This window comes from Thermobia domestica, chromosome 3 (genome assembly GCF_964235325.1).
Source record: "Thermobia domestica chromosome 3, izTheDome1.hap1.1, whole genome shotgun sequence".
Classification (NCBI taxonomy): Eukaryota; Metazoa; Arthropoda; class Insecta; order Zygentoma; family Lepismatidae; genus Thermobia; species Thermobia domestica.
Window position 1 is genome coordinate 32893802 of NC_137456.1, and position 144179 is coordinate 33037980.

Consider the following 144179-nt stretch of genomic DNA (forward strand, 5'->3'; position numbering starts at 1 on the left):
CAATGACCTTCTCGATAATATTTAAGCCCAGGTTCAGCCAAGAAAAGACACATCATCTGTGTCAACTCACATTGACAGATTACACGCTGATGGGTTGTTCTTCCTTTTTTATTCATTTGAATCGTTTCTTTACTTTCAAATATTATATATTGCATAAATCTTATACTCTGTGAGTGAAAAGAGTATTTCAGCTAGTTAAAAATATTATAGTACACTGCAGGCGAAGGCCCTCTTTAATTCTTCTCTTCGTATAAGCATTTTCTCTTTCCAGTTTGTTTCCATGTTAGTCTACAGTTTTCCTTGACTTCATCACAGTATTATAGGGAGCTGGCTTTAATTCGAGGCTGAGGAATTCAAAGTTGATTGACAGCTGCCCCACCCCGTCACCAAGAAACGGTCACTCGACGGTCCTGGTCAGGGTTGCCAGAGCGTTGTCAAAAAATTCACCAAATACTCACTTAATTCAAAGAGTTTATTCAATTATGTAATCCCTATCGAAGATCCCTGTATATGTGGACACGCGCAAATTAGGCTGTGATAACAAATGCTTCAGTTTTTTCTCCCTCGCTTCTTCGTTGCACTGCACTATGACCTTCCTTATTACTTCTCTAGCTTCGCTGTGTATAGTTTGCCCTTCTTACGCTGTGAAGCCATTGCCAAATGAATAATAAGCAATAAAACCGCAACCACAACAGCACCCAACAAATAACCAACTCATACTAACTCTTCAGAATGATAATCATGTGACAATTTTCTAACCGTGACAACGCTGACATATAGAAGGAGGGTAAGAGAGTGTCGCAAGAGTCAGCTAGAAAAAATGTTGACATTTCCCCCCTCTACCTCAACCCCCGCTGGTAAACAAGCTAGCTCCCCATAATACCTCTTCCTACTCTCTGTTCTCTCTCATCTGTAAACGACAATTAAAATAAATCAGTTGTATCTTTTCTTTATTCAAAACATAAACTACTCTCTGTTCCTCCTTACTGCTAAAGGACAATAAACACAAATAGTTGTATCCTTCCGTTATTCAAAAGATAACGACTCTCTCTCTCTCTCTCTCTCTCTCTCTCTCTCTCTCCTTACTTGTAAACGTCAGTAAACAAAACTAGTTGTATTCTTCCGCTATTCAAATGATAAACTACTCTCTGTTCCCTATTATTTATAAACAACAATAAACAAAACTAGATGTGTCTTTTCGCTATGTAAAGTACAAACTATTCTCTGTTCTCTCTTACTTCTATATGACAATAAACAAAACTAATTTATATTATTCCTCTATTCACAAAATAAAATACTCTCTGTTCCCAATTATTTATAAACAACAATAAACAAAACTAGATGTATCTTCCTACTATGCAAAAGATGAACTATTTTCTGCTCCCTCTTACTTATAAATGACAGTAAACAAAACTATTTGTAATCTTTCACAATTCAAACACCTGATTGGATAGTGGCAATTCACCTTCATTCTCAGCAATTTTATACAATCAAAACTATACGTATATATAATAAAATGTATAAGATGGGACTGATAACACTGTTCAACACTGAATTTCTTTCCTGTAAACTAATAGGTGATTCTTAAAGATTTTTTTCTGCTGAATCTGAAAATAATATCCATTTTTGCGTATCAGGTCTCAGTTACTGGAAAAATGGGGAAATGTAGTTAAAATTTTCTATTTTGTGGAACTATTTCGGGGAAATATATATTTTAAAAACTTTATTATAATAATGTTTTATATGTATATATTTCAGACACTATACATTATTCATACATCTTGATGTATAAAATGCAAGCCTTTATTAATATAAAACGCATGACTACCCCTTCTCACACACAAAAGGTAAAGAAATTTGGCGGAAAAAGTGGAAAATTGGACGTCGGAAAGAAATTTCCCCACATAGACCTGGCAACACCGGATGACGGTGAAACAACTGACTATCAATATTTACTTTTTGCTTGTTGGTGTGGTGAGCTTTATTTCCTCTTGAATGCTATAGCAGACAAAGAACATTGAAAGGTGTGTTTTTGTGACCCGTAACGGGTAGATGTTTCATTGTAAAGTAGTTAACATTTGGAAACGTTTGGTATTGTGAAATTAAGTGTTACAATTTTGAAAATGCCTAGGAAATGTAAGAATCATCGTGACAATTTCTGTTATGTGTGTGGGCGAATAACTCCAAAACAGAAACTCACCAAGATAACGCCTATTGTTAAGAAAGCATACGAACTGTATTTCTCATCAAAGGTCGACGTAGGGAAGCCCTGGGCACCGAAATTTTGTTGTAAATCCTGTGCTGTGAATCTAAGGGGGTGGTTACGTGGTTCTCATAAGTGTATGCCATTTGCTACACCAATGTTATGGTTTGAATCACATGATCACTTACATGACTGTTACTTTTGTCTTTCAAATGTAAAGGGAATAACGTCCAAAGGTAAAAAGTCGGTTCAATACCCAAATCTACAATCAGCTAGAAGACCCATCCCACATGGCGAAGGTTTTCCTGTGCCTGTGCCGCCAGCAGTATGGACAGTAGACAGTAGTGATGATGAGAATGAATGTTGTGTGAGTAGTGAGAATGAAGATCCTACATACAGTGAACGTGTCACAGAACCACATTTGATAACTCAAGAGGAACTGAACGACCTTGTTAGAGACTTGAACTTACCCAAACAAAAAGCTGAGCTTCTAGCTTCAAGACTGCAAGGTTGGAACCTTCTTCAAAAAGGAACCAAAGTTACATTCTACCGTGAAAGACAACATGACTTTCTTAAATTTTACAGCAGTAGTGATGACTGCATATATTGTACTGACGTTGTAGGACTGATGCAGGCATTACAAATACCGTATAAAATTGATGAGTGGCGGTTATTCTTGGACTCGTCGAAAGCAAGCATGAAGTGTGTTCTCCTCCACAACGGTAATACTTACCCTTCGATTCCAATTGGATATTCCGTAAACCTGAAGGAAACTTACCAAAATTTGAAACTCCTTTTGCAAAAAGTGAGGTATGATGAGCATAAGTGGAACATATGTGGGGACCTGAAGGTGATTGGTTTGGTGTTAGGGTTACAGTTAGGCTACACAAAGTACTGCTGTTTTCTTTGTGAGTGGGACAGTAGAGCCAGGGAAATGCACTACATACAACGAGAATGGCCTACCCGTGCATCCCTCACTCCTGGAGTTAAGAATGTGAAAGAGAAACCTCTTGTAGACCCCAAGAAGATTTTTTTGCCTCCCCTCCACATTAAATTAGGGCTTATGAAGGTATTTGTTAAAGGGTTGGAAAAGGAAGGACAAGGATTTAAGTATATTCAGACAAAGTTCCCAAACATCTCAGATGCTAAACTAAAAGAAGGTGTGTTCATTGGTCCCCAGATACGCCAATTGATGAAAGATGACGTATTCGATGGAAAACTAACTGAAGTGGAGAGGAAAACCTGGAATTCTCTTAAGAGTGTTTCAGAAAACTTTTTAGGAAACAACAAAAGTGCGAACTATGCGCAACTAGTTGAGGAGTTGTTGTCAAACTTACACACTATGGGGTGCAATATGTCGCTGAAAGTGCATTTTCTACATAGTCACCTGTCTTTCTTTCCCGAAAACCTAGGAGATGTGTCTGATGAGCATGGTGAGAGGTTTCATCAATCAATTCAGATCCTGGAGCAGCGATACAAAGGGAAATCTGGTGTTTCAATGCTCGCAGACTACTGCTGGACATTGGCCCGTGATACTGTCCCCACATCACACAAGAGGAAATCTTCGTAGGTATTTCGTTTCTTACGATGTCTCAATCTATCTCTACGTTTTAATCAAAAGATGACTTTTGTTTGGGTGGCAATGTATAAAGGCATTTCAAATCCAAATGTGGAATTTTAGTGTTTTTTAAACTTTATTTTAGTTTATTGTTAATGAAAAACTCCATGAAATACTAATGTATAAGCATTCTTTTATCTTTGTGATATCCAGATATGCCATGCTTACATTTTTTTTAAAAAATGGTTTCTATTGTACATAAAAGTAATAATATTATTAAAATGCATAAATTCACCAAATATAGAGTTTGATTCTAACTTTCATTTAAACATTTCTCAAAAGGTAGACCTGATACAGCATATCTGACTTCAGATTCGTGATCAGCAGGTCAGAAACCATAAAGAACACCTACTTTCGTTTTGGAAAGAAAAAAAAAGTTAAAATTTGTAGAACAGTGTAATAAGTATTTTACTGTCTCTTTATACACAGCCAAGGATTATTTATTCTAATAGGAAGCCATTCAGTTCCATCAACAACTACCAAGCCATCTACTGTACCTGGACGGGAGTAGGAAATGCTTCCACCATCTGGTCCACGGAAGCCAATTCTTCAAAGACCAATAACATCTTTTCTGGCCCAAAGACATCTTTTCTATGTATTATAGACTTTAACAACAGAGAATTATTATACGTAATTCTGTTTAGATGTACACACATGTCCAAAATGATTGTCGCATATCTATAACTGTCTTCTTGTAAGAATATAATTTGATAATGATTTTGCAGGGTACTTTTAATACTGGTACTATGTGTATAATTGGGGAATGTATATTTGTGGTAAATTTCATAGGGAAAGAATTATAAATACGTAAATTAGAATGAGTAAAACAAAATGATGATAAATGGACAAGAAAGTTTTATTTTCGTTTTATTGTTCTTATTTACTGTTCTTTTGACATGAAATTTGCCACATACATGTCTTTGCCAATTATACACATACTAACATTGTAAGAAATACCGGACGAATTTGTTATCAAATTATATTCCTACAACAACATATTTATAGACATGCGACAATAATTTTGGACATGAGTGTACATATCTTCCACAAACCCAATGTTGTTCAAAGAGACACGAATTATATCTAGGTATAACGTATCCAAGTAGATTATATGATCAAATGACTGATAATCTTTCATTTGACTGAATGTTCTGTGTTTTGCCTCCCAATACAACAGCGAGGTCATGAAGGACAGAATCTACTATTAATATGGACTCTGAAACACCACCAGGTTTTAAATCCGTGCTGGGGGAGGGGCACTGTTGCTCAGTGGTAGAGTGCTTACCTCTGGTGTGTGGGGTCTCTGGTTCGATTCCCAGCAAAGTAAGTGTGTAGTGGATATCATTGTGTCTATGGGTTTTCTCAGGGTACTTCCGTTTACTCCCAGATTCTCATTCCACCAATTATTTCCTCACCATTCACGTGTCTTAATCATCCGTCTCACTTAGTCTAACAGGCATAATCATGGGGCATTAAATTGAAAAGATTTTATTTCATTTTTAAATTCGTGTTCCAGTTAGCAGATGGATAGACCATTATGCATGATTAACTCTCACAGCTTAAGCTGTTTCTCACCACACTATTTTACATCCACGAGAGCTGGATTATAATACCACGTCACCGTCGGCAAAGGTAACTTTTGGTATAACTGATTATCCAAAAACACCAGACGTGTTATATGGTCACATGAAATGAAAACATAATGTATGTATATTAAAAATGTCTTGAACGGAACATATTATTTTCATTCATTTATTTATATATAAATGTGGACATCAAGTGAATACAATTCTCAGAGACATACTGTCAGAGATCATCAAGAAATGCAAAGGAAACAAACTTCCATGGTTTAACGCAGTGTTTACACGCAAATGCTCCCTATACGCTCTTAAGTGCATTCTTCCCTCAGACGTAGCGTGCAAGCTAAGTAGTTGGAAAAGCCTTTCTTAAACCGTCTTAAGTGAGAATATAGACTTAGCTACTTTCGTTCCTTTTATTCAAAATATATTGCATCTAAAATAAAAGGCAAGACATTTTCAGCTTTTTAAGAAACTCAAGAACACACACTAGCAGTATGTAGTATCTTGAACTTGTTTACAATGTTAAGCATAAGGTCACATAATATAGACTTGTATATTTGTATAAAGGCACTGTAGCTTGTGTTATAATTCCCTAAACGAGTAGTAGAGATGCATACACACGCTTCAGGTAATTTCATTAGAAAGGAGCTTTGGAATTGTCAAAGAAAGTAGCCTACCTTGTATGCTGCAGACTTCTACAATAACCCGTGTCACGTATGCGCTTATGGGAATTTAAACCGGGGCAAACTAAGGGAAGTGCTGTTGACATGAGTTATATACGCAAATCTCGTTCTTACGGTTCATTTCCTAAACGTAGTGAAACGCACATAATTAGCTCATTAATTTGCTTCCAACGTTAATTATGAACTATGTAGCTACGGTACGATGCTTTATTACATAAAGGCCCAGATCTGTCATACACAAACATTTTTGGTACTTTTTAATTTGTTTGCAACTTCTTCGGTGAAAAAGTAGAGTGAAATCATTCGTATTTCTTCAGAGAAAGAAACCAAAGCGACACCAAACATTTTTATCTCCTGAGCTATGACATATTCGCTTGGAGTCTGCCCTAGTATACAGGGTTAGTTCAAAAGCAGTCCCTGATTTGAAAGGAGTGTAACGTTCATACCAAAACTACTATTCTGCTCAAACTTTGGCAATAGTTGAGTAAACTCAAAAGGTTTTGGTGGTGCGTTAATTGAATTACAAACACGTGGATGTGTGCGCCATCTCTTACGCGGGAACCATAATCCAGCTGTAGTCAAACCTTGTGAAACTTCACCACAGAAAGTGCCCTAACCATCAATCTCAAAGGCCTCTGCATTGCTTCTGGCAGGAGGTCTAACTTCTTAGAGAAAAGAACTATTGTATAGGGGAATCTACTTATTTGTAGCATATTACTTCTATAGAATTTTTTGCAATGAAAAGTTGAAGGAAATTAACAAACCAATGTACCATCTCTACCAGTACATTACAATATTAATTTACCAATAGTCAAAGTTATTCTGGAAAAGCATAATTTTTTGCCGCAGGAGCAAAATTATTTATTGAGAAATCAATCATTCTTTGAATCTACTCAATTGATTATTTATGGAAATGTACGAATTTAGCGTTAAATGAACATCTGTATTTGTTTTTACTGTGTTACGTCAGTAAATAATGACTGTAAAAGGAAATATTACAGATTTCATATCGTTTCCTCAGTACAATGGGTGTCTTCATTTACCCAAGTAAAGCTTCTGAATATTGAACTTGTTCCTGTGCTAGTTTTCGACTTACATAATAGAAGAAAATCAGTGTTACATTTTGAAAATCTGAACGTGATTAACGCAGCTTATAGTTGTAGATATAGAATTACACGTTTACAGCATTACAGCATTTCTCGATAGTCCAAATATTATATTTTGACATTCTATAACGCATGCATAAATACCGTCATGTGTGTAAAAGTTAAGCATCTTACCTGGAGCTATCAAGGCCGAACTTAGGAAATGCATTTCAAATGAGTGTATCTTATTTACCTAACACAACTTACAACTTATTTAGAATGCACTTTCATACAGTGTCAATTTGAGTATATTTTTGTTGTTACTGTTGCTGTTGGATTGCTCTGGTAAAATCCTTAATACATAGGCCTTGGGGTACGATAAACATTCTTCTCCCTTGTTCCACACGTCATAATATGAAGAGGCGCGCTGACACAAAAATGCTTCAAATCGGCATTGAAACTTGAATATACTAATAAAAAGAACTTTTATCAATCCATAGTCAACACAAGCTTACAGCCAGAAATTCTATTGTATTGTAAGTTCCTTAGTTTTCTTATTAACCTGTTGGCCTGGTCAGAGTGAGTGCAATTGTTTCGTTTTATCCCAAATCGAACGCACTCCAGTAGTGGGATCCCACATGTCTCTTTTCGTGTAGGTTTCGTCTTATATAGGAATTATCTCTTTGCTGCTGTTGTAGGACGTAAATATAAATCAATCAATTGTTTGCTTCGCTTCAACCCACTGTACCTTATCTGTTCTACTTTGGTGGCTTATGTCCAGAAAAGGAGAAAAATACTATCAAACCAACGTACGGAAAACGTAATATTACATATAAGGGTGTATTCCTTCTTTTACATTTTAATAAACAAATACTGAACAAAAGTCATCTCCAGCAACTCTTTACTTTCTTGATCGATGAGTACCAGGGTCGATATAGGTATGTAGAGCACCGGCAAGCTATGTACGTCACGAATACGTTGGTCTCGATGTCGCAAAAGGAGGTGTGTTAGAACAGGAGTCTAAAAACTGAACGACGCGACGGTCCCAACAATCTTGTGCACCACTGGAGAGATTTTCTGTGATGATCTTTGGGTCTATAGTAATTTCCTGGCTCTGCTGCGTAATTCTGTATCGCACCCTACCCATGAAACCACAGAGATCCAGCTGGATTCTGACAAGAAGTAACGGGAACCGGTCCAGGATTTAGATTTCTGGGCTTTCTGTATCAAAGGCCATTTAGCCCATTACATTTGAAGGATGACGTCCCTCGGCTTGCCTGGTGTGATGAGAAAAACCCAGAAAAACCTGAAAAAGCGTTTTACAATATTTCGACCGAGTGCCCCCACCGGGAATCGAACCCGGGACTGCTTGCACCGAAGATGAGAGCCATAGCCACTACGCTACGTGGGGCCACGAAAACCTGCCCAGAAACACGGATTGTTTACTTGTGAGATCGCGTAGCTCCGGTGATCGACTGGTCCCTCGGGCAATGTGGGCATGGGGAGAAAGGGCAGATATGCTAGTTTCCGTATATGTAAACCCCGATGTCGCATTTGAATTTGTTGCGCTGTTAGGGCCCAAAACTGCCAGACACTGCTGATCGTGTTATTGAAATCAAAAACATAATGATTGAAATAGACAACATAATTTTGACATACTCTGTACATATTGGCCGTTTTCAGCTCGTCGGTCAGGCTCTGGCTTTTACTATCTACTCAATGTATTTACAAGTTAGAAGTAGTTTGAATAAATAACGTTACATGGGGAGGGAGTTTCAATGTAACATTCCAAGGAGTGCCAAACTTTCTTTTTACTTCATAATGTTAAATAAGAGGAAAAGGTGAACTGCACCCCATCTGCTGTGTGGAGCTGAAAAACAGCAGACAATGGTGGTTCATTATTAATTTTCATATGGTTTCCAGAAGTATCGAAAGTCTGCAGCCTATCGAACCACTGAAATTCCATAGAGAATGAAGTTGGAATAGGTGCGCATCAAAAATATTGTAAAGATGACATCTCGTAGTCTTCATGAAGAAAATAGCTATCACCACGAGATGGCACCAGCCCATAATTTGGTCGCCAGCAAGAGGAAATCTTGCAGTATTATATAACGCATCTGAGTCTTCTGTATCAGAATCCAAGTCCGTTGGAACAAAAGCTTCCACCCACGAATCAGACGAAACTATATAACCAATAATAACACAAAAGAAAGAATGTTGAATTTTAGAGGCCAACATATTGTATAGCACTACGTACCCATGTATCCAATATACATTTGAAAATAACAATCATCACTGACAGGTAAGTATTTTAATTCTTCTGTGCTTTAGGTTAAGTTGATAGGTTAGATTAGGTTAGGATTTCCAGGTAAGTACCGGTATATTAGTTAACTACGTAGATTAGGTTAAGTAACATTATGAGATAGCTTGAGTCTATGATTTAGCGACCATGTGTGACAATTCAGTTTTGAACGAATCTCTAGTAATAATATATACGCCATTTCATTAATATTCTTTAATTACTTATTTACTTGCCTCTTTGGCTTATATAAACATCTTTAATAACGCAATAACCACAATCCATTCAAATAGTATAATTATATTTATCGTAATCATCAACAAGTTTTTTTTATACGTATTAACATAATTAATAGACATCCTCACCTATCACTTACAGGTCGTAAATGAGCTACTCAGAACGACATTGAAGATGAAATCCAGAAAACCATACATGAATCATTCCTATCAAACTTCATTAAAGAAACTAAAATTTTGAGGGTACATTAATGTGAAGCTATACAATAGACATCAGGAACATCGGGTTGGAAGAAAACATTATGAGGACCCTATGGGTCCAAGAACTTCTAAAATTGCATTCCGATTAATTTCACAGGCATAGTTCCAGGATCTTAATCTCTTGTCTTCATATTTCGTACAATTTTTCTTCTTTTCTTTTTAGATAACATCGTAAATATATGGCACACACTAAAATCCAAGTTGCCTACTACCTATATAAAATTTGTAAGATACATACATTGAAGCAGTATAGAATAACTTATTAAATGAATAAACAACCGAACATCACAAATAAGAAATTTCAGAACACAAGAAACTATAAAACAGGTAATTAAATAATTATAAATACAATCTTGTAATCGATCACGAAGTGGAGCGTTACAAAGGAATGTAATTACCGTTCATTATCGACTTTTATTTGCAGTGATCTGTATAATGGAAGAGCATTGCAGGAATATAAAGTATTAGGTATATGGACACTAGATAGCAGAAATATCAAATACGTAATAGATATTAAATTCCTCTTTTTAATTTTGCCAATGTTTGTTACATATTTCCATTTTAGAAAATTCTGTTTCATTGCTTCCCCCCTTATTTGGTATTTTGTGTATCAATACGTCATAAAAAAGGGTAATCAGATTTGTTTACATGATCTCTTGCAAATTTTGCTTTAGAAAGTTTGTTTATTTTTTCTTGGAAATAAGTGGACGTTAAAGTTGGAATTGTTTGCATTATAGATTCTTGATATAAAATCGTTTGGGTTATTTCTCGTTGAACTCAGTGATGCCACGCGTGGGAAAAATTGTATCATGTGGGATTTTAAATGGGACTTTTTGCCATTATGTTTTTATTTTTTTTTTAACATGGATAAATTGAATTTTCGTCGCAATTAGCAGCATACATGGAATACTGCCCTGTAAAGCATATACCAGTTTTACAGGAACCAGAGAGCGGTTATAGGAAGAGATAAGAGGGAAGAAAGAATAAATAAAGAAGTAAGGCAAAGATGTTGACTTTTACCTTTCCTGTTCAACGTCTATATAGAAGATGCTATGAAAGAATTCTTTGATAAAAAACGAGAAAGGCATAAAAGTAAATGGCCACGTTTCCCAGCACAATAAGGTTTGCTGATGACATAGCACTGATAGCGGAGAGCGAAAAGGACTTGCAGGAAGCATTTTCAAACTTGAACTACCAACTGGAGAAAAGCATGCTAAATAAAAATAAATAAGAAAAAAAAACAAAGTGATAAAGTGCACAAGAGCAGGACAGGAAGGAGCAAACGTATGCTTAGAGGAGATAAAATGAAATACCTTAAGACGTTCCCATATTTCGAAAGTCTAATATCTTCAAACGGAAGAATTGAAAAAGACGTTTCAGAATAGCACAGGCTAATCAAGCAGTCAATAGGAAAAGAGGACTGCTAACATCAAGAAATGTGTCGTTGGACGTTCTAAAACGATTTCTTAAGACTTTTGTATGGAGCGTGGCGCTTTACGGATCAGAGACGTGGACATTGAGAAAAGCAGAAATGTCCAAGCTGGAAGCATTTGAAATATAGTGTTGGCGCAGAGTGCTATGCAATTCATGGACCGAAAGGAAAGGGGATGAAGACATACTAAAGGAAGTTAATGAAGGACGACAGATCATGAAGATGATAGAAAAAAGAAGAAATAGCATGCTTGGCCATCTTATTCGGCATTCCGATTGGTTTACCGTGCTGATAGATGGAAAGGACGTTCTCCCATCTCGCCTAATCTCGTTTCGCCGAACGATTTATCAGCCACTGATGTCTCCAAGATAAGAATGTCCGCCATTTTAGGCGGATAAGGAAATTCCCATCTTACCTAATCCTATCTCGCCTAAAATGCCGGTAAGAAGCGAGGACGGAATTTATGCACAAGAGAGAATTCCCGTACTAGCATTTTAACCATCAACTAAGAAATTGTGAAACGCACATTTCAGAAAAGAAATATTCTATGTATTCATCTTTCGTACATAAGAAAATCAATAATGTAGTTTCAGTATATTTCAATCAATACTGGAAATATCTCTTTTCTACTCTGTTAACTTCCACTGCGTATACTGAAACTCTGCAAGTAAGTCATAGCCATGTTTAGAACAATCTCATAAAGAGTATCTGTTACTTTCATATATCAGTAGCACAATTCATTAAATGTATACAGTGTGTTTCAAAACAACACCGAATATGTCCGGAAGCTGATTCCTGACAGTGCACAAATGCTTCCTTTTGACGCTATGACCAACTAAAAATCTGTCGCAAAAATGCGAAAACAGCCATCATTCGAGAACAAACTATCGGATCGAAGTCTGGTAAAAGGAAACGTTCATTATTTTTAGTCACAGATTCTATTAAGGCACACTTCGATGTGGTGCAGGGGTGGCGCAAAGGTGATTTCCAAAGAAACTGAAGAATTTCTGTTACATTTTATCGAAAGTTGACTGAGGAAAGGAAAATTGGCTAAAATCAAGTGTATTACGTCAACGAACAAATATCGTGCTACATTGCCCAAGTTAGAAGAACGCTGTTTGGATTCATAAAAAGAAGAGATACACAAGTTTGGTTAATCTAATTTGCCTCAGAGCAGAATAAATTTTCCGAGGGGAAACTGCCCTTCTAATAAACATATTCTCCGATATATGACTTATCGTTTTTGGAAAATATTGAAATATATAAGTTGCATGGGAGAACACATTAAGAATGAGTATTTTATAACCAATCCATTATTTTCATCTCTCTCTTACTTTCTTTCTTTTTCTTTCATTTTTTTTTTTAAATTTTAGAATATATCCTTAGTGTGTTTAAACTCCCGAATTAAGCTACTATTGAACTTACTGTCATACAGTGGCCGCGGCGGCTCAGTGGTAGAGCGTTCACCTCTGGTGTTTGGGGCCCCGGGTTCGATCCCAGCCCCCGCCAAGCGAACTTTGTGGTGGACAAACACCGTGTGGGTGGGTTTTCTCGGGGGATCTCTCGTTTCCTCTCACTTTCTTCATTTCACCATTTCATTCATTACTCATCATCATCGTCTTCTTTAGCCTAACGGGCATAATCGTGGGACGTAAAACTCAAAGATTTCATTTCATTTTCTTCATTTTTACTGACATACGAACTTCTAATTTTTTTATATATGTTACCAGACTGTCTTTTCCGTCTTACTCTTATAAGTTCTCCTAATAGCAGTTTTATACACATGTTTTGCTCGCAGTGCCCTTCATCTTTTCATGCCCTAATACGTTTGCGATACCCCGAATTGTGTAAAAGTTAAGAATGAGTGACAACACCAGAGGGGAGAAGAAGGACGAGCGTACGTCCATGGTGACGACGCTTGCCCCCTGCAGACAAATTGTATTATGATATAGATGAAGTAATATAAAATTACCCTTTTCGTTTACAAAAATTTGCTGTCTCCCACTTTTAACGTTATGGACTTCATATAATTTTAGTTTTACCTCGATAGCCAATTCTGTACTGACACAAAGTAGATCAATCAAATACGTATGTGTATATTTCCTTTTTCAAATTCTAATAATGTTCTTCTAACTTGGACCACGTTCTAAGAATTTTGTTAGTTGAAATATCGTATTTAATTGTAGTTAATTTGTTTCAGTCAACCTTTGATAAAAATATACCAGGAATTCGACAATTTCTTTAGGGTGACACTTGCGGCGCCCCATTACCACATCAAGTTGAGCATTAATGAAAGCTACGGTTAAAATTAATAGACATTCCCTTTCCCCCGACTTCGACGTGACATTTTGTTCTCGAATTATGGTTGTGTTTACATTTTCCCGACAGATTTTTGGCTGGTCATAGCGCCGAAAGGAAGCATTTGTGCACCCAGGTTGGTCTATACCTTTTGTCTTATTTCGATGTCAAGAATCAACTCCCGAACGTTCTCGGTGTTGTTTTGAAACACCCTGTAAATTTATATCCTTTTTCTGATAGCTACTGTCTGCCAATCACCTTCCAGTATTTCCAAAACAAACCAAAAGTGAACTAAATTCACTAAATATCCTTTCCCCTATGCTTTCTTTTTATATAGTACTTAATATTTGTGTTGTAGTTGACAGACATTGCCAATACTGATTGAAATATGTGGTTAAAATGCTACTGGAGGAATTTCCTGTTTAGTGCACAAATTTTCTCCTTGCATCTTACCGACACTTTAGGCGAGATGGGATTAGGCAAGATGGAAATTTCCATCTCGCCTAAAATGGCTGAAATTCTTATCTTGGAGACATCAGGAGCTGATAAATCGTTAGGCAAAGTGGCATTAGGCGAGATGGGATGGAATCAGAGAAAGGCAGAAGGAAACCAGGAAGAGGAAGACCAAGGATAGAACATCTAAATGCAGTTACGAAGAAGAGACCTTATCAAGGTTCTCCCAAGGTAAAGAAAAGTTTTAAAGTTTCCATGTTGTCCACCAACCTATGGTTGAGATAAATAAGATGACGATGGGATGTTTCATATATACTTCATCTTCAGTAACTAAATGGGAGCGGAAGTAGACTAATAAGTCATCAATAATCTTGAAATCATGGTGTCAAAGTTTGTTACCGGAAAATGCATGCATCGAATAACAATAACAATTCGGATTATTAGAAAACTCCAAGAAAAGGAAATCGTACTCAGATATTTTTTTTAATAAAATAATTATCTCTAAAAACATAAGATACGAAATGAGAAACAATAATCTTGGAAAGCATTTCACACAAATGACCGGAGAATGAGATTCTTATAGTATCGTCACGTTCATTAAAAATGATGGCTTAAAGGCATGTCGTAAATACTAAATCCTGACAACAAAATGTAGTTCCTTTTCGTTAACATTTCATAAATCACAAGATTGAAATTTACTATATATAGGGTGTTTCAAAATAACACTGACAACGTTTAGCAGGTGATTCCAGACACCAAGACAAGACAAAAAGTATAGACCAACCAGAGTGCACGAAAACTTCCTATCGGAGTTAAAGGTTGAAAAAAATATTTAGAAAATGAACTTTAATGATCCATTGCTTCAAACGTGTGGGACCTACATGTTTTAGAATCCTAATACAACCATTTTTATAGAGCTAGTTTGGCTACGAATATATAATTTGATGTACTCACAAACTACCTCTATAAAGAGTGTTGCAGAAGTACCACAGGATTCTGAAACTTGGATATTTGGATAGGGCACACACTAGTTTCTAAGTGAAGTCTTGACCCGACTGCGATAGGTCCCATAGTATTCGAGCTATGAACCTTTAAAGTTCATTTTTTCATGTTTTCGACAGCCTATAATTCCGAAAGGAAGCATTTGTGCACGCAGGTTGGTCTATACTCTTTGTCTTATCTTGGTGTCGGGAATCACCTCCCCAATGTTGTCGGTGTTGTTTTGAAACACTCTATGTATTCTAATTCTAGTCCGCGTCACCCGAATTGGCGTGTGGCATCAGCCAATAAGGTCGCAGTACCCTGTTAGTAAACTTCAAGGAGGAATCGAATCATTCATAATTCATTTTATTCTTATTTGTGGACAATTATGAATGATTAGATTCCTCCCTGAAGGTTTAGTAACAGCACACTGCGAGCTTATTGATTGATGTCACACGCCAATTCGGTTGACGCGGACTATAGTATTGGAATTAGTATGACGTGGAGAATTCAATACCAAAATGGGAATTTATGTTTCTGGAGGTGGGATTTTATAACGCTTCATTCTAGCATCACTGGTTGAGCCTAAACTATTGTCGTTTGACAGATTAATGAAATTTTGTGAGACACGAAAACACAGTAGACTCTGTTAACTGATCACCACAGGACTGGACCCTGGTCGGATAACAATTAAGTCCGTTGAAACGAAAATCACTTTCATAGCCCCTAAAGCAATTCTATAGCAATTTTATAAGCTAAAAAGGCTTCCAATATTATAGTTGAATACACTTAAGTTACCAACATCAGAAATGTCTACCACAAGCAGCTTCACGTGAAACTCAGTGTACGTAAATATTGTATATGAAATAAAAGACAATATACTATTACACAATGCACATACTTATTTACGGTATATGTGTATTGATGGATAAAAAAATTTAAAAAAACACAATATATCCTGGATTAGGTACAGTACTATATCTTATAAACACATTTACTAAACAAATTCGGGCTTAAAAATATAAAAAATATTTTAAAAAGTGTGTTAATTGTGAATTTGTAATTGCTGTGGAGCACAAACTCAGCTGATAATTAAATTTCTTATTTCTTGCAAGATTGGTGGACAGTTAAGGAGAAGTCGGTTAAGGCAGAGTCCACTGTACTTCTCTTCCCTAATATATCTAAAATGGCTGACAATGAAACGTTGCGGAAATCAGAGGAAAGTGTAATTTTCTCTAAGTTAATTTTTTCATGATTTTCTCGAAGGTCAACTTGTTAATAGAATCTTCACTTAAACGGAAGCAAGTAGTTTGTAATCATATTGAGTGGTTTTATGAGACAATCAGTTTTAATTCGCTTTTGAGTTACTCAGGAACGAAATGTTTTTTTTTTTCCTATATCTAGCTATGAAAGAGTCCGCTATGTTAAAACTTAGTACCTTGTACTGTTAATTATCCTAGTGACTAGTACATATTACCCGCTTCGCTGGGTTGAAATGAAAATTTAAATGAACAACTCCGTATCTCATGTGTTTAGTACCCGTGAAATATCCTGTTTTCGTTTCTAATGGCACCGATTTAAACGGTATCGGAAAGATCATTGATCATCTCGGCGACCCCGGAAACCATGGATTCGACACTAATATTGGTCATTTTCAGTCATATATACATATCCCCCATGTTGCGGGCCATGGCATTGATAGTGTCACCGTTCATCTCAGCTGCCCCCCAAAATGTGGATTCAGCACTAATATCGGACATTTTCGATCATTTTTATATACCTCTTTCTCCTCCTCCCCCAAGTGGCGGGGCTGATTTTGGATTTAAACGTGGTAAGAAATGTAACTGTTCATCTGAATGATCCTGAAAACTATGGATTAGACACTAATATTTATCGTTTTCGATTATTACTATATATAGCTCCCCCTCCCCTCCTCCGTGTTGCGGCACACGGCATTAGAATAGTCACTGTTAATCTCAGCAACCCCTAATACTATGGATTCGACACTAAAATTAGTCATTTTCGATCATTTTAAATGTTTATTCCCCTCCCCTACGTTGTACCCTCTCCCCCCCAACTACCAGGCTGAACGTGGATTGAAACAGCATCAGAGGTGTCACTGTTTCTCTCATCGACCCCGAAAACTATGAATTCAACACTAATATCGGTCATTTTTGATCATTTTTAAATTTCTCTCCTCCTCTCCTTTCCCTACGTTGCATCGTCAAAGTGAATAGCCTAAAGTAATCCCTGCCCCTAAACTCATATATGTTGAAAACTTGATTGAGATCGGTTGGGAGGTTCAAGAGTGATGAAGTCACAAAGGCAGTCATTTTATTTTATTTTTTACACATATATCTCCCCCTCCCCTCCCCTAGGTTGGCTCGTTAAAGTGAAACGATGAAAAACGTTGAAGTTGAAATAATTTGACTGTGAGGTTTCAATGAATCCACCGTATAGCCTAAACTGGCAGTGCTATTAGACTTTCATATGTTGCTGACTTCTGTCTCTGTAGAACTTCCTGAGTGGTGTTTAGTTTCAGAAGAGATGTATGAGAAACCATGTGTCACAATTTTTTTTAACTACAAACTACGGAAGTTCAGTGAAGAGGGGCCGGAGAAATGACAGGTTCGCGAACTAAATAATGAATATATGGTTTTGTAAAGTTATTCTTAATTTTGACCTGTAGTGGCTCAATACCTTTTAGCCAAGCTTGATATAAAGAAAAGAGAATAAGAAAAACAAAACAAAGCAGAATAAGAATGTCAGATTTTGTTTCTTTTTTCCTCTAAGTTTTTCTTTTTCTCTGGGACGTTTTACGTTAGTGTTTACTTTCCTTCTAAAATAATTTCTTTCGTTTTTTAAATAAATAAAATAAATAATAGTCCTGGACACTTTTATAACGTTTTTATTAGTAAGTGTGCCAAAAAAAATATTGTAATATTCAACACATTGTTCTGGTTAGAAATAACAACTCACCAAGGCAGTATATATATATATATATATATATATATATATATATATATATATATATATATATATATATTAGGGATGGGCCGATTCCGATTCCGTTTCTCGATTCTTCGATACATTCGATACTAGCGGTATCGAGGAATCGTCGATTCTCGATTCTTTTTCGCTACCGGGTTCGATACCGATTCCGTTCAATTCCGATGAAAGTGAAAACTCTAAAAACCATGTATTTTTATGATAGTTTGTTACGAAAACACTAAGAAATGTACAGATTATTTTCACAGTTTCAAAAGAATTTTTTATTTATTTGCAATAGGCTAATAAAATGTTTTTCGACTCAAAAGTGTTTTTTATTACTTGTTTTTACCCAGAATCGGTATCCAGCCCGGAATCGAGAATGGTCAGTAAAATTTCAGAATCGGAATCGAGAAATTCTGCCATCGGCCCGTCCTTAATATATATATATATATATATATATATATATATATATATATATATATATAGATAGATAGATAGATAGATAGATAGATAGATAGATAGATAGATAGATAGATAGATAGATAGATAGATAGAAGTATGTGTAAACAAACATTACATATAAACGTGTGCACCGAAATTGCGCAAACTTTCTTATCTGTTGACACAGATAAATCCTTATTGAACAGGCAACAAAATTAGAAATGGCGCAAAAAATGTTGTGCAACGTTGCCGTCATTACCATAAGCATTTCGGCTAATAAAAAAAGTCACCAAAACGCAAGTCGTTTTAGGGAAAAGGAATACACAGTAATAGATGACAATAGCATTTTCAGTTATCGCTATTATATGTGTGCACGGGCATCGATGGAGAGAGGGATAGAGAACATGTCCTATTGAACAATTTTCTGTATCATGTCTAAGTGTAAGTTTTCCTGTAAGAAAATAATTATTGAAAGCAAATAGTTATTTGAAAACTGTAAGGAAACAAATTTACATAAAAGAAACAAAAAATTATAAATATACCTATATGTTCCCTTTAAGTATCGAGGACAGACGTTCGATGAATCAGCCATAAGGATTTGTTTACATTTTCCAGATTTCCAACAAAGGAAAGATATGCATAATCATTGTGAGGATGAATATGGTGTTCAACGGCATTTTCTAAGAGAAAACTGTAAGCGAGAAGCCACTGAACAGTTGAACGAAAAGGCAAATAAAGTTATAAAACAGGAATTTTAGGAATTCAGATAAACCATGAGAAGGCATTTATGACATTTTTAAAAGCTGTAGGATTTAAATTCCAAAGATTCAAGCTGTAAACATGAAATGTTCTGTAAATATATATTTTGCTTTGTAGAATCAGAATGCAATACAAGTATATCTCACAAAGAAATGGCGTTTATACATTTTATTGCGATGCAAAAATTCACACAATTTAATGATTCCTGTTGTTGGCAACGTCGCGGTGGAAATTTGCGCAATTTCAGCACTTTCTGCTCCTCGTTAATAAGCCATAGATTACAGAGATTATCAACGATCTTATCCTTAGAAAAAAATTTGCGCAATGTCGTTGCACCGATGTAAACAACAAACATTTATACGTTTTTCATCTCATTAAGTAAGTAATCACGAAAGTTAATTTATAAATTATAATTTAGAAGATTTAAGGTTAAGATTGAAAATAAAGTTCGATAATAAATGCATTAAAACTTTTAATTTACAGTGATCAATGTAATATCGTCCCTTTCCGGCATTAACGCAGTAAGCGACATTTTTCTCGAAATTGACTTTTTGGCAGTTTTTGGCTCAGAATTTTAAGGCGCATCGAATGGTCTAATCGCCATGTTTCTATCTTTAACCGTTGTCGAGATAGCTATGTCGCTTACACGGGTGTAATTAGACTTGCTGAAGGCAAAAATGTCGTATGTAACACTCAGTCGTTTGTATTTACTGCATAAATGTTTCCGATGAAACGAAGAAACTGACTTGTAGTCTAAATTGTTTCAAACATCAAATTATTTTCGTGCTTGGAGCAAATAAATGTGGTATGAACATGATTATTACAATATTTCATGGCAAAAGTGTAGTAAGCGACAGATTGAAGTTGGTTCTGAGTCGCTTGAAACAATTTTAATGCAATGACATCAATGATTTCCAGTATTTGTTGCAGTTCTATTTACCTGCTAAGAACAAATACTTTTCCTTACAGCAATTTTGCTATCTTAAAAATATACGTAAGAGGCTCTCAACCTCACTTCTGAAGTAAACGGTAATATTGTTATAGCTACTTACTGCTATTTTACTTGCAATAACAGTGTGTAACGTCGTATAATACATTTTAAGGTTCCATATTTCGGTGCAGAAGTTCTCCGATGAAAACTTCCGAAGCTGCACAAGCGTCCAATTTACACGACTTCAGAGCGCCTATTGGGAAAAAAAATAGTGTGTTGCGAGCAAGTAAGGGGAAAGGAGCTAAGAGGTTCTACGCTTGGCGTTTAATACATTTTTCCCAGTATACTGAAAGTGACAATTGTATTGACCATGCAAGAGGAAATCAATGGTAAGGTTTGAAGCAACTTTTAGCAAGTTTTCACAATGATTGTTCCCGTTCCCTTTACTCTATGGTTTCAGATATCAATTGTTTAACATCATTTCACTAAATAGTAGGCTAAATAGTAGGGTAACACTGTTCAGCTTACGGAATGGTGAAAGAGTCGTTAAAATTCAGTAAACATGTTATATAAAATATTCCTATTGTTGACAAGTTATTAGGAATGATTATTTTATACACTAAGACGAAACCATCACTCCATTAGGGACACTTATCTAATAGCGTGTTCATTCTGGGTAATCAAAGCATTCAAACGCTTATGAATAGATTCCTCAAGGTATACTCCTTGTATTCTGCAGGTTCAGTCTAAGCCATCTATGCTGCATCAGCTCCTGCAAGTGGTGCACATTTGAACGATGTTCAGATCATTGCACAGAACACCACAGCATGTTCCATGCATGCTTAATAGGGTTAAGTCTGGCAATTTTGGATACCAGGATAGTATTGAAACTCATTTTCATGTTCCTCCAACCATTATGTAAAAAACACAGCCCGATGACACCTTCCGTTCTCCTGCTAGAATATGGCGCTGCTCTCTTTTACTTGGAGGTGTGAGACATGAAAAGTTTAATCGAGTAAGAAATACTTGTGCGTCGCTCCCCAGACCCAGACAATAAACAGCACCGCCACTGTTCTATTGAATTACCATGCTGCGACCCGGAGACGTATACTCATACTGTTTCCAACAATATAATCGACATGGTTCAGTGAAAAGCGGGACTTACCACTGCAGATAACCTTCTTTCATTGATCCATATACAACGAGATACTTTGTATCGTTTAATAATTACCTGTACCTTGGGCAGAAAGTGCTCATACTCAAACACTATACTTGATATAATGTTAATTTAAAAATAACAAAAGAAGAATGTTTTTAATATATGTAAGAAATATACATTATTGTATAATTAGTTGCTATGTAGTTGTTTATAGTTACCTAACAAACATGTACGATTGGAAGGCAGTCTATGTGCATATTCGTTCATAGAGAATCAACGAATAAAACTGTTTAATACGTATCACAGTTTTGTAATTTCAGTATAAAAGGTGAGAATACAAGTAAATGTACTCACAGAAGATATTTTGAGGTGAATAATTACTACCACAAAAACTTGACTTAAATTATTAGCCGAACCAGGTTAACGATTACCTTGAGTGAATCGTTGTAAAAATTTTTGGTTTACCTCACCCGGGAACTTGTAAATTCAATTCCCGAAGTTAAGTAAGGGTGAATTTACTTCTGCAAAAAAGTTAATGACTACGAACTTGACAAGACTGAGAAGTGGTAGAATAATCTCAAGAAATATGAACGGGGAAACAATGGAAAAAGAAATCAGTGATAGTGATAATGGTGAACAAAGTGCAGCACCAGGAATGACACTAGAAGACCGAATATTACTACTCTTACAACGGCAAGAACAAAGCCGAAAAGAAGATATGGAACGGCAAGAACAAAGCCGAAAAGAAGATATGGAACGGCAAGAACAAAGCCGAAAAGAAGATATGGAAGCCATAAAGCAGACGATGGAGCAGAAGTCAGATGAGACGAAACAATTTATTCTTCAGGCGATGAATGACATCACCTCGCAGTTTGACGAAAAGTTAAAAAGAATATCTGAGGATTGTCAAGATAGTCACAGCCATCTAATCCAAGAAGTCAGTGGTGTAAAAAGGGATTTAGAAGCAATAGAATCTTCTGTACGTCAACAAAAAATCCAGGTCGCGGATAACTCCAATCAGATACGTGCGAACACGCAGTTGATAGCTATCTTACAAGAGGAAATTAGGACACTACAGATCAAGGACAACACGTACCCCAACAACACGATTAATGATCGTGTGGAATTCCCTTGTTCGCCAGAGATGACCTCGCCTTCACCCGTATCTGATGAGGACATTATTTTGGAAGAAAATCATCCGAGGAGTTCAGATGGGCGGAAAAGAGACGGTGTAACTACACATCACACCATAGGTAGGAATTGTCACTCAAGAAGAACACGGAATGATAAAAGGAAGGTAAAGTTAAGCGTAAAGATGAGTGAAATACGTGCCATGAGTAAGTTCAGTGGTAAGTGTAATGAGAATGCTACTTCTTTCCTAGAAAAATTTCAGGACGAGTGCAATATAATGTGTATAGATAGATCACAATATATGAAATTAATCCCTCATTTATTACTCCCACCATGTTCTTTATGGTTTAAAGCAGTACGAGATCACGTTAGTACGTATGAGGAGTTTAAAGCAGCGCTAATCGCAAATTATGAAAATGACTTTTTGCTTGCAAATAGAGATGCCACGATTAGAAACCAACATTTCAATCCTCGTTTGCACAAATCCGTTGTCGAGTTTGTTGTAAATACATACAATGAATTAAAAGTCGTAAATCCATTGCAATCAGAATCTAGAATCATAGCATCAATTCGAAATTTGTTACCGTTCAAGTTACAACAGGTCCTGTTTTCTACACAGTGTATGAGTTTCAACCACTTATTAATGCTTGTTCAATTTTATGAAACTCAATACCATGCTCTGAATCAACAAGCAGGAGTAGGTAAAAGTAAAAATAATTCAGATCATTTTGTACCTGTTCGGAATCTAAATATCCGTAGTGTGAACGATACGGAGCACAACATAAACCGAGTAAATTCAAGCAACCAGAACGAGCAAAATTGGCAAAGCTATGTAGGGAATCCGCCTAACCTAATTAGTCGTGGCAATCCTTATGTAAGACCATATACTCAAAATAGGTTTAAAAATAGACGAAATACATGGCGAAATTCCAGGAATACAGCAAACTACGTGGATAGACGTAATTGGAGGTCAAGAGATGGCACTTCGTATCAAAATCAGAATCACGACGCAATACATGTACAAAATAGTACGGAACCTAATCATGATTGTGCAATACAATGTACTTTATTAGAATCATATGCAAATACGAATTTAAGCTGACTACAATTGATGAAGTAAGGGTTAAACCCATATCAGCTATAGATTTTCATGAACATTTATTTTATTTTTATTCAATTTAATTTTCTTTAATTCTCATTAACCAATGATAATTTTCAAATGATTTTAATTCTCTCTTGTTAATGTGAAGAATTATAATTCGATTTGTAATTGATTAAAGGCAAAGGTTATTTATATTATATGGATTTGTGTTGAGAATTTGTTGTCAAAGATTATGTTAAGAATAAGGTTCATTCTATTAAGCTATTTATCCGACGACTGTCTTTATGCGCCACCTTACATATTACTCGAATAAGATTCTTCTATATTCTGACGCTTTATCGATACAATGTATATTTTAAAACATCATCTAATGTAGTTATTATATAATGCGCCCTGGAAAGATCGAACATTTTTTCCTTTACATCACCGTTTGTAATAATGATTGAAATTGTTAATCATTGAGATTTATGTTTTAAAAAGTAATTTGCCTTTTACCGATTTTGAATTCGTACCCTTCGTTAGTTATATAATTAAGCGACGACGTTTTAATAATAATAATAATATATATATTAATGTAATAAAGGATAAATGATAAAGAAATGAAAGATTTATTATAAATGTATTTATATATATGAAGCTTAATGAAGATATATATACGAGGGGCGATCAAAATGTAAAGAACATAAGTAATGTAATACCATTATTGTAAACGGACCAGTGGTTCTTAAATATAAAAGCCAAGCTCGCTTGTAACTTTTATATTCAGTCCCATCGTCGGGCGACATTTTTATACAACGAGATACTTTGTATCGTTTAATAATTACCTGTGCCTTGGGCAGAAAGTGCTCATACTCAAACACTATACTTGATATAATGTTAATTTAAAAATAACAAAAGAAGAATGTTTTTAATATATGTAAGAAATATACATTATTGTATAATTAGTTGCTATGTAGTTGTTTATAGTTACCTAACAAACATGTACGATTGGAAGGCAGTCTATGTGCATATTCGTTCATAGAAAATCAACGAATAAAACTGTTTAATACGTATCACAGTTTTGTAATTTCAGTATAAAAGGTGAGAATACAAGTAAATGTACTCACAGAAGATATTTTGAGGTGAATAATTACTACCACAAAAACTTGACTTAAATTATTAGCCGAACCAGGTTAACGATTACCTTTGGTAAGAACGTTATACATAGTCCAAAGATCCCTTTGCTTTTGTTCATGTCAGTCGTAAGTTATTTCTGTGTTATTGTAATAATGTTGGTCTACGGCTATGTTACCCTAACCGATGTAAGGTATGTCACACGGTCATGGTTGAAATTTGTTGTAGGATTTATTGGCCCACATTGTACTGGTGCGTCAATTCCTCGATTGACATACGCCTGTGGTGAGATACCATAGTGCTATTCGTTGTTCATTTTCTGCCCACCGCATGTACCTGATCCAAGTGTGATCGCTTGGCGGATGACTGACCGTCATGAGCACTGTTGGTAAAATCTTGACACTGTAGCACTTGAACATCCTACAAGTACAACTGTTTCAAGTGTACTGGCAGCAGTCATTTGTGCCCCAACAGTTTGCGCTAGTCAAAATTCACTCACATAATTTTGATTGCCCATAACGGGCATCAGCTGCGTGCTATTATGTTCAGTAGCCGTGCGCGTCTTCTATGTTACCTGCTCATGACGTGGAAGTTACGTGTTATCGATATTTGATGGTGGTTATTCCTATTGTAACGATAGTTCTGTGCATACAAAATCTAGCTGTTAAGAAAGGTTTCTTTTAGTAACTGATTAGCAATGTGAATTAGTTGTGGCCTTTAGGAAACTAAGGATCATGCTGGAGGAGAATTGAGTGCAAGGATGTAGAAAGCCAGCGGCTCTGGCCTTACAGAAGGTGCCGTCCCGGCATTCGCCTGTTAAGACTGAGGAATATCACGCAAATCCTCAGTTTGGATGATTAAATAGAACAAGGTTCGTGCTCACGTTCGACCTATCCAATGCTGTTTGGCAGGCAGGCAAGTTGCCCCTACCCGTCCGGCCAGGTAACAAATTGTCAATGTTAATTATATAAAAATTAAACCGATTTCAAAGAGTGTAATAAAAATAGCAGAGTAATATTTTCCTAAAGTTTCGACTTACACTATCACGTGCTAATACTTATAGCTGACCTTTTAGGTCAATGGAAATCAAAGCTACCTAATTTATTTAATAGATGTAAGATTTCTGCCAACTTCAAAAGTCAGATTTATTTAGTAGACAGGAGGTACTATTAGTCAAAGCTTTTAAAACTATTACTTTGCACTCCACTTACAAAAAATATTACCTTTATCACATTTTAGGTCGGTTCATTGTTTTGCTATTTTCTGCTTTTAGTTTTCCCCTGGGAGGAAGATTTTAAATCTAACCAAACAGTAAGCTGAGAAACAAGTCACAAAGCCGAGGATACCAAACGGGACATATTCCAATATAGTTAATTGTTTGAAGAGTGAGAGCATGAAAATTGGGGCTGAAGAAAGGAAGAAAAACCCAAACAAGCATCAGAAGAGAGCAGCAGTGGAAGAGACACTAAACCAGGATGAGGAGAAAACTGAAGAAGGGAAGAAAACCCAAACAAGTATCAGGAGACAGTAGCAGTGGAGGAGACTTTAAACCACAATGAGGAAAAGAATGAAGATGGGAAGAAAAACCCAAACAAACATCAGGAGACAGCAGTAGAAGAAGAGACCCTAAACCCGAATAAAGGGGGAGCATTAGAAAAGAATCGAGAAAGAGATTAACATTATTTCGCTGAGAAACGGAACTTGAGAAAACCAACAAATTTGGGACTGAGCTATTTAGACTATTTCTCTGACGATGATATCATATTTAACCAGGATTGTCCTTCCGAAAACTCAATAGATTGGTTGGACAAAACAGCAACATCATCAGATGAATATACCTAGGTATATTATATGTTAAGAGAAAAAGGGTTTCAGAAAATTCAGCTGGATAGTCGAAATCAGGTGATGGTTGCAATGAGGAAACCGGTGCTAGGAAACGGAGGAAGATTGTAAGTAGAAAAATTACTTTTACACCAGAAAAGAACATCGTAGGGGAAAACGGATTGAGAATTAAAAAGAAAATTATTCAAAAAGAGAGGAAAAAAGATTAAAGGAAAGAGGCCCAGCTTACAACAGAAACAGGCAAGAAAGAATGGAGAAGAAACAAATACTGTACAACCAAACAAATGCAAGTCTTGCCCAAATAAATGTTCTGATATTACGGAAGAGAGGCGCCAATCCTTATTTAGACACTTTTGGCCTTTAAAACCGAATGATCAAAGGAATTGGATCTTAAGAGCAACCAAGCAAGTTCCAGTGAAAAGAAGGAGGATTCAGGGAGAGAGCCCACGGGCATAATCTTTTCAGTATTTTGTTAACGAAGGTGAAGGCTATAGAAGAGTTTGTCTTCAATTCTTGCTCTCAACATTAGATATCTCACAAAGGTTTGCGAATTACACTGTTACACAATCCACTGAAGGCTCAGCAAAACCTGATGGTCGAGGACGCCACTCAGTTCGCCCCAATGCGACATCCGAGCGAGATGTGAAGCTCGTTGTTGAATTCATTCAAAGACTTCCTGCAGTGCCTTACCACTACTGTAGAAATAAAACAACACGACTATATCTTCCCGATTATCTCAAAAACGTCACTTATCTCTATACGATTTACTCACGTGGAATGAACGAAGAAGGAAATATTCCTGTGAGTGAAAGAGTTTTTCGTTATATATTTAACTCAAAATTCAACCTTGGGTTTCATAGACAAAAAAAGGACAAGTGCCAGAAATGTATCGACTTTACCAACAAGACAGACGTAACCCAAGGAGAGAAGGCTGATTACACCCGAAATATTGAAGATGAAGAAGCAACTAAGGCTCGTTTAAAAAAAAACAGCAGAGTGACTGGTAGTCAGGAAGGAACACTTGTTGCGAGTTTCGATTTGCAGAAAGTTTTGAGCGTATCTCATGGCGATTCCATGCTTTTGTACTACAGACGAAAGTATTCCGTATACAATCTGTCGATATATGAATCAAAAAGCAGAACAATTATGTATGGGGTGAGAGCGAAGTTAAACGAGGTTAGAATGAAATCGCTTCTATCCTTTTGAGATATATAGATGTTGTGGACGAACGAGGTAATGTTTCAACTGTAATCCTGTATTGCGATAACTGTGCCTGTCAAAACAAAAATAGAAATATTTTGGCCATGTTGAAATGTGAACTTGAAAAATCCAAAAACTTACAACGAATCCATATCAATTAGTTGGTACCGGGTCACACATATATGCCTGTGGACAGTGTGCATAGTCAAATTGAGAAAGCATCTCATAATCAAAAAATTGAAAGTCCATCCGAGTGGATTACCGTAATGAGAATGGCAAGGACAAAGCAACATCCATGAATTATGGAAGCATCGTTTTTTTAGAAATTGGTCAACTTTGGCAGCACAAATCTTCAGTGCTAAGATACATGAGTCAGGGGAACCTTTCTTGCTGTCAAAAATGTGAGTTGTCATTTTTTCAAAAAAAAAAAAAAAAAATAGTGAATTTACCAAAGTTAAGTATTCAATGACTAAGGACGCAGTGTATCTTACACTGAAACTTCGCCCACAAGGACAAAATCAGCCAAGCAGACTTTATGCAGCAAACATCCCTATCAGTAAGACCAAGTACCAGGATCTTGTCAAATTGTGTAATCAGAATATTCTACCAAAGCATCTACACGGGTTCTACCAGCATTTGCCACACACGGGAGAAGCACAAGATACCCTCCCTGAGACAGATGAAGATGAAGAAGAAATTCAAGATTAAAACACTTTGTCATCATTTTTTAAATTTTTTCTTGCAATAGTTAAAAATTGATAAAGCTACAGTTTTGTGAAGTTTCGACAATTTGCATTTATTTAGTAAATGAATGATGCAAATTTAGATTGTATCAGTAAGCCTAACGAACCAGTAATAATTTGCAATATTCTAAGCTATAAATTAAAAAAACGCTAAAAATAAATGAGAAAACTAATTAATGATATCAGTTATTATTAACTTAACTATTCAGAAGATTAGATTAATCTTTACGTATAAAGGAGAGGTAAGCCAAAACATTTTTCTTGCCAAATTTATTTTAAGCAGCATTATTTCAAGAAGCGTTCAGTATTTTATCGATCAGTATACAACTAACATTCTTCAATTAACGAGTTGTTGTTGTGAGTAGGGGGGTTAATAGGGACGTCAGCAACGAGGCTATATGTCCCCGCCGCGATCTTTAATTAACGAATCAGCAATTTATTACCATTTATTTTTTTCCCCTAAATGTCGCTTAACGCAATCTCACTATGACACCGTGTGCCTTAATGCATTAGTACATTTGAATGAATGTCGTTGGAAACAATGATTTGTTAAAAATTTTGTAGGCAAAAATGAATTAAGCTCCAAAATAAGTGAATATTTTTAGGCTATTACATATGTCAATGTCCTATTTGATTGAGCTTGTTTAATTATATTAGCTGTATTTTTCTTACGAAAATAGACCAAAAAACAAAAAAGTTATTCAAGAAAAACCATCAAAATTTCAGTTTTTCGGTTCTCCTGTAAAATTTTCAAAATGTCGCTTACTGCATTAATGCCGGAAAGGGACGATATACACTCACTGGGAATTGCAATTATATAGTTATGATCGTTTATATTAATTTTTTTCTATTATACTTGTACAATAAGTTATTGTTATTGATGAAACTCTGGAATATTCTTCTAAAAATATACATACTGCCCACAGTTCTGTATCAAAGGAAGAAATTGAACCTTTCGAAGAGTAGTAGTGTACCTATTACTAAAGGATTGCTGCTACAGATTGTCAATTTCGATATGTTGTGCAAGGTGTTTTAATAGGTATAAAACATAAATGGAACTATTAATTGATGACAAGTCTTTATTAAATTACAGTTAAAAGACATACAAGATTTCTATGATATTGGTTGGATTAGAGTTCAGCATTCCTTTCATTACCGAGATCATATTGACAAAGGCCTATACCTTATCATGAAATACATTACACATGAGCTCCTACCAGGAACTATAAAATATAAAAAGATCATTCAGAAAATAAAGACCGTTTAGTTATACAAAATGAATTTTAACAAAACACATTATTTATTGAAAAAGAAATTCTGTTACAGTTGTTGCATTCAATTTGCTTATCACCTCTGGTGCTTGGGGTCCCTGGTTCGATCCCAGCCCCCGCCAAGTGAACTTTGTGGTGGACAAACACCGTGTGCGTGGGTTTTCTCGGGGTTCTCCCGTTTCCTCTCACTTTCTTCATTCCACCATTTCATTCATTCCTCATCATCACCGTCTCCTTTAGCCTAACCGGCATAACCGTGGGACGTAAAACTCAAAGATTTCATTTCATTTTTCAATTTGCTGATGGAAAATTTTGATCATTCACCCTATAGTCCGGACCTTGGTCCTAGCGATTTCCACCTTTTCTCTAAGCTGAAACAGTTTCTGGGCGGTAAATGTTTTGTAAATGGTGAAGAGTTGGAGAATGCAATCACCATCTACCTTAATGAACTGGCCGCAGAAGAGTATAACATGGAAATTCTGAAGCTCGTGGACACATACGACAAATGTATAAATGAAGATGGTGATTATGTAGAGAAGTGAAGGAAGCTTCAGGTATAGAACAGAATTGTTTTACCAATAAATATTGTGTTTTTTCATTTGGTATAACTAAACGGTCTTTATTCTCTGAATGAACCTCGTACTTTTTGATTTATGTGTAGCAATTATATTAAATGAAACCGATCCATTTCCAATTGTAATTGTTCTACGCTACTCGAACATCACATATCTTCCCGTTTCTTCCTCCTAAAAGTAGCAAAATCTTACTTTTTTTTCTCTCTGAACAATTTGACAACTCAAAGAAGAACTGACAATCATTACACCTTTCTTAATAACTTCTTGATAATACCCAATGAAAGCGTAGCTATGAGGACCAATACAAGAGGAGAAAGGAAACAAAAGACGATCTAATTTGTAAAATTTTACGCGTGATTAGTATTCCAGAATGAGTGTTTATTACTTCCTTATAGCTGGAATCTTTCTACGTTTATGCATCATGGAGAGAAAAGCTTTTTGGTTTGTTTATTGCACTAACGTTGCCGTCCCCAAATGAATAACGAGCCACTTTGTCGTAAAGTGAACTCGCTCCTCATATTTTTGTGGACATCTTCATTAGTGGTGTAGGGCAATCGATTTTCTATTAAACATGCTTATGAGAAGGTGGAGGTGAAAACAAGGGGGTATGGAAGCACTGTTACATAGCTGAAGAGATGCCCACCACCTGCTTCCATTCAGGTAATAAATCGTCGAGTGTTTCGCTCGTAATTCATTAGAAGCATTAACCTCGTTAGTGGGGTTGCTTGACCTCCATACTTGGTAACGTCACACCAAAATGTATCTACAACAGCTTTGTGATGCAATATCTATTGTTGAGGACTATTCTGTTACAGAGAGGTCAAAAAGAGGGCATCAAGTAACAATTAATGGCTTGATATTGAATTCGTTTTATCTTCAATAAACTAGTCTCTAATTAGCAGAACACAATTATACTTTTTTTTAAATATATAATCAAAATATCGCCAAACTGAAACGGTTGGTTGCATTCTATAGAGTACTTCTACTCTTCGAAATAAGCGCAATTATTTTAATTTTTGCAATTCATATTTTACATTATTCCTACTCATTCTCATATCATGAACAATCTGGTATCAACGTATTTATTACCTTCAATTTATTTACTTTGTAGTAATCTATCATTTAACGAATTCCAGCTAGTGATGCTACTTTGAGTGAAATTTGGCATGGCGCACAGTGCGTCGAGCATATGGGAGTAATGGACAAAAATAAAACAAATGATACTGAAGCTTTTATTACATGTTTATTGTGTCGCAAGGCGTTCTTTGCTCAATTAGACTGAAGCAAAGTTGTTCTTGAAGTTATCGAACTTGACAACTGTACTGATATAGAAAATAATATCCCGTTAAGGGACGTAAAAAACTAAGTTAGACATTTAAGGCCTTATGCAGAGTAGTTCTGACGCGTGATTAGTGTCATACTAAAGAGTTCGACTAACATATGTTTCCTGCAGTAGTCAGGCCTTTAGTATGACGCTAAACATACGTCAAAACGACTCTGATAAGGCCCTTCTTGTTTACGGCACTCGTAAACATGAACCCATACGACTCAAAACTACATAACGCTAAAATATAATGAAAAGTAGTGCATGAAATGACTGAAATAGGTCTAGAGTTTTTTTTTTTTTTTTTTAATAAAGATCAGCCAGTACCATCACTGTCTAAGTTACCAAATTCCATAGCGACAGAATTATGAAGCTGGACAGCATTAGCAGCATCAGTTTTGAAATAACTTTCCAGATCCGTATCAGTCCTCCTTTTCTTTGCGTGAATCTGTATCTTGGAGGAGACAATAGGGTCAGATAGAATAAGCATATGCTTCATTAGGTCTAAATAAGTATTGAAGAGAGTAGTTATAAGATGTAGCCTAGTGTGACGGAAGACTTTGTGGAGGGCTTTTAAAGCTTCTTCCGCACAACCGATAATCCTTTGGACTATTCGTCATTTCTTGGTGTATTTAATTTCACTAAAGCTTCTTTGGCATCAAAGGCAAGCTCCTCTGCCGATTTAGTCGCTACAAGAGGATCTAAGCCCCTTTTCTTTGTTTTTACTGAACACACTGCGAACTGTTTACTGGTTCTACCACGAGTAGAGCAAGCTACATCGGTCTTCACGTTGCTGTGATACCGAGCAGTTATCACTGTTGAGACATAGTTCGGAAGTGTATATGCACGATCAAACCACTCTTTATTTTTAGCTAGGAAAACCGACGAAACTCTGTGCGACATCCTCCATTTTTTTTTCTCAAAGTCATATTAATAACTTATTAAATTTCTCTAAACTGTTGTACACATGTTCCGTGGCGTCTTCAAGTTTATAACGAATACAAATAGTCTGCATAGTTTCCGCTTTCTTCCGACTAGCACTGGTAGTTGTTATCCATCTTTGAAAAATGTCCTTGTTTTTCATGGTGTTTTCTTTTGCAATTTCACTAATTACAGTCAATATTGCGGACACTTGCACACACACTATTGCTGAATCCAAAGAAAATCATTAAAGGAAGATATTCCTGCAGAGATCTCAAGACATGTTTAGGCTTTTTTGAGATATTCCAAATAAACCAGTAAAATATGATTACCAATCGTTCGTCGTAAAGGAAAGAACGTACCTGTGCTATAACTGCCCACTAGTGACAAAAGGTCTCAAGTTTCGCTTTGGTGTGAAACACCAGTGAGATCGCTGTGGAGATAATGAGTCAGGTCGGTCTAGTATAGTAGTTGTGCATGCGAATTGTTATCTGTAAGAGTGTCATCTCGACTCGGGTCGTTCTAATGTGGTAACTTGACGAGCGCCCTCTGTAGGCTGACGGGTTGTCATCAGTTTGTGGCTAGGGATTTCTGTCTTGTGAATCATTTGTGCTTCATTCCGTGCTATTTGCAAGTCCGAAGAAAATTGTTTCTTTTCTTATTTTTGTCCATTGGTCGACGCACTGTGTGGCGTAGGGAAATTCAACAAAGAGTTATTTAGAAGGGGTGGAAGGACGTTTTATTAATATGAAATAAAATGAAGGGAAATTTAGCTTTTCAACAGTATGACAAAAGACGGTGGCATTCTTTCCAGAATCCCACACACAAAGTGACAAACTTTTTTTTCCATAAGCCTCCCGCAGCCTGGCTTGAAGATGTCATTATACAAGATAACATTGAAGTAGTAAAAGAAGATCAAAAGCACAAATGTATGTTGTGGAGATATGAACACAGTATCCATAGATACGCAATAATGCTCCACTTAAATAACGAAAATTAGGGAAACTTTATCTTAAAATGTGGATTTTTGAGTATTCCTGAGGGAAATTTTAACTTTAGGACTTGGCATCATTGATTCGAGCTCATGACGTGACTTACGAATATCTAATGCAATATAATTGGGAGATTTTGGCAATGGGGACCAGTTATCCACAGGGACGTGATGATGGTTATCATTCGATTCGATTTGACAAGTAGATCAGTAATTGGTATGACATTTTCCCGAAAAATCAATTTTTACCCTGGAAGTTATTAAAAATTCGGGATTTGGGCAATAGGAACCAGTTGTCGACAGTAGTGTTCTAAACGGAACGGGTCGGGTCGGCTTGAAGACTGATCGACCCGACCCGTGACCCCACCCCAGTGACTCGACCTGAGTGTCCTGACCCGAGCTATCCCTACTGACCCGACCCGACAACCCGACCCGAGTGACCTGACCCGTTTGAGAGCACTAGTTGACAGGGACGTGATGGACAGGATGGGTATCATTCTATTTGTATTGATCAATTATTGATCTACTTGTCAATAAGAATCGAATAATACCCGTCACATCCCTGCCGATAACTGGTTCTCATTGCCGAAATCGTCTGTATAATTTAATACAATTTCTCAACTTTGGAATAATAGTGTAATAATCGACTTAGCCAAAGTGCTGCGACTCTAATCTAAAAAAAAAAATAAGAAAAGAAAACCTTTTTACTGAATGAATGAAATGAAAAAAAAAAAGAACAAAATAAAAGTCAGTAGTAGACATATCAAGTTCTATATCAGAGGAGGCTCGTATCTATGTACAGAAACTAGTTTTTCGCTCTATCCACATTCACGTCACCATCGAGAAACTTTAGCTTTCATTTGCTTCGCACACCAAGATTTACTACACTGCATAGGTATGGCATGGTTTCATATATATAGGGTGTTAATGAACTATACCGACAAACTTTAAGAGGTCAGTCCTCGCATCAAAATAAGAGAAAAAGTTCGTATGGACTTATGGCAAAAAAGTGCATAGTTTCAGAGCTAGGGCTGTCCAAAATCGCGAAAAAGCTAAATTTCAAGAGGCCCTATTTCGAATTCGAGAGACTGATGGTGGTCCTTATCAGCTTAAAGGACGTCACGCATACGCAATCCGAAAATGTATATTTCATTATTGTTCAATGGGTTTACGGATTATTCCCTGCAGCTTCAAATTCCCAGACATGCCATCAACCGAATTTTAATATGTGCTATGACATTATGATTAGTCCAAATTAGGCAAACGATAAGCCTTGATAGCAATGAACACGAAATCCTTTGGCGCGATGTCGGAAGTGTTAAGAATCGTCAGCAGCGCGGTCTCTCGTACTCGGGAAAATGCATGGTGCGATGGTTTCTTTGATGCTTATAAGTGAAGGAAACGTGAAATATATCGTGACGAAGTATATATCATTACACGTTATTCCGAACACGAGAAAACATGGAGCTGCCTGTTCCTAACACTTCCGTCTTCCCTCCGAAGCGTCGGATGTTCATTGTTGTCAAGGTTTTATCTCCTGCCTACTTTGGACCCTTCCTGAAATCAGATTAAATCTGAAAACTCTATTGAAAACATATCTGAGAATTACAACCTGTAGGGAATACCCTCTACACCTATTGACAATTGATGAAATATACACCTTTAGATTGTGTATGCCTGGCTTCCTTTACACTGATAATAACTACCGTCCACAATTTCGAAATAGAGCCAATTGAAATTTAGCTTTTCCGCGATTATGGAATGCACTAACTTTGAAACTATGCACTTTTCGCCATAGGTCCATATCAGGCACGTAGCCAAGGGGAGAGTCCGGACCCCCCCCCTTCGAGACTAGAAACGAAACAATTAAGGAAAGAACGAGAAACAAAATGAAATGAGAAAAAGAAGGATCAGCGTTAAAAATAAATAATAAACTGCAGGAAGTTTTTGATTACTCTTTCTTATGAGGAAATGTGTATTAGTTGCAATACATGGTGGTGAAGTTAGCGAGATCCTGGAAGAGTCAGGGAATTTGAAATTTCTAGAAAAGTTACAGAATTCTCAGAATTTCTGCTACTAATCAGGGAGATTTCAAGTTCCGAAAGCATAGTGCCCTTGAGGAACAGCGTGGACATTTTTTATCATAATTTTTCGTCATCGCATCCTTCCAGAATCAAACATGTTATTTCACAAACAATTTTCTACCGCTCCTTTAACCTGACATTTGGAACCGACAGTAGTTGACGGAATAATAAAAACAAAAATTTATATGAAAAAGGAGTTCTATTAGCATTTGATCCAACAGAAAAAGGAACGCAGATATTGTGAAATTTTTTACAAAACATTATTGAGTATGTACTTTTTATAATAGTGAATATGTACTTTTCATAATAGTTGAGACCATAATGAAAGAAAAATTGTTATATTTGAATGGACAAAGAAAGGAACGTAAATATTGTAAAATCTTTTTCAATACTATTTTTTTTATTCTTTTATTACTCGAGATTTTTCCATAGTTTGCTATTAGAATACCAAAATATCCTCATTTTGTTGTCCTAACAAACCAATATATGTTGATAGTAAAGTAGTTTACATTGATCAAGCTCCTGAGCCTTCAGAATTTCATAGCACGCCCCTCCCCTTCCCGTTACGAAATCCTGGCTAAACGAATCAATATATGTTCCAGTAAAATAGTTTAGAATGATCGAGATCGTGGTGTGATGATCAGAGTATTTCATGTCACGGACCGCTTCCTTCACGAAATCCTGGCTACGTGCCTGGTCCATATGAACTTTCTCTCTTATTTTGATGTGAGGAATCATCTTTTACAGTTTGTTGGTATAGCTCATTAACACTCTCTATATTTATGAGAATACGAGATACCTTCGATCTCCTACCCCAAACTTTGCAGCACAATCCAATGAACTGTAGCTTCGATTATGAACAACAGTATAATAGACGAAAATTCTCTAAGCTGCAATTGCTTTTCTCTCTTTGTTCCCTGCAATTAATTTTACGGAGTGATGATATTTACAATCAAACTACAAAACAATCGCCTTAAAAACTCAAGACAACGTCTTATAAAAATGCTTTAAAGGAGAACAATATGCAAATAATATCGTTTTGTTTAAGTCAGTAATACAAATTAGCGTCAATATTCTTTGTGCGTTTACGTTGACGTCATTCTATGCAACGTCTCACTCCCTGCGCAATTGTGGTAGACCTCCGGCAATGTGCTTCCAAGCTTTTATTCATTTATATTAACTATGGAGTATTTTATGTTACTTTCTCTGACGCGTCCTTAATTTTTTCACATCCGTTTGCAAGTTTAATATTTAATTAATAATTAAATTTAATTTAAGGTATAGTACAGGACAAAAATAAACAACCAAAATCGTAATTAGTTTTAATGGTGTTTTAGTCGCTTCTTTTTATCTCATACTTTAATTTTATATATTATAAGGTTCCATACCCTCACGTATAAGCAACTAGTATAAACATGCGTGTTATTGTGTCCAAAACATAAGTACCAGCAGACGATGAAAGACGGGAACGAAAGATTCACAAAGACGAATCGGAGGAAATCCTAATATGGCCGACCCTATCCTTACGGGCTTCCCCTTCAGAGGACACCCATATAAAGGATCACAAGTGGACAGAGGCATCAGTTAACAGCTGATCATTAACCTAGCAGCACCTCTCTCTGGGGACCGCAATGGGCTATGAAGAGTCCCTCTAAATCTTAGTCTCTGGAGGCTGCTGTGAAGGAAAGAGATATTCTATAACAAACTTTCTCTCGGGGCTCCAATAGGCCACATAGAAATCCTATAATAGTCTCCCGAGGCTGGAGTAGGCAAAGGAGACTCCTACAAATCACCTAACGAAGGGGTTCCTGTTATAAGACAAATTGAACCTATATTTCCGAAGCCACTACTACGTGGGCTGAGAATTCACTAGACTCTGAAAGCATTTAGTGTATTACAAAGAAACTTTGTAAAATCATTATGGAGAGTTATTTTTGTGGTGTAGAGTGATTATACGGATCCACAGAGTTGTAATATTTAAAGAAGAAATTTATAATAATATTTTAATAGAGTAGTATGTATGATATGTATTTGCGTGAAAATTCATTAAGGAAACTCAAACCTGGCGGAGGGACATTTTCTAAAGTTTACAGAATAAACTAGTATTGTAATAGACCAGTATGTGAATAATCGAAGTACGTTGTGTTGTTACATCCGAAAACAAAAATCTGAATTTAACATGTAGCACACATTCTCCTTTATGTAGCCATTGAGCACAGTGTATAAAGTGTAGGAGGGTGACTCAGAGTATACAAAGGCGAACAGTTAAGAAGCGGAACCATTGAAAAAGGTGATATAGGGTATACGAAGGTGAAGAGTGGAAAAACGGATGATGAAGTTCTTACAGATTCCTGAAGTTGTTACAAATCGTCACCACGAAAGAATGGTAAGATGTGGAAAATAGCGAAAATTTTTAGATTTTTAAGTGAAAATGTAAATGAAGGGCAGGGATAAAAGTGGATCTGTAAATGTAGGGGGAAGCATGACGTCACGGCGTCCCCTGTGCCTATGTTTGCCCATTGTAATTATTTTAGAAAGTAGGGGAACGAGACGACTGAAATTTTGCCTTATATTAGCTTATGATTCAAAGAAACAAATGCACTATATGATTCCATGAAATATCTCTTACGTCGCTGGGTATACGCACGTTTTCTGTGCTTGTTTTGAAAATTGTAACACAGGTCACACTTTCATGATCGAATTAATTTCCAATCAAAAAATGGATAATAATTATGATCCATTTTTGTCAATATTTTTCTGATTTCTTTTGAGCATTTAATTCAAATTTATATAAAAAATTTGATGTAGATTGTCAATAAAATGTAAAAATCCATTTTTTGTTTTTAGAAAAAAGAGAAATTTAATAGTGAATTACATACTGCAGTTAATATCGTTGCTAGTGGACCGATTGCATTTTTTTACAGTAAAGCTTTGCAAACCAATTAACTAAAACAGTAGAACATTATTAGAAATGTAAAAGCCCAATTTATATTAATTATATTTCTTGTGTGACCTCCCGTTACAACGTGACCGCTGTTACAATGCTTGTGACATCCTGTTACTTACCTGTAACCGATGTTACTTCGACAGTGGCATTGATACATATCCATGATTATCGTAACTTTATCAGGTAAGTAGGTCTGTTCACAAGAAGTATTTTATTACCTAATAAAATGTTAAACTGGATATGTTAAATATTTTCTGCTTATATTTTTCTCATTAGTTACAATAGTGAAGTACTACAAAGTAGTTTGTCTTCAAAACATTGCTCTCCAAAGTTAGTGATGCATTAAGAGATTAAAATGAAAGGCTACTTGTTTCTTAAATAAAATAATATAAGTTTAAACAGAATACAAAAAACTTTGTTCTGAGCACTTTGGCAGCTAACATGGCAACTTCATCTTTTTACCGTCCTTTAGTCTAACTTAGAAGAATTACAAAGCAGAACACATTTAGGAAATGCTCAATGAAATATTCGCTTCTTTGGTGTCATGACTTTCACTGGGGGATCTATTATAGCCTTCACATCACTTAAGCGATAAGGAGGTGTATCCTTTTTCTTAGGCCAACTGAACTGTCCGGGTCCTGAATACTGCATTACATTTACATGTATCACATTACAGCTGTCCAATTTAGTAATAGTCCCAGGGTACATGTATCACATTACAGCTGTCCAATTTAGTAATAGTCCCAGGGTACAATATTCCATCGAGCTTCACAATTACCCATTGTCCAATGACTAGCTCTTCTTCTGTCGTACTCTCTTTTCTTTTCAAGTTCATCTTCTGTCATTTTTGCACGTCTTCTACGTTGCCTCTCTCGATCCTTCCTTGTTTTTTTCTTCAAGTGCCGAACCACTAAGCTTCCTTCTTTGCCTAACTTTCTTCTATGGAAAAAGATTTTCATTCCGATCGTGTAAATACCTCCGTAGGGTGGATTCTGATTTTGAAGATGTTGGAGTCTGAACATCCATTGCTATATAGGAAGTAAAAAGAAACAAATACCTGTAAAGCAGTGGTTTCAAATTTTAACTTATAAAACATATTCGTTTAAACATACTGATCACCGTCTGTAAAGATCTACAAACTCTCGTAGCGTAATCAGTGTTTTGCAGAATAATTCCAGCAAACTAGAAGCAGGCGCTTTTTCCTACCATATACTGTAGGACAAAATAAAATAAAATATCAAACTGAACGCAGCGTCTTGATTCTATGTTTACGAAAATTATGGAAAATCTTCATACCATTCTGTAATAGTACAATACTACGAACTCTGGTGCGTTAATAAATTATACTTTCAATTAATATTATATGCACTCACAATAAAATATTAAAAGTGTTATTCTTAGAAGGACCTAAATGAGTTTTTAGTTACCTCCGCTTCTGTCTGTATTTCACTCCACAAAAGGCCGAATGGTTTCCTAAACTTATTTGTATTTAAAAGAAAGTAAAGCAATCAATAAGATTCTAAAACATACTGAGAGATAAACACAAGCCTCTAATTCATCTCGTATCTCAAATATTTCTAAGAGACTTTTCATTACTCTTTGCAATCCTTAATTCTGTAGTTTTATATAGCTTGATCATTAGAAAGAATTTTCTAATTGAAACATGAAGTATCGGCGGTCACGCATGTAACAGCGGTCATTTTTTGTGTCATCGGTCACAATAGCCAATTCGTGACCGCTGTTACAGTGACCGCCGTTTCATTTTCGGGCTATAGTTTCAGCTATCGTTCGCACGTGGGCATAATTGTGCTGGCCTCTTCAGTAATGTTAGCATTGTCAACGTGATTTAAAAAATAGTAGTTTATTTTACATACAGGAATCAACTTATTCTTTGAATCAGGCGACCGTTGTTCGTTTTCGAAAGTCATGCCTGATTTTTTTAAAATATATTTTGCACTTACCTGCGTAATTGATTGCTTATCTGCTCGATTCAGCTGCAGTCACTAATCACACGCGCCATCTTCCTTCTTAAGAAAGTATTGCCAGTTCTGAACAGGTTTCGTGCGGTGAGTAATGACATCGCTTGATGCTATGACCTCCGTTACACAGAAATATCGAGACATGACTTTGGAGGTCTGTGCTATCCACATAAATTGCTTGCAGAGATTAAATGGTACATAAGTTTATATTTCTATATGTTTAGTAAACTGTAACATCAAAAGAATATACTTTCAATTTAATGTTTAATTTTAATAGGTGCAGAATATTCTATTTTGTGTATCGAGACACGTGACCTCCGTTACATTTCTTAGGTTTATAGCTTCATAATATAGAGTTCGGAAATATTATTCGTCAATCACTTGTCTGTAAAGATAAGGACAACAATGGGGATTGTCAATCAACACAAATCTACTTCACTTTACAATTCAGTAATCCTATGGAAGCCTAGGACTGAAAGTGGCGGGTTAACTTAGTACGACCCTTATACTATCATGAAGACAGTGGGATTCCACAATTTTCGTTTACGTGTATACCCAAATTGCTGATGCGCCTGGTCTTCACAGACGCACCCTCTCGCTTCCGCTCAGGCACCCTGCTCTGCTTCTGCCCTAACTGGGTTAGATATCATTAATGCTATTTAGTGGCCATCTAGCACACGTTGGTTGGCGTGTTTACACAAGACCTCTCTGCACTAGGAAATGCAAGTGCACACCTCAAAAATAATTGCTTAAGGTATGAAATGTGATTGCAGAGAGAAAGAAGCATGCATTTCGTGAATTAATGTATGGAACGTATAATCAATCTGCACGATTTTTGTAAATAAATAAGTGGAGGGCTAATCCCAGACTTTTATATGATCGCATCACAATATGATCATAATCCTTTTGAAAATGCAACGAATATTTAATTAGATTTGAGAAAGAAATCTATGAATTCAAAGAGAACAGAGCAACAATACCAATTTGAAACAACGAGCTTCAAAGAAAAAAGATGACACAACTGGCATAGGTAATCAAATGATTGTGGCATTTTGCATCAGACAGGTAATGGACATTTCAGGCAGTCGCGTCTAATAACATTTGGAATCTGACGTTTGTGTTTAGTTCTTTCTTTTTCTTTCAGATTACACTCTACATTCAGAATGTGAATTTCTTCTTGAGCTTATAATAGTATGTGCTTTTAAAATAGCACACAAAGTAATACATTCACAAATCTTAGCTTTTGTCGTAATTAATTTACTCATTAATGTATTATTGTTACTAATATTAATAATTGTAGTGACTACGTTTCTTTCTTTTTTGCATATTTTATGATAATGGTATGCATGCCAAGAGGATATTATTATGTTGGTTCAATTTCAATAATCACCCTTTTTAACGTCTGAAGGAAAATCACCCTTTATAACGCAAGTAATTGGTAATACGCCTCTCTACTTGCAGTTTGCACTTCTGTACAACTTGTCTTCATTTCATTATTGGTATATTTTTAACGGATAAAAACATCTTTCCGATTGGTTGGTTGGTTTAATCGAAGATTCGTTTCAGCACCGAGGTAATATGAGACGTGAACCTAAGCTTAATGTCCGAATAACTTGAGCTGCCACTGGGAATTGAACTTGGGCATCCCGCCGCACTAAGGAGACTTCTGTTGGAACGTCTCTTTTATATCGAGTTGCTACGATAGGAAATATCCGTCTTAAAATTGCACTATACTGGACATTGTAATCGTGGCGTCAGCAACGCTGAAAAGGGGAATCACTTTGCTTAACCATATAAACGCTACTAGTTAATATGCGATATTACCGCTTTGGTAATGCGACATTAGCGCTGTAACCAGACCATATGGCGCGTTGGCATTTAAATTTGCTAACAAAATTAATTTTCCTTTCTCAGTCATTTGTCACGGTACATCTTTTCTTAATTTGATTTTAGTTTAGAGTCCGAAGCTATACGGGAAATTACAGCTTAACAAAGAATCCGAATCACAGAAGCTCCGACCGGGAAAGGTCACGTACAAATACAATGTATGAGGACTCTTGTAACCGCGTGTTTACAAAGTAAAAGTGACCGAAAAATTAGAAAATGGAGAATTCATCCTTTGTTAGCAAATCGGCTTTCAATAGGCCAGATTCATTTAACGCTAGCGCAGAATCGAAAATATGGAGATAAATCCATCCAATACTATCTATGTCAGTTAAACCCTTTGATGGCTTATTGTGGTCGGATATAATCGAGCTCTCCACCATTAACTAGAGTTGCCAACTGACAGGTATTTTACCAGCGAACTAGTAGAGTTGTCAGACTTAACTACATATTTCAAGGTTTAAAATGCAGTTGTTATTCGCCTGTTTTGATGATTGTTAATGGAGAATTTTATATTTCCAGAATTATATCTCTACTTGCAACGCCCCGTTGTAAGCACATTCAGACGAAGCTTTGGGTTCGCTCGACGCTAGATAGGCGCCTTCTCCCTTCGTATAGTTGATCCAATGGTATCGCTTTTACCCCCAATCGACCAGGCATTTACGCTGTGTTTATAGCGTCGGTAGAGTCCAGGCCTTGAATGTGTCATTGTCAAAGACCAAATAAATCAAAACTTGCAAAACCTGGTTGGTCATAATAGTAAAGTATCCGGCTGCAGCTACACACGATTTTAGCATCGCTTAGCCAGAGATGTGTTGTTTGAGAGACCACGAACACACGCACACACACACACACATATATATATATATATATATATATATATATATACGCGTATATTATTATTGTTGTTGTTGTTAAGTATTCTGCCTTTAGCCAGGTCCTGGTACTAATGGGTTTTATTTTCTTCTTAATTTTTTGTTTGGGCCTGGAAATGTTTCTTCCATGTTTCTCTATTTTCATCTTCCTCTTTTTACTCCCAATATTTTCTTCCATTTTTTAAATCCTAGATCACTTGTGTTCTTCTTCTTCCTAATGCTCGCTTCTCTTCCGTCTTTCCTTCTATGGCGGTATGAAGAAGACCATTTCTTCGCAATGTGTGTCCAATCCAATTGGCCTTTCTGTGAATAATGGTGGCTAGAAGCGTCCTCTTCTTTCCTGTCCGTTTTAAATATCTTCATTTGTTACTCTTTCTGTCCCCATCTTCCTCCAACACCACATTTTGAAATTTTCTAAATATTTCTTCTCTAACTTACGTAATGTTCAAATCTCTCAACCTTAAAGTCCAATACTCCATACATACTTGACCATTTGTTTCCTTAGTGGAAGAAGTTAAGATTGATCTTTACTTGTCGATGCTTCTTTAGCTATGGCAATTCTGGACCTGATCTCTTTGGTGTATTATGTATATTTCGTCAAAATACTTCCCAGATATTTTAAATGATCGACCTATTCATTCTAGCCTTAATAATCGTATCACTTGCATACCTGATCTTATGAATGATGTGCCCTCCAATCTTGAAATCTCCAATCCCCATTAATGCTTTCTTCATTAACCATTCACTGTAAATGTTGAATAATTGTGCGATATACTACATCCTTGTCTGACTCCTCTTCCAATCTCCACACTATTGGTTGCTCCTTCATTCAAGCGCAACTTGACTCGTTGTTCTATATACAGGGAATCTTCTATATATATTTTTTGTAATATTTTTCGCGATATTTTTCTGTTTAAATATGAACCGTAGGAAACAATACATCTTCTGTATAAGAGACTATTTTTCCAGGACTATTCCTCAAAGAATGTCGATAACATCACCATACACCGTGATGAATATCATCGTAAAATATCTGATCCACATAGTAGATTAACCATTAAAATGCAGATTCGCTTTTTACTAACCTCAATTTTTGTAAAGGATATATTTATTATCTATATATATATATATATATATATATATATATATATATATATATATATATATATATATATATATATATAATAATTATATCCTTTCATATTCATTTTTTATTTTAATTTAGGTCTAAATTTGGAGTGTTATAATAGCCAGAAAAAACATAAAATAACTCGTTCTGGATCATCACGAGTTTTTTCATGGACAGTTAAAAATACAACGACTAGAGAAATGTAACGAAATATACACTGAAATGAAATAATTGCTCTGGAAATTTGTTATTGAAAAGAAAAAAAAGTATCTTATAATATACCATACAAAAAAGTAACGCTAAACTGTTTGTGGTAACACTGAAGACCGACACAGTATTTGTTATAACAATAACACAGTCCCACCTGGTGTTGTATCAAACTATAGAATAAAACGTTTCAACCGGAAGCAAAGAACTGCTCTGGGCAACGATTTGCATCATGACGTATTATTGTATAGTTTCAGGTTAATTCAGATCAGAATGTAATAGGAAAAAAACACGCCACCGATAATTCCTGTTAATCCAGGAACTTTATCGACGATTAAAATTATATTGAAATACTTTCGGCCACATTCTCGAGTTTAGTTTGGCATGGTCATCGTAGTTCGAAGTTGTTCCGGAAGGTGGCAGAGTGACAAGTTACCTGTCGTGGTACAGATGCGTATTTTCGAAATACACTGGACTCTAGTCATAAGGCATTGTGAACGGGGTTATGCTTGGCAACAATGTAGGAAAAGTGAATGACGTTTATATCGCGATCCTGTTGGTGACATCACGAGTCATGACCTACATATAGCACAAAGTAAACGCCTGATGCTGTCGGCCCTTCTAACCGAGTGAGCTAGCGCAACATGCTAGTAAGGAAAATCGTTGTTGGTGTGGGTCCAAACCCTGCCTATGGAAAGTTTTTTTATTATTTTTTTTTAAATATAACACTTCTTTTGTTACAATAAGATTAAAAATAATATTCAAAAAGTGATTTAACAATTATTTTGAAAAATTTGCATTAAACTTCTTTCATTAAAATAAGTTTGCCCTTGTACTTATACAGATCCATAGCAAAACTAGTAGTAGTAGTAGTAGTAGTAGTAGTAACAGTAGTAGTAAAAGTAGTAGTAGTAGGAGGAGGAGGAACGGGTTAGAATGCAATTCATTTGTTTCCGTGCGATGTTGCCAAACTTAACGCCTTCTGGCTAGGGCTGAGTGTATTTCGAAAATATGCGGTGCAGATACAGGATTTTGCTTCTTATCCAATGTTCGTAATTTGAGGGAAACTTCCCTAATGTAGTTAAATTTCGAACTTAAATTTGGCAAAAAGGGAAAAATGGAATTTTTCGATAAAACGTGAACATAATCCAGGGAAATTCTCGCGCAGACTGATTAACCAGTATAAATGCTTAATTTACATACAATAAAACAATACAATAGCTATGGTTTGAGTATGTGTCTTTTCAAAGTATGGTGATTTGTGTGTGTGTAATTTTTTGTAAAGAAAAATTTTTAAAAAGTAGAAGCAAAAAGCAGATAAATTAAACAAATGTGATTGGCACTTCATTTACTATACCTATTTAAACTTATCAAATTATTTCTGTCATAGGAATTGGACACTCCAGAAACTAGGGGAAATTCGATGATAAGGAAAAGGAAAATTTTGAGTCAGTGGAGGAAAATTTTCTTAAGGAAACCTACAAACATTCGTCTTACCATGCCACGTTAGTCGGTCTGTTGTGAATGCTGAGGTTAGATTCATACAAAATTTCGGAAATACCAACCGTTTAAAAATATCGTTTTACCACAGGCAGCAAGAGTGCACACTACTGCTGCCCAGCAAACTTTTGATGATAAGATGATGAAACAGGATTTGTATGAACTGGATTACTGAATTGGTTATCTAGGATAACAAAGAAGGCTCGTATTCAGCATTTATGAGCTACTGTGTTACAATTTTTATCAGTTGCAGTACTTACGTGATTTTTTTTAATATAATTTTGGTCAATCAACAAAAAGAAATGATAAGAAATAGAAATAGTTTAAATTAATTTAAAGGCACTATATACCAATAATAAAACACAGTACCAATATAATTGTTGTTTATTGTGTGATGCATCTTCATATTTAGTACAGACAGTTGTGAGTAAAAGTATACACCTCGTCTCCAAAGGGTTCTTTGGCCAATACTTGAGCAACGAATTGAAAAATTAATTTATTTTTCTTTCTTGTTTATTTTCTAACAGAGAAATTCACAATTTGTTTTCCTTATGAGCTGCTTAAACTAGTATCCGATTAACCTTCTTCTTGGCAATGTATCCTTTGGGATACATAATGTTTTTGAAAATTTTTTGGTTACTTTAAGAGTACCTATTCTTAGCAATGTATTCTATGGGATACATTACGTCACAGCTTTGTCTAAACAAAACATGTAACTTGACACGGAAATTGCATGCCGTACTTTTTTTTCTGAGCAACGCAAGCCTTCTTGCCAAGAAAAGGGTTAAGAAAGTATGCACTTTTGATGGTCACTGTTTATGAAATATAAATATAAATAATTCAGGATAACCACAATAATTAAGTAACTTTCACAACACAAAACATATTTGCTTCATCACATTAGTACTTTTCCTTCCAATGTTTAAAGTTATTATTAAGTTTCACTTGAATCCAGATCCATAAGATAAATAATGTCTTCTTTCAAGTTATCGCCCAACAACAGCATGGATATAAAATCGATAACCAATAGAAAAAAGTAAACAACAATTTATCTTAATTAATAACACGTCCAATACCATTTTCAATATGTTCGGAATCATTTCAATTGAGCTGAGCGAAGCCAATAACTTCAGCGCGGCTACTTTGTACCTGGGCTTACCAAAAAGTTTCGACACTAGCTATATTTACAAGAAAGTGTTTTATTAGCTCCCGGTGTAAGAATATGGTAGCTTCTAGTTTTACTCCAGGTGTACGTGTATGTATGTGTTTCCTTATTTCTCGGCAACTACTGGCCACTTCTTAGGCATTGACTCCGCACTGTAGAGGTCTGCATGGACTCGGGCCGAGCCCGCGGGCGTACAAAGCGTATACCACTTCGGGCCCGGGCCGGGCCGGGCTCGGGCCGTGAATCTTTAAATATATAACCATATTTCTCTAGCCTTTTCGAGCCTAACTTTTTAAACATACTGTACACCGATATATATATTGCATCATTCTTTCTGGAGAACTTTTAAAGCACAACTACAGAATTGAACCTCTAATTGCTGTAAATAAAAATACAATTTTGCGTTAATTATTAGGTTTCTGTAATTTGGGCTTATTTCGGGCTCATTTGATTATCGGGCCTCACATTATAAATTCCCGGCCTAAGCAGGGCCCGGGCTAAAAATTCAGACCGGTGCAAACCTCTACTCCACTGTCTAATATTGTCCATGCTCTCTGTTTAGTATAGGCAGTGCTTGCAAAATGGAAACAAGAACATGGAATGGAAGCATGTTTAATTATTATTTTATACTTTGTTTTAAAAATAAATATCAGAGGCAGATATAGAAGATAAAAACTGGGGGACGGGATCAACCAGAACCCAGACAGTAATACGTATATCATGAGTTCACTATACGCTTTCAAAAATATATAAGTAATAGCTTCAATTATTTTTGAAACTCAAAAAAATGGAAGGACTAGGACCGCCGGTCCCGGGTTATATCCGCATCTGATAAATATGCAATGTAAACAGTGTGTGAAGAAATGACGGTTGAAACATGTCGAAAGTTGACGCACTTAGATTTATTGAATGAAATATGACTGATTCAAGTGATTACTACAATTACTTAAGAATGAATGTACAAATTTTTAGTTGTTATTAACAATGGTAGCCTATTTAGTCATATTTAGGAGTCATATTTAGTAGCCTAAATAAGTTTACTGTCATGTGAAGAAATATTTCAGCTGAGGAAAAATTGACTTTGATTTTACGTTATTTGGATATTCGAAGAATCTTCGAAGATCTAAAGCTTTCTGTTATAATGTTGACTTGAAGAATCAATAGGGGCATTATCTTCGGCTGACCAGGACGTAAGCTTATGAACTTTTTTCATGCCAGCTACCAAACGCTTTGGACTTTTAAGCACTTTCAGTTCCTTACGATAGTTCGTTCGATGTCAATTTATCTTCTTACGAACGTCTTCCCTTGTTATATTGGGATTTATTTTCTTGTAGCACAAGCAACTAATCTAAAGCTGCATTTCATTTTAATTTGTTGATGTAGTCTTGTCTACGTGAATCCCATAGTTGTGCTAGTCTATAAATTCCGTGAACGGTTGCTTCTCATCGTAACCTCTGTTAATTTTACCAACTTCTTTATTAAAACATCCTTACAGGCTCCAGACATGTTGTCCATGGTAAAACCAACAAAGAACTGAAGGAAAACTATCACATTTCAGCGGTATTGACAATAACATAGCTGCGCCCATAACTTACTTCAATATTATTGTCAATGTTCTCCAACTAAACCACAATATTGATTATTAAACTTCTAGGTTTTATTCAGTTATCACACATCAATTCATCAATATATTAATGGACTTTCAATAGTATTTGGCAATCTTTATAATAATTGTCAACAATATTGTACGTGTAGGGTCCCCTAAATGCTTTCATACTTGATATCGGTGTTCAGTCATTCAGAGTGACTAACTGATTGCGTATGCCGGTGTGACTTAGTCGAGTGGCCTTCTGATGATCGTAAGGCAGAGTCCATCATGTGTTCATGGCTCAATGAAAATCAAGGGCGTTTTGTAACGTCTTTAAAACCTGTCTTGGTGCCACTGTGAATTGGGTAAGGGTAAAAACCTGGAGAAATGAAACTAAGATGCTCACAAAGCTGAGGTATGAGTATGAAAAGCAGCGGATGTGGGTTAAATTCTCAGTCCAGTCGAACGATGTTTGCATGTTGATAGATGTGATAGCGTAGATGGGTCTTATCCAAAACGATATGAAGAGTCGTATTGTTGGAGAATTGTGACCGAAGAGTTGTTTCATATGTTAGAGCTTACAGTCATTATTTATTACGAGACTAAAGATCTAATTCAATATTGGTTTAACTATAATAACACAATTTTGGGAAGTCGATATTGTCAATAGTGTAGATGAAAGTCCCTGATCATACCGACTCCGGGTGTAGTACTGTGCTTACACCCGTTTCGCGAGTTAGAAAACTAGTCTCGAAATTTTTTTTAACACAACCTCGTTGAAAAATGGTTGTGGTAGATCACATTTTGGAAAATTAATGGCTGAGAGACCATTCTATTGGCATTGATTTCTCCGAAACTGTTTGAAGTAGAATAACAAAAAAAAAAAAAAAAAATCACGTTAATGATGATAGTACTTTAAGTGGTTTTCAAGTACGTAAGTAGGTAACAACCAATATAATCTTAGCACAATAAGCAGTTATTCGTAACATACCAATAAATTGAAAAATTATGTGGTTTTTGTTTTAATGTATAAGCGATATCTGCCAACACACTAATCTAATTCAGTGATATTTGTATGAACTATTGCTAGCCTGGCAAGAAAATATCTTGCTGTGTTAGTACCCCAGGCAATTAATTCCATTTTAGGTGGAAAGCTTGAACAAATTAAGAATACGCTTATTTTTACATATGTTTAAGTACTACTAGGTATATGTCTATCCCGAAAAGTCCCCACACATCCGAGGTGGGAAGACATTCAAAATCGCGATCAAACGTTGCGGCTTTTGTAGTTCTTAAAAACGCAAATTCTCCCTTACCATCAACCTTAATACCATGAAATAAAAACAGCTATAAATGAAATTAAAAGTTTTGAAGTATATTTGATTTGTAATGCAATTTTTTTTCAAGTGTTGGCTTAGTAGAGGTTAATTATATTTTTAAATAGTAAAATTATATATATAGTAAAATTGGAGGAAAAAATGGTATTCCTGAATCGCTTCAATCCACAACGGTTTTGCGTAAAACTCCAAGCATAAACATTATCCTTGAAGATATGAATCGAAAACATATGGCAATCAACAACGTATTTATTAAATCGGGGCAACCAAAATCTTATATTGTCCAGTGATGTTCGCGTTACTTGTACACTTATATATCAAAAGTATCAATCTCGACGACTTGTCAATGAAATGAATTCTTTAGGTTTCTGTGAATCTTACAACAAAGCATTAAAATTTGAAAATTCGGACACTATGATTAAATTTGTTTAGTTGGATCATTCAGGTTTCACCCAAACCACAGTTGATAATGCTGATTTTGACATTCGAACAGTCAACGGAGAAGAAATCTTTTACACCTTAGGACGAATAATTTGTCTAGCGATAAAAGGAAATGTTTACATTCAGGACAAACTCAAAACATCATCGGAATCCCCCACCAGTCGTCGTTGTAGAAGTGTGCCACTTACTAGTTAGAATTTTCAAGGGCTCAAAAGATTGAATCAACACAATAAAATACAAGAGTTTTCATATCTTACTGTTAGTAAACTAGATGTTGAGCGACCATACGTCCCGTTTTGACCGGAAGAATCTCGTTTTAGGAGCTTGTCCCGGCCGTCCCGTCAGTAGATTGATAAAAGTAGTATTTGTCCCGTTTTATGCAAATGAAAGAAGTAAATAAGAAACTCAGTACCTTTACTCCTTGTAAAGGTATTCATAATTAATAATAATAAAGAGGCAAGAATTCAACTGAAATTCCCTATATTAAGCGTGATACATAGTTCGCAGTACTGCTCGAAAGGCAGAAAGGTTTTAGCAGTTGCTTGTTGAACAAACTTCAATGTGTACCGGTATTTCGTTTTCTATAATTATCAAATTACTTGACCCCTCCGTGTTACAGGGAAAAAAGAGGGAGAGCTCTGATATTAGGCGCTGATAAGAACAAAGTTAGGCTTAAAAGTTCAGGGTTGATAATTCAGCACTAGGGTAACAACCCTAGTCACATTCTTTTCACTCGTAGCAATTTTATTGCCAATTTTCTTACGATCATGTCCTACTATATTGTAAGTTAAACGCTGTTTATATTTTGTACGTTATGTATATATATATATATATATATATATATATATATATATATATATATATATATATATATATATATATATGATGTTATATTACAATATAAATGTATTAGGTAGGGCTAAGGGAAACATGAACTAATTTACTGACCTGTTTCTCATTTCGGGGGGCGCGGTGGCTCAGTGGTAGAGCGTTCAACTTCGGTGCTGGGGTGCCTGGTTAGATCCCAGCTCGCGCCGTGTGGACTTTGCGGTGGACAAACACCGTGCTCCTGGGTTTTCTCGGGGTTCTCCCGTTTCCTCCCACTTTCTTCATTCCCCCATTTCACTCATCATCACCGTCTCCTTTAGCCTAACCAGCATAACCGTGGGACGTAAAACTTAAAGATTTAATTTTGTTTAAAGATTTCTGTTTCTCATTTCTCATGGTTTTTAAAAAGACCGGAAGCTATCCCGTTTCCAGCTTAAAGCTTTATGGTCACAGTAATAGAAGCAATAAACAAAATACGAATTTTAAATTAATTCGTTCTTTGTACATAATTATTAGGAAATCCCAGGAAACATTACATCTTATTAAGAATTTAAGGACAAAACATCAGCAACACATAGTAGCATTTCTTAATACCACAAATGAAAGAATTCCGTTACTTTTCATAAATGAAGAAGCCACACATGTGAGCACAATTTACACTAGGCTTCTCAGTACCATTGAATGTACGAAGAAAACTAATTAGAAGATATGAATATTAACAATTGATCAGTCGTTCTTTTCGAAAGCGTTTAACATATTGTCTGCTGCTGAACGCAATAACGATTTAAGCAAAGTTGTTTTTCACCTAGATGGATTCCATCTTTTGACTTCCTATATGATAGCAGTTGCTTATTTAATAGCTGAGAGCGGATTAGATCTCTGGGGACATATTTAAGAAAGAAATGTGTTTTTCAGATGATTAGAGGTAAATTTATTCGCACGCTATGCGTTCATATCTGGTCACTTGGTTGGCCCTGGAGCGCATTATTTCGAGGAGCTCTATATGACTGTACCAGAAAGATATAATGTCTCTGTACAGTCAAGACCAAGCTTTGAATATTGTTCCCAGCAATACTAATTTTGCAACATGCCTTGAGTATACATTTCACATAGTTTTCACGACGTTTGTAATTCAATAAATAAAGTTTTTGGTATTCTATCCATGTTTATTTTATTTAATTGGTGGTTGTTTCAAACGCACTGTAATTTTGGGTAGCTTTAACAAAATTACGAAGGGAGAAAATGTAAACAGCAGGACTTGGAAACTTTATGAGTTCATTATTTGTAACAGGTTCAAAATGCACAAGTTCTTCATTGCTGCTCAGGGAATGAGAATCTAGGAACTTCATTTGTTCGCAATACGTAAAATGTTACCTATTTTACATGCAGCTGGGCTTAACAATTATCCCAGAAGTGCTTATTTCTGTTTACAAACCATGTCTGAGTTACAAAATATAATGGCAGAAAACGAGTTCGAAACAGGACCGTAGCCAACCCAAATATGGGAGGGGGGGGGCGATCCAACCATATGATAGTTCATCACCATATTATAGTTCTTTTGCAAGCCTACTGTAAAACTTTTAGGGGGCCATCAAAAATTTAGGGGGCCGGCCCCCTAGACCCCCTGGATACGGGCCTGGTTTGAAATATTTGTCAATTAAACGTTCTTCACGGTTAGGTGAATAAACAAGATCTGAATTGGCACATTGACAGATATGATAATCGATTAATCACTAATGAGATCAAGAAAATGATTGAAGGTTCAAAGCACGGTAGAGGCATATAACCACCTATCATGACTCGATGGATATCAACTGTGTCAGAATGTGGGAGTACTTGAAGAAGTCACAGGTACTTTTTTTTTACAAATACTTCCGGCAAGCATGTGAAACTAAGAAAGTTTAGAATAGAAAGAGACGAAAATGATCTCCAGAAAGTAATGATTTGTTTTAAGATCCATATTCTTTCTGGACTACATTCGAACAAATTGTTTAACATTTCAACTGGAATAATTGAGAATGCCGGATGCAACTGTAATGACGCAACAACTATTCGGTTGAAAGGCTTAGAAACCTTGAAGGATAAAAAGTATGGGGAACCTCACTTTCGTACGAAAAAATAAAGCTAAGAATCTATCACAAGAATGATACACATCAGTAAAATCTGGTAAGCGCAAACTTACAGTTATTTCAACTATTCTTTTCTCACAAAATCATTTCTTTAACCAATTAAAAAGTGTGTTTAAATTTCAATTGTCTGCTATTCGTCTATCAATATTTAATGAACATGGGATGTTTCGACGGTCAGGTAAATATCTACTAATGAATGGCATAGATCTTCTCTTTTCAGTTTCATTAATCGTGAACTGTGCATCAGAGAAAGAAATGGCTATTGTAGCTACAGGGAATTTATTACATAAGATCGTCTGGAAGAAATTTTTGACCACTTGAAGGGAATAGAGTAACGATAGCCTTTGAAGGGTAAAATTCTGTCCACACTAACAACTGGGAACACTTACACAGCGGATATACGATAGTAATGTTTTTGTAATACATCAACAAAAACAAACAAATATTTTAATTATCTTGTGTAATTCTTGTCATTACACTAAGAATTATGCTTAAATACATATCAAAACACATAGCACCTCACAAACTTTCAATTTTGTACTTAATGAGGTTCATTTTCTAGTTCTAAGTCCCATGGTAAAGAAACATTGCGATTTTAACAAGGTAAGTTCGGGAGAAGGCACTCACCTGCAGACAAACTAAGCATGCTATTTGAAAAACCAATTCATGCTGATTATAACGAGCTAATAAAATTCCCGTACGATTGAGAACTGTTTGAGAGATTCAACTTGAAAGTTTATATGAAAAATCAGTGTATGTGCATTTCAAGGCGTTAAGACTCCATTATTAGCAACGAATATTGGCATACGAATTTAAATCTATAGAAACTAACAGAAACAACTATTTTGCAATGACTAACGGGTTTGTTAGTTAAAATTAGTAATTATACTGTTCACAATAATGACAAGTTAGAGAAGAAAATTAATCATTGTTGTCCTTCTGTTCTATGAAGAAAAGACGCAGGTAAAAGATTTCCTTCCACCATGAACATTTTATATGTGCAATTGTGTTGCATCGGTCAAGGGAACATTTCGTATTACCAAAGGAAAAAGCCAATTCAACAGGTAATTCACAAGGTATATAATTTGTTCGGTACCTTGCTTTGTGGAATGCAAACTGAAACAATCCAATGTATCGTGGTGTTTGGAACTGATCCATTAGCACGGACACGAACTTTATTTGATTGTTTCGCTGGCACAGAATGACGTTTTTGCCATTTGTCATCCAACTTGCAATAGACAATTTGTCTGTGAATGGACCCCAGTGATCAAGCAGTAGCAACTTGAAACCATTTGGTCGCTAGGAGGCGCAATCGTGCATTTAACGTTGAATTTCTCGAAAAGTTCTTAACCGTACAGGAATTTTATTAGCTTGTTATAATCAGCATGAATTGGTTCTTCAAATAACATGCTTAGTTTCTCTGCAAGCAAGTGCTTTCTCCCGAACTTTCCTTGTAAGAACTTTGGAAACAGCCATGTTTGACCGCCATATTGAATACAGTCGGACTCATGGAGATTTTTTTTTCTAAAAGTGAGTATATATCAAGCAGTTCTGAAACATAGGTTAGAATTAACTTGACCTTAATTTGTTCAATCTTAAGGAGTTAATTGCTTGAGGTATAGCGTTAAAACGTAAGACATACCGAGTTCAATACAACGGAATACAAAGAAGAGAAAAACACCAATAATGAATAATGAAAATTACATGCTAATAGTAACCAATACTAAACATAGGTGATACGTTATGCTAACATACATTTTGTAAAGTACTTTTAATATAATTAAAGCATTTTAATGGGATGTAACTGAACATTTTTTTTATCTTTTACATAAGCTATTAAAGTTAAGTATTTGATATGAACCTTTGCTCTCAAGGTAAACTATATTATTACTTATCTCAGTGTTACGTAGAAAGCTGTGTTGCAGCTTTGTATGTCATGTCAGTATGTTATTTATTTATTTACAAATACGCGTATATCTGGAGGAATGATTTTCTAAACCTTATAAGAGCTGCATGTGCATATCGTGCCTAGTGAAATTATTTGATTGCAGTAATGGATTGCAGAATGTTCTCGCCTTTAGTTGCAGATATCGCCAATTGGACCACAACAATCTCATCTATTGATTGCCTTTCTATTGTTTCCCATATATTCTGCGTAACTTAAATTCCTTTCCTTAGCTCAGTAAGCTCTTCGCATTTTGTATTGCGTGTCAAGACAAGCTGGCCTAAAGGAACTAACCTACCAAAAACTTGAAGCAAACTAATTGACTTAGAACTGAGTTGTACCGGTAGAATTGGCTCAAGCTTGCAGCAAGCTTAAAGTGCTTTAAGGATCGAGTATGTACTTCAGAAGTAGTATATATTTTTTTTTCTATTTATTGGCATTGGTCTCGTCAAGATTATTTGGGCTATATTGGGCAAGGTGGACGACTATATTATTTATAGCTTCGCTTCGTCAGCTCAAATGCCCATTTCAAACAAGTGTGTCTTCAGTATTGTATGATTCAGAACACTTCTTCAAAAGATAACTTATTCCGAAGATGATCCGAGCACTGGCTTTTCACAAAAGACGTCATATAAATTTTATAGTATATTATTTAGTAAAGTTCACGGAGTTGAGGTCGGAAATTGTCACATCCATTTCACAAACTTCTTTTACCCAAGTTCATCCCTGGAAAACACCATCCGCTGCCACAAGCTCTAAAAATATCCTCCCGTATTGTTTTCAAACGTTATAACCAGATTAATTTTCTGTTGCCTGTCTTAACGGAGACTCGAACCTGAAATCATCAAATGATCTAGAATGTCCTAATGATTCATGGTTCAAAGTCGTTTGGTCTACCACGATTTCATACCGTTTGTTGTCCAATACATAATGTTGAAGATTAAAAAGAATATTGGAAATACAAACAAGGAATATAAATCAAGCCTCCCCTGACGATAATATTCCTTTTTCCTTGTTCTGAAGATGAAAGGAAATCTCCGGGATCTCCGCGTGTCCACGTGGGACGGTCGCCTGTCGTTCACAATCTACAAAAATACAAGAAAGAAAAAATAAATTTATAAACTGACTTAGGAATGCACTATTTCTATTATCATACACACGCACAAAAAAAAATGTATTTAGAATTTTTAAAGAAGCGGGTTCAAGCATATCTTACAGTAGTCAGAACAGTAATACACGGGTCCCGAGGTAACTATTAGAAGGTAAATTGAGTTTACCTGACAATATTAATTACATAATACAAATGAACAACTTGATGTTTCAGTGATGGGGCTAAAGTCGATTGCATAGTAATATATTCCTGGTCTTTAAGACTTATACTACAGAACACAACAACAAACTGAGTTTAAATATATCAAAATTTTATTGAACTGATTAATAACAAGCAGATTGGTTAACGTGAACAAAAATGATTTATAAAAGCAAAATATATCTGAAAATACAGTCGTGGATTAAAGATATATACATATATGTTTGTCAAGTGACAGCTGCTCTGGTCATTAAATTTCGTAGAAACTTAGAATGTTAATTGAAACAGAAATGTAACTACGTTGTCTAAAGAAAACCTGAAAAGTAAACTACGATTGTAGCAACAGAGTACATTAACCATTTGACACGGTATAACATGAATGCGTATGTTATGTCATGGTCATATACACTTTATTACTCCCCCTCTCAGAAGTCCGTTCTTCATTAGAACTGCTTTATTTTCTTTTTTTATTTTGTAAAAGTTGCCACAAAGGAAAATAGTATCTATTGTTCGGTGACAAGCAAGAGTAGGATGACTACGTCACATTTATTTTTTTCTGAGATCTGCACGCATTTTTTCACACGACGGAAAATATTCGAATGTTTTGTTGTCAAGCAAGGATCCAAGGCAGATTGTAAGAAAGCAATACAGATTTAAGGTTCACAGTACATGATCATAGAAGTCAAAATTGCTCTTATCAGCTCTTTTTCAGCTTCAGATCTCTATTTACTCAAAAAGATCAGAAAGGTTTAATTTTCGCAGTGCAACTGTGTTAAAAGAAAACCTTTGCAGTCACTTTTGCAGGAATGATTGAGATTTTTTTAAATCTTTTTCCCTCTCATAATTATTCAATGAATCCCAATGCGACTTGGTATATAACTTACGAAATAACATGTGTGTATTCCAAGATAGATTGTGTCCAAGTACATGTAGCAGGGGCAAGTCCAGGGCGCGAAAAACTTCCCGAGAAGGATTTTTTGGAGGGAGTTTTCCGAATTATCTCAAATTTCTTTTTTTCTGGTACATAACATATACATGTATTAGATGTCATCTGAAAGTTATTTAATTCTGAAAAGAATGACGTGTCAGTTATTTGGGTGAATAGCTCTGTGGTTAAAATACTTTTATCACATCGTACTTTTCATTGTTTTTAAACGAAAGATGGATTTTCCAATAGGATTTGGAAACATTTTCCCCTCGTAACTATTCACGATATTGAGATCTAACGTGCCACATGAGTGACGAAGACAAAAATGTATTTCAAGATAGATTGTATCCGAGTATGTGCAGCCGGGGTAGATCAAGAGGGCACAAAATCTTCCCAACGATACTTTTTGGAGACAAATTTGCCGAATTACAGTAGAGCGTCGATTATCCAAACGTCGGTCAACCGAACGACCGCTTAACCGAACTGTGTACTCGCTCGCACCTGTTACTCTCCCACCCTACCGTCCATCATCCCCCTCACTCCCAAACCAAGTTTCCCACAGTAGTCGCCGCACTGAGCCACCGCTGGCGGAACATTGCTTCTAATGGCGCCTTCATAAGGCGCTGCTGATCGGCCAAGCCGCCAGTCGCTGTGTTTCAACAATCAGCACACTTCTGTCGGTTTGGCACTGGCTGTAGAAGTAGCGGCAGTATCAAAGCTGTTCACAGCAACAGCTGCGCCAGCTTAGATTGATTGATTTTTGAGTTTTACGTCCCGTTCAGCAGCAAGGCTATATGAGACGTGGAACTACTGATTAACGTGGAATCCGAACCACAGGAGCTCCCGCCGGGAATCGAACCCGGGTCTCCCGCGCCAAATGCGCGTACGCTAACCGCTTAGCCACGAAGGAGCTCTGCGCCAGCTTAGAGTTGAGGCGTGCCGCTCCGCGCAGTTTGAAGGATTGCGCGCCCCCAAGAAGAGCTTCTCACGGTGTAAAAGAGATGCCTGTTTTTATGAATAAATTTACTGTACAGTACTTCTTTTTGGCAAATAAACATGTACAGTTTGATTATCCGAACAAACCAGTTTTCCGAACACCCATGTCCCCCAATTACTTCGGACAATCGACGCTCTACTGTATTTCAAATTACCCTTTTCGTGTACGTCATAAACTCGCGGATTTGATCAAGTTTGAAAGCTTATTTTGTCTTTAAAAGAATGACGTGCGAATCATAATGCTTAGCAGTAGATACCTAACTGAAAGTCCACAGTTTTCCTTAAAAATGCCACTGTTTGAAAGGGCTCATAGAAACGTAGAATATTAATTGAAACAGAAACGTAACTACGTTGTCTAAAGAAAACCTGAAAAGTAAACTACGATTGTAGCAACAGACTAACTCTATAAACTATGGAACCCGAAGGTTCAATTCTGCCTTCATAAAAATCACCATTAGCTTCTGTCCTTAGTGAACTAGATCCAGTTTCTGCATTGTATTCCCATTTTTGTGAGGTAAACCTTAATATTGTCTTCCCATGTGCACCTTACTCTTCCTAATGGCCTCTTTCCGATCTTGTTTCTAGTTAAAATTCTGGGTGTTATTGAAAGCATTCTTACTCCTTTCCATGCTGGCTACACGACTGAATACTCAAGCTTCATAGAATAAATGGCCCTGACAATGTTAGGTAAAAGGTATAAGTTTTGCAGTTCGTCTTTATGAAGTTTCTGCCATTCCCCGTTCCCGCACCTCTTGGGTCCGATATTCGCCTCAGGATTTTATTTTCAAATACTTTCAGTCTGTGTTCTTGAGTCAAAGTAAGCGACCACGTTTCGCAATTACACAACACAACAAGCATATTTATTATTACTCATGATTGGTTACCCATTTCAAAATTTACATGCCAAAAAAAGAAATAAATGAAAGCAAATTGATTGCTAAGAAAATATATGGATGGTTACTCCTGAATCTCGAAAGGAAACGTTGGTGTACATCAATAGGATATTTGGTGAGAATAAATTATACGCTTATAATCTAATAAATAAGTGACTGGGAGATACTTTATTAATTTGTTTTATAATAACAAGTAAATATTTAATAACTGTTATAATATGTCTACATATGGTTGTTGATATATACTATATACAAAGTTATTTTTCTTACACTTATCAAACTAGTATTTTATAATGTTAATAAAACAATATTATAAGAAAAATTTCCCAAAGAGAAATTTAAGGCTTAAGGAAAATTTGGGGAAAATAAAACGAATACTGAAAAATATAACATAATTTTGAATATAAAATTTTCTGTAACATGAAAAAATTATGCTATTAGCTAGGAGGAAATGACAAAAGTAAGAATATCCAAAACAAGAAAGTAGTTGCAATATATGGATCAAATAATACGAGATGTAGAAAAGAAAAAGAACAGGGATATGACAAATCTGGCTCACGATAAGGAAGAGAAATTGTGAGGAAATTAAAAATCTGGCTCACGATAAGGAAGAGAAATTGTGAGGAAATTAAAAATCTGGCTCAGAATAGGAAAGAGAAATTGCGAGGAAACTAAAATCTGGCTCAGGATAGGAAAGAGAAATTGCGTGGAAGTGCAAAGTCTGGTTGAGACGAAGGAAGAAAAACTACGAAGAAATAGAAAATCTTGGCTCAGGATAAGGAAGGAAAACTACGAAGATATTAAAAGCCTGGCTCAGAATAGGAAACAACAAACTAAGAGGAAGTAAAAAGTCTAGCTGAGAGCCAGAAAGAAAATCTACGAGGATATTAAAAGTGTGACTCGAAAATAGGGAAGAAAAACTATGATTCCGGAAGCAATGAGAAGCCTGACCCAAGATAAGGAAGAAAAATTGAAATCTTTAAGTAGTACGTCCCACAATTATGCCAGTTAGGCTAAAGGAGACGGTGTTGATGAGAAATGAATGAAATAGTGGAATGAAGAAAGTGGGAGGCCACGGGAGAACTCCGAGAAAACTCCGGTGTGTTTTTTGACCACCACAAAGCTTACTCGGCGCGAGCTGGGATCGAAACAAGGAATCTATGCACCAGAGGTGAACGCCCTATCAGTGAGACACCGTTGCTCCTAGGATAAGCAAGAATATAGTTGCATCAAACCATTGGAAAAGTTGCTGACTCGAGAACAAAAGTGTGCCAAATAATAATAACATGATCTTCAGATGCATAATGTTTATTTCGTAATGAGAGAAGCTTTTGAAGAAAGTCTTCTGGGATTTAAATAAACTTCTTGGAAACTGAAAGAAACAGTGTAAACCATTGCATTAATTACGTCATTATCCAACAAGTTTCTTTGTTATTATATCTGTAAATGACATTTTTAATATAAAATAGTTATTATTTTTTTGTCATAAACTTTAAAAAATATAGACCGGCTTCACGTAAAAGAGAAGCTTCAATTTTCCCCTTCTCTCCAAGGTACTCCTGAATCTCAATTAATGTCTTCGTTTCTTCTGTTTGCATGGAAGATAGAACCCAAATAAGACTCAAATTCAGTCTAATTAATGCTTCATTCAAAGAAGGCTACAATATAATACAAACCGTATTCTGTTTCTGAAGTTAATTAACATATTTCTTTAATTGTGAACAAGCGACCGTGACCTAGCAAATTAAAGAATAAAATAATATTCGGAATATACACGGTATATATATTTCTCTTTTACAGAATAAATAACATTAAAAAACTAGCGTTGGTAATTCTCTTCTGGATTGTATCCAATAGCTGGAAATCTTCGCTTTTTTTTTCTTTCTTCACAAATCTTGAATTGTCTGTACCCTCCGTTTTTCTCGTTCCTTGTTTTCACCGTCATCCAAATCTAACTATTTGTGTTTCAAAATAAGCTTTATACGAACTCGTAAGAAAAAAAGAGCATCCAGGTATCTTACTCATTGCTTACACTTAGAGTGCATCTCTGAGATTAACATGACATAAAGTGCGCAAAGGTGTTACGAGTAAATGGTCAAAACAAGGACTACCGGTATGTATCGAAATTATTAGTGTATAGTAATATTACAAACAGTGGTGTACACAGGCTCTTACCAAGGAGGATGTTCATACACTCAATTTCACATCCTTTTAGAACAAAGTGGATTTTTGTATCCTCAAGGGGTGTTTAAAATTCACCCAGATGTGTTACAATAACTTACCATAAATTATTATATTCTGAAAACAAAACAAAGTGACTTTCCTTACACGTTGTCAAATTAAGAAGACTCCCATACTATGCATACTGAATACTATGCATACTATACATACTGAATACTGAAACGGGAAATAATCTACATACAGGGTGCCCGAGAAGTCCCTAACCATTTCTGGAAAGGAGCACTTGAATTTAAATGAAGCGTTTATAATATAAAAGAAGACACGGTAAATCGACGAAATCATAGCAATTGGAGGTAACCACCCCCTATATCCAAGCAGAGTTGGCATATCTCTTCACGGTGCAACTGAACACACGCTGCAACATTGCTGGGGTAATAGTACGTACCGATGCCTAAATACGTTGACGCGTGTGCACCAAATCCGTAATCTTCATCATGCGCACTTCAAGAGTGGGGACTTGGCGCACCTGGAAATTTTAAAGGAGATTTCTCATGGGTTTCAATGAGATGTGCCTGTTACAGCATAAACTTTAAAGCTGATTGAACAAAGGTGCCTCCCACACGCGCGTTTTAGGTCGCTGGTGGCACTCATTAGATTTTGAGGTGTGACATTATTTTCGGGTTAAATTCCAAAGTTGGGCGTCCGTTTCCAGCAAAATTTTTAAAATTTACAGGAAAGATATGGATACTTTGATCATTTGTGTGCTTGATAATATATAAGAGTCTCGAAAAATCTGTTTATTTCTTATATATAAGCGGTTATAAACATGGGACTATACGGTGAGCGGAGGGAACTACTTGGCGCAAGGTAACCGAACAGTTGCATTGTGGGAAAGAAACGAGCATTTATGTTATCAACATGGCGAATGTACAAGGGGAATTAACTAACAGTTTTAACATTTGTGAAGCAATACGTTGATAACGAGCAAAATCTTTTAAAAGTTTGTGAAGAGCACGGATTAATGAACCTAATAACAAATTGCAGTAAGTGTGGAAAGGAGATAACAGCGAAAAAACTTGGCAAAAGCGGACGCCCAACTTCGGAATATATGCCTTATTTTCTATTAGAAATAAAACAATTGAACTTTGATTATATCATAATGATGCTTTTGAGAACGCTAAATTTGGTTCAAGAATTATTAAATCACAAACTTAATCACTTTCACTTTCGATCATTTTAAATATCTCTCCCTCCCCAACCCCTAATTTGCACCATCAAAGTGAAAAAATAAACCATCCTAGGCCCGAATTTCATCTATGTGGCAAATTTGATCGGGATTGGTGTCGTGGTTCAAGAGTTATTATTTATTTTTATATATATATCTCTCCTCCCCCTCCCCTAAGTTGTACCATCAAAGTGAAATAATAAAAACAATCCCACGCCCGAACTCACTTGCGGATCTAGGTTTATTTAATGGAACTGCACCCAAGTACTTGCGGAAGGATGGGCACCGATGCATGGACTTTACTCAACTGTAATCTTGCATTTTTTGAATTACCCATAATCCATTCCATATTTCATAATACCTTTTAATGTTATCTGATATTAAAAGCCTTGTTAGATTTGTAATTTAATATTCCTCACTAGATGGCGCTCTTAAATAATATGAAGCCATGTTCATAATTAACTCTACAACTAATCTTTATGTCGTATTATAGCCCCATACCTTTTAAGAATATGCTTTTCTTTCAAACGTTCCTCGCTTACTGTAAGTCAATTTTCTTTGTTGGTTTCTGCTCTAGAATATTATCACTTCCCACTAATATCTAGCGGCTTATAGTTTACTTAACGTCTACATCCCTGCCACTCCGAAATAGAACATAGTTTCATGGAGACGGAAGCACTCAGGACTTAAAAAGGTCAACTTTTATAGACAGCAAAGAAACACAGGTGTCTGCTCGCGTTGTTGTCTTCTGGCCCGGAGTCAAATCATGTCGGACCCAACTTGTAGTGCTTCCCAAGTTGATGGAGGTGCTGCCGAATGGTTTCTGAACTAACATTGAATTGTAGTCCCAGTTCCTCTCATGTCTGGCCACTGTTCGCCTCAATTGATGCCTGAAGATCTTCATTTTGTACATGTGTTGGTCTTCGGGCACATGGTGCGTCTTCAAGTGTTTCGTCACCATCCTTAAACTTGTTAAACCACCGCTGCACTGTCCCCGTAGTCACGATACCTTTACCAAAGGCCTGGCATATCTTTCGCCTCGTTGCAGCAGCGTCTGACCATAGTTTGAAGTCGTACAGCATACACACCCTTATGACGCTCTGTGGAGTGGAGGTCCCATGTTCACTCTGTCCTTACGCAAATTCACGGTGTAACTGAACTGCTACAACCAAGTAGGTAGTATGTTGCATATACCCACATCAACAGCTGACCTTCGCCTTATCTGCATTCGTAGTCAACTCACGGTGCGAGGACCAATGGAACACTGATCTCTACAAAAAGCGACAGAACTTTCTTGGTTACCTTTATACTATCTATGAAAATCATTATTCAAAGAATCAATATAAAGATGCTATATCACTTAATCCTAGTCACCATTACTAGTATTATTTTATAAATAATAATAATAATAAAATGAAATAAACTTTCTACGATTATATCCTTTAGACTAAGGAAGGCGGATGATTAATGCAAGTGAATGATGATAGAAGAAACAGTGGAATGAGAAAGTGGGAGGAAATAGGATTATTCCGAGAAAACACACCAACATCATGATGTCCACCACAACCTTATTTAGCTGAAGATTGAACCAGGACCTCACGCGCCAGAGATAAGCGCTTTACCACTGAGCCATCTTGTCCTCAATAATAATAATAATAATAATAATAATAATAATAATAATAATAATAATAATAATAATAATACCTATAATCATATAGAATAATATTATTACTAACAATACAATAGTTGTAAGTCAACTTAGTGTATTCTGGCACGTAGGCAGGAATTTATTTCATAGAAGGCTCAAAATTCAATATAAGGATAAATTTTATTAAAATTTCTAAAATCACACATAAACTAGACTAAATTTACACGGTGGTTGAGATTAGGGGGTATCCGGACTCCAGAACCCACCCCTGGGTAATTTCTTGTTGATCACGTAGCCAGTTGTTAAAGGGTTCAAATGACACCACTGCGAAGAACTAACACCGTGCGTGATACCCTGCGAAACTACCGATGGAAAATACTCGATCATTTGTCGTATATTCCTGGATATGAGTCTGTGTGATTGCGATTGCTAAGATGAAAGAATTACCTCTCGGGGAGGATTGCGATACAAAGGAAGCTATCATAGGCGCAACCAGTGTTTCTTTCAGAAACAATGTTCCGGGGGGGGGGCACACTTAGTATTCCGGTGGGCACTGCTGGTACTGTTCTATTTATTATTATATTATAAACGTATTATTTTAGTGTTCTCCGGGGGGCACTCTCAGAGCTCTGGGGGGGCAGTGCCACCCAAAAAACATGTCTGGAAGAAACACTGGGCGCAACTTGTGCAAAATTTACAAAGATGGATATATTGACGGTGAACGATACCTTCCACAGATATAGCAGTAGATCTTCTACAATGTGTAATCAAAAAGTATGCTAAATGTAGTTGTAAAGTGCCATCTATCGATGTTGTATTATTTCAATTAGTAAGCCCGATAGCCTAAATCTTTGGTACAGTCAGTGTCGAGTTTGAACGAGTTGTGACATGTTAGTTGGCTTCCAGAGGCAGAGGAGTGAGGGCGTGTTAAGAGTTTTTGTTGCGCGCCAATATTAAATTATGTTCTAAGCAGCAAAGAAGTGCCAAAGTAGCTCACAAAATGTGAAAATCAGTTCATGGCGATAAAGTGGTGCTATTGAAGACTGTTTACACGTGGTATGAGCGAGTGAAAGGCGGCAAGGAGCCGTTGAAAACGAGCAACAATCGAGACGTTCTTTGACGTCAAAAACAGATGAAAACGTGCAAAAAGTGGTACACATGATTTGTTCAAACAGGCAAATGACTATTCGAGAGTTTTCCGAAGAACTAAACATCTCCTATGGGTCCGTGAAAAGCATTTTAACCGCCAATTATATGGGGAAATGGATTCCTTTTCCCCCACAAACACGCACCGTGTCACACCTTACTTTTGTTCATCGAATTTTTGACCGAAAAAATGTTCCAGTCTGTCCACATCAAATTCCATGTAAGCTTAATTCTTTCTTTCTAATAAAATTATTCGTTGTATGTTTTGATCACGCCTCCTCGTACATGATGGGTGACTGTACTGAAACAATGTAAAGAGCAATAAACTCATATAAGAATTATAGCAGTGTTTCACTGCTTCTTTTTATCCATTGGGTTTATTGTGTATGTGGAAGTACATTGTAAAAAAAAAAATGAAGAATATAATTCAATTATGGTCTTCGGTTTATGCTCCTATTAACCTTCTGCTATCTCCATCCGGCAAATTCGTGTACCTACTTCTCTCATTTTGCAACCACGTTTCGTACTTTATAATATGTAGACATAACAAATGATTATTTTTGCTAATTAGATTCCTTGAAACTAATTATCTACGAAAGTTACTGGAATTAAAAAATCTCGCAATTAGTATATTTTTTAATTCTTTTTCCACAAAATTTAAATTAAAGTTATACAATATGACTTGGAAAAGATAATTTAAAAAGTCAGACAAAACATTACATTGTAAGACCGACTTATAAATTAAATTTACTCTGAGGTTAATTATGACTAATTTCCCAACGGATTTGTAGAAGTATTAACTGATTACTTTGCACTAGTAAAACTCTGATATCTGGTGAGATTTATGAAAGAGTTAACTTTGCCGCTTTCCATTTCGGAGATTGTACGAACTGCAAATTGTTTAACCGTTTGCTCTTGTTACCTTTATTACGTTGCAAAGTCATGACTAATTCGTTGCGAGGAGAAAAAACGGTAGATCCAAGGTTTACGAGCCTCTTGGTTCGGGAACAAATTTTGTGAACATTTTTTCCCCCCTCGGCTTACTGATAATGTTTCAGGATACGAACGTATACACACTCTCACACGTACACACACCTACCTGTACCGACAATTCCATTCGTCTAGTAGCTAATTTACATTAAACATTATCTATCAGGGTTTCTTAATTCAAAAACTACTTTTTTCGTTTTTTTATTTTTATTTTATTTTGTTATTTATTTATTTATTTATTTATTTTTATTTTTACAATTTTGTACTGTCTTGTTTCATTTAATGTTATTTAAGACGTACCGCTTGCTGGCAACTTTCTGCTGGACAACTATCTTGTTGATATGGCTTAATGCATTGAGTCTTATGGCGGTCAGCCAGGCACGTAGTCAGGATTGCGTGAAGGGGGGGGGGATCCGTGACATGAAATACTGTGATCATCACACCAGGAGCTCGATCATTCTAAACAATTTTACTGGAATATATATTGGTTCGTTTAGCCAGGATTTCGTAACGGGGGGGGGGGGGGGTCGTGACATGAAATTCTGAAGGCCCAGAAGCTTGATCAATCTAAATTACTTTACTATCAACATATATTGGTTTGTGAAGATATGTTGGTAAGTATTTTAATATGAAGAAATCTCGAGTATATATATAAAAAAAACGTATTGAAAAAGATTATACAATATTTACATCCTTCCTCTGTTTATTCAAATATAACAATTTTCCTTTCATTATGACCTTAACTATTATAAAAAGTACATATTCACTATTATAAAAAGTATATACTCAATAATGTCTTGTAAAATATTTTGCAATATCTGCGTTCCTTTCTCTGTTGAATCAAATGTTAACAGAACTTTCTTTCCATATAAATTTTTGTTTTTATTATTCCGTCAACTACTGTCTGTTCCAAATGACAGGTTAAAGGAGCAGTAGAAAATTGTTTTTGAAATAACATGTTTGATATTGCAAGGATGTGATGACGAAAAATTATGATAAAAAATGTCCATGCTGTTACACAACGGCACTATGCTTTCGGAAGCTTGAAATCTCCCTGACTAGTAGCAGAAATTCTGAGAATTCCACAACTTTTCTAGAAATTTTAAATTCCCTGACTCTTCCAGGATATATCGCTCACCTCGCAACCATGTATTGCAAGTAATATAAATTTCCTCATAAGAAGGAATAACCAAAAGTTTCCTGCACTTTATTTTTAACGCTGATCCTTCTTTTTCTCATTTCATTTTGTTTCATTCTTCCATATTTTTTTTATTTCGGTCTCGAAGGGGGAGTCCGGACCCTCCCTTAGCTACGTGCCTGGGTCAGTTCACTGCAGCGAAGTCGTCCAAAAAAGATGCCGTGTTGTCGCCAAGCAGGGCAACATCTCCGCGACGGAATAGTTGCGCAACAACTAAAAATGAATTGAGTCTTATGGGAGTCCGCTCACTGCGACGACAGCAACAGAAAAGTTACCGAGATGTCTCCCAGCAGCGATATATATATATATATATATATATATATATATATATATATATATATATATATATATATATATATATATATATTCTAGTTTTTCCGCACACAGTTCGTTCCGTGCGCAACGCCTGAAAAGAAGTGTTTGCAATGGAAGCTACTATGTATTCAATTAGCGATGAAGACAATGAAAAAGTAATTAAGGACATAGAGAAACGCCTAGCTTTATATATATACATATATATACAGTGGTGTATTTACGATTTTGTTTCGGGAGGGGCTTTGCTAACTTTCGGGTTGGGCTTTGCCTGAAAATGTGAAAATTCTGCAAGATATTTCATATACTTTACTATAGTAAGTAAGATTTCGGGGGGGCTTAAGCCCGGAAGCCCCCCTAAATACGCCACTGTATATATATATATATATAAACAAGCGTTTGCAAGAATATTTAGATATGAATTTAAAGAAGAAATTGTGGGAGTAAGAATGGTTTGTTGTTATAAGAAACTCGAATGAACTTCCCAGCCAAGTAAAAAGTAACACAGGTAGGTACATGATTGGATAATTACATATAGCTGTCATACTAACACATCATTGCTTTTATTGATTCCCCATAACTAAAAAATACAGATAAAATTATGTTTCTCAATTTTCTTTTTATTTCAAATATGAATAAAATTAACTGTACAGTATAAAAATGGCTGATTTTAAAACGTGAAGGGTACGCGGGAAGAACGAGGAAAACATATTTTTATTTTATTTTGTAAATCATTAGAAGCCAATATATTCATTTCTGACAGAAACCTCGGAGTTCCATGTAAAACAGGATTAAAGAATAACGAATGTCCATCGTATTGTGTCCAATCCCGCCAAATTGTGATAGAAAATGCCGGGCAACTTCTGTGTTGCCGTCGCACGCGAGCGATGGTGTGGCAACAAAATTATTTGGTCTCCGTAAGGATGCTGACGGTATGCGACAGCGAGGAGAGAGTTGTGCAACTGTTTTGTAGCCAGTGAGCGGTAGGCATAACTGCCTTTAAAAGAAATACTGTTATTTTCATTCTTTTTTTATTCATCGCAAATACATTGTTAAATGTAGGAAAAGAGTTAAATGTGAAAGACGGAAAATGTAAAAATAATAAACATAGTACCAGTATTTTCTCTGTGCCTAGAACGGATTATTTGTATTTATTTTAATTTCATTGGGGAAAATAATTTCGAATTACAAACAGCGTTATGGAACAGATTAAGTTCATAATCCGGGGTCCGGGGTTGACCTGATTTCATAAATTCTATGTAGCTTTATTATTGGGTATGTTGTCACAAAACTTTGCAGTTGTATTGAAAAACTCAAAAAGCTTTCTTTTTCTGTTGGTTGCAGGTTCGCTCCTGATTTTTGCTACGAGAGCGAAGAAGTGAGCATTTATTCAAGATGGCGACAGCCACTTAGAAAGCTTATGTTGCTCTCGACTTTCATTCACATCACTCTGTCCTAACAGTGCAACGACACCTCCGAACGAAGTTTAACAAAGATCCACAAACTGCCAAGTCCATTCGGCGATGGTATGCACAGTCAACAGCTTCATGATGCCTCTGTAAGGGAAAATCAACTCCTTGGCCTACAGTGGCTAAGGATATGAAACGGATAACGATCAGCAATTCCTGTCATGGCCTCCACGCTCTCCGGATCTAACCCATGCGATTTTGTGTGTGTGTGTGTGTCGGGTTGTACGAAAAATACAGTGTTTACGCCGGCTCTACCAACAAACCTAAGAGATGCATCAACAGGGCTTAAGCATTTGTAATATATATACAGGGGTAAAAGTGAGGGGAAAACGCGGGGCGACGCCGTGCCCCCACCTTCAAAAAATATAAACGGAGCCCCCAGTTCCTAAAGAATTACAATTGGGAAATATAGGCAGGGGACGGCGTGATGTCACGCCGCTACCTATTTAATACCTTCCCCTTACCTTTTCAGACCCACTTTTACCCATCTATAAAGTTCTTAGGCACTAATTTTCCTAAAAAAAAAAAAATAAAATAAAAAATAAAAAATAAAATTTTCTTATTAAATGGACATGACTCAAATGAGGGATAATAAAGTGTGGCATAAATTATTTATAAGTAACTGCGAGAAACGGAACCAAGTCGGTTACGAAGAGGAGCATAGTTCACATCTTTTCTGGAAGAAACACTGGATGTGAATGACCAGGTTTTCTTAACAGGGACGGTGTACACTTTTGCTGGCGACTGTTTACATTCTTATAATTCGTGCTTTTTTCCCCTGCAAGTTTCAGAGGCATTGTCCTCACAAAATACGAGGAAGACCAATCCCTTTGTCCTTAGCTTCAGTGCCACTGCACGTAGCATTGCAGTTCAGATTTGCAGCGCCATTTGTATTAATATGCATCGCAATGCGGGACGTTTATAATTTTATTTATGCTCCTTCGTTCTTGTAACTGTTGAGTACTTTTTATTTTGTTGTTAAACTTGTTGTAATATACTTACCTCACCATCCAGGCCTCTTTTTATCCTCCATGTTGTCTCGTAGCGAATGCCATAAAGCACGATGCAGTACTCGAACAATGCCAGAAAAACAAACGCTATGCAAGCAATGATCCAAATCTCGATGGGTTTTACTTCTTCCGACTCGGGTGTTGTTTGCCTGATAAGATAGATGAAAGCACAGAAACATTAACCAAAAAAAAAAAAAAAAAAAAAAAACCTTATCACCAAAGTTTAAATTTAAATTGTATTAAAACAAGATGACTAGCTACAAAATAAACAGAAATATTTCAAACAAAGTGCAGAAAAATATATAAAACAAATTATTTTAGTTTCTTAGTCAGGCATGCATTAAAACTTCTGAGAGAATGTTTTACATTATGTATTTTTATATGTTTAGCTCGTCTGCCCAAACTTTTACTACCCCTTAGACCAGCGTTTCTCAACCGCTGTGTCGCGAGATTTTCAATGTCCTCTAAAATCTTCCGCGAAGAAATTATCTTTAGAAGAAAATAAAAATCTATCGCCAATCGACTAGATTTCACCCTTGTCTTCCATGTTTAAAGCTGAAAAGTTTGGTCTTAACGCTGTTCATTTTTCTTTGGAAAGAAACACTGGATATGTGAATGTGTCTGTCAAGCGTTCGTCCACGCACAGACATGCTTTGCAAAAATCGGCAGGAATAAATATCTCACTAGTTTTAAGTTTGATGTCTTCTTATATTTCTGTTGGGAATATTTCTTTCTAATATTCCTGCTTAAGAGACGTAAGTTTCTTTTCTGTTAATATGTTTCTATTCAAGAGTCTTACGTAATTTGCTTGTGAGATTTGTATCTGATAATCTTTCCATAACTTAAAAAGAAGTATTGTACTTGTGTTTATGTGTTTGCTTTTCTGCATCTAGGAAAAAATGGCATGCAGCTGTGTCATGAAAGTTTGAAAGGAAAAACTTTGGTGTGCGTCAAAGGAAAAAAAGGCTGAGAAACACTGCCTTAAACCAACCGTCCTTGACCTAATTGTTCTAACCTAACAACCCTAACCTGAAATAGGGCGTAACTCTTAACAAAGTGCTAGCCTCCGGCTAGCTCGCAAAAAAATCGGGAGTTTTAAAATAAATGAAGGCTCTTGCTGGCAGTAACAGCTCTTCAGGGAAATCCCATAGTTAGAAATGAAATTTCTATCACTTCAAACAGGTTGGCAACAAAGCCGCGAAGGGGTTATATCCATGAATAACTTTGTCCAAGGATTAGGAGATTTTTTTTACTTAAGTGTGTAAAATAATTTCAAGCAGATGTCTGCCATTACGGGCTTCACAGATACGGAGCCTTTGTAACACATGATTCATGCAAGGGCGACAATTTCTCTATAAATTTGGGGGGGCCCATTCAGATGCAGAAGGTGCATATATATATATATATATGAAGATTTTATGACAAATTGCACTCAAATTATGCCAAATCTTGAATATTCACAAATGCAGTAGGGGAACCCACATGAGGTTTGGGGGGCCGGGCCCCCTCGCCCCCCCCCCAGGATCGGTGCTCTTGGATTCAGGACACATCCAGTCTGAGTGCCCGTATTTCTGCACGAATATTGTCCTTGAGCTGCCGTTTTGTATGTGATTTATTCACATACACTGTGTCCTTCAGATATCCCCAAAGAAAATAATCAAGTTGAGTAAGGCCAGGGACTAGACGTGTTAACCCATATCATGAATTATGTAGTGCACAGTGCTGTAGCTCCTCAAATTTTTCAGTTTAACGTCACACGATTATGTTCTTTAGGCTAAGGAAGACGATAATTAAGGCAAGTGAATGATTATGTAAGAATTGGTGGAATGAGAAAGTGGGAGGACAAGGGAATACCCCGAGAAAATCCACGGGCACGACGTTGTCCACCACAAACTTATTTGGTCGGGGATCGAACCAGAGGCCCCACGCACCAGAAGTAAGCAATCTATCACTTAGCCATTGTGCCCCCCCCCCCCGCCCGTCTGTTTTGACGAAATAACCACGACGGTGCGTTCCTAGAGAAAGACTTTTCAAACTATGCCAGTACGTATATAAGCTAGTCCAATTTCTGATTCTTGGCTATAGGATGTGGTGGCCAAGGAAAATGAGCCTGCTATCAAGTCAAGCGACACACTATTTCTGACAACCATTTCTACTCTACATATACGTAACAATATAGAGTTTTCCAAAAGTAGCTATACACAAATCGGTCATGGCATTTTATATCATTTACTTAGTGTTATCCATACAGTTATTGATTTAGTTTCTTCCTTATCTGTTCTTAATTTATTTTCACTTATACCTTAAGCTCAGGGCAAACCAAAGCAAATAAATTCATTATCTTAATAAGTTAAAATGTCATAAATGATCAATGCTAGTCTGTATACCTACTTTTGGGCCACCCTGTATCTCTGTTCGTTGAAGCTCTGCAGAGTACAACTAATGACTTACCCATTTGTTGATAAATGTACAAACCCTGTTTTTAAAAAGTCTGGTTACTTACATTTCTTTAAAAAACCGTGCAACTGAATGGGATTACCTCCTGTTTCGCAGAATGCGTTATCAGTGTGCACTGTTGGCAAGATTACCCATTCCTGTTCTGCAGAAGTGTGGTAGCGACTAAATGTCGCCAAGTAATTCTCCTTCATAACCTCCTGTCTCGGAAAATCGCATGAAAAGTTTTGGTAACACTTCGATATTAGAAATATTTTTCGAGACGAAAAAAAATACAAACTTAAATCTATGAAAGGTACGGGTGACAATAGAGCCATGTTGCACAAATCCAATCTTAATGCATTGCCACGAAAACAACATACTCATATATACACGTACATAATAATAATAATAATAAAAACCTTTGCATTGAACAATAACGTCATATGAAATGAAATAAAACCTTTAAGTGTTACGTTCAACGGTTATGCCGGCTAGGCTAAAGGAGACGATAATGAGAAATGAATGAAATGGTGGAATGAAGAAAGTGGGAGAACCCCGAGAAAACCCACGCACACGGTGTTTGTGCACCACAAAGCTCACTTGGCGCGAGCTGGGATCGAACTAAAGACCCCACACGCCAGAGGTATAAGCTCTACCAGGAGACATCATAACCCCCAACAACAATAATATCATGATCTTTAATAAATTCAGTATATAAGTACGACTTTTAATATCGACTTGTCTTTATTGGATTATAATTTCAACATTGAGGTTGCATTCACTTCGTCAACATAAGTGTCCACCAAGTAGTCTAGAAAAACCTGTGCCTTTGGGATGTCTAGTGCATCGTCTTGTACATATAGAAATGCATCAGGCATATCTTTAAGAGGAATAGGGATGCGCTCGAGTCGGGTCGAGACAGAATTTTCTTGACAAAATTCGAGTCGAGACACAGCTCTTCCAATAGAAAAATATATATTTTTCGAGTCGAGGCATCACTTTTACAGCACATTTTCGAGACGAGACAGTCTCAAATATTGTCTCGTGCGCATCCCTAAAGAGGAATAAGGGAAAAGGCAGCTGTATAAGGAAAGTGCATAAGGCAACTGCTCTTCTAACCCATCTCCTCACGTCACTATTGCCCTTGTAGAGTGAAGTTAAGCCAATATCTTATACTTTTCTCAATACAGATTGGGTGAATGAACCAAACAAAGGTATACTGTCGCTTGCTGGAATGTTTCCCTTGTAACGTTTATTGCTGCTTTTCCAAAGTCAGTCATAAATTCTTGCTGAATGGGTTGAGTTGATTTTGAGGTTAACGTTCATTTGAGCAGCAAGCCTATATAAGACGGGACCTACTGACTAACGTGGAATCCGAAACACAAGAGCTAGCTCCCTCTGGGAATCAAACCCGGGTCTCCCACGACAAAGGCGCGCACCCTACCGCTTAGCCACGAAGGAGCTCTCTTGCTGAATGGATTAGGTGAAACAAGAGTTTGTCGTGTTTAGCCTTCGAGATTTTGCTGTAATAATATAATGTAGTATACTATAATCTAGTATAGTTACTATAAGAATAAACAACAACTACTTACCTAACAGAATTTAACATGGTTACTAAAGTAAGGAGTGTCGTGACTAGAAGGACCATTCTTCCTGGCACCACTTCCGGTATGACCAGAAAGCTCCCCCATGAGACGATGACAAATAAAGCACTTGGGAAGAAGGTCACCAAAACGATGCTTTTAATGTCCCTGGTAAGTGTTACGTTGAGGAACAACTTCTTTGGACTTAAGACTTAGTGAGAGAGAAAGAAAACAACAAAACGTAATTAATTTTCATACTAATTAGTAAAAAACAATAGTTCTGATAAAATGCCAAATTTTCCCATTTTTACATAAGAAACGTAACTAAATGCCATTTATTATAGTCATTGCTTATATATATGATATTTTATAATTGTTTCCGTTGCTTCTAAATTTGTTTCTGCCGTTCTGCGGGAAACAGAAATTTCGTTGTTCGCCGTTATTGTAGAATACAGTTCACCAGTAACATCTGGACTATATGGACGCTTCGTTAACTTCAGCTGATTAGGGCAATGGCTATAGCATTGGTCGATTATACTAACGCTTTCAACGTGAAGCGAGGACCCTCTAACCAAGCATTGAGCGTACACAACTATATGAGCATGCGATCAACGCCGCGTTGGCGGCAGGGCTCTTGACCATAATGAAATCCTTATTAACGAGACTTCCACTAACCGAATCCAACTATTCATCAAAAGATTTCACTGACATCCGCTAGTATTGGAAAAATTTGTCTTCATACTTCCGGTCCTCCGCGAATACTAAATGAATTTGGCCAGTTGAAAGCTGATTTGCCAACAAAGGGTTAGTCATGAGTATTATCTGTCAGGAAAGTAAATGTACACCTGTTTTTCGAGTCTGGCATTCCTGCTCTTCATCCGTGGAGAGTATGAGAATTAAATCAATCAAATGTTTACTGAGGGGCAAAAAGAAAAGTTTAATCTGAATAAGACATTGCAGAGGGACACAAGCTGTGAATACGAATAGTGCATAGTGTAAATAAAGGACGACACCGAAAGAGAAAACCAGACACAGCTGTTGAACTTAGAAAAAAGAGTAAAAATTGTTGAAGTGGGAACATAAAACACAAATACAACAAATACGCCGAAAACTAAATATTCAGCATGCCATGATCTTGGTGTAGTGGTTAAGATGCTGGCTTACAAATGCAAAGGTCGCCAGTTCGAATCTTCGGTGAGGACATTTTTAAAAATTTCTGTTTATAATATACTATGCAGCTCATGAGAGGTGGTAAAAGAGATCGTATTTAGTCTTCCGTAGCAATTGTTATTGGTAAGGTTTATTACTGATAATACTTTTTGTTTTGTTTTTGTCTTGATAAAAGTAAAAAGAAAAACATGGAAGTAGATCATACTCATGGTTATTAAAAATACAATTTCTACATGCCTTACGCCTCCCGACCACGTTTCTACGTTAGCAAGTAAGAGGTTTGTGTTTAGGTTAGGCTGGTCATTACGTTTTGCAAAGGGGCCCGATTTAGCTCTGACGCACCACAGGTGCGAGAAGGGAGCAAAACACTTTTTCTCTCTCCCTCTGTGTGTCTGTTTATCTATCTATCTGTATATATATATAACGCTATTTGTGAATGCCGTAACCACCCTAATTTTCAGCGGATTGAGATGAAACTTGGCACAAACATTAACTGTTGAAATATCTTCAGTTCGTTAACCAGAATAATCAGACGAAAATGTTCAAAATGGCGGCCCTTTAAACTTGTAAAAACTTCAAAGGGAACCAAATTTCGCCCATAAATGGGTATTCAGAATGTTTGAATAACTTTTCCTCTTTTACTGAAATATTTGTGTGCAGAGACTTATTGAAATATTGGACCCGATTAATCGCATAAAGAATGTTCACGCCCTTTTCGCTACGGTCAGGGTTTTTTTTTTTTTTTTTTGCAGGAGGGGGTTATTTTCGTAGTGATGATAAGATGATTGCTAGTGATGATATGAAATTACACATTGAAAGTGAAGTAACTTGTGAAACGTGTTATTTGAAAGAATCATATAATAAATGTGCATTCCTCTAACACAGAGAGAGCGTGAATGGCGAGGAGTGTTATTTGATTTGCTTTTTAGTAACACATTGCATTGCAAATAAAGGTAGGCAACATTAGTGGTAAGTAAAACAACAACAACAACAACAACAACAACAACAATAATAATAATAATAATAATAATAATAATAATAATAATAATAATAATAATAATAATAATAATAGGTGTTGTTTGTGGCAAGGCAATATCTTCCTCAATTCTTCTTCAAACGTAATGATTGTAACGCCATATCTCCCTTACAAACAAAATATTAGCAATTTATATCGAAAGAACGGGAAACTGTTGAATGATGGGAGCAACGTTGGACAGTATGCACTCATAGTACTCAGAAAAATAAGCGATTTCAATGAAAAATGAACGAAGAGTCATTGCCGTGGGTAGTCATGGAGCCAAGCAGAGCCCTCTTTAGGCAAAATGTCGATAACTTATATCGAGAGAACAGGAGGTGATAGTGAGATGGGACCAACGTTGGACACCGTGGACCCATAAGGCGCATCGAAAAAATTAGGGGGGCGGGCGCCAGCCAGCCTTACTTATTTCCACATAATAATATAAAATTATATTGTCGAAATACACACACGAGTTAGCTAGTAATATGTCATATTATTATTATTATTATTATTATTATTATTATTATTATTATTATTATTATTATTATTATTATTATTATTATCATTATTATTATTATTATTATTATTATTAGGCCCTATTATTATCATCGACAGCGTCTTTTCATTACGTGTGCATGTTTGACGTGAAGCCAAAGAGAAGATCCATCATTCATTGAAAGAATAAGAATAGCCAGTTACTTTAATTGCGAACGACGGCGAAAAATACGAAAAGAGACAACCTTAGCGAAAAGAAACAATACTTTCTCTCAAATGGATAAAAAAATAAAGCCGAGATAGATTCGAACTCGCATGGACGGCGCGAACAGTCAGTTCAGTGTCCACTTTTTTTTTTTTTTTAACTGACTCACCGAATGTGTTTTAGTTACTTACTTATTGCTAATTTTATTTGCTTCACTCGTTTAACTTGCTTTTTCTAATAACTTATAACGACAGGGACACGAACACAGAAACATCGAGGACAGTAAAAATCATAGATGCTCTCCCACCGGGAATCGAACCCGGGACACCATGCACCAAAGGCGCATGTGCTAGCCACTAGACCAGCCGGCGGGGGACTACTCACTCTCTGTGTCGTTAGGGATTACGACCACTGTATTGCCAGCTATCACTTCTGAGGGTTGTATACTATGATCACATGTTTCTTCTTTCCTGGAAGAGTTAAACCTACATTCTATGTAATACATGAAATATTTAGACCTACATGCTCTTCATATAATGTAATAAAAGGTCATGCTGGGAATAAGAAAAAGAACATTCCTTGGACAAAACGGAAACTATTGGCATCAGAAATAATTATCTACGAGGCATGCGCAGTAGTATATTTCAGAATAGTTACTGTTTAGTTCAGTAAACGAAGAAAGCGGTATAAAAAAGCAAATATGTCGAGTCAACGAGATCGACCAGAGTTGACAGAGGCGGAGTAGTAATACAACAACTTGGTTAAATTGATAATTGGTTCTTTATTCTGTAGTAGATCGTATCACTCTTTACGGGAGAGTAGAGAAAGACTTAAACGCTGTTATATAGTAAGCATTAGTAACACGATCATACAGACACAAATGGATGTAACTGTGAGTACTACAACTTGGATTTAACGAAAGCCGTTTAGATATTCAGTGGTTTGCAGGGTTGTATAAGACATAAAAAGTTAAGACACAATACAATTCTTCATACCTCAACTTCCAGTAACTAGATACATGCAATTTCAGGATAGATACTGAAACTGCTGTCGGATTTTAATACATGACGTATTGCAGGATGCAAAATGCTTTGCGTTACTTGTTTGTTTGTAGACAGCTACTAGCTTAGTGTTCTGAAAGGTTGTGTATAAACTAGAGATAGCCAATTCCGGAATTATTACTTTCCGGACTCCCGAAAGTAAAACCGGACAAATTCCGGAATTCGGAAAATTCCGATTTTGGAATAATTCCGGAATTCGGAAAATTCCGATCTTGGAGTAATTCCGGAATTCGGAAAAATCCGGAATTTAGAAATTTCTGATTTCGTTTACATTCCGGAATTCGGAAAATCCGGATTTTTTTCGAAATCCGGAATTTTTCTCAATTCCGGATTTATCTAAATTCCGGATTCTTCCCGAGTTCCGGAATTCTTCTGAATTCCGGAGTTTAACTGAATTCCATACTTTTCCGAAATCCGGAAAGTGAAAGTTCCGCTTCCGAAAAATGAATTTGTTTTGGTTAATATGAATCATGGTGGAAATAAGTCTTTGACCAGGTAATGGCGACTGCTTTGAAAGAAATAGAGAGTATGAGAATTCAATCTGTCATATTTGTAGTTTCGTGTGGAGAAAATACAAACTTGTGAACCAACGGTTCAAGGAAAACACAAGTTATTAATGTAAAATCTTCGGACATCATAAAAGAAATACGAAAGACATTTTGAATCGAAGAAATATAACATACAAGTTTGCAAGCTGAGACAAAGAAACCTAACGTAACCAGACTAAAGACGAATCGTTTACCGCGTAGCGATCAAGGTCGAGCTGTTTTCCAGAGCGAGTTTCGAGTTCAGTCGAGTTTGATAATGGCTCGCTCGCTCGTTCAGCTCGTTTTAACTCTTTTTTAAATAATGGCCTGATTAGACTGGAAAGCGAAAGCCATGAGAAATGTAAGCACTAATATGGAATACTTTTTAGTGCTGCTCACGACAGAGGTGCGTCTCTTCTCGTAATTTTAGTGCATCTCGTGGGGCAATTTTTGTGTATCTCGTCTCGTCTAGATAACGAGAAGACAAGGTTTTTTTTTATTATTACGAGACAGCCTCAAATGTCGTAATCACCAATATAAGTATATACTGTTGTTCTTAAAATCAAGGCTGAGACCTGAACTGTCGAATTTTTGAGCCCTTTCAGAAGACCAACTCAGGTAGCGATATCAACCGGCTCTGCTCGTATCAACTGAGCGAACAGCTCGAGTCGGCTCGGTTGGGATGAGCCGATGACCCGAGCCGGCTCAGTTGGAACGAGCCATCGACTCAGCTCAATTGAGCCGATGCCTCGAGCTTTCTCGGTTGGGATGGGTCCCCTACTCGGCTCATGTGAACCGGTTCAAGCCAGCTAAGTTGAAATTAGTCCATCGGCACGTTTCGATTCAGCTCAACTAAGCCGATGGTTCAAATCGGCTCGGTTGGGTGAGCTGTTGGCTCGGCTCACTTCTTGGTTCGGTTCGATAGTGAATGAGCTGTAAGCCGAGCCGCTCGAGCCGTTGAGAGCCCTAAACCCGGTCCCAGCTGTTTTGAACATGTTTGGCTGAAGCCTATAACTCTTAACAATTTTTGGCTCGAGCCCGAAAACTGGCCCTTTCGGAACTCAAACCCAGAACGTGACCGATGTCCTTCCCTCCTGAAGACTTCTCGACGACCGAGATCGACAGTCAATTAGCTTTTACTATTCAGATACAAACCGTATATCTTTCAAAGATTATACACGGTGTTGATATAATAATAATAATAATAATAATAATAATAATAATAATAATAATAATAATAATAATAATAATAATAATAATAATAATAATAATAAAAGTTTTAAACTTGCCGTTGAAATTTGGCAAAACTTACTTAAAAGTAGAGATTTCGGGGAAAGGGTTCCGTACCTTCAAGACAGTGGCGTAGGGAAGGGGGCCCGGAGGGGCCGGCCCCCCAAAGAGGTCCGAAATTGTACTTTGGTACTTTGATGTTTGTAATTTTTATATATTTTTATGTTTATATATTTTTTGTTTGTAATTTTTCTATATGTGCCTATAACAGCAATTGTCCCCCCCCCAAACACACATCCTGGCTACGCTACTGCTTCAAGACACACCTGTTTTTTCTCCATACGAAACTACAAATATGACAGATTGAATTCTCATACACCCCATTTCTTTCAAAGAAGTCGCCATTACCTGGTCAAAGACTTATTTCCGCCACGATTCATATTAACCAAAATAAATTCATTTTTCGGAAGCGGAACTTTCACTTTCCGGATTTCGGAAAATTATGAAATTCAGTTAAACTCCGGAATTCAGAATAATTTCGGAACTCGGAAACAATCCGGAATTCAGAAAATTCCGGAATTGAGAAAAATTCCGGATTTCGAAAAAAATCCGGATTGTTCCGAATTCCGGAATGTAAACGAAATCAGAAATTTCTAAATTCCGGATTTTTCCGAATTCCGAATTATTCCAAGATCGGAATTTTCCGAATTCCGGAATTATTCCAAAATCGGAATTTTCCGAATTCCGGAATTTGTCCGGTTTTACTTTCGGGAGTCCGGAAAGTAATAATTCCGGAATTGGCTATCTCTAGTTTATACACAACCTTTCAGAACACTAAGCTAGTAGCTGTCTACAAACAAACAAGTAATGCAAAGCATTTTGTATCCTGCAATACGTCATGTATTAAAATCCGACAGCAGTTTCAGTATCTTTCCTGAAATTGCATGTATCTAGTTACTGGAAGTTGAGGTATGAAGAATTGTATTGTGTCTTATCTTTTTGTGTCTTATACAACCCTGCAAACCACTGAATATCTAAACGGCTTTCGTTAAATCCAAGTTGTAGTACTCACAGTTACATCCATTTGTGTCTGTATGATCGTGTTACTAATGCTTACTATATAACAGCGTTTAAGTCTTCCTCTACTCTCCCGTAATGAGTGATACGATCTACTACAGAATAAAGAACCAATTATCAATTTAACCAAGTTGTATTACTACTCCGCCTCTGTCAACTCTGGTCGATCTCGTTGACTCGACATATTTGCTTTTTTATACCGCTTTCTTCGTTTACTGAACTAAACAGTAACTATTCTGAAATATACTACTGCGCATGCCTCGTAGATAATTATTTCTGATGCCAATAGTTTCCGTTTTGTCCAAGGAATGTTCTTTTTCTTATTCCCAGCATGACCTTTTATTACATTATATGAAGAGCATGTAGGTCTAAATATTTCATGTATTACATAGAATGTAGGTTTAACTCTTCCAGGAAAGAAGAAACATGTGATCATAGTATTCAACCCTCAGAAGTGATAGCTGGCAATACAGTGGTCGTAATCCCTAACGACACAGAGAGTGAGCAGTGCCCCGCCGGCTGGTCTAGTGGCTAGCACATGCGCCTTTGGTGCATGGTGTCCCGGGTTCGATTCCCGGTGGGAGAGCATCTATGATTTTTAACTGTCCTCGATGTTTCTGTGTTCGTGTCCTTGTCGTTATAAGTTATTAGAAAAAGCAAGTTAAACGAGTGAAGCAAATAAAATTAGCAATAAGTAAGTTACTAAAACACATTCGGTGAGTCAGTTAAAAAAAAAAAAAAAGTGGACACTGAACTGACTGTTCGCGCCGTCCATGCGAGTTCGAATCTATCTCGGCTTTATTTTTTTATCCATTTGAGAGAAAGTATTGTTTCTTTTCGCTAAGGTTGTCTCTTTTCGTATTTTTCGCCGTCGTTCGCAATTAAAGTAACTGGCTATTCTTATTCTTTGTATGAATGATGGATCTTCTCTTTGGCTTCACGTCAAACATGCACACGTAGTGAAAAGACGCTGTCGATGATAATAATAATAATAATAATAATAATAATAATAATAATAATAATAATAATAATAATAATAATAATAATAATAATATGACATATTACTAGCTAACTCGTGTGTGTATTTCGACAATATAATTTTATATTATTATGTGGAAATAAGTAAGGCTGGCTGGCGCCCGCCCCCCTAATTTTTTCGATGCGCCTTATGGGTCCACGGTGTCCAACGTTGGTCCCATCTCACTATCACCTCCTGTTCTCTCGATATAAATTATCGACATTTTGCCTAAAGAGGGCTCTGCTTGGCTCCATGACTACCCACGGCAATGACTCTTCGTTCATTTTTCATTGAAATCGCTTATTTTTCTGAGTACTATGAGTGCATACTGTCCAACGTTGCTCCCATCATTCAACAGTTTCCCGTTCTTTCGATATAAATTGCTAATATTTTGTTTGTAAGGGAGATATGGCGTTACAATCATTACGTTTGAAGAAGAATTGAGGAAGATATTGCCTTGCCACAAACAACACCTATTATTATTATTATTATTATTATTATTATTATTATTATTATTATTATTATTATTATTATTGTTTTACTTACCACTAATGTTGCCTACCTTTATTTGCAATGCAATGTGTTACTAAAAAGCAAATCAAATAACACTCCTCGCCATTCACGCTCTCTCTGTGTTAGAGGAAAGCACATTTATTATATGATTCTTTCAAATAACACGTTTCACAAGTTACTTCACTTTCAATGTGTAATTTCATATCATCACTAGCAATCATCTTATCATTGCCCTGACCGTAGCGAAAAGGACGTGAACATTCTTTATGCGATTAATCGGGTCCAATATTTCAATAAGTCTCTGCACACAAATATTTCAGTAAAAGAGGAAAAGTTATTCAAACATTCTGAATACCCATTTATGGGCGAAATTTGGTTCCCTTGGAAGTTTTTACAAGTTTAAAGGGCCGCCATTTTGAACATTTTCGTCTGATTATTCTGGTTAACGAACTGAAGATATTTCAACAATTAATGTTTGTGCCAAGTTTCATCTCAATCCGCTGAAAATTAGGGTGGTTACGGCATTCACAAATAGCGTTATATATATACAGATAGATAGATAAACAGACACACAGGGGGAGAGAGAAGAGGTGTTTTGCTCCCTGCTCGCACCTGTGGTGCGTCAGAGCTAAACCGGGCCCCTTTGCAAAACGTATTGACCAGCCTAACCTAAACACAAACTCTTACTTGCTAACGTAGAAACGTGGTCGGGAGGCGTAAGGCATGTAGAAATTGTATTTTTAATAACCATGAGTATGGTCTACTTCCATGTTTTTCTTTTTACTTTTTGCAGCTACATCGGAACCTTTAATTTTTATTCTTTACTAATTGCAAATGGCGTTTACATTCAAAATATGAGGAATTTTGGTGGCATTTGTTCGGATAGTTTTCTCTTTTGAAATGAAGAAAAGAATAAAACCAATACGCAAAGACAAAAGTATTATCAGTACTAAACGTTACCAATAATAATTGCTATGAAAGACTAAATACGGCCTCTTTTACCATCTCTCATGAGCTGCATGTATTATAAACAAAAATTTTTAAAAATGTCCTCACCGAAGGTTCGAACTGGCGACCTTTGCATTTGTAAGCCAGCACCTTAACCACTACACCAAGACCATGGCATGGTGAATGTTTAGTTTTCGGCGTATTTGTTGTATTTGTGTTTTATGTTCCCACTTCAACAATTTTGACTCTTTTTTCTAAGTTCAACAGCTGTGTCTGGCTTTCTCTTTCGGTGTCGTCCTTTATTTACACTATGCACTATTCGTATTCACAGCTTGTGTCCCTCTGCAATGTCTTATTCAGATTAAACTTTTCTTTTTGCCCCTCAGTAAACATTTGATTGATTTAATTCTCATACTCTCCACGGATGGAGAGCAGGAATGCCAGACTCGAAAAACAGGTGTACATTTACTTTCCTGACAGATAATACATGAGTCTTGATCTTGCATGTAAGACCAAGAAAAAACAAGGTTCCCGATACAAAATCTAGACCAAGATCAATGCCTAGGGATGCAAAACCAGAATCACATTAGGTGCAAGACCGAGACTAGGTTGCCAAGACCAAGACGGATACCAAGAAGTTCAGTACAAGACAATTTCAATACTGGGTGCGCAAGAAGAAGATGCAGACCAAGGGAACCAGTAGAAGACCATTCCAAGGATGGATGTGCAAGACCAGGACCAAGACCAAGGGTTCCATTGAAAGACCAAGACCAAAAATGGTTGTAAAAGACAGACCAAGGCCAAGGGTTCTACTCCAAGACCATTCCATGACCAAGGGCTCCAGCACGATACTAAGATTAAGATTGATGCAAGAACAAGACCAAGACTGAAGGCTTCAGTCCAAGATCAATACAAAGACTGGATATCCGTGACCAGGATCAAGGGCTTCAGTTCACGACCAAGACCAAGACTGAATGTGCAAGACAGACGAAAACTAAAAGTTCAAGTCCAAGAGAAAGACCAAGCCCAAGAGCAAGGGCCCCAGTCCAAGACCAAGATGTGCAACAAGCGTCTGTATAGTAGGACAAAATATTGGCCACTTTTCCGCGTTGCGAAAAGTGCATTTACAGCGTTCATGTAGTTCAAGAATTAAATATCGAAATTAACGCTGCGCGCCGGAGGACATAACAACTAAATTCTGATAAAATTTATTCTCTTATTGTGAATATTGCTTATTTCTTGGTGTGTTACAACAGTGTGCTCAAGATATAGTTTGAGCAGAAAGGAAACAAATGTTTGAAATGATTTGAAACGAATTTACCTGATATGAAACGAGAATTTTTAATTTTAAATACCGTTTGGTTACGGTATTCATTTAGCACAATTCCCTCTGCATTTTTATGTTTATAGTATTAGTATTTCTATGATTTGTAATTTTCTTTCTTTTCTCTTCGTTTGATGAGTTCTGATTATTAATACTTTCAAAGATCATGTTTATCAATTAATCAAGTGAATAATGATGTAAATATTGGTGGAATATGAATGTGGGAGGAAACAGAAGTACTCTGAGAAGACCCACGATGAACACGATATTGTTCACCACAAACTTACTTGGCCGGGAATCGAACCAGGGGCTCCCACGTACCAGAGATAACTGTTCTACCACTAAGCCACCTTACTCCCCTAAATGTATAACGAACATTACTAATTATTGTAACATAAGTAACAAATAATAATGTGAACTATCCCTTTTTAAAATTTAGTATTTTGCCATTTTCAGTGTTTTGGAGGCACAATGGCTCTGGTGTGCAGGGTCCGTGGTTCAATCCACGGCGAAATAAGCTTGTGTTGGATAACATCGTGTCCATGAGTTTTCTCTGGATACTCCAGTTTCCTTTTACATTATCATTCCACCAATTCTTGCATCACCATTCACTTGATTTAATCGGCATCTTCCTTAGCCTAAAGGGTGTAATAGTGAGCCGTTCAACTGAAATATTTCATTTCATTTTTGGTGTTTTATTTTGCCACCAATGCCGGTCTTTAGGAATGAAGGTACAAATACACCGTATTATTATATTTCCAACAATTAGGAGTCACAAGTGCCTTGAAGAGAATGCCCCCAAAAATGTATTTAGTTTACAAAATTGAGTAAAACTTTTATTAATTTATATTTTATTTATTATTTATTTATAAGTAGTATGAACGTAATAGAAATCAAATCAAAATACATATAATCAGGTACCTAACAGTGTACACTCATGTCCAAAATTATTGTCGCATGTCTATAAATATGTTGTTGTAGGAATATAATTTAATAACAAATTCGCCCGGTATTTCTTATAATGTTACTATGTGTATAATCGGTAAAAACATGTATGTGGAAAATTTCATGTCAAAAAAGCAGTAAATAACAATAAAACGAAAATAAAACTTACTTGTCCATTTACCAACATTTTGTTTTACTCATTGTAATGTTCGTATTTATAACTCTTTTCCTAACAAATATACACTTCCCGATTATACCCATAGTATTAGTGTTAGAAGTACCCTGCAAAATCATTATCAAATTATATTCTTACAAGAACACAGTTACAGATATGCGAGAATCATTTTGGACATGACTGTACATTTATTCATATACATTACATATAGAAAATAAATTAATAAATAATCTTATTATAGGAGAATAAAACTATGAATCCCATCAGACTGGAATGGAGGGCATGTTGTTTATTGTTACAAAAAGTTTGTTTTCTCTTAATTTTCTCGAGATAATTTATTCTCAACGACGATCATTTTGTTTTGTTTAATGTTATTTATTGTGTTATATACGTTTTCTTTTGCGACAATATTATGTTTATTTAAAAACTAAAGTTGAAAAGTTAATCAGAATTTAGTTTATATTTCAGTAACTATAGTGTATACTATCGACTTGCTCATGTCCTAATGAAAAACTTGTTCTACATGCTTCAGGTGACGTGGCTATCATGCAGTGGAATGGTTATCTTCTTACTGCACGCTTCAGGTAGAGTGCTTATCATACAATGGCGTGGTTATCTGTGTGCTTCAGGTGGCGCGTTATCATACAATGGCTTAGTTATGTCGTTAGTACTGCTTCAGGTGGCGTAGTGAAAATACAGTGGCCTGGTTATCTTGTTAGGGCACGCTTCAGATGGTGTAGATATCTTGTTAGTACAACCTTCAGATGGTGTGCTTATCTTCTTAGTTCAGCTTCAGGTGACGTGGTTATCATACAATGGCGTGGTTATGTCGCTAGTGCAGCTTCAGGTGGCGTAGTTATCATACAGTGTTCTGGTTATATTGTTAGGGCACGCTTCAGGTGGTGTGCTTATCTTGTTACTGTAGCTTCAGGTGGAATGGTTATCTTGTTAGTATAATCTTCAGATGGTGCGGTTTATCTTGTTAATGCAGCTTCAGGTGATGTGGTTATCATACAATGGCGTGGTTATGTCGTTAGTTCAGCTTCAGGTGGCGTGGTTATCATACAGTGGCGTGATTATTTTATTAGTGTACACTTCAGGTGGTGTGATTATCTTGTTACTGTAGCTTCAGGTAACGTGGTTTCGTTGTTAGTGCACGCTTCAGGTGTGAGGATGTCTTGTTAGTCCAGCTTCAGGTGGCTTAGTTATCATACAGTGGCGTGATTATCTTGTTAATGCATACATTAGATCGTGTGGTTATCTTGTTAATACAACTTCAGTTGGCGGGGTTATCTTGTTAGCAAACGTTTCAGGTAGCGTATCATTCAGTATCAGGTTATAAGTTCACATAAATATTCGACATTTTAACACTAAATCGTGTTCCAATAATAAAAGCGAGATCTGGAATAGATCTCAAAGTTATAATAAAGTAAATTTTCCAATGTACAGTGGAAGTTCAGGATGTGGGACAAATTAATATTTGAGTCTTAGATTAAGTGAACCTATAACCTCAAGGATGTGTTGAAATTAAAAGTAATTTGAAGTACGGAAAGTAAAACATATTCTCCCGGAATATGGTTTCCCCATTAATGTCTTCTGAAACAGATTCTTCTCCCGAAATATAAGGAGTAAATTTGCAAGCTGCCAACAGCAAGTGACGTAACTACGCAAGTTAGCTAGCTCTTTCCCATAGCTTGATGGAAATTCATAGAAGATCTAGGTCATATGCCCAAGTTTGATTGCGACCAACTCACAAGATCGGTGCTCACAAGTTAAGAATTTACACTCACTCGATCTTACTCTCACGAAGTGTGCGTGAGGTTGAGTGAGTACGAATTCCAAATCACGAGAGAAACGTGAGGTCGAGTATGTGTGATGTTGTAACGTTGTGAGCGATGAGCGTGAGTTCGAGTGAACATGCTATCGAAAAGATACTGTGAGCGTCAGATCGAGTGAGCCTGATGTCGAAATGATGCTATGAGCGTGATGTCAAAAATATGTTCTGAGCCTGTTGTAGAAATGATGTAAATGAGATGTCCAAGCGATGTAAGCGTGCAATTGAGTGAGTGTAATGACCAAATAATGTTTTGAATGTAAAGTAGAGTAATTGTGATAGCGAGAAGATATGAGTGTGAGCTTGAATAGGTATAAAGTTGGCTTCATGATCTGAATGCGATGTCGAAATGATGATATGAACGTGAGATTCAGTGAGCGTGACTTCAAAATAGTGCTATTGTGGGTGTGAGGCTGAGTAAGCATGATCTGAAACGGCGTTGTAAGCGTGAGACTGAGTGAAAGTTATGTACAAATGATGCTGTGAGTGTGATTATGAGTGAACATGATGTCAAAATGGTGTCAGCGTGAAGTTGAGTGAGCATGATGTGGAAATGGTGTTGAGATCGTGAGGTTGAATGATCGTGATGTTGGCTTAATTATGAGATCGAGTAACCGCGATATCGAAATGATGTTATGAGTGACAGGTCGAGTGAGCATGATGTCGAAATGGTCATGTGAGTGTGAGGCCAAGTGGGCATGGTGTCGAAAGGACGTTATGAGCGTGATGATAAGTGAGATGATGTTTAAATGATGATGTAAAAGTGTTGAAGGCTGAAAGTGATATCGAAATGATGTCAGCGTGGGGTTGATTGAGCGTGATATGTAAATTGTGTTGAGAGCGTGAGAATGAGTGACCGTGATGTTGACTTAATTATGTACACATGAGGTCGAATGACCGTGATGCCAAAATAATGTGAGTGAGACTTTAAGTGGGCATAACGACGAATTGGCTGCATGAGCGTGGGGTTGGGTGAAGTTGGTTCAAATGTGAACATCTTTGGTGGGTATATCGAAATCATGTTTTTGTTTGATTCTTTGTTACACAAAACAGAACAAAGGAAGTGAGGGATGTCTGGGAAAGAAATACAGAGGAAGACCGTAAGAGGTCACTTTCTTTACCTACTGGATTTTCCTCTTCCGACGTGACAAATTCCATCCCATACTGGGGTAACTTCATTGTTGTCAATCCAGATCTTGTTCTGTGGACCAACGGCGTTTTATCCCACGTCAGGTTCATTAGTCTATAATTATGGCGCCCTATAAAAAATAAAATAAACGAAGAAGTAGTAGTGTCACGTGTACAGCACTATATTTTCTCAATTGTTATTAAAACCGGAAGTGGTGATAGGCTTTTACTGCTTTTGGTTTCAGTAGAGACAGATTAGAGTGAATGTGAAATATATTACTAGAAAGTCTAATCGATTGCAGAAAACCGCTTCTCGCCATCTGTTCCGTTTTTTACTTTACAATGATTATCGTTAAAACCGGAAGTAGTTGATTTCTGTCCCTTCCGGTGTTAGTAAGTAAGTATGGATGGAAATGAAAAGTGCACTTGAAGCCTTTAATCGATTTGAGAAAACCGTCTCTCGGTATGTATTACCGTTTTTGCTCTATAGTGATCTCAAATCCGGAAATGGTTCATTTCTACTACTTCCGGTTTCGATATAACATCCATCGACGAATTCTAACCTTTACCCTCTATATTCTGACCAAATTTGGTTCTTGAGACTTTTTTGGTCTCCCGCACGGACAGAGTAAATATATATAAAAGAGTTTTGGTAAACCAAGCTCCTTTAAAATCATAATGGTTTATTTTAAATATGCGAGGCGTGTTCAAAAATTATCAAACCTTTGGTTGGCAAAAATCATTTATTGAGTTAGAAATCCGAAACACTAATCTGCCTTTGTGAATAGCTAAACCTCTCTGGCTGAAAAAATGTCTGTTGCAGTAAGAACATGATACACTATAGGGTAGATCCGATCTAACTAACGCCACTTTGTGGTGGACAAACACCGTGTGCGTGGGTTTTCTCGGGGTTCTTCCGTTTCCTCCCACTTTCTTCATTCCACCATTTCATTCATTACTCATCATCACTGTCTCCTTTAGCCTAAACGTGGGACGTAAAACTCAAAGATTTCATTTAATTTTCTAACGCCTGTATTTGTGTTTGGTATTAAGTTGGAGAGATCGTGCTGTGTAGCGTTGATTGAGTCATTGTTTGTGTTATTCATTGGATTTTCATTATATAACGCTGCATCGCATAGCATTATTAGGGGGTTGTTATTTTTATCAGGCTCGTTCACATTATTTTGGACAATTATATGCATTTATTTAAATATTGAACTATTGCTCATTGTTTGAAGATCTCGAACTTATAAACTATAGACACCAACCGTCATTTCTGTTTCTCACTTGTAACACTGTTATCACTGAACCGATTTAAAAACGGTTTTCACTAAAATCGTCTTCGAAACATTGTGAACACTTTTGTATCGAATTCACTCTCCAAGAGGAAACACTCTACCCGAGAAGATAACTCTCACCGGAGATAACATTTTCATGTATTGATATTTGACATCAATATATATATATAGAGAGAGAGAGAGAGAGAGAGGAAGGTTACCAAAGAGTACGCACTTAATATTCATCTTGAAAAAGCTCCAAAAATAATGAAGCAAAGATTATATAAATTGAATATAATTTTAATTGAAGGTTAAGCTACATTGTAAGAAATGCAAAACTTTACTACTAAATGTACATATTGAGATATACATTAAAAAGTGAAAAAAACACAAATGCGTACTCTTAAGAACCACTGTCCGAAAGAGTGCGTTTCGTGGTCCCTAAGAGCGAGCACTCAACACCTATCATATTTGAAACCCAAATTCCGTTCGTAAGATGAACACTGGTCATGTCACCATCGTTCACAATTAATGCACTGAATCCAGTCCTCGTGAATTTGTTCTTCATGCAATTCGTGGCACATTGGGCTTGAAATTTGGTTGATCTCAGCTGGTTTTCTCTGTTGAAGTGGATGGTTCATTGAGATGATGAAAAAAATTTCTCTTTGACTTAACATTTCCTTTAATTCGTTTGTTCTGAAGGACCTTGTGAAATGCAGCACTAGTAAAAATTTCAGATCGAAGTTTGGTACGTGCAGTTTGTCGTATTTCTTTTATTTTGTAAGAGGAATGATGTATCTCGGATGAACAGACGTGTTTGAAGTCGCGGCTTCTGTAAGTGTATGACGTTTCCCTTTTTCTATGGTATTGCCATACCATAAAAGGCAATAGCAAACTACCATGGATTCACCATGCCTGGGGATCTTCGGGCAGAACAGAAGATCATCATCATTATCATTCTAATTTAATACATTCTGTAAATTGAAAATACTTCTTATAGAAGTTGGTGCTTGAATCGAAGAGAAACAATTGCAAATAATTCTACAATCCATTCAAATATTCTGTTACACTGCGCTTTCTTAAACTAACTAACTACAGAGAGTAACCATATAGTCTGTATGATGAATGCCGCTACCTACACACACTCTTAATGAAATTATCTCAAGGAGTACGCGCGCGCTCTTTGGTAACTTACTAACGCGCACTCTTTGGGAGACAGCAGTCAATTTGAGTAAAATTCATCCAGGTGGCTGCATATGCAAGACCCCCGAAACTAAGCCATGGTAAACAATTCTATCTACATTCATGTTTTCTACCATGCAACAAAGGTACTGTAGTTAGATATTATAACAGAAAAATTTCTTAACTAAGTGTACTAAAATATTACATCAAGAATTCAAAAAAGTTATTTTAATCTGTATTTTCTGTTTGGAGCTATATGTTAACCTCTGTTTCCTTTGTATCAACACTCACACAACGACGCATCAAACAGCGTAGCAATAATAATTCTGTGTTTACCACTTCAGCGTATTTGGCGCTGCGCGCTCTTAGGGCGTGCGTACTCTTTGGTAACCCTCCTATATATATATATATATATATATATATATATATATATATATATATATATATATATATATATATATATATATATATATATATATTGGTATTTATTAACTGTATTTTCCTGATAGTTAATTACACACTTATATAAGTATTTATATTGGAAAATAATTAAAATATTAAATGATAATTACTTACATGAATAAATTCTCCAATTACACTCTTGCCGATCCATTGGATATTGGCTGAAATCCATGGAGCATAGAAGAGTAATGCTACATCTGCAATTGAGCAAAACAGACTAATTGATTTCGTTGTTCTATTTAATTGTTTTCATATTCATTCTAGAGAGAGCACTCAAATCCGTGAAATATTAGTAATAAATTGCCAAATGAGGTTGTTTATATTCAGATAATAATCAAAAGTAAATAAATTAGGGAAATGACTATAAAGTCAACATTTCTCTTTGTTTTGAAAACAATGTTTAACGGAGAGAGACAGAGATACAAAATTAAATGCATATGCAATTATTCACATTAAAATGTTTAGTTTTTAAATTACAAATTTACTTACACTGTTCATTGATTTCATTATTTTCAAATGTCTAGTGAAAAATGAAGTTTTTTTAGTAATCATAAAATCATAAAATACGGAAATTATAATATGAACTTTCATTTCTTGTAACATCAATATGAGAATACGAACACGAACATTAGCTAGTATGTATTTTGTCTTGGTCTAGCGGCTTGTTCGCGTGCCATTGATACCGTATGCAAGTGTTTCCTGGTTTCGATTCTCGGTGGAGAAAACGTTGAATGCATTACGTTGATTCATATCGCATTTTAAACTGAAACTTTCGTTTAATATATAGCCTTAAAAATTATGTAAAATCAACTTAGTATAAATTCCAATTTTAGATATTAGCAATCAATATTATTGTATAAAAGAGTAGAGTAGTCCACCCGTATAACGCCTAAAAATCAAAATGCAATATTTTAGATATAACACAGTTCACAATCTAGTTCTTACCATCGCCACACTTGGCGCTACTAGTCTCAACAGTGTTTAAGAAAATTATATTTTTGAACAAATTATCCTCGACTCATTACACAGTTGAATGTCCCACGATTATGCCTTTCCGACTAAGAGAGAGACGATGATTAAAGCAAGTAAATTATGATGGAGGAATTGTTGGAATCAGAATGTGGGAGGAAACGGGAATAACCCGAGAAAACCCACGGACATGGTATTGTCCACTACGAACTTCCTTGGCCGAGGGTTGAACAAGAGACCACGCACTAGATATAAACATTCTACCACTGATCCACCGTGCCCTATAAAAACATTAATAAACGACTACTCACAACACGTAAATGAAGCCAATGACGTCGATTTCTATATAACTTTGGAATAGAGGGGAAGCTACATGATCAGATATGATCTGGAAGAAATTAATGAGAATTTTAAGATAATACGAGGATCCAAGCAAACTTTTTGGAGGCACAGTTCCTCTCAGCCACCCGCCCTGTAGGATTGGCGCCAACAGATGAAGTAAAAGAACTTATTCACCAGTATTACTAGAGTAACTGTCTCCACATGCCAATGCAGCATTAATTTTTATATTTACAAATCCTTACCTTTTCTCGATTTTGTCAAAAACTACACATATGGATTTACACTAGCCCATATCAATTTCCTCAGATCAGTGCTATCTACCGATTATTGTTTGTCTCATTTTTAGACATTGTTCCTTAGTCTATTACTTTAGAAATTTGAATATGGTTACTTTCTTACTCAATATATGAATCACAATGTCGGAAAAAAACGAAACTTTTTTAAATTAAACAAAACGAATTACGTATTTTACCAACTATAGTTCTTTTCATTCAAAATACATCCTTTTCGCATCAATACACCGCTGGACACGTTCAACCATAGAGTTTTGAATGTCCTCTTTCGGAATCGGCTTAACCTCTTAACTGGGTGAAGCGCGTTTAACCGTCACGGAGAATCTAACCTTTGTTGGGGCAACCGCTTTTTGGCGTCGCGAAGAGATCTTATCTTTTTCTAGCTGTTTAAGCCGCTGTTTCTAGAGTTTATCACGAACTCGTTTTCTATTAGAGGAACCAGCAGCAGAACTTGTAGAGGCAGCCATTTTTCTCGACAAATGACTAACAAGTTGCCCACTGAAAATATGCTCAATAGATGGCAGGAAAACCCAGAGGAAAATATGGTAAATGCATGGCAAGAAGTTTCCCCAAAATGCAACGCTCATACGCGGCATAAACAGCTAGAAAAAGAATAAGATCTTTTCGCGACGCCACAAAGCGGTTGCCCCAACAAAGGTTAGATTCTCCGTGACACTACGCAAAGCAACTACTGAAAATTGGCAAACTGACATGTTTGTGATTATGATGGTTGTAACTGTGAAATCTCTATTGGCTCATGCAGTGTTGCCAATTTGGGGGAAAAGTCGCTAAATCTAGGGGATTCGCATTCCAGGATAGCGACAAAAAATAATTTTTCCGATTAGCGACTTTTTTGGTGATTTTGGAATGACGATTTGGCGACTTATTTACAAATCTAGCGACTTTTTTACTGCGAACAACTTATCATAAAATAAGTACTATTAACTCGAATCAGTTCAGACATACGTTTATTTTACTTTTGCTTATTTGAATCAGTGCAGATGTTGACAAACTGGGAAAGTACATAACATTTATCTCTATATTCCCGCTTTGATTGCTGTTATCTCTTACATTCTAACAGGGACCAACTCCAGCTTTTAAAATCCTTTAGTTTGCAGAGCTTCCGTTTAGAAGCACAAACATTTCATTAACGATAGCAAACAGATTATCTGTAGATGCGTGAGTAGAAGTGAAGTGAGATTTTTTCTTGACCTTGAATTTTGTTCGTTTTTCTACACTTATTTTTGATTTCGTTAAAGCAAAATTGATCATAAAGTTATATATATATATATATATATATATATATATATATATATATATATATATATATATATATATATATATATATATATAGTGAAATTATTGTTAGTTATATATGATATATATGAGCAGAGTCGGATCTAGGATTTTCTGAGGGGGAGTGCACCAATAACTAGCAGTACGTTTGAATTCAGTTGGAATTTTTAAAATGCCTTTAGGCATCTGTAGTGTTAGTGAGGAAATGCCCTGGAAATGATAAGGTTAGGCTATTTGAGAATGCGTTTTCGATGCGTTACTCCCCGTAGCTAACGCGACCAAAGTGGCTATTCGGTAATTTTACTTCCTCCAGAGCTATAAATCATACTGCGAACCAGTCAGGGTTTCCAGGTCTATTTTTGCCAGGTCCAGGTCTATAATAGCAGAGTTCCAATACGCTGCACAAAGCATCTTCCAAGCAGCTGTTTCTTGCTAAAATCCCTTGCCTAGCAACACGTCTTTCCTTTTTTTTTCCCTTCCTTTTGAAATCTTTTAAACAGCAGGCGGTCTATTGTTCCGAAACGCACCAAATACGCTCGAGCTGACGTTTTCTCCGCGTTTTTATTGCTTTCGCGTTTGTGATTAGCCACCTATATTTAAATACACGGTCAGCGTATTACAAGCGTACGCATGAGTAATAAAAACGCGTGGCGAACGCTTATGATTAGCCACGGGCTAAGTGTCTGTTCTCGTTAAATGCTTTTCTTTCGACTTTTAGAAAACTGACTTAAACTATCGATTTTGCAAAACTTCCCTTTGTTTTAAGCCCAAACGGAAACATGACAGCAGATTTTTTTGGAAAGTGTTGCTATTTTCTTGTGCTACCTTCTCACTTTAGTTAGTGTATATTTACAACGAAGGGTGGGGGAGGTGCTTGTGTACCTTTACACCCCCTAAATCTGGCCCTGTATATGAGTCTTTCATATACGTTCTTTTAGCGTATATAGAATTATGGCTTGAATTGATCACGTATGATATATATATATATATATATATATATATATATATATATATATATATATATATATATATATATATATATATATATATATATAAGAGGCAAAACTCCACGAAAAATTTTTTAGCGACTTTTCACCCAAAATTGGAGTCATTTCATCTCCTATTTAGCGACTTTTTGTATCAACTTGTTGGCAACACTGGGCTCATGTGGGTTGTATTAGAGTAGGTTATATTAAAATAATATATAGTTAAAATTTAGTACTATTATTTGTTTCTAAGACTTTATAAAGCAATATTATAATATACATCTTCTATCTTAAATTAGGCTTAAAAAAGTCCCCAACAGGCTATTGGCCTGAGGTGAAAATTACTCGCTTAAGAGGTTAATAGCCCTCGTCATGTCATACTGGACGTGTATAACATTGTCATAAAATGTTCCTTTCATGGCCAATTTTAATTTTGGAAATAGGAAATAGTCACACGGCAATAAATCGGGCGAATACGAAGGATCTGCACAGATTTGTTTTTTTTTTTTTTTTTTTTTTAGCCAAACAGTTAGGAACTGCGACGGTTCTGTGACATGCATTTTCGTACAATACACAATTTGTCAAAAACTCATGGATCATGTCTTTCGTCGTATTTAATTCCTCCGCCATCCATTTCACATTGGAATTCGCATCGTGGGCGATCATTCCATGCACTTGTTTCGTCAACTCATCGCGATTTTTATTTTTCGGTCTGCCTGGCTTTGGTTCGTCTTCCAAGGACTCACCACCGTCCCGGAATCGCGTATACCACTCCAACACACGTGTACGAGATAAGCATTCATCACCATATACTGGTTTCATTTCCAATGTTTGTGTAAATCTTTTACATAGCTTGAACAAAATTTAATATTGGCTCTGAGCTCGTGTTTTCGTGACGATGTGATATCAGATACAATCACTTTTCTTGCTATAACTTGACATTCCGTTAATCAGTTCTCATGATTGTGGTCTTGTTTTGTTGAGCAGATATCCAGCTTTACGATGATAAGTTACTTTAATAGATGGAGCTAGTGGTTATCTGTGAAGAAAAGTAGTTTTGTTATTTTTCCGATATAGTGTGTATAGTTTCATTTTAAATACTTATTTCGTATTTGAAAAATGAAATAATCTTTACCCTATTTTATAAGCTAGAGTGTTGTTACGATAGAGAATTGTGAGTCTGACGGGTTTCATTCCTTTCATCAAAACCAACTCTTTCATGGGCACAAACACAATGTCTGGTTTCCATAGTTTGTCACTTTCAAACGGAGACACAAACGCCATCTCTGTGTGGTTGTAGACAGCTGGATTCAACATAAGACGATCGTCTTGCCAAACTGTTGTCAGGAAAGCATCTATAGTGATCTCCTGTGGAATTAAAGAAAATAAGCAAATAATAAAGATTTAAGATAGTGCACCAAATATGACTTCAAAACATAATAACTAGTATATCCGTAGACAAGATAGAATGCTTTGCAGCGTTTAGCAAGAATTCAGGAGAAAAATAAATTTGAGGAAGATGTAGAATCGTAATCCCAGAAACAGGCAGCAGCGTCAGTTTGGGATTTGGTTCAAGATTGGGAGAACTAGATTTTCTTATTTTATTTATTTATATAGATTTCTGAATATTACCAGGATCTAGGGCATTAAACACATTACATATAAGATGACGTCCATCAGTGAGCACAGTATCCGGAGAAGGGGGAAGGTAGGAAGGAGCCTAGAACTGTTCGTTAGATACTATCCCGGCATTTGTCTGATGTGAATGAGGAAAACCCAGTGGAAAAACCGGAGAACAGCCTCTACTCACTTCCATTCTACATCACGACTGAGAAAACTGTTTTCCCAGCGCCCCGTGTTTATCTAGTACAACACATAGGGCCATCTGTTACCAGAGGGTAATGTACTGGTGTTAGGCTTCCTTCTGCAGTATTCATTTTCAGTCCACATTTCCATATCCTTAACAATTACTAGGTAACCATGATGTATTTTGAGGGTTTGTCATAATGAGATGGGTTTTTGTAACATGTGCATGAATATATGATATGTCACGGGTTACTTGAGTATTCTTTCATGATTCCTAACAACAAAATATCCATTATATATACTCTTTCAGTTGTATAGGCCTATAAGCCATTTTTGATACACCCTTCGATAATCGAAATATTACTGGGGTCCCATGACGTATTTCCCAATCCTCGTATTTACGTAATTTTGTAATTCTCCTTGTTATTCTCTATTATGAAATCCTCTAATTTCTTAGTCTTTAATTTCTTGCACTTTCTCTCCTTAGTGACGTGTTGTGAGAGCCTGCAGAGAGTGTCTGATATCTGACAGAATGGCGTCGCTAATAAGAATCAATTGAAAATGTGTGAAAACGCAGTGGCGGCGTAAGGCAAACTGGAGCCTGGGGCCAATGAAGGAGATCGGAGCCCTTTCGCGAACAATCATAACATACACCTACCGACTTGGATCCCTCAGAATGTGGGACCCGGGGCAGTGACAGCGCTCGTCCCACCCTTACGCCGCCAATGCTTACACGTAATTCTCTGTTCTGCAAATTAAACTTTATATTACACTGTGAAACTTACAGGCTTAACTAATGATAGAAGGACGGACAGGAAAAGCTATCACTACCAAACTTAGCCAGCACGGTGACTTATTTTTCTTCAAAGAGGTAGGAACTTCTTTCAGCAATCATGACAAAATAAGCCAAGGGCCTCATTCTCCGGAAGTTGAATTCTGTATGGGTAAGACTACGGTCAGAATCACATGCAGGAAGAGGTCTTATGAATTTTTAGAGTTACAAACTACGTTGCTACTTAAAAACTGACCATTGCTACCTACAGGCACGTAGCCAAGGGGTGGGTCCGGGGGGTCCGGACCCCCCCCTTCGAGACCAGAAATAAAAAAAATTAAGGAAGGACGAAACAAAAAGAAACAACAAATAGGAAGAATCAGCGTTAAAAATAAAGATAAAAGTAAAGCTAAAATAAAAATAAATTTTTATCATCGCTTCCCTGTACTATCAAACATGTTATTTCAGAAACGTTTTTCTACTGCTCCTTTAACTTGTCATTTGGAACAGACAGTATTTGACTGATATTAAAAACAAAAAGTTATGTGGAAGAAAGTTACGTTAACATTTGATTTAGTAGAGAAAGGAGCGCAAGTATTGTAAAATATTTTACAATACATTATTGGATACGTACTTTTTAAAAAATAGTTGAGGTCATAATGAAAGGAAAATTTTTATATTTGGATGAACAGAAGAAGGAACGTAGATATTGTGATTTTTTAAAAACATATTTTTATAAATATTCTTTTATTCGAGATTTCTTCATAGGTTGTTACTAAAATACTTACTAAAATGCATGGGCGCCGATCCTGGGGGGCCGGCCCCCCAAGGGTCATGTGGGCCATATTGTTGTATTTATAAATATACAATATATTGGCATATTTGAATGCAATTTGTCTTAAAATCCTCATATATGCCTTCTGAATCTGAATGGACCCCCCGAAATTTACAGAGAAATCGGCGCCCTTGCTACTATGTCCTAATTTTAAAGTCTTAACAAACCAACATATGTTGCTAGTAAAATAGTTTAAATTGATCAAGCCCCTGGTGTGATAACCACAATATTTCATATCAAACTCCCCCCCCCCCCCATCACGAAATCCTGACTAAACGAACCAATATATGTTACCAGTAAAATAGTTTAGAATAATCGAACTCTGGTGTGATAACCACAGTATTTCATGTCTCGGACCCCCCCTATTACGAAATCCTGGCTACGTGCCTGCTACCTATAATGCGAAATTGCTGTCATCAAGCAAGAGAACTACTTAAGATCAACTGGGAAATCAACAGATTAAGCGAGATAAGAAGAAATGGATATAAGCTAATCATCCATGTATTACAGAGAATCAGAATGTGACAAGACTGGCAGTGCTGAAATTTTAAAGGACGAAAAACTGAAAAGCAATGTCTTGCAGGTAGACAATACATCTAGTCGAGTAGCAAGGCTAGTCATAAACTCCCCTGTATATATAGAAGGTACTCGAAAAATTTTCTTCTAACTTAGGCGCCAGTTCCGAAAACTACACACACAAAAAATACAAATCCAACTCCTACCTAGCTCTATATGTTTAAATTTAAATTATCAAAACACCAGTCTAGTATTTTCAGTCGCTATGACGACCTGGCACCCAGGAATCTCCGAATTCTGTGTATGGGAATAAAAGAGTGTCTATGTGGCACAAAATCAACAGAGCTTAGCCTTTGGGAGATGGGTTGCTCTCCACAGACCCGCCACTGATTGTTGAAATAATTTTATACAACTCGACATTCAGTGTAATAATTAAAGACCGGATTTTAAGGTGCAAAAATGTAGTAGGAAAAAGGGAATAAAAGGGGCTGAAAAATCATTCAAAAAGGTGAAAAAAAAGTGCTAATAGGGTATCTTTATTACGTGCTATAGTATACAGTTACAGGAACATTATTTATTCATTATACCAACAAATATCGTTAAAGTCTTGGCTTTAAACATTGGACATAAATTGCAAAATTGTTTTATTTAATCCCAAACTTGTACAACATTCAACATTCTTGTAATAAAATTGTGGTTAAAACCAACTAGGTATTTTAAAAATGAAAACTTTAATTTAGCAATATTGTGGCTTGAGAAACCGTCACATACTACTGGGTCTTCAGAAACTGGTTATACTTGATTATGCACATTTCTCTATTTTCAAATGTTAGTTTCTGTCGCTTGGAGCTCAGGAGATCCTTGTGTGTGGAGGAACTTCGCTCGAAATCAACGGAAACCAGTGGTACACAACTTGCAAGCGCATGGACAATAAGTTAAATTTACGTTGCAAGGGTTTTTATGTCCGGATTGTTTCGCAAATTCAGTTCAAATTTATCCCTAGCAAATCCGTCAAGATTGCATCTAAATTTATGAAATGTTATGTGCAAACTAGATTTAAAAAAATATATTGTTATGTCCAAATCAAAAGAAAAAGAGAGAGAAAAGGAACAATAAAGGTGCTGACGGCTAAAAGAAGTAACAAAAAGGGAAATTTTATGAATCTAGCAAAAAAAAAAAAAGGTGCAACATTCACGAAAAAGGCGCAACAAAGTGCGTTCATTTCAGTTCGTTTTATGCCCGGAAATACATATTTTGAACTTTGGTTGTTATAACAACTACATTTCTAGAAAAGGTGGTTCACCTTAAAATCCTCTCTCTAGGAATAGTGTAGGTTATTGTATTTCTCTTTTTTTCAATAGTTAAATTAAGAGGCCAAAGTGAGCGGAAAAACAATGATGGTAACTGCGCCATACCTCCATAATATCACGGCTACTGTTTATCACTTAGAATTTTGTGTTTTTAAACAACGGTAAAAGACAATGTCTTTATGGATTGCAATTCTGTATGCTATTTGAGGAAACGAAATGGATTATTAAAAGCACGATGAATTCTTTAAGAACAACCATTTTTAGGGAGTCTTAAGGGTCTTAAAGGATGTACCATGAAAAATCAATAAAACATTTGGAACGTCTTTAAAGCAAAAGATAAAAAAAAAAAAAAAACGAAAAGGAACCTCTACAGGCAGCAAACCACAAAGAGATACAAAAAGAGAAAAGTGAGGGATACTAAAAGCAGAAAAAAAAGAAAAGAAAAAAGAAAGAAAGAAAGAAAAGAAAAGTTCCACTGTAGGAAAAAAAAAAGATTTTGCGGATCCTTTTATTTTAGCCTGGTGGCCGAAACTTCAAGGCTAATATCAATACACTTTCGTCTTGTGAACATTTCTAACAAGCTGTCAAGAGCTGTTGACCTGAATTTTTCTCTCTGTGAAGGAACCATCTTGGAAATACACACACACAAAGCTAAAGTACTATTTCCAATGGCAACTGGTGGCTTTTGAGGAAGATTGGGTATTTCACAAAGTTCTAACAAAGAGGAATACCCAGGAATAACTGCGAAAGCTTTCTTGGGAGGTCAAAGGTCTGCCTTTCTTATCCACTTCGCCGTAAACTCTAAAGCACTTCTCGAAATAGAACTGAAATCACCAGTTGAGCAAAGTAATCAAACGGGAAATTGAAATAAATCTGATACTTTATTTTTAAAAAATAAGTTTTCTAGTAAAATTCTAAAGAAATCATAGATGAAGATAAATAATTGTGGTAAAAGCTACGTTATTTACTTAAAGAGTAAAATATCTGAAGTTTATATTTCGATCTTTTGAATTCCCACAGAATGTGGATACTTAAGTTCCTTTCTATGCTGCTTACTAGTACGTACTTTCCTTTTACTAGTACGTAGTAAAAGAACTTCGTCGTGGCCGCGAAGTAAGCGTACACGCCTTCGGCACGGAGGACCTGGCTTCAATTATCGGTGAGACTTCATTTAGTCCAGATTACACGTTTAGCTCTAGGTTAACGTTTTATATAACCTTGGTGCTGGAAGATACGCTATAATCCAATCCAAAAAAAAAAAAAAAACTAATAATAAGATAGGATTAGAACGTATGCTTCGATTGATTATTCAACATTTTCTGAGAGCAGGGGCGGATCCAGGACGGACTTCTGGTGGGGGCGGTGGGTTGTAATTCTGCTACTTAGAGATACTTTTAAGAGTCCCAAACTCTGGGATGGGTTTTATTTATATATAAAATTAAAAAGGAAACTTTCCTCTTCTAGGGGGCATCGCCCCGATAGTCCCCCTGGATCCGCCACTGGCTGAGGGTTATATGGACGATTAATTTTTTAATGATGGAAGCTGCTTTAAAGAAAAGACAGGAACCAGATCTCGATAAGTCAATCTAACTAATTATAGCCTGTGGATCCCGGAAGTTCAATGCAACGTTTACAAAAAGATCTCCATTGAATTCTGGCCTTAGCCAACTGGATCCAGTTTCTACATAGTATTCCACGAGATCCATCTTAATATTGAGTTGAGTTGAATTTGAGTTTAACGTCCCTTTCAGCAGCGAGGCTATATGAGAACTGAACCTACTGATTAACGTGGAATCCGAACCACATGAGCTCCCGCCGAGAATCGAACCCGGGTCTCCCACGCCAAAGGCGAGTATGCTGACCGCTTAGCCACGAATCAATTTTAATATTCTCCTCCCATATGCGCCTAGGTCTTCCTAATGGTCGTTTTGCAATTGGACTTCCAGTTAAAACTTTAAAAGCGTTTATACCTTCTTCCATTCTGGCTACATGACCCTCCCATCTGAACCTCTTACACTTGATGACCTTAACAATAGTTGCTAAAAGGTACAAAGTTTACAGTCCCTCACTATGAAGTTTTCGCCATTCCCGTTCCTCTTGGATCTGAATATTCGTCTCAAGATTTAATTCTCAAATACTTGCAGTCTGTGTTCTTCCCTCAGACTAAGCGACCATGTTTCGCAACCATACGGTACAACAGGCGTGATTATCGTTTTATATATTTTAAGTTTCCAATTCCTCCTCAGAATTCCATAAAAACATAAATTTCAAGTTTTTAGTCGATGTTTAATTTCTTCGTGGATGTGATTTTTGTCTGTTAATATTAATCCTAGATATTTGAAAGCATCCACTTTGTCGAAAGTATTATTTGATATTTTAACATCCATAATTTGCAGTATTACAATCTCGGTAAACCTCCATGTACTTAATTTTCTCTGTACTTACTTCTGAACAGGTAAGTCTATCTGTTAACAGAAATAATCTGAACTTCATTGAACTGCCAGCAGATGGCAGTGGAAGTTCTAGTGATAAAGGGAACAGCTGGTCTGGTTTATCAGCAAGGGGATGTGAGTCAGATGTACATCACACAATGCTTAGTCAAAGATAAAAACTGGAAGAGATATATTTGTACAACTGCCGGTCTGATGAAAGAATTAAAACCGATGTTGAATCTATTCCTGTAACACTAAATTCATATCAAAGAAATCGTTTCTCACTACTTATACTACTACCATTTTGCTCTATGCATATTAATATTCAAACCGGGAGTGCCAGCAGGTGTCTACTATTTCCGGTTTGAATATGGGGAGTATTGGCGTCGAATGTGAACTTCTTGAGACAGTAAATAGATATTTAAGAAAAACATGCTACAATATCTGTTGTTGTTTTTGCACTATGGGTATCAGTTTTGAAAACAAAAATTGTAAATGTGTACCATTTTCGGTTTCAGTCTTTGAAATACAAAATCCGTATCGCTAAAAGGTATCGAAAACATGTTTTCGCTAAGATTTTTGACCATTTCTTCTCTATTAACATTGAAACCGGAAATAGTAAATTTCTACCACGTCGGGATAAAATAGAGAGATAAGAATGGGGATAGAACCAGTGACGACGCCAGCTTTATTTTCTTTGGGAGAAGTAAACGGAGGGGCAGACATTTTGGGAGGCAGTTACTTTCCTGTATACCAAAAAAATATTTTCATATTGCTTGACTTGCATTAAAATACACTATGTCTGGAAGGGAACTGGTGGAGGTTGGGGGAGGAAAACAGTAGCCGCCTTCTTCCCCTGGCTTGGTCACTGGATAAACTTATTCTAGGGACGCTGAATTAATACCAGAAAATCATTCTAGCTATCTCACTGTTTTTGCTCTCATATCTGTTGAAAGATGGACGGACATAGCTGTTCCATGGGACTTTCATTATCTACGCTTATACTGATCACACGGAGTCATGAAGCTTGACCTAGTTCTACCAATTTCGCCACCCAATAGAACGCAAAGGTATGTTTCGGTCGTCAATTCCCATCCAAGAATTTTTGTCAGTGTCGTTTCTCGCTCTATACTGAGAACATCTCCTCAGGGTATAGTGTTGTCGGATTGCTACTAAATTTTTGTTGTTATTGTTGTTGTCGCTGTGTTATATTTTTGTTATTACTATTGTTATCATTTAATTCGAATAATTGTTGGTGGTCATGTTATAGTTCTTTATGTCCTAGTTTTTTGTCACTTGTTCACCATGTCTTCTTTTCTATGTTTGGCAACATTGTTGATGTACTCCAGTTGTTTCAAGTTTTCGCAAGTGTGCGTTTGGAAGGCAACTACACGAATCGTGTCGAATTCTTCCGATGAATCACACGTGAGGCAAAACCTGTTCTATGATTGATGTAGATCCCAGGCTTCACGAGTTCTCGCGGTCACTATAGTTGCTTGATTGGGTTTGTTTCAGCACCGAGGCTATATGAAAAATGAACCTACAGATTAATGGAAGAATCCTAGTTAGATGGTCGGTGTAAAAGTTTATGCCGTTCTTCATCTGTTAGGCAATAAAGAATCGTGAAGTCTCGTTTCTCGTTATTCAATTGGTTTTCTTCACTTTGGTGTTTGATTGTTATGAACAAGAGTTTGTATGTTGTAAATAGCTTGTTTTGATCATTTTCAAGGCTAATCAATATGGAGTGACAAATAGAGAAAACTGAACACTTGCGACACATTTTACTCTTCGAGTTTAATCAATGCTTACATGTAGGAAAATTCGAAAAACTGAAATGAAATCTTTGTTTTACGTCCCACGATTATGCCGATTAGGCTAAAGGAGACGGTAATGATGAGAGATAAGTGAAATGGTGGAATGAAGAAATTGGGAGGTAAAGGGAGAACCCCGAGTAAACCCACGAGCACAGTGTTTGTCCACCACCAAGTCCACACGGCGCTGGCTGGGATCGAACCAGGGACACCAAGCACGGGAGGTGAACGCTCCACCGCTGACCCACCGCGCCCCCTAAAAAAATTGGACTTGTGTGCTGAATCACGTTCTGGAAGACCTTTTCATTTCGATGAAAACCGCCTAAATCAGTTGGTTCGATAATTCTCGCCAAACAACGCGGGAATTGGCAAAAATTATGGAATGCGATTACACAATATTTGCATTTATTGGGCAGGATGCAGAGATTGGGCACATGAGTATCACACGTGTTAAGCAACACCATCAAAAATCAGCTAATAACCGTATGTTCGTTTTGCTGGGCAGTTACCGTTTCGCTAGTCACAAGCACAAACAATTTCTTGGGAACATTCTACGGGTGACTAGAAATGCTGCCTGTATACGAATTAAAGAAGACAAAAGAATGGCTCACCCCATCAAAATAAAAGCAACACCCTGTGCGAAAGATGGTGCACATCCTCAAAAAATCATGTGTGTTTAGTGGAATCAAAGGGCGCGAACTTGTGCACCAACCCAATGCATGAGATTCCATCGGATATCGAACCGAGTTTTTCGCTTCGAAGGCGCACACGCTAACCACGTAGCCACGAGGGAGTTCACCATTACTCATTAACGTATACGATACTTGTCAAGTCTGAAAATCCGAGACAAATAATAACTAACTAATGAAATCTACGGCTTATGGAACCTGGAGGTTCACAAAAACTCTCCACTTCTATTCTTAACCAAATGGATCCAGTTTCTAGTTTGTATTCCTATTTCTGTGAGATCCATCTTAATAATGTCCTAGTATCTGCTCCTAGATCTTCCTAATGGACGTTTTTTCCATTGGACTTCCAATTAGAACATTGAAAGCATTTCTACTTTCTTCCATTCCGGCTACATGACCTGCCCACTTGAGCCTCCTAGACTTGATGACTAACAATATTTGTTAAACTGTATGCATTATGCATTTCCTCGTTATGAAGTTTACGCCATTGCCAATTCCCATTCCTCTTGGGTCCGAATATTCGTCGCAGGATCTTGTTCTCCAATACTTTCAGTCTATGCTCTTCCCTCAGAGTAAGTGACCATGTTTCACAATCATACAGAAAAACAGTCATGATTATCCTTTTATATATTTTAAGCTTCGAATTTCTCGATCGCGACAACAAGAGATTTTGAATTAAATAAAAACACGAATTCCTTGGTTTTAGACGACTTATAATTTCTTCGTAAATACGGTTTTGATCTGTTAATACTAATCGTAGATATTTGAAAGTATCCACTTTATCGAAAGCATTATTTGATATTTTAACGCATCCATAATTTGCAGTATTACGATCCCGACTATCTTCCATGTATTTAGTTTTCTTCCCATTTACTTCTAAACCCATGTCCCTACAGGCGTTTAATAAGGCCTTAGCATTTATTTCTATTGTTCTTGTATCATGATTTTTTTAAAAATATATATGTTCGAAGTTCAGTAAAAGAAAGAAAAGAAGAAAATAAATTAATAATATGGCTTCAGCTTTTGGAATATTAAAAACAAATATCATTTTATAAGAAATGAAAAGGCATATTTCGTGGAAAGAGACAATACTAATTACGATATAAGTATTGAATAAAATATTACAATCTATTCATTGCTTTATACCTTTCTTCTGTTCCTTCTCATAAGATAATCCTCTTACCTGTCATGGATACGCCAAATTAGAAAAGACAAAAAGAACTAATATGAAACAATCGAGGGAATTCTCTGTTCCTTATACGTTATGCGGATTATTTAGAATTTAAAATGCAATTAGCATTTAGGTCATTCGTGAAAGTAAAATTGTGATTTTCATTTGGAAAAGTTCACAATTTCTCCATGTGGAAGTAAGGCTTCACATATGACCTTTTACCTGCAAAATCAATGTGAAGGCACTATATATGATATGAGTTAAATTGAATTCACACAATTTGTACCAGACTTGGTATGGGGGTTGACCATTACTTATTATACAAGCTAGTAAAATACACTGTATCAAAAATGATTAACCCAAGTTTAGAGGTGTAATGCTCTGCAATCACGAGTCGACCTTAATGGGCATGTAGGTAACTCAAAAGGGAACGTATATAGTTCTTAATGACCTACACTAGATGTCTCTCCGAGTGCAGTAACAGCCGAATAACTGGCGCTGAATTTTCATTGCTTTGACATGTAAACGATTTTGTTAAGTAATAGAGAAAAATTTCTTGTTTGAAATGGTGACTCCGCTACAGAAAGCCTTCTTTTCTCTGGAATTGCATAAGACTAACTCCATAACTGCAATGAAGCATGCATTTAGACGAAGTTTTATGATTAATTCGCTCACAGCTAAGAAGATTGTTTTTTTGGTACCAACGACTCTTGAAAACAGACCGTACTGAAAACAGGCTTAGCACCTTCATCGAGATGCTGGAAAACTAACTTCTACCACATCTTAATGAAGATGTCAACGATTTAATTTTCTTGCAAGACGGAGCATCAGTACATTGATAGCAGCAGTAGCTTCGATAGTTTTTAAATAACATCCTCCTCAATGTTGGATAGATCATACGGGGCTCGAAGACTTAGAACTCGTGGAATCTAAGGTTCACACACATAAGATTGTATGACTTTCGATTCTTGAATTATGTGAAAGACTATGTTCATGAGCTTCCATTATGAACTGATACGGATTACGTCAGAAACACAATCATAGCGGCAGTGAATTCAGTGAAAAAAAAAGTCTTCGGAGAGTTTGTGAAGAATTCAGCTATTCCCTCGATGTTGCCGTTCGGCAGATGGAGGACATATAGAGCACTTACTATATAGTGAGCCAAACTTGACTGCTCACTAAACTATTGTAACTTGTATAATTATGTTATTTGATTTGCATGACAAAAAGTTTTGAAATTGGATCCATCTTTCTGATACAATATACTTTATGATATACAGACCTTTATCTCCTAAAAGCTGATTCACACGTGGGATGTTGTGCTCTCCTTCCATGCTCCATCCGAGTGATATTCACCATTCACACATCCCATTCCGTGCCGTGCCGTCCTGTTACTGCTTCCTACACCATTTCTCAAGATGGATTGCAAGAAGAAAGATTTTGTTCGTGTGATTCGTGTGTTCCGAAGAAAGCCGAAGTATCGCGGTCGACGAGCCACGACCGGGATGGTTTCTCTAGAAGGCAGTCTGTCAAAACACGACATGTACTTCGTGGACCACAGTACGGACGGGACACGGCATGGGAACGGCACACTATGTGTGAATTAACTTTGTTATACGCAAAATAATATTCTAATGAAGTTTGTTTTTTTTTTACGTAGAAACTGTTACTAGCCTTTACTTGGCCACTTACAGAAGAAGATAGTATAGTAACCAGTATACTGTGGCCTCATTTATCCTGAGTTTGCCTACGTAATCCCTTTTACAGAGGCTGAACATAATCTATCAGCCACTTTGGAAGAAGAGTAGAACGATAAATAAATTCAGTCATTACTGGATTTGAACTCAGGTCTTCGGCTGCTGGTAAACTTCTTTATTGATTATGCTTCTGCGGTTTTATTATTCCTTGTGACAAAGTGACTCCTGAGAGAAATCACATCGGTAAAAATTTACACATTTGAACGCTACAAGCAGTGATGCTATCCCGTGGGAAAATCTCATTTTGTGGGATTTTTTGACATTAGTTTCTCCAGAAAAAAAAGGAAATTTTTGTAGAAATTGGCAGCATATATGGGATTTTGCATACATTTATGCAATCGACGCCAATACGCTTCTCTATGGGCGGGGATTAAATTAATGGGACTTCAATAAACGCAAAACCAGTGTTAATTGTCAAATTTTGTTATTGTCAAATGTATGCTAATATGGAAGTGATTTATACAGTGACTTGAGAATCTCAAAATAATAATAATAATAACCACCATGAAACTTGTTAACATGGTATTTTAGAAAATACCAAACGGAAAACAGCCGTCTTCCAAAACTTTCCACACGAAATTACTGGACAAAGAAGCTTGTCTTATCGAGTTTTGGTTACTTTCCATCGAAGATTACGACGATACAAGTGCATGATGCGAATACTAATTTCTAATAGCAAAATGTGCTTGAGACTTTTCGTCAACATTTTTAAATCTCTCTTTCTTAGTTACTTATCCATAAATTGTGTGATCAAGATAGAAAATCTGAATTCACTCGTATATTCAAGAAAGTGAGTGACATAGAGTGTAGCATCAATTTTGATATTTTATAAATTTTGAATTTTATAAATTTTGAATATTTTGTAGAACGTGAGAAATTCAAGAACAAAATGGAAACCTTTGTCTCTCGACATGGGATTTTAAACGTTTCAGGTTGACATTACTGGCTACAGGCTAAGGAAAGAAGACTTAATACATTATTCTTGTAAACAATTAGTCGTCCACCTCAAGAGATAGCACTGACTAAAAATGATAACATCATACTCTCTGGAATAGGGTTAGCAGTGGAATATAAAGAGGGAGAAAGTGTTCCCAGTAAAACTATGATAGAGCAAGGAAAGTTGTAAAGAATAAACTGATTCTTGCCTATAATTAGGGGTAAAAGTGTGGGTGAATGCGGGGTATGCCGTCCCCCACCTCGAAAAAGTATCTACGGCGTTCCCCCAGTTCCTAAAACATTACAATGGGCAAAGATAGGCAGGGGGAACGGCGTGAAGTCATGCCGCTATTTATCGCCCCCCCCCCACCTTTTCAGATCCACTTTTAATTCTGCCTATAATAATAATTGAGCTGTAAATTTATTTACTGTTCTCCCAATAATTGAGAAGTTTTGCTTAATCTTTATATCATACTTATGTTTGGTTAATTTTCACTTATTAGCAATTACACAAAAGTTTAGAAGAAACCTTATCCAAATTTTTTACCTGTTTGGAACTACAGAAACGAAATAGAAAGGATTAGAAGAAAAGTGTGTCCAAATTTTTACTTATTAGGAACTACACACACACACACAAAAGAAAGGATTCCAAGAAAAAAAAATATCAAAATTTTTACAATGTCTAACTTAGAAAAGGAGTTTATAAAATATATTTTCATGAAAAGTTATCACGTATTTTATTTCTGTAACAAGCTCTTTCATAATATTATATTATTAATTCACACATTAATCTGACAACTTCATTTGTCTCTTTGTACTTACCCCTTCCATTTCGTTCACTTCAAGATCACGTAGCACTTCCAATTTCATTAATACTTGAACCGGGGTTCCTAAAAGAGAGAGAGAGAAACAAAGCATTAAATTAGCAAAACAAAGACAAATACTAAAAAATCACAATATTAAATATTACCGTGTCACGAAAAAAAAATCCTCAAAGATGAAATGTAAATTAAAAGATAGAAATCACGAAACTGAAAAAGATGATATAGGAGTGTCATGTCTAGTTTTCGAAAAAAAAAATCGATTTTTTTGAAAACCTAAAACTTGGTTCTGTACGACAACCATGCTAGCAACTAAGGTGAAAGTATCGAAGTTTTTCACTATTAGTTTTTCATCGTGACAGCGACAAGATAACAGTACAAAGTATGGTTGATGAAAAATAGCTCAAAATAACTATGTATTACTAATGAAACTTCATAAAGAGGAACTACATAATTTATACGGTTTACTGAACATTGTTACAGTCATTAAGTCTTTGAGGCTCAGGTGGGCAGGATATGTAGCCAGAATGGAAGAAAGTAGGAACGCTTTCAAAGTTTTAACTGGAAGTTCAATCGGAAAACGACCATTAGGAAGACCTAAGCGCAGATGGGAGGACAGTATTAAGATGGCCCTCACAGAAATAAGGATACAAAGTAGAAACTGGATCCAATTGGCTAAGGATAGAAGTCAGTGGAGAGCTTTTGTGAACGAGGCATTGAACCTCCGGGTTCCATTGGCCATAGAGTTAATTAGTCAGTTATTTACTTTTAAAGTTTAATATTGTTCAGAAAAGATGAGACATGCAGGTTGACCCAAAATTATGTATATCATGTTTCAAAGACTGCAGTAAAGAAACTAGCAACGTAACTTGAACATAAAACTGAACATAAACATATTACTCCGATAACTTTCCTTACAAAAATTTTAATCTCTGTTTTCTGTGACATGGTCCACCATACATCATTAAAATCGATACATACCTAAAGACGAAGAGCAACGTTATCACAAACAGCTTGACAGATCCATACTGGTATCCTGTTTAACTCTTCTGTGATAGCTTCCCGTAGTTCAAACAAATTGCATATGTGATGTTGATACAATTTGTCCTTTAAAACATCCCGTAAGAAAAAGTCTGTGGTGCAAATCGGGAGATCGAGTTTCCACAGACCAACATCGACCAATCCAGCGGTTCGGCAATGTTTCGTTTATCCTGTCTGGCATACAAGGTGCGTTCACAATATTTCAAGACTTGTCTCAGAATAACAAATGTATTACACACTTTTGTACAGCAAACTGAAAGTCTTCGAAATATGACCCTTGGGTATCAACACACCGCTGCCAGCGTGTTTTCCATTGTTCATAGGCTCCCTGAAAGACATCGCGCGCAAGGCTGTGAAGAGACCTCGTCGAAGTCGCGTGGAGCGATGGAATCGTGTGGAATTGCTTCCCTTTCAGGTCTTGGCCGCACTGTCGCATCCACCCTACAGCCCTGACCTCGCTCCCAGTGATTTTGCTTTGTTCCCCCGAACCAAGAAAGACCTGAAAGGGGAACGATTCCACACGATTCCAGCGCTCCACACGACTTCGACGAGGTCTCTTTACAGCAGCCCTGCCCACGGCGAGCAGATAGTGGAAACTCTCCTCGTGAACGCTCACGAGCATTCTACGAGCAAATACCATTGTTCGTGCTTCGTGGATCTTCGGGTTTTGTCCTTAGAGGAGCGGAAGTGTTGTCAACCTTGGCGGTAATCACTAGCTTACCAAAAAAAAAAAGTATGTATGGTAACTGATTGCCATTTAGTGTAAAGTGTTTTTACAATGTGGTAACCGTTAACTATAGACAATACAAACTTGTAACAGCAATCAAATGATAAACTATGTACGTTCCTTTCCTTCTTTTTTCTTTCCTTTTGTTAAAGAGGGATGTGGGTTTGTTATATCCGAGTGTGGGTTTGTTATATTATGTTGTTTCGCTTTTTAGGAAAAGAGATAATCTGTTGATAAGAAAAAACTGTAGCACTTGTTTGTAATTATCTAAGTATATCTCCAGAAAATTAGCTTATGCATGTATGTGTGTACGAATAGGCTTAGCAAGGGGTTGGTTGTGGAGATTAGAAGCGACTATTACACTATCAATAGGAAGAATAGTATTTCTTATTCCACTTTTAAAGTTACTTTGATCGCAAAGAATCAAACAAAATATTAAGAGAGCCAAAGAGATTTTCCATTTTTAAGTGTGAACGTTAGTGACTGCAATTAGTTTTTTTTTTTTTTTTTTTTAACAAGGAGTGTCTTTTTAATAAGGAAAAATGTATTGTCCCTGGCTGGTTGCTTGCCGGTGGCTTGTTAAAAGTGAAAAAGAATGTTAAATCATTTCAACGACTGAAGCTACACGCTTGTCTTTCTTCGATAGTTACTGACTGATTTTGAAAGTCACAATGTTGTAGGCCTACTGTAATAGCGTAGGCCTACTGTAATAGCGTAGGTCTACTGTAATAGCGTAAATTCGAAAGGAAACGTTCCAACTGAATGATACGAACAATTATTCCCAATGTCTTGAACATGAAACGTGGGTTGCACGGATAACGCTTAAAGTAGGCTGGACTGCACTGGAATTTCCTTCCGGCAAATTAGTGTTTGGTCGAAACTCGGTTCTTCTGTGTAATTGTCTCTTAACAACATTTGAACATTTCTTTTAGATAATAATAACTAACTAACTCTATGGTCTATGGAACCCGAAGGTTCAATGCCGCGTTTACAAAATATTTCCACTAACTTATGTCCTTAGCCAACTGGATCCAGTTTCTACTCTGTACTCTTATTTCTGCAAGATCCATCTTAATATTGTCTTCCCATCTACGCCTAGGTCTTCCTAGTGGTCTTCTTCCAATTGGGTTTTCAGTTAAAATTATGAAAGCGTTTCTAATTTCTTCCATTCTGGCTACATGGCCTGCCCACCTGAGCCTTCTACACTTCATAACCCTAATAATGTTAGGTGAGCGGTATAAACTATGCAATTCCTAGTTATGAATTTCCTCCAATCCCCATTTTCATCCCTCTTTGGTCCGAATAATAATAATAATAATAATAATAATAATAATAATAATAATAATAATAATAATAATAATAATAATAATGCGTATTATTATTATTATTATTATTATTATTATTATTATTATTATTATTATTATTATTATTATTATTATTATTATTATTATTATTATTATTATTATTATTTTCAACCTCCCGTCGTTCTCCTATCAATCTAGCAACGAAAGGCGTTTACAACTTAGCAAACGTGAAGCAAATGACAAATTACAGACCGAGTGCTAATGTAATACAACGTCACGAATTGTGTAAGCAAGCTAAAAAGGTCTGAAACAATTCGTTTCCGATTTTTGCAGTCGTTTTTACGTCTGTAAGATGACATGTTTAATATTAGTTTCTTTCGTTCTTTCTTTCTTGTTCATTTGTTAGTTACTTCAACGCTAACTGTAACCTCTATCATGCGTCTTCCTCAACCAAAAAACGTACCAATTTTATTTCCTGCAGTGTTTTCGCGTCACTGCTTTCGAAATGGGGAGGGGGAGAGCACACCTGCACATTTCACGCTTGCGTCTGCTCAATGCATATCATCGTGCGAATTTCTGGCCAGGCTTGGCCATAGGTTTTTTGCCATCATGTGTGGTTGGCAACACTTATCGGATGCAGTGGAAGAAGCGAAGCTAGCAGCACCTGTGCTCACCTGTTCTTATCTTCGCTCGTGCCCGCTCACGCTTTGGCTCCGGGAGCCAATTCATGGACAGGCCTGCTTTACAGTCTGTACAAAAATGTGTAATACATTTGCTATTCTGAGACCAGTCTTGAAACTTTGTGAACGCACCCTGTACACTATGGTTCTAAGTCTAGTGACCGGTACCCCACTCTCAGGCTACACAGTGTTGCCATATCGAAACTTTCTGTCCAGAATTATAAATACTACAATGGATCAAACATCATATTAATAATTATGGGTCATCCTGTACATGAGTTGTATAAAATGACATGCTTAATTGTAAATTATTCTGCGCAATTTTAGAGAAAATATAATTGTTATGGCGTTAACAGGTATGTCGTTAATTGCAACATAGTTTTTATTCAGCTGTAATAAATATTATATTTATTATGTACTTATATATGTAAAAATACAATGTTAATTTGACAGATTGTTTTCGTTTTCCCTAACGGTGATATAAATACTGTTAACAGTGAGGAACATATTCTTCCTTGAACGTCTCTCCTATCTTACTTTCCAGTCGCGTATTCAATGTGCGCGTAATAATCTTTGCAGTATGTGCAATAAGGCTAAAGGTTCTGTGATCGCTGCACTTTGCTTCTTTTTCTTGGGTAATGCAATCATTGTAACATTAAGAAAATCCTTTGGCCATTCTCCACGTAGGTAGATCTTGTTAATAAGTGAAGACAGTACTTTCATTGCATTGTCTCGTAATCTCTTAAGCAAATCCGCTGGTACATCGTCGTCTTCAGTGGCCTTCCACCGTCACATGTCTGATGGCTTGTACTATTTTATTTTTCAATATACTAGGTACTCTTTCTTTATCCTCCGCCTCTTTCTCTACTTTGCTCCGGTGCTTAAGGTCCCTGGTTCGATCCCAGCTCGCGCCGTGTGGACTTTGTGGTGGACAAACACCGTGCTCATGGGTTTTCTCGGAGTTCTCCCGTTTCCTCCCACTTTCTTCATTCCACCAATTCATTCATTTCTCATAATCACCGTCTCCTTTAGCTTAGCCGGCATAACCGTGGGACGTAAAACTTAAAGATTTCATTTCACTTTTTCTTTTGCTTTGTTCGTCTCTCTACAATTCATTATAACCCCTCTGTATTCCTTTATGTCTGTCGTTTTCGCCCTTCTGCGTTCCTCCATCTTAGGAATTAGTTCAGTTAGCTATGGGGCCGCGGTGGCTCAGTGGTAGAGCGTTCACATCTGGTGCATGGGGTCCCGGGTTCAAACCCTGCTCCCGCCAAGTGAACTTTGTGGTGGACAAACACCGTGTGCGTGGGATTTCTCGGGGTTCTCCCGTTTCCTCCCACTTTCTTCATTCCACCATTTCATTCATTTCTCATAATCACCGTCTCCTTTAGCCTAACCGGCATAACCGCGGGACGTAAAACTCAAAGATTTCATTTCATTTTTTTCAGTTAGCTATGGTTTTCTTGATGCTCTTTCCATCCTGCCGATGTTCTGGTGGAATATTAGTAGTGAGTTTGAGTAGAATCTGTTTAAGCTTTCTCTGCTATTGTGTAAACTGCTTATCATATCGCCAATTGCACAGAATTTTTTTCCGATCTTTTCTTTCACATCACTCTCCATACTTCTTAGTTGCTCTATGTTTCATTTTCGATTTTTCTTTATTGACTCTAATCAGGTTTACACTTCCACCACTAGAATATTGTAATCCGAATCAATGTCTGCTCCTGATCGTGTTTTCACGCTTCGTACATTATTCCCCACACGTTGCTTCACACAAATGCAATTGATTTGATAGCGTTTCAACTTTTTCCTGGACGTTTCCACGTGTACAGCTTGGCTTTTCTTTTCTTAAACCCAGGAGCGGATTAACCCTTTATCGACTGTCGGGACGTGTAAGTCCCGGTGTTTCAAGGTTACGTTTCCTATTACGTAATAGCCCTTGTGTTGCCGGCAACCTGTCGGGACTAACAAGTCTTTCTTCAGAAACTCCAAGGAACGCTCACAAGATGGTACAAGCTGTTTACGAGCGTTGCTGTGTATGTGTGACATATACAATTTCGCGCGTTTGAAGCATGCTGTTTATTTGTGAGTCGTAGTCGAGTGTGTTCTGATTTAGTCTAGTTTTTGTGTAGTATTTGGAGCTTCAGACGTTCGTGGATTTTTTTGTTACTTGATCAGGTATAGTATAAATAATACAAATATAAATTTTAACAGTTTTTGTATTATTGCGCGTATTATGGGGTAAAATTACAGGCGGACCCAGAAGTCCCGTCAGGCTTGTAGGCAGAGGCGGCATCAGGATTTACCTCTTCGGGCTATAAATAGTGTGCTCTATTTGCAGTGAAATGTGTTTCCGGTAATATCTAAATAGGAAAAATGTTTTGTAAATACTTAATATTCCTCATTTCGTTGCCTCAAATATGCCAGGACGGGTATGCAAACCCCTTGTATCACCTGGTGTCGTGTTGCCTTTAGTGCTTTTTCAATGTTGGAAAATATTACAAGGTGCGGATATTGCGTAACTATGTTTTTCGGCTCCTTTGTAGGAATAATGTCTAGAATCCTCGACGATAAGGAAATAGAAGATATTCTAGAGGATATTCTATCAGATCTTGAAATAGACACTCCATTTGAAGACAGTAGCAGTGGTGAGGTAGAGGAGGAAACTGTCAATTCCTTGGAAACTGTATCAGACAATCCAGGTTCTTCAGCGTTGCCTCCGACAGTTCCATCTACAGTAGGAGAAAATAGTGATGATGGTGGTGATGTTGATGTGGCAAGTGCAAAGACAGTAAGAAACTTTCAAAAACAGGATAGTGTAACGACTGTTCCAATATTTTCGTTATCTTGGGGTGTAGTTCGTAACTACTTTTTGCCGGATTCTTCTACAACAGACGTTTTTCTGAAAATTTTTTCAAGCGAAATTGTTAATAATGTTGTTTTTTAAAGCAACTTGTACATTCACCAACTCAACAGGAAAGTGAAACCAATCACAGAAGAAGAAATGTATGGTTTTATTGGTCCGCAGTTTTTGTTTGGCTATCACAGGTTACCGCAAACGTGTCATTATTGGAGTACCGACCAAGATCTAACAGTGCCGATTGTGTCTCAGACAATGACAAGAGAAAGATACAAATACTGTCCAATATGCACGTGAACGACAATTTGGCTATTCCATCTGATAACAAAGACAAATTATACAAACTTAGACCATTAATTACATCATTGAATGCAAATTTCCAAAAAACTAAGGTTGCCAGATCAGTACCAATGTATTGATGAGAGTATGAAGAAGAAAAATCAGAAATTGTATGTAAAGGTACAAACAATAAATCATGATCATAGTATTAACAATTGCTTCTAATTATATCCCTAAGACACTAAAATTTATGATTATAAAGACATCCGAACTAAAAATATATTACAATTATTATGTTAACTCGTTTCTGCCTGACGGGACTTTAAAGTCCCTTAAGTGTAAACACGTGCCCCATGATGATAATAATCAAATCGATCGATTTAATGGTTACTTGTACGCATTTAGAACCGAAATACGAAAAATATATATTAAAATTCAAATTAATATTTAATTCGGGTCATAAAGGGTTAAGGGCGGAGCCAATGGAGCCCAGGCCCCAGAGACTCCAATCTCAGGGCGCCTCAAAAAACCCATATCTTTAATACTAAAATATAGCAATCAACTTATTATATTATAAGCTTTAGACCCACGCTATTTTTTCCGTTTTCTACGCTCGTGGTATGGCTAGAGTTAAGTTATCTCCCACCAGTATCTTCACGATACTTATTTTGTGAGGGAGTGAGCTATTTTTGGCCTCTATTACAAACCAAATTATTAGCTTGTGATGACAATTCCTTTGAAATATTTCTGTCATTTCAAAGTCGTTTAATGACATAATAGAATCCTTTGCAGAGCAAAAATGTAGGAAGAAAACTTTTCTAACAATGTAGCCTTGTACAGCTTTACCTATCTGTATATGATTTTTTCTTTTACTTTTTTTTTTTTGGCCGGGACTGTTGACCATTTAGCTTGTATTTGGCATTTATGTGTTACACTGCAGTATAATAGCATTTAACTGTTAATAATTAATGTAATTAAACTAATTATTGCAAACTTGGGGCACATTAAAATATTTCATCATAGTTCTCGGTGTTCTGACACGCCTATGAGGCTGTGGAAGGCAGCAAAGAAAATTTATGCGCTGGAATTATTTGCTACATAGGGCCTCCTTGCAATAGTCGGCTTCAGGGCCCCAAAACCCTTAATCCACCCCTGCTTAAACCCACGTATTCGTCATCACTATATCAAGTCGCCCATAGACACCGATAAGAATCTGGCCCTGCGCGTTTCTTCTACCTAATCCGCATGGTTCCACCACCTTACTCGCTGCTCCTTCTCAAATTACCCTGTTGAAATCTTATATTACTATGGCGTTGACCTTATCTCTTCCCTCGTGATGCAATGTGTCATTAATCTCATCATATATTATTCCTTCTTCATTGTCATCTTCGGGGGTTGATGGCATATATAATTCGGTCCGTAAGTTCCAGGACTAGGGTCATTGAAAGAAAATGAGAAGGCTCGTATATGAAAATATGCTCCATTTGAAGCAATGAACTGCTAAACACATATTTTCAACTTTTTCATGACCTTGGAAAACTCTTGTGCGGGAATTCTGTTTATCTGATCGGTCACAGCTTTTTGAATCACCTGATGGTATCGAATTTTTCACCCTATAATTGCCACTTCACCTTGGGGAAAGAAAATAACCGGCCAGCGACAGAACTGAAGAGTAAAAAGATTATGCAAGGTTACGATTTGTTTTGAGCCAGAAACTGTAGAAGAAATGTTGCACACATTTCTGTTTTCTCAAGTCTTCGGTTAAAATTCGTGAAACCAGTGTCTTCGGTATTGAGTGTATTTAATATTAACTAAGGCATTACTTTTCGATCTTCTTTGACCAGATTGCGACGACGGTGATATTCTCATGGATTCGAGTTGTTGTGGGCCGACCACTACGGTCGCCTTCCTTTACTGACACCCTACCCTCTCAAAACCGTTTGTGCCATTAAGGAACGGTTGCTTGGCTTAGTGTTGCAGCATCATAAACTTCCAGAATCGTTTTTAGCATGTCTGTTGAAGACATATTGGCTTTACAACAGAACTTAATCGCTTTACGTTGTTTCTCCTCGTTCATTTCATGCTTTGACACAGACAAACAACAGTGGTGTGAATCACACGTCTTACCTTTTAACTACTGCAACTACGCAAAAGTCGACTTCCGCTGTTGTTACGTAGAACTAATACTACGTAATTTATACGCTATCCTACAAATAGCGTTAGTAAGAAAGCGGTATAAAAATTCAGTCCGGGAACTTATGGACCACACTGTGTATACACTTATCACAATATCTACTGGTTTTGCACTTAACTTTACAGACACCAAGCGATCACTGTAACATTCCACTTTGATTTTCCTTCTTTCCATTTCGTTTCTAAGTGCTATTGGGATACCATTCTCGGCCTTAACGCCACCCGAATAGAATATTGTGTAATTTCCGGATATTGCCTCACCTTTTTCTGACCATCGCGCTTCATTCAAACCCATTTTGTTCACATTACATTTAACCATTTCCGCTTTTAAATGTTCAAGTTTACCCGCACGTCGTAAAGTTCGTTCTAGGTTCCTATGTTGATATGAAAGTTATTAATAATAATAATAATTTCTCATTTGATAATATTTCCCGAAGTCCCGATTCAGAGATCTGAACAAGGGATCATTTTATCTCCGGAATGTTTCGCCTTAGGAAGAACCATCATTGTGTTTATTCTTCTTCTTTGTCCCTTCTGAGAAAAAAAATCATATGGTAGTATTCTTATTTCTTTCCCACATCTACTAGCATTTGAGCACTTTGTGGTTTATCTGACTTTTAAGAGGGTTTCCCATCCTAAGCAGGCCTGGACCTTTACCCGCTCTCCAAAAAAGTCGTTGGCACCTGGTAGAGACTTATCCCGGGATTCAGTCGTCCACACCTTCGTTGGCCGCCTAGCGATCAACATAAACATGTAGTAAACCCGAGTTCGACCTTCTTTACTTTGTTGGTAATTTAACTACGTTTACCAGAACATGAAGATTATTCATTAGGACACCTAGTTCTTTCCGTTTATCTAGTAGCAAGCGTGCGCACCGCTTATTGTGTGGTTTTAGATTCGATCCCCAATGGGTGAGCATTGAACACATTATGGTGTTTTTAGATTCCATTTTAAACTGTAGACTACGTCTCAAATATAGCCTTCACTAAGCTTTAAGAAACAGACAGACAACAATCAAGCATCAAGACACCCTTCCTATTCCAGGGTCTCGTTTCAAGTATGGAAGAAGAGATACATCATTTCTGAATATTGGCAGTGCTGATGTATATACACTAACATAATAACAGTCTATCGAGCAGCGTATATAGATATAGTAGTTCTTGGTTAATAATATTAATAATGTATTAAAATACTTACCCCCTTTCCACGGTGGTTTCTCCTTATTGTAGCTATTAGGTAATGTGAACAAGTCATCCATTAACATAGCTTGTTCCGTAATTTCTACCGCAAGCAAGCTAGAAAGCAAACAAGATAGAAAAAGGAAAGATAGATGAAAGAGAAGAGAAAAGAGAAAGACAGAATAGATTATGAAAGTTAGGGGGGAAATTAATAAAAAATTGAAGGAATGTAAAATACAGAATCAGAAACTCACAGATTTGAATAAAGTTAATAGATAAACAGAGTCAAATAAACAGAAAAGAATATTAAAGATATAAAGCAACTATGCTGAAAAGCTACTATTAAGACATAGAAAAATGGATTAGAGCTTTGATATAATATGGGCCATCACGGTGAAATTAAAATACCGCTAATTTTACAGTAAGTATGTTATATCTTCAAATAGATAAAAGATAATCGAAAAGTGGAACAAGAGCTTACTAGACAATATAATTTTTCATGAGATACCGTTATCACAACTCACTTATCTGCTTTCGATTTACAGCCATTTAGAAAATCGGTATTTATTTTCGCGTTTATAAATGGTTGCAAACGGAAAGCTACTAGGTGACTCGTAATAAGGGTATCTCATGCAAAATAATGTTATCTAGGATGGTCTTGTTTCACATTTCGATTATCTTTTATCTATTTGAAGATATCACATAATTTCTGTAAAATTAGCAGTATTTTAATTTTTTCAGTGATTATTCCTTTTAACACCTTTCATTGTATAAGATAGTATTTCCAAGCAAGCATGCACCCAGAACTTTTTCTTGAGAGGGATAAAGTTTGGGGGAATCCAAGCCACTATGTCATGTAGTATTGAACCGTTCTTATTCTGCACTCAAAAAGACGATAGTGCTGTCATCTAGATTCTCAGAAGAGATAATAGAACTAGATTATTTTTTGAGGAAAAAAAAAGAGTAGATGAAGAGTAAGATTAAAATATTTATGCTACATCAATTATTTCTCTGCTCAGCAATTATAGTTTTGTTTAAAAAGTGTACAAATATATGTCGAATTACTAAATTTGGGGGTTGGGAGTGGACTTGGTGGATCCCCAAGGTCAGTGCGTCCCTGTTTCCAAGAGTCTCCGGAATAACAAGCCGTTCACGGCATGTAGTGCCATCTATGAAAGAAATTATGTATAAATTTCGAGTGTGTCTAGTTGCATCAGTTCAGTGATGCCAACCCGTGGGGAAAATTACATTTAGATCTACTATTATGAAATTTGTTATTCTGCAATGGCTAACATGTTCATACTCACTAGTGGTTGTAATTTTCGAGATTTATTACGTAATTGCGAATTGACGTAAGTCGCGCGTATTAGGTAATTCGTGACGTTAACTATATAACAGAGTACAAAATCCTGCGAGGATGAGGGAATATTGTCAGAAGTTTGCAAATGAATTACAGTAGTTCTTAAGTAATTGACATGTGTTATATATGTAAATGTAATCAACGGTTGAACTTATGTTAGAAAATTTCCCTATCTGTTATCAATATAAATAAATATGTGTGAAAATACAAGGCGACAAGTAATCTGATTTTGGATTCCAAGGATAGATTTCATATTTTCTAAGCTGTTTTTATTTTACTGAAACCTAAAACAGTGAACAATAATACAACTTCTAGCTTCAGTTGTGATTTTTATAATAATATTTTTATTATAATAATACTAGGAGATAAAAAGATACTGTTTCTGATACGGATTTAAGTGTCCGAAGAACAGGCTATATCTCTATCGTATCCTCCTATTACTGCCTGAAGTTAGAGATCTGTTCCTTCTGGTTCCTGTATTCAATTGCCATAGTTTGAAACTTTACAGTACTTATAAAATTTGAAACAAAACTTTACTTCTTTCTTTACTCCTGGAATAGGTGGTGACAGCCAAAATAAAACTGGGGCCTTGAAAGTAAAACGTAGACAAATTCACCAAGGTTCAGAAAATGCTGTATACAGTGCACTGAGTAGAGTGGGTGGAGTCATAGTGGGTCAAATCCTGTGGACCCATGAGTCACTGACCCACTAAAAAATCTTGACCCACGACCCATGGGCCCAGTTCCATCTCTGAAGAACCTTCACCTGCTTCTTTCGGTAGGACTCAGTCAGAGCCCTTGGGCTTCATATGTGACAGTCATTATAATAATATAGCGAACATGTATATTTTATTTCTAATCACAGAGCGGGTGAAGGTTCTTCAGAGATGGAATGGGCCAGTGGGTCGTGGGTCAAAATTTCTGAGTGGGTCAGTGACCCATGGGTCCACAGGACGTGACCTACTATAACTCAACTCACTCTACTGAGTGCACTGTATACAGCATTTTCTGAACCCTGGTGAATTTGTCTACGTTTTACTTTCAAGGCCCCAGTTTTCTTCCTTTTCCATTTGTCTCTATTTACTTACTTGAGATGAGTATATCTAAGTGAAAAAAGAACTTCAGGCACTTTTGGATATTGATATTTGATCTTCATAGTAATATGATCCATGACAAACACTATCATTTTATATCGTAATGGTCAGATTGATCTGTATAGTAACAGGGTGGTGCTTGAGCGAATGACAGTGGAAATTCAAACTCCGATTAGTGATAATTTCACAGCCTTGTTTTGTTACAAGTGTAAACTCTTTAGTCAGTAGAGAGGAGGGCGTGGATCATGGGTCAGAGTTAATGACAATGGGTTTTGGTAGGTGGTAGGTCCAAGTAGGTTATGGTGGATCACGGTGAGTGGTGAATCATGGTGGGTCGTGGGCCACTGTTTCTGGTGAGTCAGTGGGTCATGGGTCAAGTTTTCGTTGACCTACGCCACCTTTGCTCTCTACAACTACTATTATTAACAGTATACTTACCACAATAACAAGCAGAAGATGGCTGGCAAATTGTTTCTCATCCTGTTTCAAATTATTTCCTTTAAAGCTCGCAAACAAGATGATTGTCAATGAACTATCAGTTAGCGGGACATCCTGGTCAAAATACACAATGCTATATTATTATTCTTTTTAGGCTTCTTAACGTTTGAAGGTTTCTACATTCTTCATTCTAGATTTTAAAAAAAGAACAGAAACACATTAACAATTGAAATGAAATTATACGGTGGATGATCAGAAAGTAAGGTTACCCAGTCTGCAGTGAAACGTGTATATACTGTATATTATTTCATACAACCAATACCGGTACATACGAATTCATTCAACAGAGGGTACATGCATTACGTTACTTTTTTGACGTGGCCGCGATATCGCTTGAGACACTTATCACATCGTGGGATGAGTTTGAAGAATCATAGCTGGTAAAAGTCCTGTTCTTACGTGTTTTAAACCACCTTGTCACGAACTGATTCATCTCTACGTCTGAAACGAAGTGACGGCCTCTTAGGTGCTTCTTCTACCATCAGATGCCGCAACGTGATCTTGTTGTCCTGAATCAACTCCTCCGCTCGAGCTGTCTTCAAATATGTTGATGCCGTGCTACGCTTCTCGTCGGTGACGTTTTCTCTGCGAGAAGCAAACTTTCGACATCATTCTGCGTCATGCTGACGAGACATTACAGTCTTTCCATAAACGTCTACCAGCTGCTGGCGAATTTCACCCACGGTTACATGTTTCACTCACAAAAATCAAATAACTGAGAAAAATTATTCGTGAGACCAGTTTTCCAAACGAGTCGCCATTTGTGTTTACCTACAACTAGTGCCTTAAAAATCTTCATCCCGGCGAAATTAAAATACCGCTAATTTTACAGTAATTATGTGATATCTTCAAATACATAAAAGATAATTGAAATATGGAACAAGAGCGCCCTAGACAATATTATTTTGCGTGAGGTACCGTTATCACAAGTCACCTAGTGGCTTTCCGTTTTCAGCTGTTTAGAAACGCGAAAATAAATGCCGATTTTCAAAATGGCTCGAAATCGAAAGCAGACAAGTGAGTCGTGATAACGGTATCTCATGTAAAATAATATTGTCTAGGGTACTCTTATTCCACATTTCAATTATCTTTTATCTATTTGAAGATATCACATAATTACTGTAAAATTGGCGGTATTTTAATTTCGCCGGGATGAAGACTCTTAAATGGTGGGTGGCTGAAATTCTGTGCAGTTGCCAACTCCCTGTAGTAAAATTACCGGACACTTGTCATTCCTCTATAACAGACAAAACTCCACAAATATCAGCCTTATAATCTTAGTTTCTGATTCTCTGTCGTAGTAATTATCTAAATGGTATAGCTGAAATCCTTAGCAATACTTCATACACCTTCAGGCAATTCTGTTCATATTTGATAAATATATATTTAATTATTATTCCTGTAGTTTGCAAATTATTTCTTACGAAAAAATTTACAAGATAGTTCACACTTTGAGATGAGTTTCTTTTCAGACTACTTTCTCAGAAACGACTCAGATGATTTTGGTCATATTTCATTAATACTGTATGTAATTATTGTTCTAACACGGCAGGGTACCCAGGTGTAACACGCCGATTGTGATAAGATTGCACAGACATAAAGAACATCGATAAAGAAGTGACACGTATTTTTATATTGGCCAACAAGCGCATTGAAAAGGTCAAATAGGGGCATAAAAATGGGGTCAAAATGAGATTATGTGGAATATAGCGAGAACGAGAAGAGATAACATTGTCACAATGTGTTACGGAAATGAGCAAAAAGGGTGATAAGGAGCAGGAAGAAAGAAGAAACGAAAACAGAAAATACGTGTTTTTGCTTTGGGTGCATACATCACCCATATGCGAAAAAAAAAATGCAGATTTATCTCAATGCACGAATATGGGATAACACGCAGGAAGGATGCAAACCCGTCCGTATAGGCAGCCAGCGAGACAGTACTGCGCAGTGGGTTGCATATATCTGGTAATAGGAACAAAAATTCATACCACAGTAGAACGTAATAGCAGATGGTCCACATACGTAAGATAAACAGCAACATTAATATCAGTACCACACATGGGTATCAACATTATATCAGTACGAAAATACGCGTACAACATAACAGTAATAGTAACAATTTTCTGTGTTACTACTGCCTACACACATTTTCGTTTCTAACATCCATCTCATCGTTGTTCTCATTACGCGATATATGCAACTCATCGCGCAATGCTGTCTCGCTGGCTGTCTGTATGAACGGCGTTTGCATCCTTCCTGCGTGTTATCCCATCTCCGGGAATTGCGATAAATCTGCGTTCTTTCGCATACGGGCAACATTCCGGGAATTTGGAATAACCTTCAGTCGAGTGGGGGGTTTTGGAATTTTCCCGCAGAAAATTGTTAATATAAAAATAAGGTTTCTTGAGTATTTTAGTGTATAATTCTCTATAATACAACATAAGGGGATATTTTTTAAAAATTTTCTTCAGAAAGCTGTTGGCGTGGGATCAAAGTTCTTTCCCCGTAACTACAGAAAAGCTGTCCAATGGTCTGCAGTCATTATGTAAATAGAAATGTAATCTTTTAGGCAAAATATCCTCACTGTATTTCAACATTTAGATAGCCGTTATGACGAGTCAAAATATACCATCTCTGCTTATTTTCCACTTCGAACACTGGCCCTAAGACAGGCACGTAGCCAAGGGGGGTCTGGGGGTCCAGACCCCCCCCCCCTTCGAGACCAGAAATAAGAAAATAAGGAAGGATTGAAAAAATGAAATGAGAAAAAGAAGGATCGCGTTAAAGAATTTTTAAAAAATCAGGAAGCTTTTGGTTACTCTTTCTTATGAGGAGATTTGTATTGCTTGAAATACATGGTGGCAAGGTGAGCGAGATATCCTGGAAGAGTCAGGGAATTTAAAATTTCTAGAAGAGTTACGGAATTCTCAGAACTTCTGCTACTAGTCAGGGAGATTTCAAGGGAGATTTCAAGCTTCCGAAATTATAGTACCGTTGTGTAACAACGGGGACATTTTTTTTATCACAAATTTTTGTCATCGCATCCTTGCAGTATCAAACATGTTATTTCAAAAGCAATTTTCTACTGTTCCTTTAAACTGTCATTGGAACAGACAGTAGTTGGCGGAATAATAAAAACAAAAATTTATGTGGAAAGAAAGTTCTGTTAACATTCGATTCAACAGAGAAAGGAACGCAGATATTGTAAAATATTTTACAAGACATTATTGAGTGTGTACTTTTTATAATAGTTGGGGTCATAATGAAAGGAAACTGGTTATATTTGAATGAACAGAGGAAGGATGTAAATATTGTAAAATATTTTTCAGCACGTTTTTATTATTATTATTATTGTTATTATTATTATTATTATTATTATTATTATTATTATTATTATTATTATTATTATTATTATTATTATTATTATTAATATTATTATTAATATTATCTTACTCGAGATTTCTCATAGTTTGTTATTAAAATACTTACCAACATATCCTAATTTTATTGTCCTAACAAACCAATATGTGTTGATAGTAAAGTAGTTTAGATTGATCGAACTCCTGGGCATTCAGAATTTCATGTCACGTCCCCCCACCCACCCACTTTCCCCGTTACGAAATCCAAGCTGAACTAACCAATTATGTTGCAGTAAAATAGTTTAGAATGATCGAGCCTCTGTTGTGATGACCACAGTATTTCATGTCACGGATCCCCCCTCCTTCACGAAATCCTGGCTACGTGCCTGCCTAACATATGGGGTACGTCATTTTTTTTTAAATGTAAAATCTAAGAGGGGTAGTTTACTTTTGAGGGTGAGTGTTCTTTGAGTGAAGTTTTTCTTTCGAAATTTGCCATATTATTATTCTGTTCATATTTTACAATAAAATATTTCATTAACAAATGCAGCACAACTTGATTTATTTTATTTTTATATGATTTTATATGTCAAATTTTACATCTTCCATTTAAGAGAAAGGGATGTTAGAAATCAATAAAGAAAGAGATGTTACAAAATACACTCCAGTATTCCCTCTTTGGAGCTGAAATATGTTCACTTATTTTTATATAGGTTTTATCTACTTAATTTTGCATCTCCAACTTAAACCAATCCCCGAATTGAACACTTTGTGTATAAATAAAGGAAAATTTCAAAACTAAATAAAATATCCCTCTTTCTTGCCTTAAGAGCGAAGTTTTTTTTTTTTAAAAAATGCTGAAACACTTATTCTTTTATTTTTATTTAAGAGTTTATATACTGATTTTCACATCCTCAATTTAAATGAATCCTCACATCTTGCAGTTATTTATTTTGTAAAAACTTATGTAAGTTATTAGAAAATAAACGAAATTATTATTTAAAAAGTAGTTAACACGGAACACAGATATCATGATAAATCATCAATTACCGTTGAGTTTATTGTTCTAGTCCCTGACTTACTCAAGATTTTTGGGTAATTCTAATTTTGGCCACACTGTCATTTCTATGGATGGCAGCATTGATTATTCTTCCGATTCGTATTTTGAGGTGTAGAATAACATTATCTATTATTGTGGTAAGTTACCTTTCATTATCTCTTTTCACTTACGAAAAACAGGCAAAAGAAAAATTGTTAGCTTTTGAAAAATATTTAGTAGTCTGCCCCCTTGCGGAAATGTGTACTCTCAAGTGGCAGACGCAGTACTACGTCGTAGCCACAACGCTTGGACCTCCAAGTTATACTGTCCGAATCTTCATTATTATCATCACTATATTCAGTTTCTGACGTCTCTGACTCATTTTCAACATCTGTATTGAACCAGTCATCCATATTGTGATCTGAACCGTCATCTTCAAGCAGTCTAAGAATTGTCTCTTCATCATACATCTCTTCTCTCTTCTTTCTGCTTCTGGACGCCATCCTTACTTTGTAGAACTATGAAACGATGGATGTATGTTTTACACAAACAGCAATAGCACACAAGCAAGGGCGCCCATATTGTGGTTTCCAAAGGGGGGCAAGTATACGTGACATTTCAAATATAAGTTCAAATTTAGCTGTAACTAATGTAAAAATTCAATTGGGTTTTCGATATTCTAAATTCGATTTCCTCTAGGGACGGCGAGCGCCCCACCTTACCCCCCTGATGGGCGCTCTTGGAAGAATAAACAAAGAACATTACAAAGACTGCTTGATGTTTTTTCATCTTACTAAAATTCAAGATGGACAACTAAAATTCATCTTACCAAGACTTTGCTTCTGTTTCGAAATTCAGTTTCTGCTACTTTTATTACAGCAACAGGAATGTTCTTACGAGCAATAATGTGCCATGTGTTATTCCGAAAACCAATGTCCTTTGCACATTATAGGCATTCAGAGTCATCTATTGATTTGTTTCCGATTTAAATTTAAGATAAGTTTTCAAGAAAGACCTTCGTCATTGCCACTGAACATTAGTGATGCTTTAGTCAAGACGTAGTACAACGTCGTAGCCGTTTCCACTGCACATATGCCATGACGTAATACTACGTCATAACCAGTTGAAGGGTTAAAAGTCTATAGATCGGATATCAGATCTCCAATTTAAGCGAATAATCACACTCCATGCTCTGATTAAACAAAGGAAAAATTGAGTATTTTAGAAATGAAATGTCCCTCTTTTCTCTCTTTGGGACGAAATTTTCAAAAACACAGAAATGTGTGCCTCCTTATTTTAATGAAGAGTTTATAAACCAAATCTCATATCTCAAAATTAAGCGAATCCGCACATATGACTCCCTTTGAATAAATAGAAGAAAATTTCAATATTAAAAAAAAAAAAATCCCTCTTCCCCTCTTGGGAGTGAAATTTTGGAAAACTTTAAAGTACTTATTCTCTTATTTTTATATGAGCTTATATACCGAATTTCAAATCTTCAACTTAAATGCGTCCTCACATTGGGTACTTTCTGAATAAAGAAAGGGAAATTTGCGTATTACATAGATGACCCAATTCCCTCCCTCCTCCCTTAGAGTACGCTTATCTCGGCACACTTCCCGCCAGTGCAGTTGGTTGGCCTTTAAAATATTTTCTGCTAACACTCACTTGAACGTTTTAATCCAGTAAACGTCGTTTTTGTTTTGTCATCTAGATGACGTTAGTTGTCAGTCAGCCCATCAAATGAGGTCATTACCAATTTAGCGGGTAGTTGAAGTGCTTAGTTGCCACACGCGTACAAGTGTGTTACAGTGATCTATGAGTGGTGTGGCGTTTTGCTGTGTTTCTTAGAGTATTGTAACAACCCGCAACTTAACCGTGGAGTGGCAACAATGCATTGCAGACAAATCCATCCTTTAGGCGGAAAGCGTGCCAAGAAAAAAGAAACGTACTCTAGAAGCGGAATTTTCGAAAACGCGGGTGAGCATTTTCCCTGATTTTTAATGGGAAGACACATGAAGATCACGTAAAGACAGTTTGTAAAGTAACAGACTTTAAATTTTTAAATAACAATGGAAAAATTCAACTAAAACTTTTGAGTGAACACTAAATGGCAAAGAACACGCCGCAAACTAAATCACTAAATTCGTTACACAATAGTGTAGGGCCATTAGACTACAGGATTAATTGAGTTGCAACGGAACTCTAAAACATGACTGATTATGTAGTTGGAAGGAATAATGGGAAGGGGACACTTGTATTCTTGGTTTACGTGTTGATGTCCCGCAGATAGGTTATTTATATACGCTTTCTACTAGAATCGGCTTGTCTATTCGCAGTTTTGTAAATTTTAGAATGTTCATTGAATGACACGTAATTGTTTTCCATAAATGTTGTGAAACAAAATCAAGAGTGCTGAAGCGCGGAAGCTGGGCAATTGCCTGGTTGATCCTATGTAAAGGTCGTTACTGTTTAGTAGCACACGAAAATTAGAAAAAAAAATGCACAACAAAATTGTTGCCAAAGAATAAAAAATGAAATCGTTCAGTTTAACGTCCTACGATTATGCCCTATAGACTAAGGGATGCGATGATTAAAGCAAATCAATTACCAATGGAAGAATTAGTGCAATGAGAAAATGGGAGGAAACGGGAGTAACCCGAGAATACCCACGGACACGATGTTGTCCACCACAAACTTACTTGGCCGGGGATGACAAATGATAATAACCTATACAATGTTCAGTCGAAATAAAAATGAGTAGGTCAGTATAAATGAAACCAGAGAGCGGTACACATGGAGAAATGTGTACAAATAATGCAATCCAGGTGTCTCAAGTAACGTTCTGTTTTTAGGAAGTCCTTGTACAGTGCAGAGGCAGGCTCCTTCCAAAGTTTTATGCGTCCCTCTCTTCTTCTTTATTGAGTACGTCTTGTAAAACATTTACATACATAAATATGGACTACGCTAATTTCCAAATCAACCAAGTTTGGCTTATGTAGCTAGTAATTCTATAATTATAATGAAATTTCCACTACTACATCCCTCACTGCACATCAAAATGATAGATAGCACTTTGCAAGAATGAGGATAATATTAAGAAATCTGTGTAATTCTTGTTGCCGAAATGACTTACGTTTCTTTATCGGTTTTAGTTCTTCATGAGGTATACCATGTAAATGCCACTGTTCATACACAAGATAGGAATCTGCTAATATAAGTGTATATATCCAAGTGCGCCCATCAGGGGGGCAAGGTGGGGCGCTTGCCCCCTAAGAGAAAATTGTACTTGGGAATTATGAAAACCCAGTAGAATTTTTTACATTATTTACAGCAAAATTTGAAACTATATTTTAAACGTCGCTTTTACTTGCCTTCCCTGGAAACCACTACATAGGCGCCCTGTTTCGACATTACACTATTCATACATAAGACAGAGATCTTACGAATTCATTATAGTAATACAAGATCTGTCCGAAGAGTAATGTCACCAAGTCTAGTACGAAAAATAAAATATAATAATAAAAAGCATAATAATTTACATAATAATAAAAGTAATAATACATGTACATCAAAATTCTTCAAAATGTCGTCCTCCTGCGTCGTTACATATTTGCCAGCGAGATTTTCAATTTGAGAAGACACCCTGAAAGGCCTGTTCCGCAAGTGCGTTTAAAGCCATTTCACAAGCTGCTTTCACGTCGTCAATTGTACTGTAACAATGTTCTTTTTACGGGAAGATTTCAAACCGGGAGATAATTAGAAGTCCGCGGGAGCCAAATCGAGACTGTAGGGTGGCTGAGGCGGCGTTGCCACGTTAAAATTGTCCAAAAAGTGAGGATCATTTTCGCACATTTCGAAGACGTCTTGACAAATTTCCACTCGCAGGGAGTTTTGATCATCGATCAAAATTCTTGGGACAAGCTTCGCGCACACTTTTCTCACTCTTTGTCACAATCTGGTGGACGATAGCTTTTGGAATATTTAACATGTCGACCACTAAACGAACACTCATTTCACGATCTGCTTGTAAAAAAATTTTCCTATAAGTCACATTTTCGTCGTTTAAGGAGGTTGATGGGTGTTCAAAGTAGGCTTCGTCGTCGACCTTTCAAGGGCTTTCCGAAAATGCCTTGTGCCATCTATGGATTTGCCTTTGTTAATAAACACTCATAAGCGAATGCCTCTTGAACCCATTGGAAAAGTTTCCACTGCAGATTTGCCGAGCTTCACACAAAACATGATCGCTTATTTTTGTTTCAGTGAGCACTGTACAAGAGGCGAAACAAAAGTTTACGAAACCATCCCTCCTTCATCTTCAAGAGCTCGGAGACCACTGGGCAACCACTCGCTCGGTAGTTGACTTATGCCAGCATCGATCCCACCAGATAGAGGGTGCCGCAACGTACAGTTGCTTCACAATAAAATGAGTGACTTTACGTTTTCAGATAGACCTTGTAGTTTAAGGATGGCGTGCATTATTATAATTACAGAAATTAATACCATGTGTTGACTCTATTCAATATTGAGAACCCTTTCTTTAAAAAAAAAAAAAAATCAAGAAATAAATTCCAATTGCTCCGGATCACGGATTGGCTGCCACCTTTGTGAACACCGAGATATTTACCATACGAATATATTCCCCGGAAGGTCGAGGAAATAACAAAGACGGATGTTCGACAGGACACAGACATTGTTCATTGATCGTGAAACATTTCTTGCACAGTTGCTACGAGATCCTTGCATTCGTTGTGTCCATAAATACACGCTGTCAGCAGTAGTGAGACAATGCAAACATCTCCAATATAAACAACTTAGAGAAGTGTTTCTCAAAGTGTGGGTCGCGACCCATTGATGGGTCTCAGACCGTTTTTTTGGGGGGGTGTTTCGCGAGAAGTTTTTCCTTTTAATTATGAAAACTTAATTTGATGCAGATACATATATCGTGAAGTACTACTCAGAAAATAAAAATTGGAAGCGTTTGTTAATGAGGTAAAGTGTAAGTGGTTACTCAGGTCCCGGCTCTGTTGTACAGTCAGTAGGATACTGAGTTAGGGTGGAGAGTGAATAAGTCAAAATCTGTCACGGGGTAGGGTATTGCATCGGGAGTAGTGTTAGCTCTGTGTTATCTTTCTATGGAAACACTTTAACTGTCTTTACGTATGCATAGAGTTTCATGTGATACAGTTATTGAGAAAGAATGTCTATGTGTATTTGAATAAAAGTAGGTGGGTTACAGAGTACTTTTATTGTTTAATGTGGGTTGCAGTAACAACAAGTTTGAGAACCACTGACTTAGAGAAGTGAGTGTTGTGCGACCCAGGCCAATACGCATGCGACGTGGAAAGGGGAATGGTGCCGGTTGATCTTATGAGACTGAAATAAATAATTTAGATGGTTGGATATATATTGCATGCGTGACATTAGGAAAGACGAATAGATATTGGTTGACTCATATAGAGTTTAGAATATCATTCAACGTCGAGGCTATATAAGACATGAACCTATGACTTGGTGTAGGATCGAACCACATGAGCTCCCTCTGGAAATTGAATTCAATGTTCCGTCCCATAGTTAACCATATAGCCACAAGCGGGATCTGAAATAGAACTTCGTCAAGCGACAACAATAGGGCTCTCGGTAATGATGTGGTAAGTTAATATGACACAACGAAGCTCGCCTGCACTGAGGAAAAAAAGTGCAAAATTTACGGAAATTTTGGATAATATATGATTGAGCAATACAGTTTTCTAAATCTACATCGTTTCATTTTGCGAGTAATTGGTGAACACCCTGTGTGTCTTTCTATTATTTTAAGTATTTACCTATACATATCTACAATTCCATTTATCTCCCATTTCACTGGTGTCTCTTTTTCTCTCATTTATAATGTTAACTTCTGGGAACCGATATTATCACGCACTATACATAACAAAATTATCCACTAACATCACCACAATTTAGCCTCAAAAGTGAATTAAAGACCTTTAGGGGTTTTGCGCAGTCCCTCAGTGACAACCAAATACGGTCTAACATTTAAAGTTATCGCTACAACAATCTCCATATATTATCATGGCAAAACAGTTGACACGAATGGTCAGGGGGTAGGAGAGAAGCGAGGGTGGTGAAACTGATGAATTTAGCACAAAATTCTCTCTTAACCGTAACTAACCATGACAAAAGTTTTGTGGGTGTTGGCGAAAGGTTGTAGTTTCTGGTTTACTGAATGCTGGTCGCACAAGTATTGGAGTGAGGAGGCTGCTTGTTGAAGAGTCGCAAAGCCACCCGCATCGATTATAACCATCAGGTTACACACACTCAGAAAGGACAGTTGATAGTTGTGGGTTCTGTGACTTTGTACTGTAGCAATATCAATACCAGCAGAAAAGTGTCTTTCCGTCTGTGGTTCAAATGTTCGTTGTCGTCACTTCTGTCGAATTCAAAGTGAACAAGGTCTAATCTTTTGAGTGGCTTTGTGATTCTCTGTTCCTTTATACATGAGATGTCACTCTTGTCTAAACGAAGAAAAAATATTTTTTTGCTTAGAAATGGGAGAGATTTTGATTCAAACACAAAGGCGACATTTATGTGATAGCAGACGACACGCAAAATGCACCAAGGAACACGGGAGGATTGGCGTACAAAGCAACAAGGAACATGAGAGGCAAAGTTGATCGTGGTAAAGAGATTGGCGTCGCAATGGAAACACGCTACAACGTATTTTCTTTTCTTTTCTTTTTTTTTCATTTGTTTTTATTCACAGCAAAACTAGAGAAAACAACAGTTGTGAGAGGTCGTGATTTAAACCCGATGCTCTGTCATCTGTAAAACATCAAGATAACATTCACGTTTCTCTCAGGTCCAGTTGCACTAGAAATTAAAAGAATAAAAAAAATAGTCTTTATAACAAACAAGTATTAGTTTGAGAAAGGTACGGTATAGGTCTGTATGATATAGTGGGTAATGTAATTATACATGAGAATTCTTATTAAACAGAGAGTGTATAGACAGTTCACATAAACACATATTTTATTTGATCGCTCAAATATGGAGAGTATCAACAAATTATACTCTCCCTTTATTTGTCAACATCTTTGGAACGAATTCAAGCGCAGTGCCATGCCGTGGGGGAGGCGAGCGGGGCGACGGCCCCGGGCGCAAAAGTAAGAGGGGAGTAAAATTCGGAAGGCCCAGTATTCCAACCAGTTTCTCTTCCTCTTCTTCATAATGTCTAAAATTGCTTTTTTCACCATTTCTAATACCCTCTCATTCGTTTTCAGCTCGAGTGCCCCGCGTAGCATAGTCGCTAACGCTCTCGCCTTCGATGCGAAAGGTCCCGGGTTCGATTCCAGGTGGGGGTACTCGGTCGAAAAAGTGTAAAACGCTTTTTCAGGCCAGCCACCCTGAATGAGGTTTTCCTGGGTTTTCCTCATTCACACCAGGCAAATGCTGGGGTGGTACCTAACTTATCGGCCCCAGGCCGCTTCCTTCCTTCACCCAACCTTTCTTCCTCCCCTTTCCCAGGCCGAGGGAGGTCATTCCTCAAATGTGAAGGGCTAAATGGCCTTAGATTCTGAAAGCCCAGAAATCTAAATCCTAACCTAACCTCGTTTTCATCTCGACCCAGCTAATTCTTTCCATTTTCCGTAATGTCCATGTTTCTGCCTCATACAATATAATATTCCACAAGAAACATTTTATGAGTCTTTTTCTCAACTCCTTTTTTCATGGTTCCTCAAAATGTTTTCTTTTTCTTTTCCTCCTAAAAGCTTCTTTCGCCCTTCTTATCCTTGCTTTTATTTCACGTTCGCAGTTCATATCATCATTAATAATACTACCCAGGTGTCGAAAACTAGTCACCTGTTCTATTTTCTCCCCTTCTACTTCTATATTTGGCAAGGACCGCTTCGATCTAATCACTATGTCTTTTGTCTTTCTAACATTTGTTTTCATCCCATATTATTCACAGCTCTTCCTCCATACAAACATTAAAATAATCACATGTGTGGATATTCTCCTTTGTAGTCGGAAGATATCAAATTTGAACCTCGCGGCTTGTCCTAATAGCAATACCAGAAGCTGAATGGTCTCCTGGACTGCGATTTCTCCATAATTTTGTCTTAATACTACCACAGAATATTTGTGTACCACATTTAAATGCCAGACTCGACATTTAGAGCCGAAAAAATTGCAAGAACTAACAGAAATAAAACCAAAGCAATTGACCCTTTTGAATTCAAAATAAAGAAAAGAAAGTAAAATGTATAGAATTATTACGTCAGTCCCCTAAATTGTTTACAATAGCAAGTGTGACAAAAACAAAATTGACTTCATATATCTCAATACGAGGAGGAGGTTGAGTTTTGTGTTTTCCAACCTTATCCAACAAGGAAGTTATGAAGTACAGAATTTCTATTTACTTGAGTTTCATATCCCGCTCTGGGGATTTGAATCCAATGCAATCGGTAAATACGCAGGCCATAATGTAAGATCCTTCATTACAGTAGAATCCATTCCTCACCATCTATTGAGTTCCTTCGTGGCTAAGCGGTTAGCATACGCGCCTTTGGTGTGGGAGACCCGGGTTCGATTCCCAGCGGGAGCTCATGTGGTTCGGATTCCACGCTAATCAGTAGGTCCACGTCTCATATAGCCTCGCTGCTGAATGGCACGTTATACTCAATCTCAACTCCATTCCTCACCAATTACCTACCTCCAAGCGAGTGAGTTGATACGTTAGCTTGCATTAAACCTTTTAGGATTTCCATTTTTTGAGGTAAATTTTAGACATTCATTCAAACAGCTATTGCTTCCGTGCTATTTGTCGTAGAATCATAGGTCATAATACTTTTTTTTTTTTTTTTTTTAGGATAGAGCACGCTTTCCAACGGTATCACTCGCTTCTTCGTATTATACACCATTAGCGGGAGAATTGGGAAAAACCGGGAGATTTTTTGAAAAAAAATTTTTACGCCCCTCGAAATTTTTGTGCTCCTCTGGCCTGAGTCTGAGTTCACGTAACGATCTGATTTTTTTAAAGTACGCTGTTATGTATATACATAATATGGTGGATAATTTCAATCTTGCATCTTGAAAAGTAAGGCGGGAGAAATTTCTGAAAGTCTGAAGGTGACGCATCTTTTCTTATATACTATATATATATATATATATATATATATATATATATATATATATATATATATATATAGTTCAAAAATGTACTGCGTCATTAGTATTTGACCTAGAGTCATGGTTCAAACGGCATTTTCTTTAGTATAACAAGTGCTTTCCAACGGTACCACCCACATGTCCGTATCATATACCTGAACCGGAATAGTCGGGGAAAACCGGAATTTTTCTGAAAAAATCATCCCCTCCCAACACTTGCACCCCTCGGGCCCTGCCCTAGTTTTACGTTCACAGAGAAAAATCCGTTCTCCGGAGAGAGATATATTGTACAAATATACGGTATCCTCTTGCTTACTATAGAAATCAGTACGGGGCATACGTTATCCATATGTTACATCATGCCGTTGTAGGATGTCTGACATCTAACAGTTTTCCGTGTATCACACGCATATACTTATTTTACCTTCGTCAGCTATATGTTATATACGTCCATTTGTATGTGAGATCCTGACCGCCTACATTGTTTCATACGGAAAGTACATGTAGATGGAACACTTATACAGAAAGTATTATAAAACATACGCTTTCAGTTATACGTCTGCTGTACGTTAAGTTCAAAAACTAGAGGAATTACGCATGTAATCTATCTTTTTAAGTACGCCACCTACAATTTTTTTCTCAGTGTAGGGATCTCAAAAAAGTTTGAGAAGTACCCAAAGCTACACACAATCCGTACGCAAAGTTTCAGTCTGATGTCTTGAAAACTAAAATCGTGAGTTTTTTAAAAATTTGCCTTAAGAAAAAAAAAGTCACGTCTCTCTGCCTCCACTTGACGCCGCCAAATTGAACATCCGGTTTTAAAACGCATCTAGGGTGTTCTTTGATCCATCCTTGAGTTGACCAATAAAAAAAATGGCTTAAATAACTGTTGTAGAACCTAAATAAACGGTGAAAATGATACTACGCCATGGTATAAAAATATACCATAAATTCTAAAAGGGACAACAAATATGAAGTCTATATGGGATAGTGAGACTTTTGGCTTGCCCTGTATATTAAAAAAAAATTGAAAAATGAAATGAAATCTTTCAGTTTAACGTCTCACGTTATGCCCTTTAGGCTAAGGGAGACAGATGATTAAAGCAAGTGAATAATGATGGAAAAAATAGTGCAATAAGAAAGTGGAAGGAAACGAGAAAACCCTGAGGAAACCCACTCACACGTTGTTTGTCCACCATAATTTTACTTGGCGCGAGCTGAGATGGAACTAGGGAATCTATCACCAGAAGTGTACGCTCTACCACTAAGCCACCGCGGCCCTAAATCGCAGGAGTCATTAAATAATAATAATAATAATAATAATAATAATAATAATAATAATAATAATAATAATAATAATAATAATAATAATAATAATAATAATAAAACGTATGATCAACAAGCGGAAAGAAGGCAGTAAAGTGTACAGGGTTTAGAAAGGGGACGCCAGGTAAACAAAATCGTAGAGCTCTGTTCTATAGGTTGCTCGCTTCATAAAGGAGAAAAAAATAATAATAATTCAACTTCTTTGTTCTCGTAGACGTGTAGAGAAGTTATTTTGAACCTCAACTTTTCGCCTAGCAAGCTAGTTGTGCTAATAACCAAAAACATAATTATTCAAACATCCGAAACAAGGTTGGTGGAGTCAGTGCTTTGTTCTGAATTGTAAAACGCGAAGCGAATTCTGTTGTTGTTACCGCGTATTGAATAACGAGTACGAACTCACATACTGTACTAGTGTTTGGTGGTTAAAGGGAATTGAGTTGGGTCCAGCGACCACTAAAAACGCTCCCGCAGGAAATCATTAAAAATTAATGGTTTCAACATACACTAAAGCTAACACGAAGAAAACTAAATGAAAACGCTCGTTCCATGTGTACTTAAAGCGAAACAATTAGGTAAATAATTAAACACTTTATTGCAAAGGAACTATTGTTAAGCTACACTCAAATCTTTTACTGTAAAAGTCTTAACGTTTCTTGGAGGTGTATTATGAGTAAAGCTATGAGCTGGAGTAATTTGAGCAATTGCTTTATGTGTGTGTGTGTAACAAACAAAATGGATGGTATTTTTACATTCAATCACGATTGATTACGTATTTATATCAATGCGTAAAGGAAAATCTCTCATGTAAGAACGACATCACGGACAGTACCGCACGGTAGAAAATCAGCGCCCAGGGCGAGAGTATACGATGGCATCCCCGTACATATGAGTGAGGTCGAGAGACCAGACGCGAAGCGCCACCATGGTTGGCGCGAAGCATAATAAAATTTTCAAAAATAAACTCTGCTTTTCCTTGATTTTGAGCACTTGTTATTACTTTTTGCCCTTCCATTGTATATATTTGTGCACATGCATTTTTCTAACATGAATAACATTATAGGACTACTTCCTAAAGCAGGAAGAGGATTTAAATACGTACTAATAACATCCCAAGTAACTTTTCCTGTTTTTCTTCTTTCCTTCTTTTCCCTTCCCCCACGGCACGATACTCATCACGGAAAAGAATCCTCTTTTGATTTACCCGTAGAGAAGTAAACAATGACATTTCGTCAAGCCATTAAATACAAATTTCCTTATGACAGTGTCCATAGGTTTCCGTAAGGGAATATCCCTTGACTGACACAAAATTTTCCCTTTTCTTATCAAATTTCTCTCTAGATGATTGAGTGTCCAATTCCTGTGACTGAAATTATCTGATAAGATTTATTTAGCTATATTAAAAGAAGTGTCAACCATGTTTGTTTCATTATTTGCTTTTTGCTTCTAATTTATTTTACTGTATCCTTCACAATTTTTTAGTAAAAAAGTGCACACAAATAGACCTAGCAACATTGGCTGCAAATTTTGGTACTTTGAGTAACTTTTCCATGACAAATATTTTGGGTTGCTCCCGCAACGTAATGTCCTAATTCGAACTTATAGAGTAACAGCCCACGTATCAAACGTTGTTGAGGAATCATCGTCACCTTCACTAAAAGCTCAATGAAGATACTGGCGGAGTAGCGATCTCTGAGTTAAATAGCCTGGTCGGCACACTACCTCTTGGGCCAGTTTGACCTTGTATTTACGGTCGATCATGGCGTATACACCGTGTGATGTTTGGACTGTAAACATAATGCAAGACTTACGACTCCTCCTTGTATCTTGTCCTAATCCTTGTTTTCCTTGTTTTTACCATTTGTCATCTGTTGCTATTGGAGAAACACTGTTTCGTCTCAGGGCCGTAGCTTTTGCAGGGGGCAAGGGGGGTAACTTGCTCCCAGGAAAGTTCACCGCCGTTCGAGGGGGACCTATTTTAAGACAAAATTTTCTTACTCCATATCCTATACGAAAGTGAAATTATAAATGAAGCTTAAATCAGGTTCACTACATTACATCAACAAAACAACATACAAAAGGTCAATAAAACAAAAATGAGTCGTGGGACCATTCCAGAAAAAAACGCCGGCTATTAGGGGCCCTAGTAATAATATTTATTCCTATGGCTTTGAGATTTGTCAATATTGTCAACTTAATTAATTTGTCATGTATGGAACGGGCCCAGAGAAGTAACTAACGGCCTCGTAGATCCTTCGGTCCGGGAAGGCCCACAGGCTCCAGGGGCCTATAAAGAGTAAGAGAAAGATATAAAGAGGGGGCCCAAGAATTAGAAAAACAACTTTCCTAGGGGGCCAAATACGCGTATTAATGCTTGCGTTTCCAGAAAAACATCTAAGTTACGGCGCTGTTTCGTCTCATCCCATGTTCTGCCCTATAAGGCATTATTTCAGCTTACATTTTCCCCTGCTTAAATATTTTCTATATCAGTGGTTCTCAAAGTGGGGTACGCGGGCCCCTGAGGGTCCGTGGGACGTAGCCAAGGGGTCCGCGACGCCTAAAATTTGAAATGTGTTATAATAAAATGGAACTCACAGTTCTTATGCAAGAAATATTTTTTTTCAGTTAATAAAAAGTAAGCAATTAGAAATTATACTTACGTTTGTAAATTTAAATGTTTTCCTACTTTACTAAGTTTCTGCTCTATGAGTATAAAGAGTTGACTAAAAAGGCATTGCAAATTTAATGTCTTTCCCTACTTAAGTAAACAGACCTTTTCTGCTCTTTGCAGTATTAAAGCCTGAAAGCGAAATAATTTTAATGTGGAATCGGACTTAAGGTTAATGGTGACAAATCTTATTCCGGATTTCAGTGCACTTATGGAAAAAACAGAAATAATTTCATACTTCATATTAGTGACCCACATTTGAGAACCACTGATATCAAGTGAATTTTCTTTCAATAAAAGCACTTTGGTTTTCAGTCTTGAAAGTTACTGTATTTTCAATTGAAATGTTGTTCACTAGGAAACATTCATGTATCTTTCGAATAAATTATTGCAATATTATTCTCGATCTTTTTCTTGTCAGTGCTAATTCTAATCAGTATAGCTTTTAATACCATGTGAAATTTCAGATAGCATTGCAAGGGGGTCCGAGGAACACTTGCCGAATGAACAGGGGGTTCGCTGATCACTTTAGGAATGCACAGGGGGTCCGAGTTACCGGAAGGTTTGAGAACCACTGTTCTATATCATTTGCTTTTCCTGAATGCACATAACACTTCCATCTTATTTCTTTCCTTTCGAACATTTACTACGTACTAGTAAAATTAATTAGGGGGCGCGGTGGCTCAGTGGTAGAGCGTTCACCTCCGGTGCTTGGGGTCACTGGTTCGATCCCAGCTCGTGCCTTGTGGACTCTGTGGTGAACAAACACCGTGCATGTGGGTTTTCTCGGGGTTCTCCTGTTTCCTTCCACTTTCTTCATTCCACCATTTTTCTCATTATCACCGTCTCCTTTAGCCTAACCCGTGGGACGTTAAACTTAAAGATTTGATTTCATTTTAGTAAAATTAATTTTAATATTTTTAAAATACACGCAGGATTTTTGTCTGTTCCACAGAGTTTATGATGATTCTTCATTGACATTCTGTTTTCTCGTCCTGCCTTACCGTATACCATATATACCAGAGATGGAAAATGAACCGATTCTTGTGAAAACGCTCGGGATAGGTTCCTATCTTTAGCATGGGTTCTTGGTGCCTGAATCGGTTGAAAAGTGGGTCAGAACCGATTCTTTTTCCATTCTTGATAAATACTTACAACACTTCTTCTCAGTTCACTTTCGTCTTTCAAAATATATACAGTATTATCCTTTTTATGTTAAACTTTTATAATAATTCCTCATTAATTTTATGGCCCGTCCATCCTATTTTTTCATTCTTTTTCACACTTAATTTCAAACTCATCCAATTGTTTTCAATGCTTCTTTCTAAATATCAATGCTTCTTATACCTTAGATAGTACAGCAGTCCAAACGAAACATTTGAAGACCCTTTTTTCATAATTTATCGGTCAATAAAAAACTTACTTTCTTTCTTGCTAAAGGTTGTTTACTCTCTCTTATCACCTGCTTTTATTAGCTCGGCCGCATATTGATAAGAAGATAGGAAGGACGAACGTTCCTGCATACTCAGTCAAACATGTGCCAAGCAAAGGCATCTCCACCACTATAATTAAATATACTGTCAATATACCCAAAGCTCATATGCGGAGAAAGAAAGTAAGGTAGCAGCCTGGGACCTGTAAGTGAAATACCATCCCGGCATTTGTCTCTGATAATAGTATACATCAGTATGAGTTCTATTACGGCTGCGGTTGTTGATACTAGTTGAGGCTCACCTTTAGTGCGCGATGTCCCTGGTATGATCGTGGTGGGCTTTGTGGTCGAGAAACACAGTGTGCATGAGATTTCTCGGAGTTCTCTCGTTTTTTACACCATCATAATCGATCTCATCATCACCATCGCCCTTACCCTTGGAGCATAATGGTGGTGGCTCAGTGGTAGAGCGTTTACCTCAGTGGTGCATGGGGTCCTTAGTTCGATCCCAGCTCACGCCAAGTGAACTCTCTGGTGGACAAACTCCGTGTGCGTGGGTTTTCTCGGGATTCTCCCATTTTCTCCCACTTTCTTCATTCCACCATTTCCTCCATTTCTCATCATCAACGTCTCATTTAGCCTAGCCGGAATAACCGTGTGA

The 144179-nt window shown here is 36.7% G+C and overlaps 1 protein-coding gene across 1 annotated transcript; it reads right to left on the reverse strand.

The window, feature by feature from the left end:
* Positions 1–39385: 39385 nt before the first annotated feature.
* LOC145681730 (glycine receptor subunit beta-type 4-like) lies at positions 39386–112696 on the reverse strand. Its single transcript, XM_081753340.1, has 9 exons — positions 112597–112696; positions 111318–111385; positions 97596–97828; positions 92689–92771; positions 89647–89784; positions 74995–75196; positions 70959–71115; positions 56624–56746; positions 39386–39682 (listed from the first exon to the last, which is right to left on the reverse strand). Exons 1-9 carry the CDS (start codon positions 112694–112696, stop codon positions 39386–39388), a joined length of 1401 nt encoding a protein of 466 aa, XP_081609466.1.
* Between the last annotated feature and the right edge of the window lie 31483 nt (positions 112697–144179).

What these genes read in the sequence shown, in the direction of transcription:
- LOC145681730 (XM_081753340.1), bottom strand. Translation starts at nt 112,696, where the DNA reads ATGTCTTTCAGGGAGCCTATGAACAATGGAAAACACGCTGGCAGCGGT. An exon ending in ACCATGTTAAATTCTGTTAG is followed by an intron (nt 71,116 to 74,994) that starts GTAAGTAGTTGT and finishes CTATCTTATCAG; the next exon opens with GCAAACAACACCCGAGTCGG. An exon ending in TTGATTTATATTCCTTGTTT is followed by an intron (nt 39,683 to 56,623) that starts GTATTTCCAATA and finishes CTTCCTATATAG; the next exon opens with CAATGGATGTTCAGACTCCA.